At 39.9% G+C, this 144,179-nt stretch overlaps 1 protein-coding gene and 1 long non-coding RNA gene across 3 annotated transcripts; one reads left to right on the forward strand and one right to left on the reverse strand.

Annotated features, from left to right (window-relative positions):
* Window positions 1-8,016: 8,016 nt before the first annotated feature.
* LOC140126874 (uncharacterized) lies at window positions 8,017-60,672 on the reverse strand. Its single transcript, XR_011854916.1, has 3 exons — window positions 60,570-60,672; window positions 40,038-40,119; window positions 8,017-8,310 (listed from the first exon to the last, which is right to left on the reverse strand). It is a non-coding gene; the product is annotated as an uncharacterized lncRNA (long non-coding RNA).
* Window positions 40,472-103,720, forward strand: SLC38A4 (solute carrier family 38 member 4). Of its 2 annotated transcripts, none has more exons than XM_072146837.1 (16): window positions 40,472-40,529; window positions 71,666-71,893; window positions 74,289-74,379; window positions 74,748-74,863; window positions 78,309-78,382; window positions 80,065-80,157; window positions 83,709-83,790; window positions 83,880-83,962; window positions 84,125-84,183; window positions 84,699-84,962; window positions 86,836-86,915; window positions 89,538-89,638; window positions 91,650-91,774; window positions 96,013-96,157; window positions 98,654-98,751; window positions 100,601-103,720. In XM_072146837.1, exons 2-16 carry the CDS (start codon window positions 71,775-71,777, stop codon window positions 100,700-100,702), a joined length of 1,632 nt encoding a protein of 543 aa, XP_072002938.1. In that variant the 5' UTR covers window positions 40,472-40,529; window positions 71,666-71,774; the 3' UTR covers window positions 100,703-103,720. The 2 variants fall into 2 exon arrangements, with proteins under 2 accessions (XP_072002938.1, XP_072002937.1); XM_072146836.1 differs by lacking the exon at window positions 40,472-40,529 and adding an exon at window positions 70,140-70,398.
* Window positions 103,721-144,179: the final 40,459 nt, after the last annotated feature.

Raw genomic sequence — 144,179 nt, forward strand, 5'->3', positions numbered from 1 at the left:
CACCTTTGCCTACCCATAGCGCCGGCCCTGACCCTAACCCCTCTGTGATCTGGCTGTTACACTGTCCCACCTTTCCCCTGCTTCAAACTTTAACATCCAGCTCACAGAGGGTGATGATTATCCTCACCTGGTGCAGAGGAAAAGCCTGAGGCTACTACAGGCTGCTACAGCAACTTCAAATGGAAAGAGGATCCGGCACTCATAATTTAGGTGAAGAAATCCTTTTCTTTATTGGTTAAAATCTGACATAGCGATCAAAAGTACAGGTACATCGTAATATTAGCGATCAATGCTTTTCGGCGTATGGCCTTAGTCATGATCCTCAACACTTGTGCAGTGAGCCCTTCCTCATAGCTGAAGAAGCAAGGAAGAGGGGGAGAGAGTGTAACAGCCCACAATAGTATCACTGAAAAATGCATCTCATCCCGCAAATAACAAGCTCTCGAATGGCAACATTAATGGGAAAACAAACATTTTATAGCTCAAAAAAGTGCACCATGAAACAACTAAAAACCACTAAATTCTATAAGGCAAAACTTCCCTTCAAAAACTGGCCCTTCTTCCCTTCAGTGCCTCGCTGTATGCCCCTACAACAAGTAGGGTGTCTCTGTACTTGGGAGAATTTGCACAACAAATTTTAAGATGGGTTTTCTCTTTTAATCTTTTGTGAATGAGTAAATTTTAGGGCTAAATGAACATATTTTTCCATACTGGAAAAATCAGAACATTCTAAATTTCCCCTCCATTTTGATTTAATTACTTTGAAGATCTGAAGGGATTAACAATCTTCCTAAAAGCTGTTTCTGATAGCTTGAGAGGTGCAGACTTGAAAATGGGTCGTTAAAATCGCTTTGATAAGGTAAAGTGTTCAAAAGTTATAAACATACAAAGTGACGCATGTCGGAATACAAAAAATAGGGCTGAGCTTTAAACTACAAACTGGCTATGTCCTGAAGGGGTTAATTCAGCGTTTCTGATGATCCAGCCAATGCATACTGCCTCAAACACAGCTAATACAGATATTGCTATATGAATCTCTTTATTTCATAGTGAAGTGTTTAGAATGCTTGTCTTCCTCATTTTGTAGGGCTACAATGCCCTCCAGTGGTAAGCAGTATATTATACAATGTATGTGAAGCAATAATCCTTTATACATAGTACATGTATTGTAGATGCAGGTTTCATCTACACCTTTATTAAAATGGTGTTCTTTTTTATGTACAGTAGATAATGTCTACAGTAAAAGAAATATATACAAATATACACTTTTCTTATTGTTTCCTGCAGCTGTTTGTGGCACTTTATAATGGAGAATCACTTAATGAATAAATTCAAGGTGTGCAGAGGTAAGTATTTGTGTCAAATAAAGGGTAAAACATTGTTTATAAATAAGAGTTATTTCCATGTAATCTGCAGGACACTGTATTTATAATTAGACAGATTAATCTCTGTATAACACAATCCTTAAATATGAGGAATAGCTTTTCTCGGGCTGCATGCAACGGCTGTGTGTATGAACTCCGATGGAAATTAATTTCAAACTGTTATGAAATGAAGCAGTTGAGGGGACCATCCTAATCTTTTGAGTAATAATATGAGTTATTAATTGATTATACATACTAAGAAGGTATAAAGTCAGCTCACCTGAAGATCATGCAGCAGCTTCTGGTAAGTCAAATGGCGAGAGCCTCTCACCACCTCTTCATGGACTGGAAATAAAAGATATCCCCGACTCCTTGCATCGCCAATCGTCCTCCTTCAGTGGGTTGAAACACAATCCTCGTCTCGTTACAGTGTCCGCGGTGTGTTCCCAATCCTACATCAGGATAGTGCAGATTGCCAGGTTCAAAAGGGAAATAGTATTTATTGTATATACTCACACATTCCAATTTAAATGCGCGCGTATAGTAAAAGCCTAAAACACCTCGCCTCTCCATCTGGCCCCACCACAGTTTCTTCCAACCTGTTCTGGTATAGGACTCGCCTCCATCTCAGAAGCACTGTCTACACCCGGCCTATCAACCCAGCTTGAGTCTGTCATCTCATCATCCTCCGATCCCTCAGTCTGCTCACCCCTCGGACTTCCTGCCCTGACAACAACTTCACCATTGTCTGACAACCGTGTCTCCTCATCGTCCGACACCTCTTTACACACTTCTTCCACTACGTCAACAATGTCATCATCACCCAAAGACTGCGACTGTTGGAAAACCTGGGCATCGGGAAAGAGCTCAGCAGCAACCGGACAAGTGGTTTGTGACTGTGGGAAGGGTCCAGAAAACAGTTACTCAGAGTATGCCAGATCAAATTCCAAATTTTCCTGGGAGGGGGCAGACTGGGGGAAAGGAGGTTGAGGTGGAGGAGCTGGAGGAGTGCTCACTTGGGTAACATGGGTGGACTGCGTGGAAGACTGACTGGTGGCCAATGACTTGAAGCATTGTCCGCAATCCACGACATCTCCTGTTTGCACTGTTGTGGCCTCAACAGTGCTCTACCACGAGTCCCAGTAACTTGAGACATGATATATGTAAAAAACGCTCCGGTATTTTTAAACAGAGTGTGGACACTGGTCTAGTCAACCGAGCCTCTCACGCTTGGAGTAGATACACGCTCATAGGAAAAGACACTTAGACCTTATATAGTGGAAAATAACTCTTTAGTTTAAATGTAGACATAAGGCATAGGTACATCACCATTATTCGGCTAGCATGCCGCAGTCCATTGTAGCAAGTCCACGCTCCAACTTTAGCTGACTGGCTTTTACTGACGGACCGAACGACTGGACTGAGTCTCGTGTGACGTTTTGGAGGAAAACCTCCTTCTTCTGACAAGAAGGTTATTTTCCACTATATAAGGTCTAAGTGTCTTTTCCTATGAACTTGAGACATGAAGCTAGGGAGTGTAGCTCTGTGGCATTCCCCTGCTCCCTTATCAGCAGGTAGTGTCTCACCCTGCCCTGGACCACGGCCTCTGACAACTGCAGTAATTGGATGCCCACGCTCACGCCCTCGTCCTCTACCCTTAGCCCTCGGGTTCAACATTTTCCAAATAAAAGTCTATTTTATAGACAAAAGAGAAAAATAACTCTAAATTTTTTTTGGTAATTTTTTTTTTTTATGTTTGTTTTTTTTGGGATTTATAGAAGAACAAAACGTGTAGAAGAAATCAGACAGAAACCTCAGAAGATGATTACTATGGCAAGTTTCTAACCAACACAGACATTTTTTTTAAATGTCCCGGTATTGATGTGAACAAAAGACCGTATTTGATTACGCCACATGTGACGTACAGTACGCTTCACCGGCAGAGAGAATGTGGATTGGGATTTCTGGAGACAAGCTTGCTAAATAGTAGCAGGCACAACCGTTCAACTACAGTAGACAAAATTTGATTGCTATAACGGAGATTTCCCACCCCAGAAAAAAATTAAAAGAGAAAATTTTTTTGTTGTTGTTTTTTTGTTTTTATAACTTTTTTTACATTTTTATATACTTTTATATTATTAACATGAACAGTAGTATTGATTGTGGAACTAGACTACCTAGTAATGGGGATAAGAGGTAAGGGCCCAAGGAAGGCCTGAATGGACGGACTTATGGGTTATATCGTATGGGGTGGAGAAAATTGGAGAGGCTGATCTCGCCTTCAATGGGGAGGAGAGGGGGGGGTATGGGGTGGAGTGGGTGGTTGGGGGAGAGGTAGGACTCCCTCAGAGATTCTTTTCTGGTTGTTTTACCTTATTACAGGGGGGCATACCGATGAGAAAGGTAAGATATTAAATGTGCTTAAGGAGCAGGGGAGTTCAAAGGGTCATTTCCTTCCTCCTCTTGTAAGAGTGTTTTGCATAGACTAGTTTCGAAGAAAGAGAACCAGGGATCCCAGAGTGTCTTTACTGTTTACTGAGTTTTATCGTAAGCAATAGATTCTTCTAATCTAGCAAGCTAAGCAATTTTGTTAATCCATTATTTCATGGATGGGGGTCTAGATTGTTTCCAAAGAAGCAGAATAAGAGAAAAGGAAGCAATAAAGTTGATATTCAGGAAAAGAAGTTTGGGAGTGATGTATGGGGCTTTTGGACCAGAATGGACCAGAATGGTTTTATTTTAACGCAATCCCACCAAATAGGCGTGTAGGAGGCAATATCGGAGTCGCATCTCCAGCAAGTGTCTGGGATGTCATTATTAAATTTGTGTAGGGAGCAAGGTGTTTTGTACCATCTCGACGTGAGTTTCAAGTTTGTCTCTAGCATGGTGATGCACTATGAGGGGCCACAACTAGTCTTCAGGACATGTTTGATTTCCTCAGGTTGAAGTTGTATTTGTAATTCCTTTTCCCATGCTGCTATGTACTGAGGGGTAGAGGTACTTTCCACATCTAATAGTTTTTTTGTATATGGTGGATGTGAGTTTGGGTATTTCTGAGATTGTTTTCAGAAGTTCTTTAAGCCATATTAATTTTCTCTCAAAGGGCCCTAATTTCAGCAATTTTGTAAAGTTAGCTTTGAGTTGGGAATACCAGATAAAGTTAGATCTGGAGAATTGTTGTTGGAAATCATTAAAGGGAGGGAAGGATCCTCCCATTAAAATGTCACACACTGTTTTATCACCAAATATTGAGATTGGGGGCCCTGTGTGGGGAGAGCGTCTTCCAAGCCTAGAAGATTTCCAATTTTTTTTTGTGGGGGATGGTGTTTTTTCTATTTCAGGGAATTTTGAGGATGTCATCCAGGTGAAGATCAATGCTTGTGTGAGGGGGTTTTTGTAAGTTAACAGGTGGTCTCTACGGATTAGAGTTTGAGTCAGGGATCTGTCTAGAATTTCCTCTTCTATATGTACATAAGTTTTGGAGATATAATGTTTATGCCAGTCCTTGAGCCTTATTAGTTGGACAGCTCTGTAGAATTGTTTAAGATCAGTAGGGCCAAGTCCTCCTTTTGGCGTGGGCGTGTCATGTTTGAGGAGGCCATTCTGTGCCCTTTTTTGTCCCATATACATGAGAGGGCATCTTTTCTCAGTGAGTCGAAGAAGTGGTTGGGTATCCTGATGGAAGAACCTGCGGGGGTAAGTTATTTTGGGAACCAACATCATCTTGTAGAGATTTACTCTGCCCATCCATGAGATGAAGGGGATATTCCAATTTTTGAGGGTGTTGAGAATGGTTTTTAGAAGGGGTTTATAGTTAAGGGTAAATCCCTCACATCCATGAATATGTGAAAAAATTGACATATAGGTCCCAAATTGACATAAATATGGCAAAATGGCAATTTTTTTTGTACAAGAGATTACAATGTTTTAAAATCTACTCAAACCTAATAAAACCTATATAAATTTGTTATCATTGTGATCATATCGACCCAAAGAATTAAGAGGAGGTGTCATTTGAAGTGCAGAATGAAAGGCTTAAAACAGAGTCTACAAACGCTGCAAATGAGTTTATTTGTTGATTTCACCATAATTATCCCAGCTTTCCAGATTATTGCATGGAATATTAAATGGTGCCACTAAAAAGTGCAATTTGTCCCGCAATTTAGTAAATGTACAAATAAAAAAGCACTTCTGGAATGAGAGTAAAAAACCAGAAACATATAAATGAAAAAGGCTGAGTCCTATAAGTGTTAATAAGTGTATTTAGGAACGTGTGGGGTGAAAATTTCAGCTCAAAACCTAGTCTATGACGTTCCCTGAGTTACAGGGAGCAGCTGTGCAAAATTTGGTGATGCGGCGGTCAGATTCCTTTAGCAGACACACACGTACACTCAGCTTTATATATTAGATATAGAGAGATAAAGCTTATATAAGTGCTTCCTTAAAATAACTGCAAAGTCTTAAATGTTTATGACTGCATATTGACATCTTTTTAAAGAATTCAGGCACATCTTCTGTAACAGCAGCCGTCTCCTTTTATGTTGAAAACTTCCCTCATTTTCCCACAGTGCATTTTGTTTGTAAAGCCACAGGTTCTGTTATAACATTTTGGAACATTCCAAATGTACCACAGTTACAAATGAGAAAAACAAAGGACATCATGGAACATATCCAAAAAGAATTATGTCACAAACACTGGAGCGATCACAAAACAAAAAATACTGAATCAGGTTAAAGCAAAATGAGCCTCTTTACACAGGTGTCACTAGAGCAAATACTTATCCTGCACTTCATCCATATTCACATCTATCAGGCTTTACCCACATCCGTGTCAGCTGCTGCATTTGGAGCTTCTATTACAGATTACACAACTTTGAATAGGAACAATAGCAATGTATTGTTTTTCATGAAAATGCAATAGACACTGCAGTAAAGTCTTGTGTGAATATTAGTATTCCCTACGAGGCTAATCTCCATGTTTTGGAAACATATTAATCCCCCCCCTTCCTTCCTGAATTTATATATTAATATCAGAGGAATTTGGTTTATGGAGCATCTATCTGCCTCCTACAATGGTAAACCTCTGGTGCATTCTGTTTGCTCTACATTAGTTCTTTACTAATATTTATTACTGTGGTAACATGACACATATTGTATCCTGTATTTGTCCACTTTTCATTCTACATTGCCCTTTTAGGCCATCTGTGGCCCCAATGCAGGGCCAGATTTTAGGGGGGGGGGGCATAGGATGCGAGCCCCGGGTAATGCAACCGCCTGAATCGCCAACAGTGTATTTGGCGACGGGCTCCCCGGCCTGAATCGCGGCAATGTTCCGCCCATCAATCTATGGCAGAGCGAGTGAACAATAAGCTGCTCTGCCATAGACGATCAGATGTAAATAAAGATGGCGGCACCCAGGGCGGTGCCATCTTTATTTACATCTGATGTCCACCCTGACACCACAAGGGAAGCTAAGGACGGCGTGCTCCGGGGGAATGATGGAAGGTGAGTACAATTTAAGTATTATACCTATGACTGTATATAGTTGTTATGGGGAACGTATATAGTTGTTATAGAGGGTATATAGTTATTATAGGGGAACTGTATATAGTTAAAGGGGGTGTTTACAGTTATTATAGGGGGTTATATAGTTATTATAGAGGGACTGTATATAGGTATAGTTGTTATAGGGGGCTGTATATAGCTATTATAGAGGTCTGTATATAGTTAATGCTGTGGGGCTATACATAGTGATTACTGGGGGCTGTATGTAGTGATTACTGGGGAGCTGTATATAGTGATTACTGGAGGGCTGTATATGGTGATTACTGAGGGAATGTATATAGTGATTGCTGGGGAGCTGTATATAGTGATTACAGTGGGAGCTATATATAGTGATTGTTGGGGGAGCTGTATACAGTGATTACTAGGGGCCATATATAGTGATTGCTAGGGGAGCTGTATAGAGTAATTGCTGTGGGAGCTGGATATAGTGGTTGCAGGGGGGAGCTGTATACAGTGATTTCTGGGGGAGCTGTATGTAGCGGTTGCTGGGGGAGCTGTATATAGTGATGTCTGGGGGCTGTATATAGTGATTTCTGGGGACGCTGTATATAGTCATTGCTGGGATGCAGTATATAGCAATTGCTGTTCCCTGTCTGGACTACATTCAATGGGGGCCCCTACCATATTTTTCACCAAGGGTCCCCCACCAACCTTAATCTGGCCCTACCCCAATGTGCATGCATTATTGCTTTGTTATATTTTTCACTTCTGTACAAAGTTGGAAGAAAAAAAGAAATACAGTACATAAATGGTTATTACAAATAATAGGTTTATTAATTCAACAACTACTTATTATCAGTACAACAGTAACTTTACTATGTAGTGCTGCTGACTAACCTAATTAAAACATACTAATACTATTTCACTAAAATAATGCAAGAATACATTTTTTCTGAGATTTTTTTTTCTGTTGATGCTGTCACTATGTACAGAATAGATCCAAGCAAAGAAATGTTTCATTAGTGCGATGTTAATCCCCATCAATCATTTAGTTCACTTCAATTAGACACCAATTACATTTTACTTTTGTAGAAATTGGTAATAATTATATTTTATTTACTATTTAAATTACAATGTTTTCACTACAATACAAATATAAAGTACAGACTGCACCTAATATGGATATCAGTTTCAAATATACAGCTTTGAATTCAAATTTCTCAGATTTAAAACTTTACTGTGACTAGTCAGTTACATGTTCATCAAAGTTATATGTGTCTCGTAATCTGCAAATAATGGCAAATAACTGGTCACAAAACCCTGGTCATGCCACACACATGTAGTTTTCACCTGCCATGGTCCAATTATTTTTTCCAAACTGACAGAACACATTTTCAGCCAACAGAAGTTTGCAGGTGGTAATGCTCATGGCTGATTATTCCTGTAAAACATTTTCAACACTATTATTCTATATTCTACGGCACATTAACAGCAACAACCTATCAATCTAGGTGTATAGAAAATAATGAAGTAAAGTCAGAGTCAGCACAATCTTATAGACTCCTAATAAGGAGGGGTGCAGTGCCCCCAAAGGTTCCGGCTTGATCCTCTTGTAGATAAATAAAGTAAAAAGCGGGCAGCACTCTGTGGTTCCGATTTAAAAATAAAAGGTGAACTTTATTGAAAAAGTGGCGATGTTTCGGTCTATAACAACTTCATCAGGTTTGATGAGGGTGTTATACACCGAAAAGTCGCCACTTGTACAATAAAGTTCACCTTTTATTTTGAAATTGGAACCACGGAGTGCTGCCCGCTTTTTACTTTATTTGTATAGATAAAGAAGAATGCACATAATAGAAGAAATGAGATACCAAAAGCTGAGCACTGACATCTACTAAAATTTGAAAAATGTACACTTTATTGGAACAAACACATGGGGGGTCATTTACTAAGGGCCCGATTCGCGTTTTCCCGACATGTTACCCGAATATTTCCGATTTGTGCCGATTTCCCCTGAATTGCCCCGGGATTTTGGCGCACGCGATCGGATTGTGGCGCATCAGCGCTGGCATGCTGGCGACGGAAATTGGGGGGAGGGGCCGAACGAAAACCCGACGGATTCGGAAAAACCACCGAATTTAAAACAACAAATGTATCGCGGAGCTTGCACTTACCTTCACTCAGCCCGGCTCGGTGAACTCCAGCACGTTCCGATGCTTTTCAGCGCAGCAGCACCACCTGGTGGACGGCGGAGGAACTACCTTAATAAATCCCGGCCGGACCCGAATCCAGCGCAGAGAGCGCGCCGCTGGATCACGAATGGACCAGGTAAGTAAATCTGCCCCATTGGAACAAAATATAGCATATTTGTGAAACATAGCGCTCTAACATTGCAACTTTGTTAATGTGGGTTTGTTCCAATAAAGTTAACATTTTTCAAATTTTAGTAGTCGTCAGTTCTCAGATTTTTGTATCACAGTCTAGAAATGTTTCTGTCCAAATGGGTAAGCAGAAAAATGGTCATAATCCATATAATGACATGACACATTGACATACAATTTCATTATGCTTTAACTTAGACATAGCCACAAATTTTAGACAGCATGAATGATCTTTAATCCTTTATGTGGTATGTCTTTTGTAACTGGAAATAGCACAGCGTCCATCACCCTCTCAATAGATTCTGTGACCCAAAACTCCAGTTCAGTAATCTTTGTTAGCTGTCAGCAGGAGAGAATTCTAGAGTAATTTGTGCCAAAAACATGGCTTGTCTCACATTTATCAGATGTTTTAGACAATTTTATGACTTTTATGATAGGAAATTCAATGTTATAGTAGGTAGTGTAATAATGTAACATATCTATTGTATAAATATTTTATGAAAAATTGTAGAAGCTCTGGGATGTGGCAAAGAAATTACAAACAACAAGTTATGGTTTCATAATAAATAATTTACATGAAAGTAATTCTTTTGCACAGTACAAGTAAAGCAGATCCCCTTATTGGTTGCAATTACAACATCCCAAAAGATAAAAGTTCATAGAATTAACTAATAACAACATGCAATATTCTATGTATTTACAGCCTTTGACTCTGGTGCTCTTGGAAATGTGAAAATATTTGTTCTACCTTGTAAAGCAGTTGGGTTTCAGCAGATGGGAATCTGTTCCTAATGGATTATATATAAATATATACTGGTTTGGTTTATCCAGGGCCGGCTCCAGGTTTTAGTGGGCCCTGGGCGACAGAGCCCTAGTGGGCCCCTTTATGGGCTGCCCTCCAGTAGTCACACTGCCCCCCCATCCCTGTGTACTCATTCTTCCCCTCCCCCTGTATACACACTGCCCCCCTCCTCCTGTATACACACTGCCCCCCCTCCTGTATACACACGGCCCCCTCCTGTATACAAACTGCCCCCTGTATACACACTGCCTCCTGTATACACACTGTCCCCCTCCTCCTGTATATACACTTCCCCCCTCCTCCTGTATACACACAGCCCCCCTCCTGTATACAAACTGCCCCCTGTATACACACTGCCTCCTGTATACACACTGTCCCCCTCCTCCTGTATACACACTGCCCCCCTCCTCCTGTATACACACAGCCCCCCTCCCCTTGTATACACACTGCTCCCCCCTCCTGTATACACACTGCCCACTGTATACACACTGCCTCCTGTATACACACTGCCCCCCTCCCTGGCCCCTGTCATGTCTCCCCCTCACCTGATGCAGCTCTCTCCGTGGGGTCACTGCTTTCCCCGGCAGGTCATGTGATCATGACATCATCAAAGGTCCTTCAGCCTTCAGGGAAAGCAGTGAGTGCAGTGACTCCAGACACAGATCGCAATGAGAGCGGAAAGGAATCTCCCGGGCAGCGGGGTTAGCCGGGTGCTGGCGCCGGGCCTGGGTTTATCCTTCATCATGTCATTAGGCTTTCTGAATAAATCATGCTTAATGATGAGTGTGTTGCCTTACACAAAGGCAAACATTTCCAGATCCCACCCTGGAAAACATATTTATCTATCAACCAGTATCAGAAAATTTAAATAATCTGGAGCATTTTAAATCTAGTCTAATTTGCATTGTCTTTTCTACAGTATTAATAAATCTGCTCCAATTGTATTTCTTTATTTTGATTGTGATAACAAAACAAAACATCAAATCATTAGATATTTTAAAATTTAAAACTATTTGATATAGAATAGTCCCCAGGTGCTAGTGGTGTTAGGCCCAATGGACCACATGTTATAAACTATACTACTATAACCGGTTTGAAGAGAAATAAAATTTAATCTAGAAAGCTGCATAGCTAAAATATATTAAAAAACATTGAGAAATATTAAAATAAGAAAAAAAAGACAAAAATAATAATGATAATAATTAAAAATCCAAGTATTAGAAATCTTGCACTTTCACTCAGTTTACGACTGATTCACAAATAGAATATAAAGTAAATATATGTTTTTAAAGTACAAACTAATGAATATAGAATAGTCCTCAGAACCAATGTTAACTTTAACTTTCTTGCACTGAGCAACCTATATATAATTATATTATGTTAGATTACTGTTATAATTATTATAATTAAAATAAAGTAACTCTTTCATAATTGTATTGGTACAAAACTTAATTTATGAAGGAATATGCTGAATAACTAAACGTTTTCACACTAAACCAGTTCATGTAAACAGCACATGTTGGCTTATGTAATATGTCAGTGTTCTGTGCAGGAGATGTCAGCAGGTGTTTGCAAAGAACAACAGTTTCTTGAAGTTTCTTCCATTATATTCTACAGTCCAGCTGTGCTTAGTAACCTAATGAGTTTCACGTCAGTTCTCAGTAGGTACTGGCAGAGCATTTGTCCATATAACAAATCAACAAGTTTGTATTGTAAATAATAATAATAGTCTCACAAACATTTGCAAGTTGCCCAGAAATTGGGCAGTTTACAACACATGCAATTATGTTAATATTACTGTCTAGGAAATGTATAATTATGTGAATTAGATTTATACCACTGGTCAAAACAGCCTTAACCTCAAGTATGTAAAGCCCTTCTATTTTTTGTAGTGCTATGCCAGCTAATTATATACTATATGTGGCATTTAGTCAGTAGAGGTTCATGTGAAGTATGCAGCAAGAGTATCATATTTGTAGATTGATAGCACTTGTACACTGGTACAGGCGGTCCCCTACTTCAGAACACCCGACTTACAGATGATCCCTAGTTACAAACGGACCTCAGTAAGGCTGCATTCACACTACCGCAAGGGGGACGTATATACGTCCGACGTATATACGGCCGATATACGTCCCCTATAGACGGCAATGGGCGTGCGGCGCCCTACAGGAGCGGTACGGTGCTGCACACGCGCGGCACCGTACTGCTCCGTGTCCCGTGAAAAAATAGGACATGTCCTATTTTTTCAGGGTATACGGCGCCGTGCGCCATATATCCCTATGGAGAGGGGTGGGGGTGAGCAGCGCTCTCCCCCTCCTCCTCTCCCCGCGCGCTGCCGTGTGCCCGCCATGCTACGGTACGGCGGGCACCGGTCGTGTGAATCCAGCTTTAATTGGTAATTTACTGTACTTTAGTCCCGGTCTAAAATAAAAAGCTGTAACAGTTACCAATGGTGTCTGCAATGAAGATTTATTGTTAATCCTGGTTCTTATGACAGCCCAACATTTTTAAAACCCAATTGTCACAGAGACCGAACAAAAATTTGTCTGGGGCTAAAATTATAAAATATACATTTCCGACTTACATACAAATTCAACTAAAGAACAAACCTACAGAACCTATCTTGTACATAACCTGGGGACTGCCTGTACTTATAAAAAAAAATACAAATAGTAAAAGCACTTGTGAAATAGAAATGCCTGTTTGCATGAGCTGTGCTGTCCAATGTACATGTAAAAGAGTAGCAGGAGCTACTCGGGCTTTTGTAACTTGCTCGCACATGAACATGGTCTGCCAATGGAATCGGAACCCATGTATAGGTCACATCCCACAGACCGGACAAGTTGCACAGGTTTAAAGCCCTTGTATCATACAGAAATGTATGTGACATATGTAATACTGGGCTCTGTTGTGGGCCATTATGTATTAATTGTTTGTATTAATTATCATGTTACTTGTTCAGCTAATTTCTCATCATCTATTTAATATATTTAAAAAAATGTTTTAAGAACATTTCATATCATACTATATATTGGAGATCGAGTGGTGGGTGTGGGTTATGTCTGATTGATTTATATCTGTTTCAGCTGGGGATATGTCCTTCTTGAATTGTGTAGTCTTTACATCCTATAATCATCCATGATATTATGCAGATTTTTACATTTTGAATTTGAATTGTGTTCTTTGTAGGTTATAATAATTTGTCATTTGTTCACTTATATTGTTGTTCTTTTTGAGGTTAAAAGCAGGAATCTAGTGAGAAGTTGATGTTATTAGCAGCTAATTAAAAAGTTATTATGGAGTTATTCCTTTATGTACGGTATACGTTACCTGCACATGAACAACTACCAATGGAATCAAACCCATGTGCAGATCTCACGGACCGAACAAGTTGCAGAGGTTGGGAGTCCTTGTATTATATATAATTATCATACAAGGCCTCCCTGCCTGCTATTTGAATTGCAGCACTGGCACAGTTAGAGTTGTCCCTGGGGGACAAGAACTCCTTGTGTCATGTTTCTGTATGAGGACACTCCAATGTGTTGGTTTCCACAGGCCGAACACGTTCATGTGCAGCCGACCATACATTGCATATAAAGACTGATGGCAATAATTGGTAAGACCACCCATGGCTAGATGACTGTGTACATATAGCGCTTAATCACTGATGGAACAAACCTGAATTCATCGTCCTGAATGTAGCTTCATATTAGAAAGTTTCATCTCTTGAGATTATCACAAATTCCATAAATAGTTTCATACCAAATACCAAAGGACAAAAAGAGCTAAGCGACTGCATGCAAATAAGACTTTATGTTACTGAAATGCAATAAACTGTATGTCACTACAATATATCCAATTTACAAAAGTAGGAGTAATCACAAATAACTTAAAGATTTATATTTGAAACAAAATGTAATGCAAAGTCTTTGTTGCTTATAAATAAACATGTATGGAGAAGGCATTGGTTTTTTCCCTACCGTAGACTGTTTATCCTCCAATATTATGACTATTCTCATCAAAAATGTATTGTATGTGCCTGCTTGCCCCCCACTGTTATTTTTGTTTGCTGAAATAAAATCAAAAACAACACTCTGACGCATTAGAACAGATGTGAGGCAGCAAGAAGCTAACAATATGAGGTATAAGATCTGTAGCAAAGTCATTTACTTCCAGCTCCCTACCAGAGTTATTTAACAAACTTTTCTTTTATCCTTATTGTCCAGTTTATTTTCAGACTTTTTCCTACATTATAATTTATGAAGTGTACAGAAATTCTGTGCTTTCCAAAAGTATTAGTTAGATAATTCTTAGTGTTTATATACAGTAGATAATCCTTTCAAACTGTTTGGCTACATAGTCAAAGTTATAAAACTATCGTTCCTTTAGAACCTTTGGGACATTATTGACATGTTAACTAATAGGAATGAGTGGACCTGTTCAGGCCCGGGTCTGCTTAGTTTGGTTCGGTGGCTTTGCCATGATCGTAGATTACCATGTCGTCATCAGGGAGCAACAATCCTAGGGAAAGCTGGAGGGCTTTGTCTGGCAGAATTTTAAAGGGTTAACACCGGCTGAATACTCCCAACCCTAACCCAGATTGTTGTGGGACAGACCGGAACATGCAGTGCAGGTCCACTCATCTCTATTAACTTAGCTTAAAATCTCTGATTTGGTCTTGAGGACCTTATGTACAGAAAACTTTTGGAAAGCTATGGACATTCTAACTGCAATATGTGGTAAGGAAACTTTTCCAAGCAGGGTTAATTTAACCCCTCAGTGACTTAGTGCTCAGGGGCGGATATATCCACCACTGAGCTGTTGCCAGCTCTGCATCGGAGCCGAACCGGCATCGGGAAACACTGGGTGCCGGCTGTAACTAATAGCCGGCACCCCAGTGTAACACCCGCGATTGGAGTGGGCTCCGATCGCGGGTGTGTAACCAGTTAAATGCTGCTGTCAGTGCTATGGAAGTGCTGGGGTCTGATCTGGACTGCAGGCACTGCTAGTAAGATGGCGTCGATGAACAATCAAAGGATTGCTTGTTCATGTCCCATGGTGAAAACAGTGAAAAAGTAAAAAAAAAAAGTTATTCAATAAAAAATAAATAGTAATAAATAATAAAAGTAATAAATCAATAAAAATGCCCATAAGCCCCAAAACATATAAAGAGACATATAACCCCCAAAAAAGTCTAAATCATAACAAAAACCCAACATATATAGTATCACCGCGTCCATAACAACCCGTAGAATAAAAGTAAATCATTATTGAACCCGTACAATAAACGCCGTTAAAAACCCACCATAAAAAGTGATCAAAAATACATATATACTCCAGAATGATACTGGTGCAAAGTACAACAAGCCATCAACCAGCTCCGTAGCCAAAAAAGTAAAAATGTTATGCCACTGGGAAGACGGAAATGCAAAAATGATAGATTTTTCCCCACATTACGGTTTTATTTGACAAATGTAGTGAAATGTGAGAAAATATATTCAAGTCTGGTATCCTCGTAATCATATCGACCCATAGAATAAAGATAACATGATTATTAGGCTAAACGGTGAACACGAAAAAAAAAAGTAAAAAATCCAGTACAGAATTGATGCTTTTCTACTCCTGCCCTCAAAAACGAGTTCCTAAATTTTCAACAATAGGTGATACCAACCCCAAAATGGCAACACTGGAAAAAGCTTCTCATCCCGCAAAAAATGGCATCACATGGCCCCAATAAAGAAAAATCGAAAATTTTATAGCCTACAAAAGGAGGCAATGAGAAAACTAAAATCCTGGCAGCTGCAGGTCCCTCCTTCTCTTCTGCGCCTCGCTGTGCACCCATAAAACAAGTAACGGCCACATGTGGGGTTTCTCTATACTCGGGAAAAAATTATAGAACAAATTGTATGGTGGGTTTTCTATTTTTATCTTTGGAAATGTGTAAATTTTAGGGCTAAACGAATGTATAACGGGCACAATTTGACCACTTTAAATTTTACCTCCATTTTGATTCAATTACTATGAAGATCTCAAGGGGTTAACAATCTTCCTAAAAGCTGTTTCTGATAGTTTGATGGGTGCAGATTTGAAAATGGGTTGGTTATATAGGGGAGTTTTGATGCTAAATACGTAAAATTTCATTCAAAACAGTATTTATCCGCAAAAGAGTAAATTCTGAAAATACGGAAAATCGCTATTGAATTTTTAAGCTGCGTGACATCAAGAAAAATTATGAAAATGTAAAGTAGACTTATAGGAAATGTTATTCAGCAACTTATTTAGGTGGTAAATCTATCTACCTGAAAATTTAATGATTTCGAATTTCAAAAAAGTGGAAAATAAACACAAAACTTATCAGCCAAAAAACAATCTCAGAATCGCTTTGATAAGTAACAGTGTTCAAAAGTTATAACAATATAAAGCGACAGAATCCAAGTCAGAATCCAAAAAATGGGGCTGAGACTTAAGCTGTAAAATGGCTGCGTCCCTAATGGGTTAAAAGTGCCGTGGGCCCTTGGCTGAAAATTGTGAAACATGGATGAGGATGATGTGGCAGTTATATACTGTATACCAAAACTATATACACCATTTCTTTAGAAATGCTCATAGAAATAATTAAACATGAAAAAGGTCTGCAGGAAAGATTGAGTGGTAGAGGATTGTGGTACCATCCAAAGAAATTACTTAGGCCCCTTCCACACTAGCGTTTTTCACGCGCGAGTTCTGCGCGTGCATTTGACGTGCAGAACTTGCATTGCACTCTGTCCCATTGTTTCCAATGGGTCTTACCTCATTTGCGTTGTTTTGCACGCGCGTGCTTGCGTTTGTTTTGACGCGCGTCAAAATCGCAGCATGCTCTACTTTTGCGTTTCACGCGCGTTTTTCCCGCCCCATTCAAGTCTATGGAGATGCATCAAAAATGCATTGCACTCGCAAGCATTGCAAGTGCAATGCGAGTGCAATGCGTTTTAAATGTATGGGTTGCTAGGTGACATGAATAATTCCCCTGCTCGCGATCGCGCATTTAATTTAAAAAACACAGTGAAGAACAGTGAAGAATAGAATAAAAACAGTGAACACAGTGAACACAGTGAACACAGGATCATTTAAGTGAAAAACACAGTAAAGAACACAGTGAAGAATAGATTACAGATGTTCGGCACATCTGCTTACTTGTCGGGAGATACGCGCGGAACGGTGCAAACAAAATAGCATTTGAAGAACAATATATATGTGTGTAAAGAACACATTGCAGATGTTTCCATACATCTGCAATGTCTTCTTCACACGCGAACGGAGCCGGGGCCAGAAGCTTGACGTAATAGTACTGCATTTTACGGGAACGCATCTCCCGCCATGCAGTACTATTACGTCAAATGTCGGGAAGGGGTTAAAGAGGTTGTCCACTTTAAGCACATTCCAGCAAATAATTGATGTTGTTTGTGTAATGAAAAGTTATTAAATTTTCCAATACACTTCTTGTTGTATCAATTCTTTACGATTCTCAGCTTCTTGTCTGCCTGCTGTCGTGCAGTACGAAGCTTTATTGTTTACTTCCTTTAAATAAACACTGGTCCATGGTAATGTGAACTCATGTGGATAATTATAACACCCAGTGTAACTAAAGCTGTGTGATGGTAATAAACCATACACATGTGTGACCTTCATTAAGGTATTGCGCCTGATGTCCACCAGGTGTCGCTCCTGCACAGGAGTCCGCCGGAGTTCACCGTCCTATCTTGGGTGCAGGTAAGCGCCTGTGAAGCGACACATTTTTTTTTTTTAATTCCAAGTTTTTACCGAATCCGTACGGTTTTCCGACGGCCACGTCCCTCCCCCCCCCGATTTCTGTCGTGTGCATACCGGCGCCAATGCACCACAATCTGATCACGTTTGCCAAAAACCCAGGGCAATTCGCTGCAAATGGGTAATTTTCGGGAAACCCGACGAAACATAGCAATTCGGGCCCTTAGTAAATGACTCCCTATGTGTTAGACTGCCAGGTTTCCAGCAGTCGGATTTACAGTCCGGTGTATGTGCAGTGTTAAATGCCTTCTGATGTGACTATTAGCTGTGTGTTTTCTACGCGAAAAGACTGCTCCAGTCGCACGTATGTTTAATTGGAAAATTTAATAACTTTTCATTGCACAAACAATATTAATTATCTGCTGTACTTTGTTCAAAGCGACTAACCCCTTTAAAGGGGTTTCTCCACATAGACAAGATTCTTAAAGGGGTATTCTCATCTGGGCACTTACCGTATTTTCCGGACTATAAGGCGCACTTAAAAGCCTTGGATTTCCTTGGAAATCCAAAGTGCGCCTTATAGTCCGGTGCGCCCTATGTATGGCACAGGGCAGCGGACCATACTTACATAGGTCCCCGCTACCGGAGACAGCAGATCTCCAGCGGGAACTGCAGACCACGCGGCACAAACAACTTCTGCCGCGTGGTCTGCAGTTCCCGCTGGAGATCTGCTGTCTCCGGTAGCGGGGACCTATGTAAGTATGGTCCGCTGCCCTCCTCCACCTCCCCCTCACCTTCCCCACTCACCTTCCCCGCGTCGCCGCGTCTCTTCTCGGCGTCGCGTCCCGTCGGGTCTCCGCTCCGCCCCCGGACCTCCGCCACGCCCCCGACCCTGCGCCTTATAGTCCGATGCGCCTTATATATGGAATTATTACATATATAAGGCGCATAGGACTAATGCGCCTTATATTCCGGTGCGCCTAATGGCCCGGAAAATACGGTACATTCAGTTTCATTAATCTGCCATATATAAACATTTCTTCAATTGGATGTTATTAAAAAAATGTTCCTGTGTGAAGATAATTTCTAATAAATGTAGCCATGTTGTCCCTTAGAAACGAGCTAGCTTCCTCGGATACGGCCACGTCTGATAGATTGAGTGCACAAAGAAACAAAAGGTTATTGTATATAAAATGTCTGGGAGTTACTACATGTCGCACAGCCGTCCTGTGGTAATGAACTCTGAATCCTGGTGGTTTGGCAGGACTCTATAGTGCAAGTCTGGCCACCGCTGCCAAAGTATGACGTGGTCGTATCCGAGGAAAGTATCTCATTTCTAAGGGACAGAATAACTACATTTATGAGAAATTATCTTCACACAGGAACATTTTTTTTAATAACATCCAATTGAAGAAATGTTTACATATGGCAAATGAATTTAATTAAATGTAAATGCCCAGATGGGAATATACTCAAATATTCATATTCTCTAATCTACTGTTATTAACAAAAATACACCATTTCACAGATATAATTCCAACCTGTTTCTATCAGCCCTGGTGTTTACAATTTTGGTTGTCCCTGGATACAATCATAAATCTTCTGACTATAGTTGGACAATTGCCTCTAGTTTATCTTGCATTGCAGTAGAAGGGGGAGAGGAAGGAGGCAAAGAGCACTGCAGACATGGGCACTTCCGGGTTAATCACCTGTGCTTCCAGCAGCGTGGAGAGGTCACAGGAGCAGCAGCTCTACAAACAAGATAAGCTCTGTATCCCAGGGGCGGAGGTGACATAGCAGTGCTGACTCTGTTTTAATAATTAGATGAGATAGCAGAGCTGTCAGTACCTGTCCAGCAACCGCGCAACCACAACCAGACTTGGCGCTAGCTGTCAGACTAGGTAGGTGGCGGCAAACTCACCCTGCGGCGTCCCTGCGGGCTAAGGCCCTGCCTAAAGCAGATAGACCACCCTGGAGAGGGTGAAACTACTATCAGGAACCTAACTGATGGTCCCTGAGTGACCCTACAAAGTGACAGGAAAACTTACTTCGTCTGGCAGCTGGTGGATGGTGGAGTGGACAGGTAACCAGAATACAGATATAGGTCAGTGTTCACACTGGGGCACAGAAACCGACACAAGACTGAGACAGGAAGGTGGGGTCACACTAGGAGATAAACGATACTGAGAGACAAACAACAGATACAGACATACAAGCAGAGTCAAACAAACTGGGTCAAAACCAAGATGGCGCAAAGGTACAGAATCGTATAGCAAATAGAATGGTCGGTAGGCAAAGCAGAAGTCAATACACAGAATAGCAAGAAACGCAAAGGCAAGAGCACTAGATACACAGATTAGACTGCAATAACCAGCACCAGATGAAGGGCTGGGCAGAATTTAAGGCAGAAATGGACACTACCTCCAGCACTGACTGGCTCAGCCGTCCATCACTCAAACCGCAGCTGCAGGCAAAACAATTACAGAGACATACCCAGCTTTCCCAGGATCAGAAAGGGAGCTGTCAATCACAGGCAGCTCTGGGTGTGGTTATCCAGCAAGAAGCCGCCTGAAACCTGATCCCATCAGTACAATTTGCTAACAAGAGCTCAGTGTATTATTGTGTCTTATATCCAACTCATGATTCTGTCTCATCTCTCTTTTTCTATGTGGTAGATACTAGTAGACTGTTCAGAAGCTAAATAAAAGTTTAGATAAGCCCTCAACCCTGTTTATCTAAGCACATTGTCGGCAAACAGAATCTCACAGCACTAGAAGTGTCTGCTTAGAGAGTCCCCGTCCCTGTAACGACTATCACTGAGTTATAGGCGCTAAAACAGCAATAACACTGAGTAAAATTAGAAAGTAAGGGGGTTAAAAATTAAGGGATTACAATGTGAGGACTTTCTTTTATGGGAAAATCCATTTTAAACAAAGATTTAGCATGTAGTAGTAATCAAATGTATAACAAGGGTCGCATAACAATGTTAATAATTACATACTGTATTAGAGGGAAAGTTTTGTACAGAATGTTGAACAGCAGACGATTCTTTTAAAAATCACCTTTGAACTCTTGACACACTGGAATGATAAATATGATGTCGCCCATGATTTAGTGTACTTGTTTTTTTACCTTACATCTCATTTTAACAGATTGATCATTTACAATTGTCGATGAGTTTAAGTAACATTTATATTCTGTATTAGCCCCTTTAATACACTTTAGCCAGTGCCTTTAATAAACATATGCCATATTCATGTCTTGTTTAGTTTTGTTCATGACTGAATATAAACCTCATTATTTTTGTAGTGCTGATATAGATCATACACTTTAATAGGGGATCTCACTGTTTATCACACGTTTATTCAATAAATTGGGATGTCAGAAAGTCTAAATTATTATCCGAAGTCAGTTCAAATAAAAGCTGAATGACAAAAATAGAATATTAGAAATGATTAGGGATGAGAACATCTATTACAAATGAGCAATTCTATTTGTAAATTTGATCTGAATCGTTTGATATAGAAGCTAGCTAATATGGTCATTCATCTCAGAGCTTAGGGAAGGGTGAGAGGCATGGGAAAATTTCTTTAAAAATTGTAAAAAAAAATGTAATAAAAAGTTTTAGAGAACTAGAGAGAGTTGACAAGTGGGGGTGGTTGTATCCAAGGACAACTGACTTGATTCTAAGGGCCAACATGGCTACATTTATGGGAAATTATGTTTACACAGGTACATTTTTTAATATAACATGCAGTTGAAGAAATGTATATAGTATGCAGATGAATTAAATTAAATGTGAATGCCCAGATGACAAAACCCCTTAAAGGCAATTATACAGAAATATCCCCCATCTTGGAGAACATGTGGATATTTAGCTATGTTCTTCCTTTTAGACAAAAAAGGTCACATGTAATTACCTTTTGGAATAACAAATAAACAAGTAGAGAAATGTTGTTATTCAATACATCCAAGCTGAGGTGGTTAGTCCACATTTGTCATGCCTAGTAAGATGTTTAACACATTGCACAATAGTAGGACGGAGAGAGCACCTTTTTCTGGAGCTTTCTACATTATTAATATAAATCTATGTGTACATTTAATGTGGCTTGGCTTAATACTGTGCTCTGTGATCATACTACTGGAGCTTGTGCATAAATTATGGATGTACCTTTATATCAAATGAATGTGGTAACAACTGAAGAGAATACTAGATTCAGAACGTTCTTATACGTGAGACTTGCCAAGTGTACACTTCTTCTACAGTTCTGTATGTAGCCAAATGTTGAAACGGGCACTGTATACATCTAATTATAGCATGTAAATATATTTGTTTCATTTATTTATTGTCACGGATGGTCCCGCGACCCATATTGCGGGTTGTAGGCTCATCCGTGACCCTCTGCCCTCGCCAGCGCGCTGCAAGCGCAACTCAGTGGTCCCGCTAATTGGCACTGGCCATTTTCAGGTAATCTATTTAAGCTGGCCACCAGTGATATTCATGTTTTCCTGTGTGTTGCTGCTCCTGGGTTCCCTTGTTCCTGTCTGTTCCTGCTCCTGTGTTCCCTTGTCCCCGTGTTCCTGCATTCCTGTATGTTCCTGCTCCTGTGTTCCCATCTGCCTGGACCTCGCATTGCTGACCCCGGATTGGACTTGACCTTGCATCTCTGCCACCTACCCTGACCCTGTGCCTGAACCTGACCACGAAACTGTCTCCTGCTAAGGTACCTCGACCTCGGCTGCCACCGCTAGCTAGTCGCAGCCGTGGAACAACCTGGTGGTACCGCGCCACAGCAAGACCATCCCGCTTTGTGGTGGGCTCTGGTGAAAGCTAGATACCACTTAGATTCCAGTCCCGGGTGTCGGCTAGTACCACCTCCCACGGTGGTCCAGAGGATGGACTTATCCTGAATCCTGACATTTTAAAGACTTTATTTTTCAATTTTAAGAATACAAACAGTGTGTAACGGCAAACATCCGCCTTAGGGAAGTAGAAGGTACAGTCATAGCAATTAAGGCTATTAGCGTGTAAATATCAATATGAGACAATTGCATCAGCCAATGAGACAACAGTACAGAGGTAGTTGCCCTACAGGAGGCACCCCATCCCGAAGGTGGAAAACACCCATTCTATATATATGCAATTAAAGACCGATTCACATGTGCAATTAGTGGAGTGTTCTATGTATTGCTATGCACATGTAGACTTTTGTACGTGTGAAAGACCATACAGGAGTTGAGGGCCAGAATTTGTGAACATATTAATAGCATAATAAACTATGAGAAGATGCAAGCTGAGGGATTACGACTAAAAAGCCCTGCACAGCTGAACATTTTAAAAGAATGCACAATTTGAGCTTTAAAGACATTAACGGTTGGGCTATTACACATTTTTAGCTATGGAAGCACAATTATTGGGTATTTTAAGGTGGGATAGGGTCTTTTTTGCCCAGCTTTGGGGTACAAGATATAGGTGTGGCATATAAAAAAAGTGCACCAAATTCAGCAATTTTAGTAAGGGAGTAATTAGCTATTTCAGCATATTCACCGATATCAACATTCAGGTCACTTGATATTAGATACATTTTTCATGAACTGAAATTTTTGTAATATACTATATAATGCAAATGAAGATGTATAGATCCTGGATTTTTGAAGTATTCAACATAAAAACCTTATAATACTGCAGATGTAATGCATGTAATTTAGTTCATACATACTTTATTTTTACCTAATTTTTCAACATTTAATATTAAGCCTGCTATACGGTCCCAGGCCTCTCAGCTAGTCAAAGCCTTTCCCTACACTTCACTGATAAGGAGCAATACCTCCTGGAAACAGCATTGTCTGAAGTGGGGTGTCTTTGCCTTCTAGGCTCCTTCTTTGGTTATTAAGCCATATTGGGCATTGATTTATAGGTAGCTGCATTCTTTGAGGTAGCACTAGAGACACAGGGGCAGATTTACTTACCCGGTCCATTCGCGATCCAGCGACGGGTTCTCCGACGCTGATTCGTGTCTTCCGGTGATTCACTAAGATAGTACCCCCGATGTCCACTAGGTGTCGCTGCTGTGCTGAATTCCATTGGAGTTCACTGAAGTTCACCAAGCCAGGCCGGGTGCAGGTAAGTGCGTGTCAAGAGACACATTTTTATTTTTTAAATACGGCGAATCCGATGGGTTTTCCGACGGCCACGCCCCCCGATTTCCATCGCGTGCATGCCGGCACCGATGCTCCACAATCCGATCGCAATTCAGGGAAAATCGGCGCAAAACGGTAAAATTCGGGTAACCCGACGTAAAAGCGCGATTCGGGCCCTTAGTAAATGATCCCCATAGATTTCCTAGTTTTTTTGTCATGGCAATTTTCAAACTGGCTGTACTCAAATATCTATAAATAGATGTCAGCATTAGAGATGGGCGAATCGATTTTAACGAAGTGGAATTCGTTTGGAATTGCAGGAAAACTTTGGTTCCACACAAATCTAAAGTTTGCGGTGATTCCCCCTCCCCCTTTATTAGCAAAATGGCTGCGAGGACAGCATGTTACATTGGGCAAAGAACTCTGGGAAGAAGAAAGGAACACCTTAGATCACATGTGTAAGCCAATTAGCGACGGGCAGACAGCCATAAAAACAGACAGCCATTTTAATCCAGTCATTTCACACTGCATGTGCTGCCTCTAGCATCTAGCTGCTTGTACTCAGTAGCTGATGGAGTGATTTTTGCTCAAAGTCCAGGGTGTCCGTTTTGGGGATCTTCATACCCCAAATTTCAATTCTTTTATATCAATTTTCGATATCAAGAAATCCGTGTCAAATCCACATAGTTGGTGGAGTGATTTTTGCTCAAAGTCCAGGGTGTCAGTTTTTCGGGTTCTGTATTCCCCAAATTTCAATTCTTTTTTGTTGCTAAAGTAGATATCAAGAAATCTATGTTAAATCAACATAGTTGATTAACCAATATGTCAGACAGAGAGGTGGCAGGTGGAGCAGGCAGAGGTCGCAGCACAGTAAGGGGACATGGCAGCAGGGGTGACTCTGTGAGGCCAGAACCGCTGGTGACATCTAGCAGCAGTGTGTAGATGAACAACCCAAAGGTTCTGGATTAGTTGACTAGGTCATCCTCTTCCTCCCAAATGACATCTGACAACCCCAGCCAAGAGTCTGTGGGTTTGTTAGATGCAACCCTTAGTTGGCATGGCCCAGGAGCAGTCAGCAGCCCTCACTTGTCCTCAACCAGCCTTTGTCCTGTTCATGTCTCTCAGCCAGAAATCTACTAGGTGGTCGGGGCTCAGCGCCACTATACAGCGAGGACAAACTATTTGAGGACAGTCAGCATCTGCTTGGCAGTGAATAGGTGGGGCAGACAGCCGCTGCTTCGTGCAGTAGGCAGGAAAGTAGAGATGTGGAGAGTGGCATGGAAGGTTATGTTGCACTTGCAAGTAGTCAGGCTGTGCATACTGAGACCGTTGAGGAGCAAAGCAGTGACAGGGAAACACAAATCGATAATGTAGCTGATCGCACTTGGGAGCTGGGGGAAGCAAGGGCTTCATCATCATCATCATCGGGATAAGAGGGTGTAAGCTTGCAGGTCGGGCAGCGAAGCAGGCAGCAAGTCGCTACTATGACCGTGAGTCAGAAGGGTGGCAGCAGCACGAGGAAGGGAACCAAATGGCCGCAGGCTACAAACCCTGCTTCGCAGGTCCAAGTAAGCAGTGGCACAGGGGGACAGCAAGCTAGCAGCGTTAGTAGTCACTCAGTGCAGAGTGTTAGCGGTAAAATCACCAACTCGGCAGTGTGGCAATTTTTTGTTAAGACACCAAAGGAACTCATGCTGCAAAATCTGTCTGGTCAGGGCACTGGAGAAGTGGGGACTACATCTCATGGCCACATGAGTCCAGTGGGGGCTGAACTGGAGGAGGAGGACATTGGAGCACAAGCAGAGTCTGGGGAAATTAGTGGTTTTTCTCATCAGGTGACAGGAGAGGAGGAGCAGAGCATCCGGAGGAGGTAGAAGACGAGGCAGATAACCCAGAAGCACCCTGGCAGTATACAGTGGAGATGGATCCCGGCATAGGGATTACTTTTGGCTCTCCACCCTCTTCGACCCTCGCTGCCGTTTCAAAATGGGTGTCTTTTTTCCAGTTGCCGAGAGGGAGGAAAAACTGGCTTACTATAGAGAAATACTGTGCAGACAGTTGGCAGCTACTTTTGTGCGCCATTGTCCATCCTCTGTCTGGTCTGACCAGGGGATTCCTGGCAGTCATCGCTCATGTACTACTGCCACGGCTGCTGTGGGGAGAATGGGGGGGGGGGAGCAGTAGCAGCTCCATCAGCAGCAGCTTAAGTCTTGAGTCCTTAAAGGAAACCTACCACTTGTGGCTCCGATGACCCTGAGCTGGTGCCGGAGCTTATTTTAGTTAGTGTTTTAAACCGCGGTTATAGCCGGCGCAGGCAGGTACGCGCTCGGCGCTTACCGTGCACGCGGCTACATAGGAAGTGAATGAGAGCCGCGTGCACGGTAAGCGCCGAGCGCGTACCTGCCTGCGCCGGCTATAACGTTTAAAAAGTGTTTTAAACCGCGATACCGCGGTTTAAAACACTAACTAAAATAAGCTCCGGCACCAGCTCACCCTGAGCTGGTGCTCGGTATTGCCATCGGAAACCTGCCACTTCAAGTGGTAGGTTTCCTTTAATGAGAAGCTTCCTTCACCTGCCTAGTGAGGAGAATAGCCGCCACCAGCAGAAGCAGCAGAACATGGAGCAGACCCTGCATCAGCAGGTTGTGGTCTACTTGGACAGCACTCTACCACCCCAGGTAGAGGATCCCCTGGACTACTGGGCAGCCAAACTTGATGTGTGGCCGCAACTTGCAGAGTTTGCAGTAGAGAAGCTGTTCTGCCCGGCCAGTAGTGTGGCATCAGAGCCTGTGTTCAATGTGGCAGGGCCCATCGTTACCCCAAGGAGAACTCGCTTGTCCACCCGTAATGTGGAGAGACTGACCTATGTCAAGATGAATCAGGCATGGATTGGCCAGGATTTCAACCCACCAATGCCTTATGCATCAGATTAAATCAGCCATGATACCTCCCCCAAATGTTGAGAAATGAGTGTGGATTCTAACTACCTGCCTCAGCCACTATTCTGATGCTGCCACCCGCTTGATGCTACACATATGCTGCCAGTGGCTCCATCTGCCTGCCACCATCTTTACCAGGGACTGGAATTGTCACCCACCTCACACTGCTGCTGCTGGCACCTCCACACTCTGTCATTGTGCCACACTGTGGCTTACAATGTTGCTGCCACCATCAGAATTTGTCATTGTGCCTCTCTCTGTCCTCATACTGCTGCTACTGCTGCCGTCCACCTCAACACTTTGTCATTCTGCCTCTCAGTGGCCTACGATGTCGCTGCCATCTCCATAATTTGTCATTGTGCCACTCTGCGGTCTACTCATGCTGCTGCCAACTGACCACTGTTTCCCTGGAACACCCTGTGATTTATATATTGCTGTTCTTACCCTCCACCACTCTATGATGTTGCCACTATGTTTGGTTTTCCCCTTCATTTCATCTGTCCGAAGGAATGAAATGGTTCAGAATTGATAGCCAAAAGCAGGTGTGGATGCAGAACACAGAGGACATGCAAATATCCCATTTACTGTTCATCGCTGTTTTGGATCAACTCCTGTTTGTTTTTGGCTTTACCAATACTGATGGATTGTTGACCGATTTAAAGTGGACACTGACAGATGAAAAGAAGGGCAAAATTATTAGTGACGTTGATGCAAAATTACTGCCGACACCCTCTCCACTTTTTGGGGTGTTTCTACATTTATCATTGTTTAAACAGGTTCTGTCCTAATCTAATGTCAGTTAAAAAAAATTGCACTCTTTGATGTTATAGTGTGATCTTGGCCATCAGCTCAGTCCTTTCAAGCTGGCACAGACATTACCTTGTCAGGCTGCATATCCGCTTCACTTATTTGGTCAAGTTGGCCTCTGTAAGTGCCCTTGGAATTGAAAAGTTAAGCGATTCTAAGAGCGGTGGCTGTCATGTGCGTACTAAAATACAGCATTGTTTGAAGATTAAACCATGCTCCCTATGCATATATGAGCATGACACATTCTACAACACCCTACAGGCTCTCTGTAGCCAGGAAATATCTGTTTTTTAATGTGATTCGCCATGATTTGATTTGGGTCAAAACGAATTTTGATGGAAAATTTGGCAAACTCGGCGAATCAAATTTTTTTTAAATTCGCCAATCTCTAGTCAGCATACTTCAGGAAAATGAAGTAGATTGGCACAGCATATGTTTTACTCAACAATATCCATATGCCCACTCAATAAAAACGCACAAGTTGAAAATAGGCCCATGGGAAGCAGAGGTTAAATGAGTTTTATTTTTCAGGTGACAAGATTGGAGTGTCCACTGTAAGGGATTTTTTGTCATGTGAAAATTTGTAACAATAATAACAAAAACAGCAATAACTCATACCTCAACCAAAACAACAGCATCAAGTATGAAGAGTAAAGTACAAAAGTGAAAAACATGTTGTACCGCCAAAAGTATTTTACTCACTCATTAAGAAGCATGCCTCAAGGTGACTTTTCTATATACCTAATACTGTTCTAAAAAGTTGAAAGTTCAACTATTTACAATTTTTTTGTTTTTCTATTCATTGTAGGGGAAATGATATTGGTGGAATACATTTGCTTGCATAAATAAGCATTTGCCTTCACAAACTCCTTTTCTTAATGAACGGTCATGTACAGAAATTTAAAAAAATCTTCTAATTGACATTTGGATATTTATTTATGACTTGCATACAGTTTTCATTTGCTGAGAGAGAAAAGGGAGAGAAATACATGACCACATAGCAGAGTATAATGGAAAGGTGTTACGCTCTGTCTCATGTGTACACTAACTTAATGGAACGTGAGCCTTGTGCCAGAACCAGCAAGTGAAATAGGGGGTGGGGGGTATGGGGAGATCCAATTTTGTGTGTCTGCTGGGATTTTATTCCCAATGCAGTCCAATGAGTACCTCTAGTATTGATTTGGAATTTGTAGAGCTCCTCAGATCCATACAGTAGGTTAACTTTCTTTCTTTCCTTTTTTTGTTTTTGCGTTGTGTCTATATACTGTAAGGTTTATCATAATTATCCAGAATTTGGGCCAAAAAGCCTAGCATGCGGAGCACCACATTTATTATTGGTTTGTGACATTTATAATATTTATTCACCAAGTAGTGTGACATTCTGGGAAAATTGGTGTGGCACTGTGGCACTGTTCATCCTATGTGTTTCTAAACTGTAATTTTTCATTGTGGGTCTAAAGAGTTTTTCTCATTTGGCCATTCACATTTAATTTAATTCAACTTCCATATACATACATTTTTCAATTGGATGGTCTTAAAATATGTAAAATGTTAATATATGTGAATATAAAATGTACATACAGTATGTGAAGATAATTTCCCATAAATGTAGCCATGTTGCCCCTTAGAAATTAGATAGTTGCCTTTAGATATAACCATCTCAGCTGGAGCTATTGTACAAATAATAAAATTGTTTTTGCATATAAAATGTCCTGGAGTTACTGCATGCAATACAGATGTCCAGCGGTGTGTTAATGAACGCTGTATCCAGGTGGTCAGGCAGGAATCAATAGCACCGGCCAGAGTGTGGGGTGGTCACGTCTAAGGACAGCTATCTCATTTCTAAGGGACAATGGCTACATTTTTGGGCAATTATCTTAACACCGCTAAATTATTTTTAATAATATGCATTCAAAGAAAGCCAAACATATATGGCAGATGAATTCAATAAAATGTGAATGCCCAGATGGGATTATCCCTTTAAACCATCTGATGTGTCTCTAAATATAATAACACAGTATTGTGGATGTGTGTCTGCATTGATGTCAGTTGGACCCTTCTCATCTGAGATGCAGAGAATCTATTATTATGACCCCACCCTCCTGGGGGTCATAATAATAAATTCCCACTTTGAGCTCCCCCACCTCGATGACTCTATCTTTAAGGAGAGTATAACAGAAACTAAAAATGGAAAATCAATGGCTTCCATTTACCTTCGGTTTCCCATACTTTATGTGTGTGAAAGCTTACCTTCTCTTATGATTTCTTGTTAAAAGTAGGCAGCTGTGCTATTTTTTATGCTATTCATAACGGAATGTGTTATAGAATTGGCCAATTATGCTTGTAGTAATTACTGTAAAATGGTTCTTAGGCTGTATCAGATTATCACTGTGAATTTCAGGAGACAGTATACTGACTAAGGCTGGATTCACACGACCGGTGCCCGCCGTACCGTAGCACGGTGGGCACACGGCAGCGTGCGGGGAGAGGAGGAGGGGGAGAGCGCTTTAGGGATAAATGGCGCACGGCGCCGTATGCCCTGAAAAAATAGAACATGTCCTATTTTTTCACGGGGCACGGAGCAGTACGGTGCCGCACGTGTGCGGCGCTGTACCGCTCCCGTAGGGCACCGTGCGCCCATTGCCGTCTATGGGGGACGTATATCGGCCATATATACGTCACCCGTATATACGTCCCCCTTGCGGTAGTGTGAATGCAGCCTTAATTGTATATCCTAATGTTTGTATATGGTATTTGAGCTTCTATAGTATATGTAGCAAACACTAGGACCTCAGGGTGAATTAGAATTTCACTGGGAATTTTGAGCAATTATATTTCTATGATTTTTATATGTCATATTTGTTCTATTATACAGCAGTACAAAAAGCAAGTTCATAATGTACAAAGTTGTTGAAGACCTATGAAATGATACCGGTAGTTATAAAAACCAAGAGAAAACTAATTTTGTAGACTGATTGTCTCCTTCCTACATCATTGCTGATCACTCAGATTCATAAACAGAAAACATCATTTGCTTATAATTTAACTCCATGTCTGATAATATGAACTTTGGAGCTTAGGTTAGCACAACTATTTCCTGTGGCCTATACACCGCTGTGATCTCTATGCACAGCTTGTGGTTGTTTATTCAGATGATCACACAGAGATACGACTATGTGAAAAAAACGTATACTATATACACCAAGCCATGGATAAAAGGGAGGACATCTGTGATATCTAAAGGATTTACAAGTGAAAATTAGAAAGTGAAGCTGGAGCAACATGGCCAAAACATGTGTAGCCATTCAGATCATGACCTAATGGTCCAAAACTAAAGCCAAAACATGCAAGGATTCATAGTCAACATATAGTACATACTGTAATTGGGAAAGAAGGCTCTCCTGATGCTAAGAGAAGCATTAGCACTTAGGAGTACACAAAAAGCATTTATAGTAGACTTGTAACAAAGTGTTGTACAACATTTTGAAGATTAAAGGGAATATGAACCTGAATTTTTTCCATTGATCCAATGTTGTCAGTGAACTTAAAAAGGACAGGGTTCAAATTTTTCTTCCAGTCTTTTCAGTGAAAACAAAAAAAGCCCATTGAAAAGAATGGTTCAGTAAGGCATCAGTGAGACCAGAAATATAAAACCAATCTGTATATGTCCATAATTCATAATGTGAAAATAACCGGCAATGTGAATCCACCCTAAATGAATGGCATTTCAAAGTAGACGGAGTTATGTCCAAGATGGCCGCCATAAGATACTACAACTCCCCTGAGCCCTCAGTTCTCATAGCTCTTCCCCCCTCATGCCCCCCTCATCTTCCAATCTCTGATGTGATCATTTTAGACCCCTTTCACACTTGCTTTGAAGAGCTTCATCAGAGTCTGATCAGAGTACGATCAGCGTTTGGCCAGTGAAAAACTGAAAATTTTCATCATAGTTCAATCAGTTTTCAGTCAGAGTTTGCTGAATGTCTTGGTTTTTCATGCACGTTTCAGAATGGTTTTCAGAACAATTTATACTGCATTTTTCACATGCAGACAAAAAGTAGATTGAAATTACTGGTGGCTAAAGCACATGCGATTATGTCATTTATCTCACAGTGCTGAAATCATCACAGGTCCCTCCAGCCTCCTAATATGTTGTCCAAAATAAATTATATCATCCTTGTCCCTTGTATTCCCTTGCACACCCAGTCCTATTCTGCCTCACACTTTTCCCTCCTCTCCTACAAGGAGGGGCTCCTTGTTGTTTGTTTTGCCCCAAAATTGTCATAGGCCAAACCCCCTCCATTACATCAAATTTATTGAGAGTAACCATGCAGGCTATATACTGGGGCTGAATTGCTATATACAGTGGGCAGGGGCTGCTGGCTATATACTGGTTGCAGGGGCTGCAGGTTATTTACTAGTGGCATGGGCTTCTGGCTGTATACTATGGGCCAGGGGCTGTCAGACTAAATACTAGGGGGATAGCTAGGGGTATAGCTGGCTGTCTACTGGGGGCATTGGCTGTCTGTATACTGGGGCAGGGGCTTGCTGACTATATACTAGGGACAGTAGTTGCTGCTGGCTATATACTGGGGACAGAGCCCTGGCTGGCTATATACTGGCTAGAGGCTGTGACAAATGCATTTCATACCTTAGACTTTTATTCAAGTCAATACTTTTTCCCAGTGTTTTTAGTTAAAATTAGTTACCTTGGCTTATACTCGGGTCGGCTTATACTCGAGTATATACAGTAAATTTAAAATGTTTTTTACTTTTTAGAAAAAAACTGTATTAAGCCAATCCCCTATTTCCCCCATGCCTCCAGCTGAAGCTCGGTTCTCTGCTGCTTCCATTCTTGATAGGCTGGAAGGGTTGATGTTATGTTATGTTTATTTTGCAAGTGATTATTGAGGCCTCTGTGGTCACATGTACTTTGCCCAAAAATGACTTTTGTGGTCAGGAATTGGAAAACATAGTTAAAGAGGACCTATCACCCTGGAAAACCCATCCACCAAATGTGCCCCCGATAATCCTCCCCCCAGCCCCTTTCTCCCTAGCCATTTTTATTTTAAATTTATGTGCAGTAAATTTATCTAAACCGATCCGACCTCTTACTAACTCTTCCCCTACAATGTGACCGCTGGCGGGGGCGTGCTGGGGGTGTGTCGGCATGCCCCCTAATTAATAAGCCCGACTGCCAGCACACCAGATACTCGATCCGACCTCTTATTTAGTAAGAGGTCGGATCGGTTTAAATACATTTATTGCACAAAAATTTAAAATAAAAATGGCTAGCGAGAAAGGGACTGGGGGGAGGATTATGGGGGGCACATTTGGTGGGTGGGTTTTCCAGGGTAACAGATCCTCTTTAAATGTTTTTTTTCTATATCTTAATAAACTCTGTCTCAATCACCTTGTAATTTAAAAAGGAGGAGGAGTCCGAGTTATCTAATGGCCAATGGTTGGTCACACTGAATCAAATCAAATGCTTTCTATTAAAAATGGAATTTGTCAGTTAATAACATTCCTCTTTTATTCCTCATGATACAGCTGCTTGAGTGCTAGGATCCCTGAGGAAGTTGCACCAGCGACGGAAAGTGCGGGTTACCTTTACCCCCACACCTTGACATTTTTCCCTCTGACTACACCCCTTGGTATACATATGAATGGATTTTTTTAAACCTTAGTTAATGCATTGCCCCAGTATGTGCCATTGGTTCTCCTTGAAGCTATCATTAGATCCTTTTTGGGATGTGTTACTCTCACACCAAGTGAGGACAATAGAATCAGGCTGCATCCTTGGTCTAATTGTTTGAACCTGTTTTGAGAGGGACTGTCATTTTCACATATTGGATTGTTGTGAGGAATTTGGTGTACAGACTTATCATGGTCTTATACACAGGTCTTTTTATGTACTTTTTAAATGTTTTAAGTGACTTTTATGTGTGGTAAATGGATTTTGTAAATTAAATAAAGTGTTTTTGTATTGGTTGACTATACACGCTCTCTTTGTCTTTGTCATGTTTTGGATTACATTTCTTGTGTGTTGGCTACTATATTTAACATTTTTATTGTTTTTGTTACCTGGTTGTGCAGATCTAATTGTTTTAGAATATTTGTTGGCAGGAATAATGTGCCATAGGTGTGTAGTGAAAATCGAAATGATAGATTAACATTTTTGGGATGTTTATGATTTTACTTGTTTATTTTTTATGTGTGTTCTAGGGAAAGTGATTAGACTTTTTTATATTTTAATAATATTTTAAAATTCCTTAATGATTTGGCCTTTTTTTGTGTTTATGTCTATTTTGCCCCCCACCTTCAAAAATCTATAACTTTTCCATTTTGCAATATAAAGGGCTTTTTTCTGCATAAAAAATTGTAATTCATGTTTTATATTCCACGCCATGCACTGGAAAGTGGGAAAGAAATTCCACATGTGGTGTAATTGGTGAAAAAGGATACTTTGCTCCCATTTTGAAACATATATATGTAATAAATAATGATAAAAGATCATACAATTCCCCAAAAGGTCGCAATGAAAATATCAGCTTGTCCTGCAAAAAATTGACACTGGGCACAGCTCCATACACTGAAGTTTGAAGTTTGTAAAAGCAATTAGTGTCAGAAGATGGCAAAACAAATACATTTTTTTTCATACAGAAGGTTTTCATTTTTTTTTAAATATATAAAAAAACATAATGAAACCTATATAAATTTGGTATCCCCACAATCATACCAACCCAAAGAATAAAGTAGACATGTAATTTAGAGCAAATAGTAAAAGTTGTAAAAAGCTCACCAGAAAATGGTGAAAATGTGTTTTTCAGATATTTGGGTGCTATTTTCAGTTGCAGGGTTCAATGTCGGGAATAACCAGTATAATATTTTGATACCTTACATGTTTAGGATTTTATTTGTTTATTTATTTTTATATTAGTTCTAGGGCAGGGGTCGGGAACCTATGGCTCGCGAGCCAGATATGGCTCTTTTGATGGCCGCATCTGGCTCGCAGCCGGGGCTCCTATCCAGGGGCTTAACTACAGCCGCAGCAACTGCTAATATGCCTGCCAAGACCAGGCTGTTGTGCCCCCGGCTGTAGTTATGCCCCTGGATGTAATGGGCAGAGCAGTGCAGGGTCCGCGGGGTTAATTCAGGGGCGGCGCCTCCCTCTCCTTCCCTGCAGCAGTCTCCTCGTGTGTGAAAGGGAGGGGAGGAGACTGTCTGCCTGCAGCCAATCCCGGGGCTGGATGTAGCAGTGCGGGAGATTCAGACAGGGGAGACCAGAGAGCTGCATACTCCGGAGACATGCAGCACCTGAGGAGAAGGAGTCAGCAGCCGGGGATCAGCCACAGATAAGTGCTCCCTCCCCCCAGTGTCTCCTCACACTCTGCCTTAACCGCTTAGTGTCCTGTGTGCAGGAGCAGCTAAGAAGCTCCTGAGTGTCCCTTACAGACCCATCTGCATCATCCCCTCATATCTTCCCCCACCACTGCATTTCTACATTATTGTGAGGTTATGCAGCAGCTTAGACACGTTGGCTCGTGTATGGGGATGTTCTGCAGCGGTTGGCTCGTGTATGGGGATGTTCTGCATTGGTTGGCGTCTGTATAGAGAAGTTCTGCAGCGGTTGGCGTCTGTATAGGGAAGCTCTGCAGCGGTTGGCGTCTGTATGGGGATGTTCTGCATTGGTTGGCATCTGTATAGGGATGTTTTGCATTGGTTGGCGTCTGTATAGGGATGTTCTGCATTGGTTGGCCTCTGTATAGGGATGTTCTGCATTGGTTGGCGTCTATATAGGGATGTTTTGCATTGGTTGGCGTCTGTATAGGGATGTTCTGCATTGGTTGGCGTCTGTATAGGGATGTTCTGCATTGGTTGGCGTCTGTATAGGGATGTTCTGCATTGGTTGGCGTCTGTATAGGGATGTTCTGCAGTGGTTGGCGTCTGTATGGGGATGTACTGCAGCGGCTGTCGTCTGTATAGGGATGTTCTGCATTGGTTGGCGTCTGTATAGGGATGTTCTGCTGCGGTTGGCTCGTGTATAGGGAAGTTCTGCTGCGGTTGGTGTCTGTATGGGGATGTTCTGCAGCGGTTGGCGTCTGTATGGGGATGTTCTGCAGCGGTTGGCGTCTGTATTCGGATGTTCTGCAGCGGTTGGCGTCTGTATAGGGATGTTCTGCAGCGGTTGGCGTCTGTATAGTGATGTTCTGCAGCGGTTGGCGTCTGTATAGGAATGTTCTGCAGAGGTTGGCTCATGTATAGGGATGTTCTGCAGCGGTTGGCATCTGTATAGGGATGTTCTGCATTGGTTGGCGTCTGTATAGGGATGTTCTGCATTGGTTGGTGTCTGTATAGGGATGTTCTGCATTGGTTGGCGTCTGTATAGGGATGTTCTGCATTGGTTGGCGTCTGTATAGGGATGTTCTGCATTGGTTGGCGTCTGTATAGGGATGTTCTGCATTGGTTGGCGTCTGTATAGGGATGTTCTGCATTGGTTGGCGTCTGTATAGGGATGTTCTGCAGTGGTTGGCGTCTGTATGGGGATGTACTGCAGCGGCTGTCGTCTGTATAGGGATGTTCTGCATTGGTTGGCGTCTGTATAGGGATGTTCTGCTGCGGTTGGCTCGTGTATAGGGAAGTTCTGCTGCGGTTGGTGTCTGTATGGGGATGTTCTGCAGCGGTTGGCGTCTGTATGGGGATGTTCTGCAGCGGTTGGCGTCTGTATGGGGATGTTCTGCAGCGGTTGGCATCTGTATGGGGATGTTCTGCAGGGGTTGGCGTCTGTATGCGGATGTTCTGCAGCGGTTGGCGTCTGTATAGGGATGTTCTGCAGCGGTTGGCGTCTGTATAGTGATGTTCTGCAGCGGTTGGCGTCTGTATAGGAATGTTCTGCAGAGGTTGGCTCATGTATAGGGATGTTCTGCAGCGGTTGGCATCTGTATGGGGATGTTCTGCAGTGGTTGGCGTCTGTATAGGGATGTTCTGCAGCGGTTGGCGTCTGTATAGGGATGTTCTGCAGCGGTTGGCGTCTGTATAGGAATGTTCTGCAGAGGTTGGCTCATGTATAGGGATGTTCTGCAGCGGTTGGCATCTGTATAGGGATGTTCTGCAGCGGTTGGCATCTGTATAGGGATGTTCTGCAGCGGTTGGCGTCTGTATAGGGAAGTTCTGCAGCGGTTGGCTCATGTATAGGGATGTTCTGCAGAGTTTGGCTCATGTATAGGGATGTTCTGCAGAGTTTGGCTCATGTATAGGGATGTTCTGCAGCGGTTGGCTCATGTATGGGGATGTTCTGCATTGGTTGGCGTCTGTATAGGGATGTTCTGCATTGGTTGGCGTCTGTATAGGGATGTTCTGCATTGGTTGGCGTCTGTATAGGGATGTTTTGCAGCGGTTGGCGTCTGTATGGGGATGTTCTGCAGCGGTTGGCGTCTGTATAGGGATGTTCTGCAGCGGTTGGCGTCTGTATAGGGATGTTCTGCAGCGGTTGGCGTCTGTATAGGAATGTTCTGCAGCGGCTGTCGTCTGTATAGGGATGTTCTGCATTGGTTGGCGTCTGTATAGGGATGTTCTGCTGCGGTTGGCTCGTGTATAGAGAAGTTCTGCTGCGGTTGGTGTCTGTATGGGGATGTTCTGCAGCGGTTGGCGTCTGTATGGGGATGTTCTGCAGCGGTTGGCGTCTGTATGGGGATGTTCTGCAGCGGTTGGCGTCTGTATGGGGATGTTCTGCAGCGGTTGGCGTCTGTACGGGGATGTTCTGCAGCGGTTGGCGTCTGTATAGGGATGTTCTGCAGCGGTTGCCGTCTGTATAGGGATGTTCTGCAGCGGTTGGCGTCTGTATAGGAATGTTCTGCAGAGGTTGGCTCATGTATAGGGATGTTCTGCAGCGGTTGGCATCTGTATGGGGATGTTCTGCAGCGGTTGGCGTCTGTATAGGGATGTTCTGCAGCGGTTGGCGTCTGTATAGGAATGTTCTGCAGAGGTTGGCTCATGTATAGGGATGTTCTGCAGCGGTTGGCATCTGTATAGGGATGTTCTGCAGCGGTTGGCATCTGTATAGGGATGTTCTGCAGCGGTTGGCATCTGTATAGGGAAGTTCTGCAGCGGTTGGCTCATGTATAGGGATGTTCTGCAGAGTTTGGCTCATGTATAGGGATGTTCTGCAGAGTTTGGCTCATGTATAGGGATGTTCTGCAGCGGTTGGCTCATGTATGGGGATGTTCTGCAGCGGTTGGCTCATGTATGGGGATGTTCTGCAGCGGTTGGCTCATGTATGGGGATGTTCTGCTGCGGTTGGCTCATGTATAGGGACAAGCTCGAATGTAAATTATCTATTTTTTATTTTACAGGGAATTACCATTGTTTTGGTCCAGTGGAAGCTTAGTATGGGGGGGGGGGGGGAACACTCCTTGCTGTACTAATGACTGCTGGAGCCATTGTCCCTTTAAGCATATTGTACGGCTCTCGCAAAATTATATTTTAAAATATGTGGCGCTTATGGCTCTCTCAGCCAAAAAGGTTCCTGACCCCTGTTCTAGGGGGTGGGGGCTGTACTTTGAACTTTTAGTTTTATTTTTTAATTTTACATTTTTTTGTACTTTAAAACAAGGGGGTCTTATCACTCATACAATATACAGGCGGTCCCCTACTTAAGAACACCCGACTTACTCACTTTAGCCTTAGGCTACAATAATCAACTATAACAGTTATCACAGGTGTCTGTAATTAAGCTTTATTGTTAATCCTGGTTCTTATGACAACCCAACATTTTTTAAATTCAATTGTCACATAGGCCAAAAAATTTTTGGCAGCGGTTACAATTATAAAATATACAGTTCTGACTTACATACAAATTCAGCTTAAAGGGGTTTTCCGGGAATATGAACGTTTGACACAAAAACCCATGATGATATAACTAAATGAATACAACAATCCTCAATGTCATTAGTCACAAAACGGAGCTTAAATAATTAGATTTTATGATTTACAAAGTTTATGGCCTCTCTAAAGTAGGTGGAGTTATCACTAAGATGGCCGCCACTGGAAACTACAAGTTCCAGATCCTTTAGTTCTCAGTAACTCCTCCTCCCTCTTATGCTCTGCTCCCAGTGATGATATAACAGACTTTCATTACCATAGTAATGATGTGTAACTGCCATCACCACAACACTGGCCATACTGGATGCACTGCAACCAACCGACAACAGCCAAGCATCGTGGTGATCACATGATGTGCCCAGGCAGGTGTAGGACATGTGATGTGGACATGTGACCAGCGGCCATCTTCTGTCTTGCAGCGGACCGCGCGGAGGAAATTAACGGACTGATTAAAGGGCCAGTAGCATTTTAATTCTTCATTATAGTGTATGTCAACAGCATTTTCTGCAAAGGGGAGCAAAATTTTAAATAACAACTAATTACACATTAGCTTATATTTTGAGTACCCATTTGAATATGAATTATGCTGATTCCTGGAATACCCCTTTAAGGACAAACCTACAGAACCTATCTTGTACGTAACCCTCGGACTGCCTGTACTGCAGTGCACTGTAATATTGAGTGCCTACTAACAGCTATGGGAGCCTTTAGCAGACCCACAGTTGTCATGGGAACAAATATGCTATCTCTGATAATGTCACAACCGACACAGATCGGGAATCCTAGATGGCGGCATCCATGTGATTTACTGTTAAGGGAAAGCACCGACCATGGCAGTTAACGGCAGGTTCAGCTGTATAATACGTAGCTGAAGTTCACCACGTATGGAGAAGGCTCAGCCAGTGAGCCCTGTGCATACAGCCCTTACTGCCGTATGACTATTATTACTATAGTAATATGGCAGTAATAAACTGGTTAGGAGTTGTCCATGATATTATATCATTAGCCAATTCTCAAGATAAGTCATCATTAACAGATCACTGCACAGCTGACATCCAGCTTCTGCACTGACCAGCTGTTGTGACCCAACTAGACATGGATGGCTGTATATAGTGGCAGTAAGCTGAAACAGCAGGCACATTAAAGTTGAGTGGGAAGCAAGTTCAAACCACAGCCATTAACATTAAATGATGGATGGACTTTTCACTTCCGTGAGGTTGAATTGATAGTTTTTGTCTGGAATTTAAATGCTGACAATCATATTCTTTCAGAAATACTCTCCAGGTATATTGCAAAGTATACAGTTTTTTTTAACACAGGCTTTAAAACACAAGCTTTAATCTGTATCATGTGCCACATTGTACACAACTTGTTTGTTGTTCTTCTACAGTATGAAACTGTTCTGCAAAATTCACAAAGCTGCACAAAGCTTCGGCAGGTTTTTATTTTTTGTTAAGACCCTACTCACCAGTAGTGGCCAATAGCCATATGATTTTAAATGGAAAATCTTCTGAGATGAGCTGGATTTCAGTTCATAATGGAAGAACAGCCTAAGGTATAGAACAAGAAAATATTAAAAGATAAACAGACAAATAATATATGTAAAGCCAAGACAAATATACTGTGTATATGTCTGGATACTAAGTGTGAACATTTTCATTTCATTATTGTTGCTCAATCTGGATTCTGGCTGTTTCACTCTGCTTCTAACAGTTTACAATAATTGCCTGTGAATAAATCAATGTCAATAATATTTGAAGGGCATCCACATTCAAAACATTATACTCAGTTTCTTACACACAAGTGTCTAAGATTACAGGAAGGTTCCTTTAAAAGTAGGTTCTGCCTACTGTGAAATGTGATGCGAGGAGGCAGATCCTCCTCTCATGAGTAAATGTAAATTCACTCTGCAGAGCGGGGCTGCACATTGCTGTGTCTTATCTGGACTTTACTGAACTAGGTGGGTGATCTCTATTTTTCCAGTGCAGACTATGTTCATAATTTCTGATCAGTAATAGAAGATATTTACCATAATTTTTTAAAGGGAAACTTAATTTTAAATATATTTTATGCACTTAATGTCATCAAAAAAATTACGCTTTTATTGTGTGGCTATTCAAGAATGACTATATTTTCTTTATGGTTGAATGGGGAATTGCAATACTTTTTAGCTTTTTTAATAGTGAACTCTGGTCCTGCATGTACAACTTGGTAACATGAACATCTTTACTTTTTTAATTTGGATTAGTGCTTCATACTTCTGATTTTCAGGTCTTCTTATGTCCACTGTATTGCACTTGTTGAACCTTGACATGCATGCACTGGAATAACATCAGGGATTACTGGGATAACAACATGAGCAGGAGGTTTTGGCACTACAGTTACACAACTAGTAATAACTCATCTGCCACTCGCACTTTATGGTCAGTCATCTGTAATATTATAGAAGTGACCCAGATTGTATGTCCTGGATGTACCTCTCTTCAGAAGACAATTCTGGCACAGAGTAATACAGTATGCCCTGCTCTTCCTGCTGATACTTTGCCCTAGTTGATGGCAACATCCTGGTGTCAGCACTTTAAAATTATTACCAGGGATACATCTAAGTACTTCACATGGGGAATCATCAGCACAAATATGGTCCATACTATCCACTGAGTGTGCTTTCATTTTTAATAATTTCATTTCTTTCACATATTCTGCATATATGCTTTATGAGCTCTGCAGATCATAATATATAGACTAAAAAGTAGAAGTGCTGTCATTGATGGTGCAACATGATAATAAAGTAGATATATCTGTACCTGAATGTGTATCACTTTATATGATTATTAATGTAATGTTACATTAAGTAACATGTTCTTCTATCCCAAACAGTAAACTCTTTTCTAATGTTGCAAAAAAGAAAAGACTAAGACATGCATTTAAGGACATAAATAGTACTTTTTATGTTTTGTCTTAGAAAATTGTATTTTTGTGTCTGTTCTTATACAAATGGACCATTGAGAACTTTGCATCTACTGAAATTCTTATTTTTTAGATTATTCCAGAATATGCAGTGCCATGTTGGGGAGATGCTATTATGATGATACTTTTTAGAGGGGGTGTAGATGTGTGCATTGTTAACTGAGCTCATATTTGTCTAAAGAGTCTCCTTTCTCATTAAAGCAATTAAACACGTTATTGCACATTGATAGCAGAAAACTTGAAGGGCTGTAATTCAAAATACCCCCACTAGGTGGCTGCCCTTCGACACATATGGGATATTACCTTATTATACAACCTTGCAAAACAATATTGTCTAGAAAAACAATATTGTCTAACTATCTTGTGATCCCACTTGTAAGTGTGTACATATTGGGGCAGATTTTCTTACCCAGTCCAGTCGCGATCCAGCGGCGCTTTCTCCAACGCTGATTCGGGTTCTGCCACGATTCACCAAGGTCGTGCGCTCGATGTCCTCCAGGTGTCGCTTCTGTCCTGAAGTCCGCCGGAGTTCACCTGCTTCGTTCCGGTGTATGTGAGTGATATTCTTGCAACACAATTTTTTTTTTAAATTCTGTGGTTTTTTCGAATCCGTCGGGTTTTCCGACGGCCACGCCCCCTGTTTTCTGTCGCGTAAAAGCTAGCGCCGATGCACAATCCAATCGCGTGCGCCAAAACCCTGGGGCAATTTGGCGCAAATCGGAAAAATTTTGGAAACCCAGTGGAAAAACGCGATTCGGACCCTTAGTAAATGTGCCCCACACATTTTTTTTTGAGACAAAATTTTCACCCTGCACTTTCCAAAATAGACTTCTGTGGCAGTTAGAAGCTGAGCTGTGATTGGCTGCTATTCTGCCAGAGGTCATTTATATGAGCTCTGAGCTTTGATTTGTTACCATAGGAAATGAGTATAAGATGCTTATGTGGGAGGTAAGATGAATAGGGATATAGAGATATCGGGAGATTTATCCGAAATGTCTGATGTAAAACTGTTCCAGTTGCCTATGGAAGCCAATCATAGATCAGCTGTAATTTTATAAACAGCTGAGCGAAAATGAAACTTGAGCTCTGATTGGTTGCCATGGGCAACTAAAGCAGTTCTGCTCTCAGACACTTCTGATAAATCTCCCCAGACAAAGTGACAGTCAGAAGTAGCTGCATAGGGTTCATAGACGGTTCTAAGCCGGTACTAAGTCATGACCCTTCTGGCTGGATTTTTTTCACTTTCACTTGATATACTGTAATGCAACTAAAAGGTTAAAACAGCAATGCTGAGTTTATCTTTCATCATTCATCATAATCTCATCTTGATTATTGACTACATTTAAACTCTTAGTTTTCTATTGGCAAAATGAGTAAGTTCTCACAGTAGTTCTCCAACAATCATTATTCTTTTACATTTTAGAAATGCCTAGTATATGTGCTGGTCTATTTCTGGTAGTCCATTTATATAGGTGAAGAATGCTTGTGCATGCATAGTAAATTCACATGTAAAACCACACATCTGAGCATAACTGTAAAGCTATAGCGGTGTTACCAAATTATTGTATATGATTCCCCTTTGAAAACAAACAGAAGGTGAAGTGGGAGGAGACTAATGTCTATCTGTCTTTGCCCTCAAGCGGAGGCCAGTTAGTGTGCCCACAGATCCCATGATGGCTTGCGTTCACTCTCAAAGTAATTTAGCATTAAATCCATATAGTTTCCCACAAGTAAATCAGCTGAACACTGCACAGGATGTATAAGGTGACTAGCCTGGCAGCTTCCATCACATGGTGGAGCAGGGAACATGTAATAAGTGGTAAAAATCATTAGTACATGCAGTCTATGCCTGTGCTGTGTGAGCACTAAGGGTTAATAGCTTATCTTTACAGAGCTGGTTCTGCTGATGACAAGGTGGGGGAAGGGAGCAGCATAAGGTGCAGAGAGAGACAGAGAAAGTTCTGTAGAATCACAGACTGGGATTGAGGGACTGATGCTGTCACATGACCTCCTTCCCTGTGAGCAGATAGCGTAAACAAAGTATGGACTCATAGGGCTTATCAGCACATGGAGATGAAGAAGCTACTGCAGCTCTGAGGTAATCTGAGGGGGATAGTAAGGAAACTACTGAATATAGGTAACAAAGATAAGAGGCAAAGTTGTTTTACATCTCAAGATCTATTGATTTGTGGAAAAAAAACCTTTACAGTTACTCTTAATAATCTGTACACAAGTCCATATGTTTATTCTACACATTACATCTGAGCCTAGAAAATAAGGACCGGAAAAAGATACAATTTAGGTATTCATAGTCCCATTTATTCATGTGCAGTTATTGTCACAGTTATGGATATACCAAAAAGGAACAACTTTTTAATGTTTGATAAAGTAAGCAGCTATCTGACATGGTATACTATTACAATAAACCACTTGTAACTTGAAATACAGATACATTACAGTTTTATCTGATATCATTCAGTATGTATTCCATAGTTTATAGGCATAGTTTAAGGTATGCATTCTTAAGCAGTTCAGCTACTCACCTTCAGGTTGCACAGGACTGCTGACACAGCACCTTGTCTTATATCAATCATAGCTGTCCTTTTGACTACTTACTACTGTATTAACACACCCAATAGGCTTCTCTTAAAAGCCAGACATGTAATCTGCTTCTACCCCTGTAATAGGATGTTCACTATTTTGGAAAATATATTATACTGCACACAGATCGTGTAGCATGACAGACAATACCATATGAGTCTTTGTCAATGTTATATTATACACAGTTCCGTCATTGTGATTACTGCTTTCATCTAAAGGGAAGGGTTATTCTTCACAGTGGGAATACTTCACCTTATTCATACCCTAGAGCTATGGAGCTCAGAAGGGTTTGGAATGTTCTTTAAAACACACAAGAAGGGAGGTGGCTCCGGATACAACCCAAAATTTCTTGCTAAAAATAAAGTTTGACCAAATGCAAAGCAAACATGAATAGGTTTATCTTCCTAGTGGATAGTAAATGTATAAAAAAAACTACTTATTATTTTATGCAGAGGTGAACTTTTTCATTGGGTATCAAAAATTATCATCAAATTTCTGAACATTAAATAGATCCATAATATAAAATTATTAAAGCAGCCCTCTCATCACCTCCAACTCTATTTCATCTTTTAAAACTTACCACTGCACTGATTCTAGACTTAAGGGAAATTTTCTGTCTAGCCTATCTTGTCCCAATACCTGTTTGTGATACCTGTGGCAGGAGCAGAGTATGTGGGTAAAGGTTCTTGTAAGTCATGGCTAGAACAAATTCTTTTCCTAGTGGTGATTTTCTTCTGCCTACTTACTATAAATAGACTGATTTATACCTGCTGAGCAGAGTACATGTACATTCTGCAATCTAGGGAGTGGACTTGAATTGAAGTGTGCTAAGTGGCTGAGAAGGAAAGCCCACCATTGTTGTGTGAATTGCACAGTATAGTGTGGCCATGTCAAAACAATAGAAAAATGTTTGTACTAATTATCACCATAGCTCAAGGATGAAATCCAACACACATATCACAAGGATAGGGCCAGTAGCACTACTAGATTGGCGGCTTTATGAATGCTCACATGATATTTGTGTTGGTTTGAGGACTCATTTTGTCACATTATTAACTGGTTACTGACGTATGATGTAGTAGTATGTCACACGTAGTATGTCACTCCATAGCCGGTGAGTGTTTGCTGCATATTGCAGCAAACACCACTGGTAACACTCGTCGATTTGCCCGCAACATTAAAAAGCCGGAGGCGCGTGGGCATCGCCATGTTGACTGAGATCATTGCTCCATGTGACATCATCGGAGAGCGGCAACCCATTGCTATGGTAGCCTTGTGTCTCTTTTGACACAATGGGGCACATTTACTAAGAATGTAGAAAACTGCATTCAAAGTGCTCTGCTGGTATATAATGCTTGGTGCGTCAGATTTATTAAGAACGTGCACCAGAAATCATGAATCTGTCGCTTCCCTGTACAGGCCCGACAGAGTTCACCAACTATTTTGTGGTGCATCTTTTAAGATAGGGCATGCAACAGACTTTGCATGTTAAATCTGACGCACAGTCCGTCTGAGCAACGGAACACCCCTAATTTGTATTGCATGGTATCTGGTGCCACAAAACTGCCGTGTGGGACACATTTCTAAAACACCTGTGCAAGCAGTTTACACTAGAAAGAATGTGCAAAGTCCAACAGAAAACTGTTGCAAAGCCCTGAGTAAATGTGCCCCAATTAGAGATGGGCGAATTTGTTAAAATTTGTTTCGTCCCGATTCGCCGAATTTTTCGAAAAATTTGATTCGACCCAAATCGAATCAAAATGAATCACATTAAAAAACAGGCATTTTCTGGCTGCAGAGAGCCTGTAGGGTGTTGTAGAATGTTGTGCCATGCTTAAATATGCATAGGGAGCATATTGTTGTGTTTTAGTATGACACGCACATGACAGCCGCGGCTCTTAGAATCGCTTCACTCTTCACTTCCCCAAATAAGCAAAGCGGGAACGCAGCCTGACAAGGTATCATCTGTGCCAGCTTGAGGGCCAAGGACTGAGCTGAGGGCCAAGATCCCACTATAACATCAAAGAGTGCACTCTTTTTACACTGAGTGGCACAATGATATAGTGTGAAGGTGGCATAAGAAGCAGCAAGAGCGGCAGAGTGGCACAATGATATAGTGTGTTGGTGGCATCAAAAGCAGCAGCAGCAGGAGCCTGCAGAGTGGCACAATGATATAGTGCGTTGGTGGCATCAGTAGCAGCAGCAGGGGCCCGTGGAGTGGCACAATGATATAGTGTGAAGGTGGCATCAGAAGCAGCAAGAGCCTGCAGAGTGGCACAATGATATAGTGTGAAGGTGGCATCAGAAGCAGCAAGAGCGGCAGAGTGGCACAATGATATAGTGTGTTGGTGGCATCAAAAGCAGCAGCAGCAGGAGCCCGCAGAGTGGCACAATGATATAGTGTGAAGGTGGCATCAGTAGCAGCAGCAGCAGAAGGAGCCCACAGAGTGGCACAATGATATAGTGTGAAGGTGGCATCAGAAGCAGCAGGAGCCTGCAGAGTGGCACAATGATATAGTGTGTTAGTGGCATCAAAAGCAGCAGCAGGAGCCCGAAGAGTGGCAGAATGATATAGTGTGAAGTTGGCATCAGTAGCAGCAGCAGCAGGAGGAGCCCACAGAGTGGCACAATGATATAGTGTGTTGGTGGCATCAGAAGCAGCAGCAGCAGGAGCCCGAAGAGTGGTACAATGATATAGTGTGAAGGTGGCATCAGAAGCAGCAAGAGCGGCAGAGTTGCACAATGATATAGTGTGTTGGTGGCATCAAAAGCAGCAGCAGCAGGAGCCCGCAGAGTGGCACAATGATATAGTGTGAAGGTGGCATCAGTAGCAGCAGGAGCCCGCAGAGTGGCACAATGATATAGTGTGAAGGTGGCATCAGTAGCAGCAGGATCCCGCAGAGTGGCACCATGATATAGTGTGAAGGTGGCATCAGTAGCAGCAGGATCCTGCAGAGTGGCACAATGATATAGTGTGAAGGCGGCATCAGAAGCAGCAGCAGGAGCCCCCAGAGTGGCACAATGATATAGTGTGAAGGTGGAATCAGTAGAAGCAGCAGAAGGAGGAGCCCACAGAGTGGCACAATGATATAGTGTGTTGGTGGCATCAGAAGCAGCAGCAGCAGGATCCTGCAGATTGGCACAATGGTATAGTGTGAAGGTGGCATCAGAAGCAGCAAGAGCGGCAGAGTGGCACAATGATATAGTGTGTTGGTGGCATCAAAAGCAGCAGCAGCAGGAGCCCGCAGAGTGGCGAAATGATATAGTGTGAAGTTGGCAGCAGTAGCGGCAGGATCCCGCAGAGTGGCACAATGATATAGTGTGAAGGTGGCATCAGTAGCAGCAGGATCCCGCAGAGTGGCACAATGATATAGTGTGAAGGCAGCATCAGAAGCAGCAGCATCAGGTGCCGGCAGAGTGGCACAATGATATATTGTGAAGGTGGCATCAAAAGCAGCAGCAGCAGGAGCCCGCAAACTGGCACAATGATATAGTGCGAAGTTGGCATCAGTAGCAGCAGGAGCCCGCAGAGTGGCACAATGATATAGTGTTAAGGCGGCATCAGAAGCAGCAGCAGCAGGAGCCCGCAGAGTGGCACAATGATATGGTGTGAAGGTGGCATCAGTAGCAGCAGGAGCCCGCAGTGTGGCACAATGATATAGTGTGAAGGCGGCATCAGAAGCATTAGGAGCCCGCAAACTGGCACAATGATATAGTGTGAATGTGGAATCAGTAGCAGCAGGAGCCCGCAGAGTGGCACAATTATATAGTGTGAAGGTAGCATCAGAAGCAGCAGCAGCAGGGGCCCGCAGAGTGGCACAATGATATAGTGTGAAGGCGGCATCAGAAGCAGCAGCAGGAGCCCACAGAGTGGCACAATGATATAGTGTGAAGGTGTCATCAGAAGCAGCAAGAGCGGCAGCGTGGCACAATGATATAGTGTGTTGGTGGCATTGAAAGCAGCAGCAGGAGCTCGCAAACTGGCACAATGATATAGTGTGAAGGTGGCATCAGTAGCAGCAGGAGCCCGCAGAGTGGCACAATGATATAGTGTGAAGGTGGCATCAGAAGCAGCAGGTGCCTGCAGAGTGGCACCATGATATAGTGTGGAGGTGGCGGACAATTCCAGTCCCTGGTAAAGATGGTAGGAGGCAGATGGTGCGACTAGAAGCAGATTTGTGGCATCAGGTGGGTGGCAGCATCAGAATAGTAGCTGAGGCAGGTAGTTAGAACCCGACTCATTTCTCAATGTTTGGAGGAGGCGTCATGGCTGATCTAATCTGATGCATTGGTGAGTTGAAATCCTGTCCGATCCAAGCCTGATTCATCTTGACAAAGTTCAGTCTCTCCACATTACGGGTGGACAAGCGGGTTCTCCTGGGGGTAACGATGGCCCCCGCCGCACTGAACACCCGCTCTGATGCCACACTACTGGCCGGGCAGGACAGCTTCTCTACTGCAAACTCTGCAAGTTGCGGCCACGCATCAAGTTTGGCTGCCCAGTAGTCCATGGGATCCTCTAGCTCAGGTGGTAAAGTGCTGTCCAAGTAGGCCACCACCTGCTGGTGCAGGGTCTGCTTCATGTCCTGGTGCTGCTGCTGAAGAATTTTTTATTAAAGGAAGTTTTAATTTTTGTTTATGTATGAAAACATTAAAAAACCTGTGTCATTTTTGGCACAGTGAAAGCGTAAAATCCAAGCCCACGAGAAAACGGTGGAAATGCATTTTTTAACCAATTTCACTACATTTGGAATTTTTTTCCTGCTTCCTAGTACAGGCGGTCCCTTACTTAAAGACACCCGATTTACAGACAACCCCTAGTTACAGACAGATCTCTCTGCCCACTGTGACCTTTGGTGAAGCTCTCTGAATGCTTACTGTTGACTGCCATGATCAGCTGTGTGGTGTTTGTTATGAAGCTTCATTGATAATCCTTTGTCCCATTACAACAAAACAATTTTGAAACTGGGGCAAACAAAAATTAAAATTAAATTTTTGTAGTTTAAACTTACATACAAATTCAACTTAAGAACAAACCTATGGAACCTATCTTGTATGTAACCTGGGGACTGCCTGTACATGGCATGGAATGTTGAAAACCATCAATTTGTGCTATTTGTTATACAGAAAACATGCCCTCACACATGTCCTTACATGAAAAATTAAAAAAGTTGGATTTTTGAAGGATGTTGAGTGAAAAATGTAAATGCAAAATCAAAAAGGACCTGGTCATTAAGGGGCTAACAATGTTGGAGTATGGAAAAAAGTTCTTTAATTTTAATCTCCTAGTGATGTTTACATGATAAAGATCATTTATCGCACCCAGCTTCCATGGAGAGGGCTCAGCCCGTGAGGCCTCTCCATACACCCGCAGCTGACGTGTGATGTACAGATATGTCATACGTCGGTAAGGGGTTAAGATTGCATAATGTTTTGAAGCTTCATCATAAACTCAGCCGCTACCAATCAATGGTATAACTAGAGAGGTAGTGCAAGGGGTTACGGTATTTCAGCCTTAAAGGGAACCTGTCAGGTTAAACCTGCAGTCTTATCTGCAGGCAACGTGTTAAAGAGCAAGAGGAGCTGAGCAGACTGAGCCAGTATATCTTGTAATGCATTTAAAATCCTAATTGCTCTTGGATTAGGAGTCTAGTGGGGCCCTCTAATCATTGATTGACAGGCTTCCCCGTATAAGCATGAATAAGTTTACTGTGCTTTACTGTGTAGGGCTTTCTGCTGGGCTACTATAACAAGAATGAGTAGATATTAACACCTTAATCACGCACACTAGACTATTACTAAAGCCCGTTCTACACTTGCGAGTGTAATGGACCTTGCCTCAAGATGATACACTCAACTGCCAATATACTGCAATACTGCCCTGTAGTTTCTGTCTGTTATTGATTTCTACAGTTTAGCTGGTTTTTCGTTCTCTTGTTCTGCCAGAGGCCATTAGTAGATTGTGAGAGTTGAAATGACACTAAAAATGTGCACTAATTGTCACTGTCGCTAAACTGTGTGCAATGACAAGCAGCAGAACTACTGCACTTTCTATCATTTTAAGTCAATTTACACAGGGGAAATTCTGCACTTGGATTTATATAGTTAAAGAAAAATAGATTGTGCAGATGATGCACCAACTCTTTTTATACCCAAAGCAAACAAATAATGTTGTGCAAATTCAGACATAATTTATGTAGAAATTTCCAAATCATAATGAACAATGATTCTTGACTGAGATTTATGTATTCTTCAGTTACGATAATTTTCAGTTGATGGGTCAGTGCAATTGAGTATGGAAAGTTGTTTTTCATCACTTAAAAGCAGGATATTCAATAGGATTTCCACCAAGAAACTTAGGCACGCTATAGTAATGGTTTTACACCGAAACAGCAAAGCTGTGAACATCCCCTTTGACTTATTTAGTCTTGTATTTAGAAAACAAGCTAGATCCCCTGAGCTAGCTTTATTCATAAGGGGGCCGGCCGACAGTCCCCCACCATGATGCGGCCACGACAGTGGCTGCAGCCACGGACTTGCTTATTCACATTGCCGACCGCGCCGCACTGACAGTGGCTGCACCCGTACTGTGCTTATTCACAGCGCAATTTGAATAAGCAAGTCCGCAGCCGCAGCTCCTGTTAAGCAATATATGCAATGCTGCCGACTACTCTTACAGGTCCCCGCTGACAGGGACGTGGTGGGAAAGTGTCGGCCGGCCCCCTTATGAATAAAGCTGACTTCTACCTCCTGTTAAAAAAACTTTCCCAGCATAAATTTAAAAAAAACTGGCGGATATAGGAAGGGGCTGGGGAGAGGATTCAGGGGGGCACATTTCTTGGGGGTCTTTTTCGGGGTGACAGGTCCTCTTTAAAATTTAGTGTTTTGGGAAATAAAACATCCATATTTCCATCGACTATCTGCAAGGGAGAATGGGTACAGTAAGACATATAGTATTTATATTATCTAGCTAGGTTCTTAGAAATTGATCCCATCCTTTACCCATGTCTGCAGTCCTTGGATGAAAAGCTACTTTTGCAGGGCTCAACATATTTTAAATGGACCTTTTTGGACCATGTTTTTCTTGATCATAGTATAAGAGGTTTTGTATTTATTTTTGGCCAGTATAGACAACATGGCCAGTAAACTAATGTCTTATTTGCACAGTTGCCTCAAATTTCCATGGTGTACCTTTATTGGAATTAACAATAACCCAGAGTGAAGAAACATTCAATTATTATAATCAATTTATATAAATGTGGAATATTTATCCCACCTTTTGTAAATGGTATATTCCTAATTAAAAAAAACACATAGGCCCACATTTATCAAAACTAGTGCCGTCTGTACTATGTGCAGTTTTCGGGTTGTGAGATTTATCGAAACTGGCGCACAGTCTTCATTAATCTGGCACCCCCTGCACTGGTCGGGAAGTGTGCACCAATTTTATTTGGTGCACTTTGTTCATGCTCCAGAATTGTTGCGTGGACAGAATTGTGGCACACGTCAGTAATAAATGTGGCGCAAACTCTGACTAAGCACCAACAGAACCCTTTAGGTGCAGATTTTTTCTGTCTTGTTGGACTCAGTGCAGACATTTTATAAATGTATGTTCAAGCAGTTTGCACGTTCTTTTCAGTACAAAGTCAGACAGAAAAAGCTTTAATACATGTGGGCCATAATGTGAATCCTAATTTCATTATTGTCAAGTAAAGTTGAAATTTACAGTCATATGATTTTATGCCTTATCAGTTATGTTGGAATTTTACATAAACAGAACTGAGCTAACTTGTTTTTGTAACTTTGCTAAATGAAGCTATGTAAACTGAATAAAAAGTGAGATATGCTGCTTCCATAACTCCAATTTACCTCTTAGGGAGTTATGAAAACAGCATAGCTTAGTTCTGTACTTTTTGCATAAAGTCGCAATCACTACTGACTTTCTTCACTCAACTGTCACAGGAGCTTGCTTTTTTATAAAGTGGCTTCAATTTAGTGATAGATGTGGGTCCCAGAAGTGTGACCCATATCTATGAAATCTTATAAAGTGCATACACAATGCATCTTAACTTGTATGGTGGATTAGGGCACTCCTTTAAAGGGAATTCTCTGAAGAGCATCTTTCTGGACCTTAGGAGAGATGTAGCTAAAGGAAGATGGATGGAGAAGCCGCTTGGAGGAATGGAATTGTAGGGGGCATTGTTAATACTTGCACATAGAAGAAATGATTAGTAGCACTCACTATCAGTAGTCCATTCTTTATTTAACACATAGGTGCAAAGAGGTAAAATCGAGCACACCCATGTTCAGCAACAAGCTGTGAGGAGCGCAAAACAGTCTTACATGAACTGGCCTGACAAGAAATCAGAATAATCCTTTTCTGCTGTAGTCAATTAGGATAACCAAAATAGATTTTATTTGCCAAATGCCAGAATATAGAGAGAAAAAGAATTTTTAAGGCTTTTTATTGCTTTCTGCAAAGTTAAAAGTTCTGATTTATCTTATTTTTATCTGATTTTTCTGTAAAATCATATTAAATCTAAAGAAATCAGCCAAGAATTCAGAAAAAGAATTGTGAACTTGCACATGTCTAGTTTGGCCATGGGTGCAATTTGGGAATGCTCAGCAATTATACCTCTTAGGAAGTAGATGGGTTCTGTGTCCCAGAGATTAACGTACTTTGGTCTAAAATGTATATATCAACCAAAGAACAAAAGCACAGTGAAGCAAATACTGTATCGATATCAGCTGAAGAAACACTCTGCCAAGAAGAAGCCATAACTCCAAACAAAACATAAAAATTCCAGATTAATGTCTGCAAATGCACACGGAAACAAAAACCTTAACCACTTAACGACTTGGCTCTTTTTCGTTTTTGTGTTTCCGCTTTTTGCTCCCTAATCTAATTGCCAACCAATAGATTCTTTATTTTTCCACGTAAAGAGCTGTATGAAGGCTTGTTTTCTGCGTAACAAATTGCTCTTCATAGTGACGGTATTTAATATTCCATGTTGTGTACGGGGAAGCAGGAAAAAAATTCCAAATGCACTGAAATTGGTGAAAAAATACATTTGCGCTTTTTTCTTGTGGGCTTGGTTTTTATAACTTTCATTGTAAGCCCCAAATGACATGTCTCCTAAATTCTTTGGGTCGGTACCCAAATCACAGGGATACCAAATTAATATAGGTTTTATAATGTTTTCATTCATTTATAAATATAAAAACCTGTACAAAAAAAATTCTTCATTTAGCCATTTTCTGGCACTAATAACTTTTTCATACTTTGGTGTACAGAGCTGTGGGTGGTGTCATTTTTTGCAACTTTTGATGACGTTTTCAATGCTACCATTTTGAGTACTATACAGCCTTTTGATCACTTTCTATATAATTTTTTATATTTTGCAAAATATAAATTTTCAAAATTTTCGACTTTGGGTGCTATTTTCTGTTACAGGGTTAAATGCCGGGAATATCTTTTATTATGTTTTTATAGATTGAACATTTTGGGATGCGGTGAAACCTAAAATGTTTATGATTTTTACAGTTTATTTGTATTTACCGTATATAATGTGCTGAAAATCCTCAACTCGGCTTATACACAAGTCAATAGGCAGCCCAGCACTTTAAAAAAATAAACTTATATACTCACCCTCCGGTGGCCCCGATACACAGCGCTGCTCCCCCGATGTCCGCTCTGCTCCCCCAATGTCCACGCGGGTCCACTTCTGTCTTCTATCTTCCTCTGTCTTCTGTCTTCAGCAGGGCGCCGCCATGTTCTTCTCCGGCAGTCGCATAGTATGATGTCAGCAGCGGCCGCGTCATACCATGCACCTGCCGGGCGGGAAGAACATGGCGGCACCCTGCGGAAGACAGAAGACAGAGGAAGATAGAAGACAGAAGAGAGCAGCGCGGACATCAGGGGAGCAGCGCTGTGTATCAGGGCCACCGGAGGGTGAGTATATAAGTTTATTTTTTTTTGTTAGTGCTGGGCAGGCTGTATACTTAAGGGGGCAGGCTGGGCAGGCTGTATACTTAATGGGGCAGGCTGTATACTTGAGGGGGCAAGCTGGGCAGGCTGTATACTACTGGGGGCAGGCTGTATACTTAAGGGGGCAGAGTGGGCTGGCTGTATACTTAAGGGGGCAGGCTGGGCTGGCTGTATACTTAAGGGGGCAGGCTGGGCAGGCTGTATACTACAGGGGGCAGGCTGGGCTGGCTGTATACTACAGGGGGCAGGCTGGGCTAGCTGTATACTTAAGGGGGCAGGCTGGGCTGGCTGTATACTACAGGGGGCAGGCTGGGCTGGCTGTATACTTAAGGGGGCAGGCTGGCTGTATACTACAGGGGGCAGGCTGGGCTGGCTGTATACTTAAGGGGGCAGACTGGGCAGGCTGTATACTACTGGGGGCAGGCTGGGCAGGCTGTATACTTAAGGGGGCAGGCTGGCTATATACTGGGAGGCTGTGACCAATGCATTTCCCACCCTCGGCTTATACTCGAGTCAATAGGTTTTCCAGTTTTGGTGGCAAAATTAGGGGTCTCGGCTTACACTCGGTCGGCTTTTACTCGAGTATATACGGTATATCAGTTCTAGGGAAAGGAGGAATGATTTGAATTTTTATGCTTTTTTTAAATTTATTTTACTTTATTTTATTTATTTTTTTACAATTTACTTTAACCCTAGGTTGTCTGACTGGTCCTACCATATACTTCCATACTACAGTATGGCAGTATTTGGGTGTGCAACACCCCTGTCAATACATAGGCAAGCTGGTAGTTGCGAAGAACGCCCTCTCCAGGTCAGGAGCTGTTAGGGGGAGTCACGGACCCTCTATGAAGGTTCTTGAACCTGCTCATTATGTAATAGAAGCTGTAGATACTGCCTGAACAGATGATAGTTAAATGGGTGTAAGTTATTGACCAATTAGTTGGCTGTATTTTAAACTGGAGTGCGATTGGAGAGGTGCTACCACCTGACCAGGAGAATAAAACCCCTGAGCAGGGAGGAGTACGTGGTCTGATTCTAGTCCTAGCTGGTTTTAGCACATGGACTGAGTTAAGAGAGAGACAGTGTTCAGTACACCTTCAGTACTGACACTTAACCTAATCCCAGGAACAGAGTCAGGAGACTCAAACCCAGAGCTGCAGCTTTCACAGCTTGGACACAGCTGCATGCCAGCCTGTATCTTCTATCATGCTGGTACACTATTCCTGAGGACCCTCTCCACGACCAATCCAGTGCCAAAATCTGTTGTTAACCATTTAGGCCCGTTGCCTGCTACCTGTTCAATAAAGAACTGTGAGTTCCCTGATCCCTGGATACGGCTGTCTACCACCACGGGCTTCCCTATACATTACCCAGGGACCTATCTTACAGACACCCAGGGGTTGCCCCAGGGAGAACCAGTACATCAGCCCAGTACCCCAGTATCAGTACCTCTACCTCCATATTTCTTGCACACACCACCTGCATTAGGACAGCCCTCTGGTCCCCATACCAAACACCGTGACATCAGCGCGCCCTAGGCTGCAACCCCCAGCCACTTTGGTATGCCTCCAAGCCCCAAGAAAAGGCTAGGGCCTGGCTAGGCCTGGCCATACTATTACGGTGCATCAGGAAGGGGTTAATTTTTCCTGTGATCTGTCAAGACTTAAAATAGATTGTTTGGTCATAATGACCATCGTTATATTTGATTGAAAAAGGAAAAGTTTGCAAGTCTGACAACACTATCCCAACCTCGGAACATGGGGGTGACAGCATCATGTTGAGGAGGCATTGGTGCACTTCACAAAATAGATGGCATCATGAGGAAAGAACATTATGTGGCAATGACACAACATCTGAAGCTTGAGTCCCAAAGGATAATGAACAGAAGTCATCACAAAGCCCTTATTTTAATCATATTGAAAATTATGGACAAAACTGAAAAGGTAAATGTGAGCAAGGTACCTATAGACGTGTCTCTGTTACACCAGTTCTGTCAAGAGGAATGCACTCAGGGATAGAGCCAGTGTGCCACTGTCACTGGCGCACATGTGGGTTGGTGGCACCACCACTGCGCATTGCTCCATGAGACAGAGCTGTGAGCTTATAAATAAAGTGTCCCTATTTACATGCAAAATAAAAGAGCAAAGCAATTTCATTCAGATTGGCCCTACTTCAGCACAACACATTGCTAAGCTTCGAGGGCATCACCCACTTTACCGGTGATGTGTTATTTTAAATAAGGGTTTAAAACACAGGTAATGAGTGTTCATTTACTCTTCATTGGTCACACTGTGCAAACCACTGACCAACAGTAAAAGTAACATGGTGTCAAATAGTAAGAAATATGATTCTCCTGGTTCAGTTGAATTTGGAAACTTTGCGGGACACCAAGGAATATGTCATTCAGACTCATCCAAATGAAGTGTAAGAGACATATGACAGAACATTTCTGGAACTTTACAATACATTTTGTTTCAACTCCTCACCGTTTGCAATATATGTAACAGTAAATGAGAGCACTCAAAAGCATCAAGTGTATGTAAGTGGTTATTGTTATTTTCAATATCGTGGATCAAAAACATACACTATATTAGGTGTAGAATATTTTTGATAATGCATTATATGTCATGTCCTATAAAGGAGATGCATAAACCTCACTTACAAAATATGTAAATTGTGTTTTGTGTAATAGCCTTATCAGCTAAAGTCATTTTCTGGTCTGTGCACTGCTAACCTACTTATGCTTGTGTTGCAAAAACCCTTGGATGAAAACACCATATGTCTAGCTGTGCTAGGATGTCTGAAATAAGCAGTTACCGTTACTTGCAATTTTAATTAAACATACTGAATTTTTAATAAGCCTGTATCAGAAAAAATACATCTTACTAGGAATATTCCTGATACTTGTTATTTCCTCTAAAATTTGTATATTTGTTCTATTGAGTTATTGTACTTTTTCAAATAACTATTCATATATCTGCCGCTGAGCGCAGTGACTTAGCGCTCAGCGGCAGATATATCCGCCTCGGTGCTGATGTCGGCTCAGCTCTGGATCAGAGCTGAATGGCCATCAGGATACACAGGGTGCCGGCTGTAGCTAACAGTGGGCTCCAATCGCGGGTGTTTAACATGCCTTCCGGGGATCTTTCTCCCACGATCGACCCCCTTCCCGCTGTCTTCGGGGGTGCTGATCATTGCTATGGCAGCCCTGGGGTCCAATTAGGCACTGTCTGAAAGATGGCGTCTCTGACGTCATCTTAAAGGCACAGTGTCAGCCTATGCATGTGCCTGTACATTAGTATTGCAGAGTATTAGCATGAACAAGCAATCAGATTATTGCTTCTTCATGTTCCATGGTGGAAATAGTAAAAAAGTTTAAAAAAAATGTTTTTCAATAAAAAATAAAGCAATAAATCAGTAAAAATGCCCATAATCTCCATAACGCAAGAGACATATAACGCAAAAAAATGTCAAAATCATAACACAAACCCCCACATATATATTATCACAGCGTCCGTAACAATCCGTAGAATAAAAGTTAATAATTATTGAACCTGCACGGTGAATACCTGAACACCGCTAAAAAAAACTTTTAAAAACCCGCCAAAAATTATGATTTTTACTTATTGAATCCCACAAAAAAATGCAATAAAATGTGAACAAAAAAACATATGTACTCCAGAATAATACTGTTGCAAAGCACAACATGTCCAGCAAAAAATAAGCCATCAACCAGCTCCATAGCCAAAAAAGTAAAAATAATGTTATGCTACTATGCACAAATGATATATTTTTCCCCACATTAGCGTTTTATTTGGTAAATTTAGTAAAATGTAAGAAAAAATATTCAAGTATGGTATCCCCATGATCATATCGACCCATAGAATAAAGATAACATGATTATTAGGTTATACTATGAACACCAAATAAAAAAAGGAAAAAATCCAGTACAGAGTTGATGCTTTTCTACTCCTGCCCTCAAAAAAAGATCCTAAATTTTCAACAATAGGGGATACCAACCCCAAAATGATAACACTGGAAAATGCATCTCATCCCGCAAAAAAATGCCATCACATGGCTCCAATAACGAAAAAAGCTAAATGAGAAAACTAAAATCCTAGTAGCTGCAGGTCCCTCCTTATCTTCTGTGCCTCGCTGTGCACCCATAAACAAGCAATGGCCACATGTGGGGTTGTAAGATGGGTTATCTCTTTTTATCTTTTGGAAATGTGTAATTTTTTGGGCTAAATGAACGTATAACTGACAAAATGTGACCATTCTACATTTCAGCTCCATTTTGATTACTATGCAGATCTCAAGGGGTTAAGAATCTTCCTAAAAGATGTTTCTGATAGGTTGATGGATGCAGATTTGAAAATGGGTTGATTATGTAGGGGGGTTTTGATGTTAATGTAAAATTTCATTCAAAACGGTATTTATCCCCAAAATAGTCAATTCTGAAAATACAGAAAACCGATATTCGATTTGTAAGCCACGTGACATCAAAATAAATTAGACAAATCAGATAAATGGTGAGAAAATGGTGATTCAGACATTTGGCCACTATTTTATATGTTTAAGATTTTATTTGTTTATTATTTTATATACATTCTAGGCAAATTTTTACTTTTTTTATCTACTATTTTTTAGCCACCCTTGGGTATTTGAATGCTTATGCAATATACAGTATTTCAATACAAACATATTGCAATATAATGCAAATATACAGACCTTTTATTACAGCCTGCCTCCAGCAGGCTGTGATAGTGAGCATTAGTTGGCAGCCATAGGAGACTCCCAGAGTCTCCCAGCTATCATGGCAACCAATCATCAACCTCTGATCTGCCTATTGGCAGTAATATGACTGCACCCACGTGTGGCTGCTGTTTATGTGAAATGATTGGCTTTGACCACAGCAACTAACAGGTTAACTATCAAGACTGTTGCCAGCACTAACTGAAACAGTTAGCTGCAGGTGTCTGCTGTTTAATACAGCAGATACCTGGCCTGTATGCAGAGGCAACAGCCTATGAGTGTTCTCTATATAGCCCTTAACGCTTTAAGACGTATAATTACAATGGGCAGTCCTTCTGTGGTTAAAATCTACAGCATCTTATTTCTGCATCTATTCCTCTATAAAAATGGAAGAATATTTCATTTTAACAACAAAATTCGTGCTGAAAAACCCTAACTTGGTTTATACTAGAGTCTATAAAAAAATTAACATTGTACTCACCTTGGGCATGCTATATACTACAGGGGCTGTCAGGATATATACTAGAGGGGCTGGCAGGCTATATATTACAGGGGCTGGCAGGCTATATACTACAGGGGCTGGCAGGCTACATACTACAGAGGCTGGCAGGCTATATACTTCAGGGGCTGGCAGACTATATACTGGGAGGTCAGACAGGCTATATACTACAGGGGCTGTTAGCCTATATACTAAAGGGGCAGGCAGGCTATATACTACAGAAACTGGCAGGCTATATACTGGGGGGACAGGCAGGCTATATACTACCAGGGCTGGCAGGCTATATACTACAGGGGAAGGCAGGCTATATACTACAGGGGCAGGAAGGCTATATACTACAGGGGCTGGCAGGCTATATACTGGGGGCAGGCAGGCTATATACTACAGGGGCTGGCAGGCTATATACTACAGGGGCAGGCAGGCTATATACTGGGGGGACAGGCATGCTATATACTACAGGGAACCAGAAGGTCAAAAGAGAGTTTTCTATCTATGAACTCCCATTCATTTATATTGAAGCCCAAAAATAGCCAGGGTTAAATGCTTGATTTTTTGCTCCATCCAACAGATTTGAATGGAAAGTGGACCTCCACTACCTTACCAATATATTTATGACATGTGGATATGTGATAAATACCAGTCTTAGGAACACCTCTTTAAATGCCACACAAAACCACAGTGCATGAGAATAAACTATAGATCAAAATAACCCACATGTAATATACTGTAATATAGCCAAGAAACCACAACACAAACCATCAAAAATTGGAAGGGTAATGATTGTTTCATGCAAGTCAGTCAGAAGCTGCTTTATCTCACATTAATTGGACACTTTGTTTGAGATTTAAAAGACCACAAGGGGGCACTAAATCAAGTTTATTACAGTCAGTTATAACTGGGCAGAAACATTGTAAGACTATATAAATGCATATATATATATATATATATATATATATATATATATATATATATAAGCACACAGATGGGATAACACTATATGCTATACATCAACCTTGTACATAACATGTTATAAATCAGAAAAAAGTCTCTTTTTTTGCCAGAGCTGAAAATTGTAGATACCACCATATAGAGATATCTGTGAACGGAGTGTTAATGTCGCACATAATCCTGTGGATAAAAGCTAAACTTAGAAGAACTGTGATAAATATGAAAGCAGGATGGTTTCCTACCAGATTCTAATGGCTATTTTCCATCATTCCGTTATTTTGTCTTTTGAAAAAGAAATGCAAAACAGGCAGCAATGCATCAACATGTTTGATCAACAGACTGGAAGAGGCGATTTCAAACAAATATGTACTATGGCACAGAGGTGTTACACACCTTCATAAGTCAAACATCAAAGTTCAGGAAAGAAATGAGCACATACGTTGCGTACAAATTTTCAATTAGAAAATGTTTTCTTACAATGGTTTATGGGGTCACGGACAGACCTTGAAAGGCTGCAGTATTTTCCTGTTTTTATATAAGGGGTACATTTTGTTTAAAACATTTACAATAGTGAGGTAAAAATGCTATTTTTCTTTTCCTGTTTTCTATTGTTTATATGTAATATCTCAATCATGATGATTCTACATTAAATGTTTGCAGTGCTACAAATGCTTTCAGGTCTAAAAGGAACATTAGGCTCATACCTACAACTGACCCTATGGGGATCAATTAAGTTCAGACACGGGTCCCAGTTCATGCACAGCTACTTAGTATATAAGAAATTATTTCCTACCAGTAGTCTAAAGTTAGATGTTACTTTGTTATTTCTGATAATTCTCAAGTTTTCAGAAGATGAAAAGAAAGTTAAATTAAAAAAGTGTTTGATTTGACCCAAGACAGAAAAAAAAACAGGACTAAAATAAAATATTAAAATAATAAATACTGTTCTTTCCCCTTTGGGAGTAACCCTGGCATGGCCTGGAGCCAGATGGAACTAACAGGGGAGAGGTACGGTTTCTGAGTCGGAAGATCTGGCACTCACACCAAAACCAGCCGCGATCCCAACAAGACGAAGCTACTGTTTCTCTTATCTTGTCGACTATGGAAAATTGAAGGACATGGAGGCGGAGAAAGTATTTACTTATTGTTTGGACTTTGTGGCATTTTTGGACTTTTTCTCTTGCACCGTCCTTTGTTTGTGCCGAGGCATTTGCAGGCATTTGGCAAAAAAATATATTTTGTCCTTTAAAAATATTAAAAGGCCTTTGATGGTGAAATGCCCTCATCCCATATTCATAGAAGTGTCTGATTGTCTGGGAATCTAACTGCTCAGAACTCAGTTATCACAACAATAGAAGTGTGTAAGTGCTCCAGAGTTCTCTGTAGAAATGAGGCACAACTGGCAATTCTGTAGGACTTGTGGGATAGCTATCTTCTGCAGCCCTTTATATAGAGAATGGGCCATGGTCAAGCATGCACACTGGTTTTAGAATGTGAAAATTGCAAATTTTATATCTGATACCGATGAAAGGTAATTACATTGCCCCTAACAACATGGGTAGCCAGATAGATCTCAGAAGAATGCTATTTATCTTTAGGAATCATCCAAGGCTCTCACAGGATGATAGAGATTACTTGTATGGGTGACTCACCTGAATATACACTTTACATATATTTCTAGGTTTGGACACAGATTTGTTGTACATTATCATCCATAATCAACAAGACAAACATTCAAGATGTAAAATTATACACCAGCAAACCAACACTTACAGCTATTTACACCAGGATAAGTTTTTCATTATTAGAGTCCTTTTGTTTTGGGGGAAAAATGGCTAGAAGGTTGGAGGAGTGTTTAAACTAGAGACCTGGGGGAGGGCAAGTACACTTGTGCAGGGCAAATAGACAGTGTAGATAGAGAGCTGGGAAGAGTCATAGTCCATGGGGGAGGAAGGGGAGCTGGAATAAGATTGGGGAATAAGAACAAAAGGAATACGGACAGGGAAAACCATATAAAGTGTATGGACACAAATGCCAGAAGCCTCACAAACAAAATGGAGGAACTGGAACTCTTGATGTTGGAGCGGAAATATGATATAGTGGCTATAAGCGCGACATGGCTGGACAGTAGCTATGACTGGGCTGTTACTATAGATGGTTATAGTCTTTTTAGAAAGGATTGTATAAATAAAAAAGTGGGAGGGGTTTGTTTATATGTGAATTCTTGCCTCAAGCCTGTCTTGCGAGATGACATCAGTAACGCAAATGCAAATGTGGAGTCCCTATGGGTGGAGATAAGGGGAGGGAAAAAGAATAATAAAATATTACTAGGGGTTTGTTATAAGGCTCCAAATATAATGGAGGCAGCAGAGGAAATGCTGACAAGTGAAATGGATGCAGCTTCAAAGCATGGTGAAGTACTTATCATGGGGGACTTCATTTATCCGGATATTGACTGGGGGGCAGAAACCTGCAGGTCCTTTAAAGGTAGCAGGTTCTTGTCAACAACAAAAGACAATTACCTGTCGCAGCTAGTCCTGGAGCCAACAAGAGGGGGGGCACTGCTGGACCTTATCCTAACCAACAGACCTGATAGGGTATCAAAACTACAGGTTGGGGGGAACCAGGGTAAAAGTGATCATAATACCATTGATTTTGTATTACGCTTTACTAAGAACGTTAGGGAAGGGGCAACCAACACTCTAAACTTCAGGAGGGCAAACTTTCAGCAACTAAGGGAAGACCTTAAAGGCATAGACTGGGATAATGTTCTCAAAGACAACAGCCACCCCCAAAAATGGGACTTTTTCTCATATATTCTGAAAAAGTCATGTGAGAAACACATACCTTATGGGAAAAAGCATAAGAGGAACAAGAAACAGCCAATGTGGCTAACTAGTCCTGTAAGGAAAGCAATAAGCGAGAAAGATAAGGCGTTTAAGGTGCTAAAACATGAAGGTAGCGGTGAGGCATTACAGGATTATAGAGAGAAAAATAAATCCTGTAAAAAGCAGATAAAGGAAAAAAAAAAAAGAGACTGAGAGAAATATTGCCAGGGAGAGCAAAAATAATCCCAAATTATTTTTCAAGTATATAAATGAGTGTGGGTCCCCTTAGAAATAACATGGGGGTCATGGTGGAAGGAGATGAGGAAAGGGACAATCTACTGAATGTTGCCTTCTCAACTGTCTTTACCCAGGAAAATCCCCTGGTGGAAGACACAATGAGGAATAATGTAAATTATTTTTGGAATGTCAACAGTTTAACCCAGGAAGAGGTACGGCGCAGCCTCGCAACCACTAAGATAGATAAATAACCGGGGCCAGATGGCATACACCCCCGGGTTCTGCATGAACTATGTACGGTGATAGACAGACCGTTATTTTTAATATTTGAAGATTCACTGAGGACTGGTTATGTTCCACAGGACTGGCGCATAGCAAATGTGGTACCAATATACAAAAAAGGATCAAATAGCGATCCTGGAAACTACAGACCTGTGAGTCTAACTGCTGTGGTGGGGAAAATATTTGAGGGGTTTGTTAGAGATGCTATCCTGGAGTATCTCACTGTGCACAACCTTATAACCCAGCGTCAGCATGGGTTTATGAGAGATCGGTCCTGTCAGACTAATCTGATTGGTTTCTATGAGGAGGTAAATTCAATACTGGATCTGGGGGATGCTGTGGATTTTGTATATCTGGACTTTTCAAAGGCATTTGACACCGTGCCACATAAAAGGTTGGTATATAAAATGAGACTGCTGGGAATCTGTGCAATTGGGTAAGTAATTGGCTTAGTGATAGAAAACAGAGGGTGGTCATTAATGGCACATTCTCAGATTGGGTTGACGTTGCCAGTGGAGTGCCACAGGGGTCAGTATTGGGGCCACTTCTTTTTAATATTTTTATTAATGACCTTGTAGTGGGTTTACACAGTCAAGTTTCAATATTTGCAGATGATACTAAGCTGTGTAAAGTAATAAATACTGAGGTCGATAGTTTAGCATTACAGAGGGATTTGTGGAAGCTTGAGGAGTGGGCAGAAAATTGGTTGATGAGGTTTAATGTAGATAAATGTAAAGTTATGCACTTGGGCCATGGAAACACAAAGTATAATTATGTTCTAAACGGTCAATTACTTAGTAAAACTGGAGCTGAAAAGGACTTGGGGGTATTGGTGGATGGTAAACTTAATTTTAGTGACCAGAGCCAGGCGGCTGCTGCTAAAGCAAATAAAATTATGGGATGTATCAAGAGAGGAATAGATTCTCATGATAAAGACATAGTTTTGCCCTTATACAAATCCCTGGTCAGACCACACATGGAATATTGTGTACAGTTTTGGGCACCAGTGTATAAAAAGGATATAGTAGAGCTGGAACGGGTGCAGAGGAGAGCAACCAGGATTATTAGGGGAATGGGGGGACTAGAATACACTGACAAAATTTGGGATTATTCAGTTTAGAAAAAAGACGACTGAGGGGAGACCTCATTACAATGTACAAATACCTGAACGGACAGTACAAGGATCTATCCAAAGACAAAGGTTCCTTACTGTAAGAGCAGTGAGACTATGGAACTCTCTGCCGCAGGAGGTTGTTATGGCGGACTCTATGTACATGTTCAAGAGAGGCCTGGATGCCTTTCTGGAGGGGAAAAATATCACGGGTTATGGGGATAAAGCATTTATTTAATTCTTAAAGGTTGGACTTGATGGACTTGCGTCTTTTTCCAGCCTTATATACTATGATACTATGATACTATGATAAGCCTAAACATGATATTCCAAACAACTTCATGTGACAGGAACAATTGCATACCTAATCTGCTCTGCATCAGCCTGTGTAACTGGCAAACAATGAACAATGTTTTATATTTTCATTCAGCATATCCCATCCCAATTGTCAGTAGTGTGAATGAGCCATAACTTTTCAAATATAATGGGGCTCATTTACTAAGGGTCCGCGGACCACACTTCCGATTTGCGCCGCATTAAGCAAGGGATTTTGGTGCATTGGCGCCGGCTTTCATGCGACACAAATTGGGGGAGGGGGCGTCAGACAATCCGACTGATTCGGACTAAGCTGGGGAATTAACATTTAAAGGGAACCTGTCACCCATTTTTAGCACTCCGCCAGTCCCCACAGAGTATAGTACATACATACATAGTACATACACTGCCTATTTTTTAAAATAAAAAATAGGTTTTACAGAAAAAAAGATGTTATATTGTACCTTTCATTAGCATCTGCTGTGTGACTAGGCACCTGTCCCCTGGGAGTGGCTGGAAAGGAGCAGTTTCCAGCCCACCCTTGGGATACAGCTCCTCCATGTGTCCTTTTCAAATATATGAAAACACCCATCACTTGGCTTAGCGCCGCCCCCTGTTCCTCTACAGCCAACCCCGAGTGAGGGGAGTTATTCATATATTTGAAAAGGACACATGGAGGAGCAGTTTCCCAAGGGTGGGGGAAACTGCTCCTTTCCAGCCACTCCCAGGCTGCCTAGTCACACAGCAGATGCTCATGAAAGGTACAATATAACATATTTTTTTTCTGTAAAACCTATTTTTTATACAAAAACACTTTGGGAGTGTATGTACTATGCTCTGTGGGGACTGGGGGAGTGCTAAAAATGGGTCTCCTGGTGACAGGTTCCCTTTAAATTGTGTCGCAAGACATGCACTTACATACACCAGGAAGAAGATGGTGAACTCCGGCGGACCTGAGCGGAGAGGGACATATGCAGGATATTTGGAGCACAATGTAAGTGAATTGCGGCAGTTGTGCATTCTCGTCAGACAACACACCTCAGGGAACGCACAGGGACGGGTAAGTAAATCTGCCCCATTGTGTAACTTAGATTTCCCAAGACAACAGCAAATTAATCTTCCGAAATCTTTCTGTTAACTTTTAACAACAGTCTACATAGTAATGACTATTAGTTTTAGTTTTCCATTACTAATATGCTAGTTAAATATAGGCGCCAAGATTTAGGTCACCAACACCCTACAGAATTTTTATTTTTACTGTTTACATACTCTTAGGGATAAATGTGAATCATCATAGGTCATGGTCAAACAATGTGATTTCTAGGAGGTTACAATTTAATGTTACTAAATTTATTGAACCTTCTGGACATATGCCTTAGGTTTCCCTTTAATAGATATTCATAATAAACTTAGCTCAAACTTTTAATCTTAAACATCTTAAAATTAATATTATATAATCTATGTTAAATCTATAAGCTGCATTTTTCATACTTTCAATGATGAAGCTCTAAATGTTTTACTCAAAAGTAATTTGTGATACACCTATTTTTAATAATCACGTCACAGTTTATTAATTTACACATTATATATATATATTGTATACACATTGTATACATACATTATATATATATATATATATATATATATATATATATATATATACATATAAATATTCAATGTTGAATAATTTAATACTTTTTAGGATATTTTTTATATTTATGCTAAGTAAGGCTACATTTACATTTCCTATTTTGGACAAGTCCAAGATAAAATGGAAGCCACCCGTCGATTTATATACACTGTATCCAGCAGTAAGCATGAGATGAAAAAGGGTAACAGACTACGCCATTTCATCCTGCTGTGAGCTGTAAACAAAAGTAACATATTTGTTAGCAAAGGCCTTGATAGCCTACAGGAGATGAATTCCACTCTCTGGCATCCATGCCCACCCTCCTATGCTTATACTTTGGGTGGTTGCTCAGTCATATAACTGTCCATATTTGGCCCTTGAAAGTTGGAAGCAGCAAATTGCTGTCTGCTCCTGATGTTGACACCTTCTCATGAGACCAACAGAATATGCTTTCATTGTGAAAACTTTTGGGGAATCCTGATGACTTATCATTACAACATGTTACATATTTATTGTAGGGAAAAACCCTTTAATATGAAAATCTCTTTTTAGGAGGTGAATTTCAACAATGACATTGGCTCTAAATGCTTTATTCTTTGGAAATGTCTTCATAGAAATACAAACTTGCATAGTAAAGGGAACATAGTGGTTTATTTATTGCTGACTAATTTCAAAGTCTGCCAACAGTATTGACTGGACAAAACAATGAACTTACAAGTCCCAGTGCTGGCATTAATGTACCAGAACAACAAATATTGTTCTGTCATTTGGTATGCGAAAAAATAAAAAGGCATGTCTCTAAATAATATTTTCAGCCCACAGCCAAAAAGTGTAGGAACGGAAAACTGTTGCGATGTGTATAGAAATAAGGGAAATGGAAACATATTCTGTGCTGTTCTGTCTTTTTATTTCAATAACTTATTGCATTCCTCGTAAAGGGAACTGAAGGATTTAAGTTTAACATCTGTGCTGTTTATTGTAGCCTGGGACTAAAGTACAATAAATTACCAATATCCAGAAGTCCGTTTGTAACTAGGGGTCGTATGTAAGTCGAGTGTTCTTAAGTAAGGGACCGCCTGTGCTTTTCTCGGTGATTCAACATTATGCAGAAATACATATATTAAGCTTAATGCCAATGATGTGTAAATAGTTAGGCAAGAGTCTAAACTGGGAAAGGACACCCCATTGTGCTCTTTCCTACCCTATGACTCCCTACAGGTCATTTGCACTTCTAAATGCTGAGTCTTCCAACGACAGCAAAGCTTGTTCCTATGCAGTCTGACACTGTCCAATTATTACTGTTTGGGTCCCTGACCATTGTCTGAATGGTAACACCCACTTGTCAATGTACACATGCATTTCCAGGTCATGGAACAGAGAAAGGGCAGAGATAGAGCTGAGATGTAAAAAAAAATTCTCTGAATTGTTTATCATGAGGTAGACAAATATTTACTTACAAAGTCATGTCAGGGGACCTGAGAGGTTTCTATGAAATTTAAGCCCTAAGAGTCATTTTGCCATGAATGGAGATTCATGAAATCAGAACTTTAATGAGAGCATGCAATAAATCGCTTTTGATATTTTTAGATCTTTTTGTTTGTTACATGCAAACAAATGTGAAGAAATCAAAGGGAATTATGTCATAGACCCTTGCATGACACATTACCTGTGGTGAACTTAATATGGAAATTGATCAACTTGTTTCTAGTATTCAGGAGTGTTTATATTTTTCATTTCTTTACTTCAGTACATTTTTTGCATATTTCTCTGGTGGAACGCTAAACAGATACTGAACTAAAAAATATATATAGCACTTTTGTACTGGGGTCCATCTCCTTCAGACTCCTACCTACAGTATGTAAGTTCCTTCTAGAGACCTACTAAAAATTTAGCTTACAACAATACTAACAACTTTGATCTTGAAAAGAAACCTACACAAGTGGAAAAAAGGGAATGCACATTTACCTCAATATCAAACGTGTTCACATAGTCTGTCATGGGCTGCTCAAAATATCCAACTGATAACCATATAGACAACATAAGAAAAATTAGGGAATTTCATTTTGTCCTTATAAGATATATATTACATAGCTTTAGTTTTACCATCCATTTAATCAATTTTGTTTGTGAAGTTGGTTGAAAAGTAATTGACCATTTAAAGTATGTAACCATATTTCAGCAATGATTCCATTTATATTTTTGAGTAGTTTAGTTAGATTTGTTTAACCTTTGAAGTCATTTTCCGTATGCAGAACGCACAACAAATACATATAAAAAGCAGAGTTTTTAAAATTGGGGAGCACTTGGCATATACAAACCAGACCCCTGTGTCTGAGTCTTCAAAAAAAAACAGATACATTTTTTCCACAGCTCTAACCCTTTCCACAGCTCCACAGGTCTCTTAAAGAAAAGATAAATGTTCCCTACAGAAGAACTCACAAAGATAGACCTGCACAATGCAGACCGGATGGCAGCTTTAGTTTTTCCTTTTACTTACCACACCTCAAACCAGCTTCATTCTGTGATCCACCCAAAATGGCTGTTCTACGTGAGATAGTATGGAACATAAAGAAGTCTCTTTTTCTTAAAATGCTATGTTTATTTATTTCTTTTACTTACAAGGTATCAAAACTTCTCACAAAATCCAAAACATGCCAAAATACATCTTTGCCTAGACAAAGATATTTTGGATAGAGACATGTTTTTGGGATTAATGAGATTACTATCTTTGATACCAAATTTGATACCAAAACCATAGTTCTAGGTGTTACAGAACCAAAAATAGGGGCTTCTGAAGTGAAGCTCTCCCCACAGCTTCTAAACTTGACTCTTCACAAACAAGTATCTCTGTTTATTTTCACATGACTTTGGAGGAGATTTTCTTTAGGTAAGTAGATGAGATTTCACATAAAAGGGGGAGCTCTAAAGGTGACTTTTTATACCCTTTCTTAGGGGGCTAGACATTTAATTAAGTAAATTCTGGTGACAGGTTTCCTTTAAATACATAACAGAGTTCATAGCAAATTAGAATGGCTACACCACCAATGTAGCCAATGTAGCCAATGTTAGCCAATTAAAGGTAAAAGCAACTGAGGACTCTCAACTTTTATCTACATTTCCATTGTGGCTGATTGATGAAGCCCAACTGATTAGAAGTTTCAGAAAAGGGTATTTAAATTTGAATAATACTTTAAAAGTTATGTTGCATGCAAAGAAAAACACAATTGTACTGTTAAGCTATTCATAATAAAACCTTTAATTATTTGCTTCCAGTGCCATGGTAGCTATACTTTATGTGTGTTTTTAGTGCTATGAAACCGCTGTAATTCATAATGTCAGGAGATGATCAGGTTAGCAGGTGCACAATGATGCAGACTAGCAAACTAGTGGTTATCTGTCTTTGCTTCAGGACACAGATCCAGTTTTTTTAAGAAGATGTACACAGCCAAATTCGTTGAGTACACAGTGACTGGCGTAATCAGGTTTTATCTACAGAATCTGACGCAACTTGGATAGGTTTGGTCCTTTCTGCCAGTTTTGATTGGATTAGAAGTTACACTCCCTCTTGTCTTTAAATATTACACTGATATATGACACAGGAAAAGGCTTCACAACTGTAAATCCCATCAAAAAAGATTTTCAAATAAGTCTGCAGGCTGGACTCTAAGGTATAATTTTTCTTTTATTATTTATTGTTTTCATTGAATTTATTTATGTCCATTATAATTTTAGATATCTGTAATGAAAACACTAAGATTGATTTTATATTATATATTTTAATGAAATCTGAACTGAGAGTATTTTAATTTAAGTTAGTTCTAGATTATATTCAATTAACAATTCAATTTCTTGTTTCACATTCAATTGCTATTCACAATAAATTACATTTCGGGCTATTATTACTTTGGTTATTATAACTTCTTTGCTGCTATAAATATATGTAAATATCTGGATATATGATTTTCTTGCAGCAAAGTAGTACCATAAAAATGTTTGAAGGAAAATAATAATGGTATATGTAATGGTAAAATTGGTAAATGTAAATTCTGTTCACACAATAACTGGTGATATTGATATATAGATAACATAAGATAAATATGTATAAATATATAAAATAAAAACATACACATTAACTACAGTAACTGCAGAAATGTCACTCTTTGTATGAAAGTTGTAGCAATGCTACAACTGATATACAATACAACTAAAGATCCAGCTCACATAGAATTATATGATATACACATTATCTAGTACAGGCAGACCTAGGGCTATGCACAAGATATGGTCTTTGGTTTTGTTCTTTGTATGTAATTTTTATGTAAGTTGGAATAAGTATATATTGCAAGTGCAACTCCAAACAAAATTTATATTTGTCCCTTGGACATTATATTTTCAATAATGTAGGTTGTCATTGGAAGAATTTCCAATTTCATTGCAGACACCTTTTGTAACTCTTAAAGTTGATTATTGCAGCCTGGGGGTAAAGTTTAGTAAGTTACCAGCATTCAGAGGTCCGTCTGTAACTAGGAGTCATCTGGATGTCAGATGAGTAGGGTGTCCTTAAGTCAGGAGCTACCTGTATAAGTTTACATCACCTCTGTACCAAACATACTAAAAGTGATGAATGAATTTATCTGTTCTATATGTATACTTATTATGAACGATAGACATGTTATGACCCTAAACTTAATGGCTATATAGACAACATAAGGTCATCACTATAGGCATTTTCTCTCTACTCACTCATTGTATAGTCCTTCCTTTATGTGTCTTAAGCAATTGAATAGTAATTAAGAGCAATGAGAGTCCTATATATAGTGATAGACAGATAGATCAAAGATGAACTGGAAAAGCTCTCAGGTTTGAGAGGGGTTTGATCAGTTATCATGGCTTATTGGAGGGGTTTATAATAATTTCTTTATGTTTTGTTTGCAGTACAAAGTGTTCTGAAAACTGACACATTGTGAGAGAACCCTTACTAAGAACCAGAGTGTTTACACTGAAGAAAGGAGTGCGTCAATTCATTAACTGCTGACTGCTGAAGATGGATCGCTTGGAACTGCAAAGAGTCAACACAGATCCTGATGATGACAGCAACAGCGGAGAGAGCACTGAAGATGGATATTGCAAAGATATGGATGCTGAAAAAGTTACTATAAGCAGGTCAGTCCATAGAAGGCTCTTCCATTCACTAAATAAACAACAGATGTAAGGCCTATATACATACAGTAGAATGGTCAAGTGAGAACAGCACTAAGTCTAATTCTTATATAGAAACCAAAGTGTAACACCTCATAAAATCCTAAAATACCCGGATAAAACTTGTGAACTGTGAACTGACACCCAAAAGGGAATAAATACAGAGTTTCTCTGAAAATAAGCCGTACCCCAAAAATAAACCTTAGCAAGATTATTTTCCGCTTTTTCAGACAAGATTTCAAAAATAACCCCTACTCTGAAAATAACCCTAGTTACAAATGTCTATATCTTCTGAACTGTGGCACCTAGAAACACAGTTATGGTATCATTGTAAAGAAGAACATTTCCACATAATGATTGTGTTTCTTGGTGCCACAGATTAAGAGGTATCCACTGTTTAAGTTACCATTGGGAACGTGATTTTCATGTCCAGCTTCCACTCCTAAATAAAAAGTTTTACTCAGGACATCTCTGTTGGCTAGGCACCTTGCTACACAATCCTTATCTGATATTAAATTAGAGATTCTCCTCTTTAAAATAACACCAGAACTGTGTTTTAGAAGTTATAGCCATTTGAAATATGCCTCACTGCAGCCTGTCAGCTGAAGGCAGCATGGAGAAAGAGGAGGGAGCTGATGAAAAGTGCCATTGCTAAACATGGCACAATGGGGCCAATGATTCTTAATGTAAAAGAGTCACAAGAAATTGGAATTCAAAGTTTCAAAAGTTCTAATGATGTTCGAGAAGATGTGAAGTGTTGATTTTTTATTCAAGAATTATTATGGAATTATATTAATAGAAAAAATAAGACATTCCCTAAAAATAAGCCCTGACCCATTTTCCAGGGAAAAATAATATAAGATCCGGTCTTATTTTCAAGAGACAGGGTACTTCATAACAGACTATTGAGACTTATATAAGACTTCTACATAAGGGTATCTCCACTGATTCTAAAAGAAGGTTAAAGTGATAGTGGAAAATTTAACAGGTACATCTTATTCCTTTTTCGTACCCCCCACTTTTCCAACACCGTCCACTTTTGCCACATTAAACTTCCTGTGGGAAATTTAGGCAATTTCATCAATGCACCAATGCCTTTAACCACTGAATCCTTAGTATAATTTACTTATTGTACTTGAGACTGTAGTCTTGACACCAGGTTTTACCCTACTAAACTACTAGTCCAATGAGGTAGAGTATGAAATGTTATTTCTGTATTCTCTCTTTTATGTGAAATCTAAACCGATTACCTATTAAAATATCTCCTCCAAAGTCAGGCAAATATGACTCTTCTCAATTCATTTTCACATGAGTCTAGTTTTGTGGTTGCAAGGGTAGTGTCACTTCAGGATCCCCTATCTTTGTTCTATAGTATCAAGAAACATGCCTTTTGTGTCTATGTTCTATAGAACCAAAGATACAAGCTGCTATAATGAAACTCCCCCTGCAACCACTATACTTGAATAAACTAGAAAATGAGGTGAGAAGTCACATTTGCCTGTCTATGGGGAGCTTTTATGCAGATAAATGTGTGAGATTTCACATAACATTTAGAAAGGATATATTTCATGCTCCACCTGGGGGGCTAGTAGTTTAGTGAGGTAAAACCTGGTGACAGGTTCCCTTTAAAGCTACAGACTTGTATTTAAATTAAATGTTTTTTGTATTATACAATACCCTGACTAAAGATATGGATATTCTTAGACATTAGTGTTTTTTCTTTCAACGTTTGGTGTCAAATTATATAATATATATATATATGAAATAGAGGCTTGATGTGGTAGTACTATTATCTAAAACATTTAAATGTGCTTCAACATGTTCTCAGTAACAAGATATAACAAGCAGTATAGGACTACTGGATAGGACAGGTCTTGGACAACAAATGGTGTCTGCCTTTAAGCAACGGCAAGTTCCAGAAGGATAGCAGTTTTTCTAATATACGTTAAGAAGTTACTTAACCCCTGCAAACTACATCAAGTTACTATGTAAAAATAAAACTGAAGATGATTTAACTTAGGCTTCAGCGGGTATCTGGCATGAACATAGTATCCTCTTCCTACCATAAAAGAGGCAGAGAAATACTTTGCGTATAATATATAAGTTATACCCACAAATCTATATATAATCTGCACATCTGCTACTGCCCTATCATATCTTACCTGCAGCATACACTGCATTTTCGTGGTGTAAAGTAGTCTCTTGGTCCATGTTTTAGCTGAATCTTTGAGCTATTCCACTGATTATCATATAAATGATTATTAATTTTATTATCATGCATTAAGTTTTATTTATTGATCTGTATATTATGTTAAGTGTTCAGTATGTGACATTAACATGGTTACATATCACCACACAGTCAATATGTCGAAGAAGATGCGGAAAGTCAAAGGTTTCTAACTAATGGAATGGTTGGAAAGAAGAAATTAGACGACTACACAGAAGAGCATGTAAGTATTATTAAAGGAAAATAAATCTATATTTTATATTTCTGCATTTTTACTCATATGGTTTCATACTATCCTTTGCCATATATCACTGAACCAACACAAATGTAAACTGGCTGACTCATATTTCCCTTGTGAAACAGCGTCCTTAACCCCTTGACCTTATCATCTATGTTGCTTTGACATAGCAAGTCTCGGCAAATGAAGAGCCATGTCAATAAGTTAGAATTCTTATAATAATTAACTCATACCTGTACTAGGGTTTTGCACACTTCGAGAAGATTGAGAAATTTGTTTCCTCTTGGCAGAAATTAAATGAACAACATGTAAATTCCAGCCACTAATATAATACTTTTTACTTTTATCAAAAGCATCCTGGCACCACTTCATTTGGAATGTCAGTGTTCAACCTAGGGAATGCCATCATGGGCAGCGGAATTCTTGGACTATCCTATGCCATGGCTAATACAGGCATTGTATTGTTTGTGTAAGTACTGATCATTATGTGTTATGAAACTGGCAGATCAGAAGATTTTACATGAACAATGTAACTGTTCCCACAAATGACCCCTGATTCTCTTCACTAACCCTATGCTTACTTTCCCCATGGGCATACACATAGGGCTGTCCCCATACCACCCCAGGCTATTGGAAGCCTTCAATAATATTCTCCTCTATGGAACAACACCCTTATATACTTGGGCCTTCTGTCTAAGCTAGGACTATCCTTACCCACTGCACAGCATCTCAGGTATCCTGTAGCCAAGCTAAGACATTACTATACACACAGTAAAGTACAAAACTAAATATAATGAGGTTCCCTCGACAGGACAACACAGCAGCAATCAAACAAAACTGTGTAATATAACAAGACAACTGAATATAGTTACAGTTGCAAAAAAGGACAATACAAGGAAGGTGAAAAAAATAAGGTTACACAAACAAACTCACATTGTTACAAGATTACTACAAGATTGTAAGTATTTCCTTTTCCAGTGGAAATATGGTACCCAATTCTTGATGTAATCCAGTCCCTTCAAATTCCATTGTTGCCTGCATCTCCCTCTAACATCAGGTGGGTTTTTTCCTACTTTTTTCTGGACAAGCCCTCCTGTAACACCTTTTGACCAACCCATTTTAAGACAAAAACATATGGAGACTGCTAGCTTGATCCAAGCCATGCTGCAGGATGTGAACGTACCAGGGGGTACTAGCAAGGTACTACAGTTAAAGGGGTTGTTCACTTTCGTTGCAAATATTTGATATGAAAAGTTATACAAGTTTCCAATATACTTTCTGTATCAATTCCTTACAGTTTTCTAGATCTCTGCTTGCTGCCCTGCTAAAGAAAGCTTCTTTGTTTACTTCCAGTAGATAAAAATCTGTCAATGTGATGTGATGGACATGCAGGTGCACGAGCCGTAATTATCACAAAGAGTAATAGGAGTTGTATGATAATAACGGCTCGTGCATCCATCCAATCACATCACATGGACAGATTTCTATCAACTGGTAGTAGAAATAGAAGCTTTTATAGCAGGACAGCAAGCAGAGATCTAGAAAACCGTGAGGAATTGATACAGGAAGTATATTGGAAAATTGTATAACTTTTCTTAACACAAATCATATCAAATATTTGCTGAAAGTGGACAACCCAATTTAACTCTTTAGAGGCATGTATGTGTATACAGTATAGACCTTAGTGACAACAACAATGGCTTTCAAACTTTTATGCTATACCGAACCACAGTCCAAACTGGCACTTCTGTGTAACTATGCATTGGTACTAATCCAGCCAAGTTGGTCCACAGAATTGTGAATGAACCACAGTCCATACACCTACTGTATACCACTGGCTTGGTTGACCCTACACCTGGAAATTACACATAAACATTTTCAAATCCATTTTTAAGCACAAACGTGAATGATAGAAATATCATAGTGGAAAGTATTAGAACAGTCAGCTTTGACTTGGTTAGCCCTTTATCCCTCCCTTCTGTCCACAGACAGAAAAACTTACATCATTCTTTATCTATATGCTTGTTTCAAACTCAGTGAACTCAGCAGTTATGTAACCTGGCAGCCCATACATTTACAAGATGTATTGTAGTATGGCAACATGTTCTACAGAAATTGCACACCGCTGATCTCTCAAGTTGTTTTGTTACCTTTAGATGTTTCTCTAACCACAGTCTTGTTTAAACAAAGACAAAATATAATTCATATCTCTAAAGTACACATACTGCTTGTGATGCGTGTACATAAATAAAAGCTGTGCCTACAGTAGCTTAGACTTCTAAGGTGAATATCTGTGGTAGTGGCAAAAAGCCTTGATAACGTTATTTATAATAATTGAATTCTGGTTAATGCTTTGTACAAAATACCTGCTCTTGAGAATGGAATCCAACTTAATGTTGCCACCTTTTCTCCATTTAAAGGGGATGGCCCGTGGTATAGGTCAGTGGTGGCAAACCTATGGCACTGGTGCCAGAGATGGCACTCAGAGCCATTTCTGTGGGCACTCAGACCATTGCTCCAGGTCAGAGTTCACCAAATAGGACCAAATCCACCTTCAGCCCCAGGCAATTTAACAGATGCTGCTCTCAGTGCTGTTTTAGAGCAACATTTCATTGGCTGTTTGGAACTGCAGGAAAAGCGAGAAGGTGTTGACAGAACTGCAATGTCTTTGGAGGTCATCCTGCTGGACCCATCATTCTTTTCCTACAGAGAGACCCTGAAGAGAAGCCATAAATCTTAATTTGCCTTCCTTTTTTCAACTGTATTGGTGGGCTCAGGGGGTTGATATGATTGAAAGATGTGGAAGAATAGGTAGCAAACATTTACTGCTTAAAATGGCATGTTGGCACTTCACGGTAAATAAGTGGATTTTGGTTGTAGTTTGGGCACTCGGTCTCTAGAAAGTTTGCCCTCACTGGTATAGGTGATGTATGATCACAGTGGTACCCTGCAACAAGAGAACAAGGGTTCCCAAGTCTCCCATCAGAATGAGAATGTAGTGTCCATAGATAATATATGTGGGTCAACCCTTTTGAAGTGGATCCTTTAAGTCTGCGATACTTTTAAAAAGTCAGCATATACTAGAAAAGAGATACTGAGCTTAAGGATAAAGATAAAGGGATATAAATATAATTTATTTTATCACAAGTAAAAAAAAACCCTTTACTGAATAAAGTCATTTAAAACTGCATATTAAACCTATATGGACCCCCCTTTTTTCTCTCATTTTGGGAAAAGTCCAAAAATCAACACCAGATATGTAGTTCTTTACATTTATAGACCATTTATTTCATCATTAGTTGGCAATTAGAACAATTTAAAACTGTATATGCAGATTTATTTCTGCAGTGTAAGTATTGGTTTCTTTAAAATACAGTTCAGCTAAATAGGGCAAATCTGCTGTAGTGAACACAGAATAGTCTGGATAGCTATTTATTTTTGTATAGTTTGTAATAATGCTAAAAAAGACCATGGCAGCAAAAACTAGCCTAATAGAACAAGACAAATGCTATCAGTTATTTAACACCTTTTAGACCATGTTTAGCTCATGGCTCAGTGTGGTGGCATCATACAGAAAATCAACTTTGAAGTGACATGTAAAAAGTCATGGAGGCGGAGAGCTCCACAATGAAGTCAAGCCCTCCCCACCTAAGAATGCCCATTTTCCTGTAATGTATACACCTGTATCCAGGGACATTATAACTGGCTCTCAATAATTCTAATACATGGTTCACAGTAGAGGGACATTTTATGGCAGGGACAGTCTTGTCTTCAGTACAAATCTCTCTACTACTTCAGCATTATACAACCAATTTACATCTCACTTCAAAGATGATTTCAGGACACTGGAGCCATACATACATAAAGCCATACATAAATCATGACAAACAATATTTGTTTTCTGTGACTTTTAGGGTTCTTCTGCTTGCAGTTGCCATTTTATCGCTGTATTCTGTACATCTTTTATTAAAGACAGCCAAGGAAGGAGGTAAGAACCTTACATTGGTCCTTATTTCTGCTGAAATGATCAAATTGCATTGTAATTGAATGTATGCTTGTTGGGCTTTTTGCCAAATAAAAACCTTTCAGATACTATGCCATTCATAATTCCTTGCATTATGTGTTTTATATAAAATGTTAACTGAAGTATATTATAAATTTTTCCTGAAATATCTCAGTAGCGTGGGAGAGAGCATGTGAGAGTGCTGGGAATCTCCTAACACAGAAGGGAACATTTCATCCTGTGTCAGATAGAATCTTCCTGTCAAAAAACCTTATATATATATATATATATATATATATATATATATACACTCACCGGCCACTTTATTAGGTACACCATGCTAGTAACGGGTTGGACCCCCTTTTGCCTTCAGAACTGCCTCAATTCTTCGTGGCATAGATTCAACAAGGTGCTGGAAGCATTCCTCAGAGATTTTGGTCCATATTGACATAATGGCATCACACAGTTGCCGCAGATTTGTCGGCTGCACATCCATGATGAGAATCTCCCGTTCCACCACATCCCAAAGATGCTCTATTGGATTGAGATCTGGTCACTGTGGAGGCCATTTGAGTTCAGTGAACTCATTGTCATGTTCAAGAAACCAGTCTGAGATGATTCCAGCTTTATGACATGGCGCATTATCCTGCTGAAATTAGCCATCAGATGTTGGGTACATTGTGGTCATAAAGGGATGGACATGGTCAGCAACAATACTCAGGTAGGCTGTGGCGTTGCAACGATGCTCAATTGGTACTAAGGGGCCCAAAGAGTGCCAAGACAATATTCCCCACACCATGACACCACCACCAGCCTGAACCGTTGATACAAGGCAGGATGGATCCATGCTTTCATGTTGTTGACGCCAAATTCTGACCCTACCATCCGAATGTTGCAGCAGAAATCGAGACTCATCAGACCAGGCAACGTTTTTCCAATCTTCTACTGTACAATTTCGATGAGCTCGTGCAAATTGTAGCCTCAGTTTCCTGTTCTTAGCTCAAAGGTGTGGCACCCGGTGTGGTCTTCTGCTGCTGTAGCCCATCTGCCTCAAAGTTCAACGAACTGTGCGTTCAGAGATGCTCTTCTGTCTACCTTGGTTATAATGGGTGGTGATTTGAGTCACTGTTGCCTTTCTATCAGCTCGAACCAGTCTGCCTATTCTCAACTGACCTCTGGCATCAACAAGGCATTTCCGCCCACAGAACTGCCGCTCACTGGATGTTTTTTCTTTTTCGGACCATTCTCTGTAAACCCTAGAGATGGTTGTGCATGAAAATCCCAGTAGATCAGCAGTTTCTGAAATACTCAGACCAGCCCTTCTGGCACCAACAACCATGCCACATTCAAAGGCACTCAAATCACCTTTCTTCCCCATACTGATGCTCGGTTTGAACTGCAGGAGATTGTCTTGACCATGCCTACATGCCTAAATGCACTGAGTTGCCGCCATGTGATTGGCTGATTAGAAATTAAGTGTTAACGAGCAGTTGGACAGGTGTACCTAATAAAGTGGCCGGTGAGTGTATATATATATATATATATATATATATATATATATATATATATATATATATATATGTATATATCTGTGTGTGTGTGTATTTATTTGACAGAGGGCTGTAACTTACAATTATTTTGGCTAAAAAAATATATTTCTTTAATAGGTTCATTAATTTATGAAAAATTGGGTGAAAAAGCCTTTGGATGGCCTGGGAAAATTGCTGCTTTTGTATCCATCACAATGCAGAACATTGGAGGTGAGTTCTTAAACACATTGCTCCACATTTATTAAAGCATTTGTGCCAGTTTTCTGTTTGACTTTGCACTGAAAAGAACATGCAAACTGCTTGCACATGTATTAATAAAGTGTCTGCACCAGTTTTGTGTTGTGGCTGGACAGAAAAAATAGCACCTAAAGAGGCATGTTAGTGCTTAGTTGGAGTTGTGCCACATTTATGACTGACGAGCACCACAATTCTGCCTGCGCACAAAGCATGAACAAAGTGCATTGGAAATAGATGGTGCACACTTCCAGAGTAGAGCAGGGAGCACCAAATTAATGAAGATCATGCACCTGTTTTGATGAATCTGGCTCACACTGCACACTCCACAGGAAAATTGCACACAGTACAGGCTGCACTTGTTTGGATAAACATGGGCCATTATTCCATAGAATGTTTTGCACATTTTCTGGAGGGCAGAATCTTTCTGAGGATGAACTGATTGATGTAATTGTGGATTAAAGGGAACCTGTCAACAGGGACCTAATTTTCACTAAAGACAGGTTGCAGAAGCCCATTACACCTGCAGTGCAAATATGCTTCTCTGCTTTCTCTAAGCATTTGCATTATAATATAATTGCGTGTTATACCCTGACACAATCTCCCACTGATGTCAGCTCACCAGGCTGTGACCTCTGCACAAGTGAGCTGTACAGGTGCACAAAGGTGGGGGTTAAGATCTGAGGAGTTAGTATCACAGACAAGTCACATGTTGTTTGTTGAAATGCATCCAAACCAAAGCCCAACCCCTGGGACTACACAGAGGATTCTGTCAGGGTGCAAGGTAAGTTATAACACACAATTATATTGTAATGCTTAGAGAAAGCAGAGAGGCAGATTTTCACTGCAGGTGTAATGGGCTTCTGCAACCTGTCTTTAGTGAAAATGAGGTCCCTGGTGACAGCTTCCCTTTAATAATAGATGAACTTCTGCTGATCAGACATCCTCCTTTAATCATTCAGCCTAAGCACCAAAGATAAGACCCTGACAAACTTGGTGAGGAGTGCAGTTTCTAGCTATTAGAGGTTTATAAGCAGCCTGATATTACAAGAGGACATTACAAGTATGTGCTGCTTTTCGGCAGCTTTATATTATTCAAATCCTTTATTGTGAATTAGCGCTTGCCTTGTTGTCTATCACTAAGAATAGTCAATTTCATTGTCAGTATACTGACTATATAAGTCGTCTCTACAATGAGGTTTTACCACTTTGATTCAACCACTTACTCTTGCAGCACACAGAGGCCTTTCTCATTTTTTCACTCCTTGAGTGGTTCTTATTTTTAGAATCTTGGCATAATTTACTGTCTTTTGTAATATAACATGTTGGAAACTTCAATAATCTCTTCTTTTGCTTCTCCTCTATAGCTTTTGCTCAAAACTAAACATAGCTTACAACTCCTTATGTGGTAAATGTTCAGCTTATAGAAACATGACCGCATGGGAAGTGTATGCTACCATCACAATAAAGAAAGCATAACTTGAGTCACATCCACTACAATTCTGCTCCAGAAATGTCCCATAGTCAATACCATTTCTTTGTGACTTAAGGCCCAGACAGTTATAGGCAATGTGGTTTAGCTGTTATCTTTAAAGTTTTAACCAAGGGCAAACTTCTTTGGTTTACTGTTGGTGTTAATGCTACCCACCCCCCCTACCTACACTCTCAGTCTCTGTCATTTTAATATACTCAGTGTGTGGCTGTCATCACATTTTTCATTTTTCAGTGAATGAAAAGTAAGTTGTTACAGCCTGGCATCAATATCAGTGAGCGTTAGCACTAGCCAAGGTCATGGGCAACAACTGTTCACTCACAGGGAAGTAAACAATCGGGTGTATTGTCTTCCAGGAAAGGAAGGGAGGGTTTCAAGTTGTCTATTTTGTACTTTACTTTGAACATTTGTGATGGTTGCCTTGGTGGAGTATTTGTTGACAATACAAATGGGCTACAGCAATTTTCCCATCATCCTGTTCTTCTAATACCACTGTCTTGAGTTTGAACAATGGTCCTAGCAAAAAGATGCTATCAGGACTAGAATGGTAAAGTTATATTTTTCATCAACAAGTATCCTACATGGATGGCAATAGATGGGAAGTCCACAGTGTAGTGTTTTACTGAATATCTTTTCAATATTTTATACATTATTTATGAAGAATTTACATGATTATGGTTATAATATACAGTGCCTTGCGAAATTATTCAGCCCCCTTGAACTTTTCTACCTTTTTCCACATTTCAGGCTTCAAACATAAAGATATAGGGGGATATTTATCAGGCCCTGAAATAATCACAAATGCTAGCTTATTGCTAGCTTTTGCGATTATTTGCCCCGATCTGCCACCTTCATGCCTTCTGCTTTGTTAGATAAAACCAGAATCAAACTTTTTGGCCACAGCTCATCACCCTGAACACATCATCCCCACTGTCACACATGGTGATGGCAGCAACATAGTTTGGGCCTGCTTTTCTTCAGCAGACAGGGAAGATGTTTAAAATTGATGGGAAGTTGGATGGAGCCAAATACACGACCATTCTGGAAGACTGGGACAAAGATTTATCTTCCAACACGAAGATAGTCCCAAACATAAAGCAAAATATACAATAGAATGGTTCACATATAAACCTATATCGGTGTTAGAATAGCCAAGTCAAAGTCCAGACCTGAATCCAATTGAGAATCTGTGGAAAGAGTTGAAAACTGCTGTTCACAAACCCTCTTCATCCAACCTCACTGTGCTTGAGCTGTTTTCCTCGGAAGAATAGGCAAACATTTCAGTTTCTTGATGTGCAAAACTGATAGCGACATTCTCCAAGCGACTTTCAGCTGTTATCCAAGCAAAAGGTGTCAAAAGTTATATTATCTTAAGGGGGCCGAATACTTTTGCACACCCCACCTTTCAGTTTACTATTTTTTACAAAAATTTGAAATATCCAATAAATTTTATTCCACTTGACAGTTGTGTCCCACAAGTTGTTGATTCTTCACCAAAAATTACAATTTTATATCTTCCGAAACTTAGAGCTACATAGAGCTACTTAGTACTTACAGTACCCCCTAAAATGAATGTTGAAATTCCATAGTGCCTCTAAAATTCTAACTTACACACAAAGTACCTGAAAATAGTCAAACATACTCTATTTACAGCATATTATTTACACACAGTATAATGCAATAGATAAACATATTGTATAAATATATTTTGATATAACTCAGTAAAATTTGTCAGTCAACCCATTTAATAAGTGAAGTCCTATAATCTTCACAGCCATTCAGTTATGCATGAGGGGTTCAGAAGTTAAATAGTAAGACTCTGGAACCTTTTGCTTCAGGAGTGTTCTGTATTGAGGTGTAGTCATGTTAGTCATGTACAACATTAACAACTTCCACTTTAAGGATTTATTAGATTTGATGTCTTAATAAGAAAATCCTGACTTCATGCATCATCACCCTTAATATATTCAGTATTACCTATGCAATAATTATTAAATATACAGTTTGTGCATTTAATCTAATTTTCCCTTTTCAGCAATGTCAAGTTATTTGTTTATTGTCAAATATGAGCTTCCAGAAGTTATAAGAACTTTCTTACAATTGGAAGAGAATTCTGGGTATGTGCCTAATGGTTATTGTAGTTTATTAAGCCAAATTTTGGGAATTTCTTTTTTTTTAAATTGTAAACCATGTTTTATCTGTACAGGGAATGGTACCTGAATGGAAACTATCTGGTAATATTTGTGTCTATCGGAGTTATTCTTCCATTGTCCCTTCTGAAGAATTTAGGTAAACTTGAACATTTTCCCTTATATTATGTAGACTGGTTAATGTAATATACAGACTAAACAGATGTCTTAGAACTGTTGCGAATGATTTGTGTTTCAAGCTTTATCCAATGTTACTTTGATCCTGTCTAAGTCTTTTCACTCTTATGTTATTATTGAACAGGTTACCTTGGGTACACAAGCGGATTTTCTCTGTCTTGTATGGTCTTTTTCGTCAGTGTGGTAAGAGTTATTATCTACTTTTGTACAGATTACTGACTTACTAATATGATGAACATATTGGGAGACATTTATTGTAGGCTTTTCTTGACTTTTTGTGTCGAAAGGGGGCATAAAAATAGCAATGGGATTTTACTGCTTTTTACTACTAAAAAAACTACACTAGCCTTTTTATGCAACTGACAAATAGTGGATTAAACATAGAACCACTGCTAGTGTCACGCCGTCTAAACCAAGATTAAAACAATTTTTTTTAAAAAATAGAATTGCTGAGTTGCTTCCCTCCTGGCATATGTGTTGCAATTTTTTTTAAGTCCTAGATACTGCTGGCAGATTATTAAAGGGCCAAAGCCACCTTAGTAAAATCTGACGGGTAGTATATTTAATATACTAATATATTTAGGTATATTTTATTCCTTGCTGTTGTAGTTCCTTGAAATGTATAAAATGTATAAAAAATAGAAGAAACCTAAATTTGAGTATAAAATTATTAATATCTGTTTAATTGATTGTTATAGGTCATCTATAAAAAGACTCAGATACCCTGTCCATTGCCTATGCTGGATCAACATTTTGGAAATTTAACAAACAGCACTTACCACCTACCCCCTGTTATGATGCAGAACTATACCCTTAATTCTGGTGTGAATTTTATGATGGATTATACTCAGGAAGGGACAGACCTGAATGAACACAAGGATAATACCCATGCAAGTGGTGTGGAGTTTGAATCCCGTAATGATGATAAATGCCAGCCCAAATATTTTGTGTTCAATTCACAGGTAGGTTCATGGTATATACATCAAAGAAACAACCATGCTAGGTATTTGTATAGTTCATATGCTCTTCATCCTCTTTTACTATTACTGCTCAAAAAAGTTAAAGGGAACCTACCACCACGAATCTACCTATAAAGGTAGATCGGGTGGTAGGTGGATGTAAGGGACGTGAGGAGAGCTCTTTTTAGAGCTAATCCTCACGTCCCCGCTAACTTTTGGGAAACTTTATTGACCGAATATGTAAATTTAGTTATGTGGCTACTGGGGCGTGGAGTAGCCGGCACGAGGCTACACAGCGCGGCTACTCCACGCCCCGGTAGCCACATTACTCCTCCTACCCTGTTGTGTGCGGCGCGCAGCTCCTCGTAGCTGCGCGCCCTCGTCTGACAAGCCAGCTACGGCCTCGGAGCTGGGACTGCTCAGCCGGCGTTCTGCTCATGCGCAGAACGCCATCATATCGGACGAGGGCGCGCAGCTACGAGGAGCTGCGCACCGCACACAACAGGGTAGGAGGAGTAATGTGGCTACTGGGGCGTGGAGTAGCCGCGCTGTGTAGCCTCGTGACGGCTACTCCACGCCCCAGTAGCCGCATAACTAAATTTACATATTCGGTCAATAAAGTTTCCCAAAAGTTAGTGGGGACGTGAGGATTAGCTCTAAAAAGAGCTCTCCTCACGTCCCTTACATCCACCTACCACCCGATCTACCTTTATAGGTAGATTCGTGGTGGTAGGTTCTCTTTAAGGGAACATACAAATGACATATCCTCGATCTGGATGAATGTATGACCTCCCTACTATGCCTCGGCATACTCCTGTTAAGGTTGCAGATCGTCTCCTGAGGGATCTCCTCCCAGACCTGGACTAAAACATCTGCCAACTCCTGGACAGTTTTTAGTGCAACATTACATTGGTGATCGAGACATGATGTGCCAGATGTGCTCAATCAGATGTGATATTTGAGTGTATCCTTTATTATTTTGAGCAATGTGAATGTATAATATATATATATATATAAGACGCCTTAGTAGGTGTCTTAGAAATGAGGCTTTGAATCAATGATAGCACCACCTCGCAGCAAAGAGCACAGATATACAGGCAGTCCCCGGTTTACATACAAGATAGGGTCTATAGGTTTGTTCTTAAGTTGAATTTGTATGTAAGTCAGAACTGTATATTTTATCATTGTAATCCCAGACAGAACCTTTTTGGTCTCTGTGACAATTGGATTTTAAAAATGTTGGGTTGTCATAAGAATCAATATTAACACTAAAGCTTCATTACAGACACCTGTGATAACTGTTACAGCTGTTTATTGTAGCCTAGGACTAAAGTACAATAAATTACCAATATCCAGAGGTCCGTTTGTATCTAGGGGTCGTATGTAAGTCGAGTGTTCTTAAGTAGGGGACCGCCTGTAAATGTTTAAAATACACAAAACTATATATTGTCTAATCAAATCCTGCTCTGTAACACACTACCTGTGGATTACAAAGCTTCAATGTTTTCTAGGCTTGTGATATGACCTCATAACATGTTATCAGGCCTGATACAATCTATGCAATCCATGCTGTCTCTCCAGCATGCTGTGCAAATGTTGTGAACAAACACATGTAACTTGCTGCCATGGTCCCTGAGATCAGTGCCATAGTTGTCATAGATATTACAGACACAGAGCACATGTAGTTCTCAATATAATAAGAAATATACATCAAAAGAAAATCCTGCTCAAATTTTCTCTATTAACCATGACATCATTTTTCTATCATTACAGTAAATACATCACATTTACATTACAAAGTATGATAACTGTAGAAACTTATAAAGTATTGCAACTTTGCTTCAGGATAGTAACTGGCCGTCTTTATATCTTACAGACAGCTTATGCTATTCCTATACTAGCCTTTGCTTTTGTGTGCCATCCAGAGGTCTTACCAATTTACAGTGAGCTGAAAAGGTATGAATTTAAATATTAAAAATTATATGTAACATATGTGAATGGGATAGGAGAACGTCCAGAAGAACTAAAAATAGATCCTTTAAAGAAAACCTGTCAGGTCGATTTGGGACACTAAACCAACTACAGGAATTTATGGACCAGTAGTTTATTGTCCAAAATCAGCCTGTCTGTAGGTGCAATAAGAAAAAACAAACATTTATACTAACCTTGTGTGAGTCCAATGCGGCTCATTGGAGTCACATCTAGAGTTCTTGGCGCCAGTGCCTTCTATACCAACTCTTCAATGAAGCCGTCATAGCACCCCAGCTTCATTGTGTTTGTGCCATACTTACATCACCTGTGATGTAAAGCCAGTATGGACTATGCTAGCACTGTTAAAGCAAATTTACCATCAGGATGAAGGATTGTAAACCAAGCACACTGACATACTGGTGTGTACCCCCTTTGTCAGGTTCTTCTCTTCTTGTAGCATATTGTGCTCTTCTTTTTAAGAAATAAAGGCTTTAATATTTATGTAAATGAACCTGATTGAATCCAGGCTCCATTGACATCAATGGAGCCCGGAACCCCTCTGGTTCACTTGCATAATTGTTTAAACCTTCTCCTGTAAAAATTAGATCCTAAAATGCTAAAAGAGGGGGCACACACCAGTATGTCAGTATGCTTGGTTTACAATTTTGTTTATCCTGGTGGTAGATGTCCTTTAACCCCTTCACACTCTGCAACGGATATATCCGCCAAAGAGCTATGAAGGGTGTATGAAGAGGGCTCATGGGCATATTACTTTATTGAGATCACTGCTCCCTTGAATGTCAACCTGATCGGTTGCCATGACAGCCTCGGGTCTTCGTCAGACCCGAGGCTGCATGGTTTCTGAAGATTCATTACAATGAGCCACTATGCAATCCTATGCAAAATCCTATGCAATCCTATGCAAAAACGCTATATACTGCAATACAGTACTATTGCAGTATATGGTAGGACTGATCAGACCATCTAGGGTTAAAGTTCCATAGAGGGTCTAAGAAGTAGTGAAAAAATTTTTTTTTAAGTTAAAAAAATTTATAAAATATTAAAAATTCAAATCCTATCTCTAAAACTGATATAAAACTAAGTAAACTGTAAAAATCAAAAACACAACAGGTATCGCTGCATCCCAAAATTCCTGATCTATCAAAATATAAAAACGGTTATGGCTGGTGGTGAACCACATATTGGAAGATAGCGCCCAAATGTCCAAAATGCGACTTTTACACCATTTTACAACACATAAAAAATTTAATTAAAAAGTGATCAAAGTGTTGAACAGGCCTCAAAATGGTAGCAATGAAAATGTCGGCTCATTTTGCAAAATATGACACCTAACACAGCTGTGTAATCACCAGTATGAAAAAGTTATTAGCGCCAGATTTTTGACAATGTATTAAAACGCAATAAAACCTGTAAAGTGACCCCAGCAGCTTCCCAGTACACTGCTTGGAATAATAAATAACATCACCGAGAAGTTCAATTTGTTAAGCACAAAATAAGCCCTCACACAGCTCTGTACATGGAAAATGAAAAAGTTATGGATTTTTGAAGGTGTAGAGCGAGAAATGAGCGTAAAAACCCTGCGTTCTTAAGGGGTTAAAGCATCATGTAGGCCTTGAGAGCTCTGGACCATGTTGAGTATTAAAGTTTGTAATGGACAAGTGGTCATAGACAGAGCTCATATAAGGACCTGTGGATCGTTTAGTGTTCCAAATGGACCTGACAGGTTCCCATAAAAGTTGGAGAGTTCTTTGTTAGCAGTTTTGGGGGTTGCATCAGCTTCACTTCAGAGAGAGAGAGAGACATGTCAATTTAGCAAAATTGTGTATGATTTAGCATGTTGGCTGCATGACTAAATGAAGCTGCTTCTCACATATAACTAGTTAAGAGAAATGTGCTTATGAGTAAGATAAAAGTACCATATATACTCGAGTATAAGCTGACCCGAGTATAAGCCAAGACCCCTAATTTTACCACCAAAAACTGGGAAAACCTATTAACTTGAGTATAAGCCGAGGGTGTAGGATACAGCCAACCCCCATGTAGTATACAGCCAGCCCCCATATAGTATACAGCCATTCCCTGCCAAAAAATATAAAAAACTTAATACTCACCCTTCGGTGTCCGGATTGTTGGCGCGGGTCCCAATCTTCAGCAAAAGGCTCCCGATCTTTGGCGTGGGTCCCGACGGGTCCTCTCCTTTCTTCTCTCGCCGGCAGAGTCGCATCCATGCGACCTGCCGGGGGGCGCACAATATGTTGTGGCAGTGTCGCCGCTGATGACGTCATCAGCGGTGACACCACGGCAGCATAGTGTGGACGCGACTCTGCTGGTGAGAGAAGAGAGTAGAGAGAAGAGGAGCCACCAGGACCCGTGCCGAAGATCGGGAGACTCACGCTGAAGATCGGGACCCGTCCCAGTGATCCGGACACTGGAGGGTGAGTATTATACACGAGTATATACGGTAAATGGTGTACAAAGAAGGATAAGGAGCAGCAATAGTCTAGTGTCTAAGCAGTTATTAATTTCCTTATTACCGCAAGTGAGTCTCATGATATTCTGACATGCAATTTAATTACCTCCTTCTAGCCGTTCCCGGAGGAAAATGCAGAATGTGTCTAATGTGTCAATAGCTGCAATGTTGGCCATGTATCTCTTGGCTGCACTGTTTGGTTACCTTACATTTTATGGTAAGTCAAAAAACGATTATCTAATATAATATGGCTTTATAGTGGATAATATTAATGGTGGGAAAAGGTATTATCTTTTATATAGACATTAGGCCAGAGGAGCTACAATAATAATATCTTGTTTTTTTTTCTAATACTGATGCAAGAACTTACTGTATCCCATTCCTACTCTATTATTTTAAAGGGGGTTTCTATGGTTAGCAGGTCCCTCACTTGTAAAATTATAACAAGCATTGTGACCTAAATCGGGTGCTCTATACCAGCAGCACATCCTGCAATGACATCACTGCTGATGTCCTTTCATTACACTTTGGGCTTTATGGGAAACAACAGAAAATATGTTTACTTATCAAAGAACAAAGTATAGGAAAAAATCCTTGAATGACCCTAATTTAATGCACACTATATAATGTTAATTATGTTAATCCATACATATAAATTATATATTTGAGCTTGTTTCATGATTTTCCGAGTTTTGTCCAGATCACATTTATTTTACCCAAGCTCTTTGCTGGGATTGACCTTATGCCAAGGTTCAATCTCTGTGTGGGTTAAAGAACTTATATTATTATAGTAGCCAAATGCTAATGTTGACAGTTCTCCCAATTTCTCATAACTACACCAAACAACATCAGGGATCATTATGACCTCAGAACCATGATGCGCCAGAGTTCATCCAAAGATACATCACACCCTTTTAGACTATCTATAACATTTGCAGCTATGCACTTTGGAACCACTTGGGTGCGCCACATGAATGAAAAGAGGTTATGCTTATTACATTAAGAAATAATGTTTATGCTGCCCATTGCAGTTGATTTAGTTAGGCAATATATTCCATAAATAACTTTGGACACAGCTATAATAATGGATATTTAGAAAACAAACATATGTTGGAAATTTACTTTCTTCAATCCATACTTCAAAAACTGTTTTAATAAAGTATCTTTATATATATAGCACTTATTATACATCTCATAGGTGGCTTTAAACTATTGGTAATAGATGTTTCAAATTCGTATGTTAAGAGACAGGAAGTATAGTCATTTACACAACATAGAAATACAATTCTGGGAATAAACAATTATGGATAAATGACACATTAATGTCCTCTAACTCATTGGCAGTGTTCTGGCAAATGATATGTAATGTAAATCAGTTCAGAGCAGCTGGCCATTTGGTGCCATAGAAATCTCAACATGTAATTGCTCAATGTAACATCATCTCCAGTTCTTCAACTTTCTTCAGCTATGTCCTTCATTCGGCATCTTTTTGATGGGAACTCATGAACTTAGAACACCTTTGTACTTCACTATGCTCGACAGCATGAAGTTTGATGCCCAAAATCTTAAGATGGAATGGGCCCCGTCGCTGTAATTAAAAAGTGATTTATTGCAATTGTACTACAGAGGGATGTTTTACCTGGCGAGATGCACCCAAAGATATCACAACAGATATCATAAATAGTGGCATTGGCAAAGTTTTAAAATGTTCTCGTCCACAGTCTCACACAAATACCTTTTTAAGTTTTCTAAATATGAAAGTACACAGTATAAATAGAAATAAAACCAAATGAAGATGTAGTGATAATTGGGAGATCATTAAAGACATGTCTTTATATGTTTTATCTTGACCTCTGCTCCTGCGTACAACTCTTAAGATATATAGATCCTTAAAAGGGGTCTTCACACTAATCCATAAGGCCTAACATGCTGATCGGTGGGGGTCTAAGTGATGAGACTTCCACAAATCACAAAAATGGGGGGTCCGACAGGGTCCCAGGTATCCCCCGAAGAATCCTCGTCGCTCCTGGAGATGAATGGAGCAGATGGCCACAAATGTCCGTTCTGCTCCATTCATCTCTATAGAACTTTACAAATCTCTACAGAGATTTTTGAGTGCAGCAACTTGATTTGTAGGAAAACCCTCTTAACAAATTACTTCCTAGGTAATAAAAACAGTAAAGTGATTATTTGTTAACCACATTGTATTGTTTAATTTAATCCTGCAGGAGAAGTTCAAGATGAATTGCTTCATACTTACACAAAAGTGTATAAGTTTGACACCTTACTTCTATGTGTGCGTCTGGCTGTACTGGTGGCTGTGACCTTGACAGTACCAATTGTGTTATTTCCTGTAAGTATTTTTATACATTTAACTTAAGTAAAATATAGTGGATAAACTTATGGACAATAACGGAGGACTTTTGAAAGTATCCTTTAATAACTGTTTTTTAAAATTCACTACTGATCAGAAGTTATATGATGGGAATCTATATACTTTGAAGCAGTACTATATAATATAGCAGATACTTTAAGGTATTTACATTGAAAAAGGTTTAAATGGCATGAAATTAGTTTGTAGAACAAAAGACAAAAGGTTAAATGTGATTCATCGTTATTAATATTACTTGTTTTAATTGATATATCATGCTATATGCTAAAATAAGGGAACTGTTATATACAGTTGGTACGGGAAGCATCCAGACCCCTTTACATTTTTCACTCTTTGTTTCATTGCAGCCAATTGGTAAGATCAAAAAAAAAATTCTCATTAATGTACACTTTGCGGCTCGCCTCAAACAGAAATGATCATGGGATTTAGACCACTTTTTCTTACACATATTTAACTCACATTTGCTTCTGATCCTCCTTGAGATAGTTCTACTCCTTCTTTGGAGTCCAGCTTTGTTTAATTTAATTAAACTGATTGAACTTGAAAAGGAAAGGCAGTCACCTGTCTATTCACAGTGCATGCCAGAGCATATGAGAATCATGAGTTCTAAGGAACTTCCCAAGGAGCAGAGATACAGAATTGTGGGCAAGGTTACAAAAATAAATTTGCAGCACTCAAGGTTTCTAAGAGCACAGTGGCCTCCATAATCCTTAAATGGAAAAAGTTTGGGATGGGCACAACTCTTCTTTGACCTGGCCATCCTGACAAACTCAGCAATTGAGCGAGAAGAGCCTTGAAAAGAAGAAACCCAGGATCATTGTGCCTGAGCTCCAGAGATGCATTAGGAAGATGGCAGAAAGTTCCATAAAGCCAACTATCACTGCAGCCTTCCACCAGTCAGGGCTTTTTGGCAGAGTGTGCCAACAGAAGCCTCTCCTCAGTTCAAGACATATAAAAGCCCACATATAGTTTGCAGAGAAACACAAGACCTCCCAGACTATGAGAAATAAGATTCGCTGGTCTGATGAGATGAAGATTGGACTATTTGGTGTTAATTCTAAGCGTTATGTGTGGAGAAAACCAGGTACTACTCATCACCTGTCAAATACAATCCCAACAGTGAAACATGGTGGTGGAAGCATCATGCTATTGGAGTGTTTTTTCAGCTGCAGGGACAGGACAACTGGTTAAAACCAAGTACAGAAATATCCTGGTTGAAAGCCTCTTCCATAGCGTTATGGACCACAGACTGGGCCGAAGGTTCAGCTTCCAACAAGACATTGACCCTAAGCACACAGCTAAAATAACAAAGAGGTGGCTTACAAACAACTCTGTGGCCGTTCGTGACTGGCCCAGCCACAGCACTGACATAAACCCAAGTGAAGATCTCTGGAGAGACTTGAAAATGGATGTCTGCCAATGTTCACCATTCAACCTGAGGGAACTGGAGGGAATCCCCAAATCCAGGTGTGAATCATTCCCAAGTAGACTCATGGCTGTCCTAGCTCAAAAGATGCTTCTACTCAATGCTGAGCAAAGGGTCTGAATACATATGTGATGTTTCAGTTTTTGTTGTTTAACAATTTAGCAAAAATATATACTTTTCTTTATTTAAAGATGGGGGGGCAGAGTGTACATTTGTGAGAAAAATTTTTTTTTTATGTAAATGAGATGGTTATTTTTGGCTATTTGTTAAAACATCCTAAAAACTAACAAAATCTATTTAAACAATAAAACTTTTTTTATTTTAATAATTGGATGCAATGAAAAAAAAAGTTACAAATTTTAAGTAAACTTTGAAGTGAAAAGTTTGTACTTCCCATACCCACTTTAGGTGTGCAGTTCAACAGAAATGAGTTGGAATAATCATTCTTATCTATAGTGCCCTCTGCTGTCGTGTTAGTAGATCATTTTCAATGCAATAAAACCTCTTGAAGTAGGGTGAACATTTTTAGCAATGGCTTTCAGAGGAGCATTAGCTTTGAAGATTTAAGGCAGCTGTTGGCTTGTTATGGCAGTATTGCCTTTCATGTGTTCTAAATATAATCTTGTCACAAAAGTTAAACATGTTTGCTCAGACACTGGTGCAATGTCTCATAGAGGTATACTGGAAATGTATCTAACATACAAATGTTAAAATAGTAAGTATTCCACGTTAATGTTGTAAAATATTGCATAGTACCCATTGTCAGCCCTTCAGTAAAGGCAAAAGAACATGTTTTACCTGTCACTCTGGATAAATGTTGTCAGCAGGTAGTAAAAGCTGATGTTGAAGAATGTGAAATAGCTTACAGGCTGACACAAAATATCAGTAGGCACATTCCAAGGTGATGGGATGGTGTTTGTAAATATAAAATCTTGTACTCCTTGTTCAATTTAATTTGGATGGACTGTTTACTCCCTAAACCTGTATAATGTTGTCTGAGCAGTGGTGAGGGTCTGGTGCTGCTACCTGATGGGATTCTCTTTTCTTCTCTTAGTTCTGAAAACACGCGCTCAGGATAAAAGAAGCAATACATTGGGGGGGGGGGGGGCACAGTAGGTTACTATGAGCCTCATGACTGACCACCCCTGCAGCATTATAGATTATCTCATAGAGAGAATCCTCTCCTGTTACATTTATACATGTTTAATTACATGTGTTTGAACATGGGAATATCATGTATGCATTTATATTTATATAGTATACAGTTAACAGGGGTGGCAACTTCATGTTTTTTGTAATGTGTGTGTATATGCGGGGCCGTTTAAGTATCCTAAGAACAGAATAAAAAATGAATGTCTAGCCATGCTGAAATCAGTGGGCTTAGCCGATATTATTTTTGTGTGACCTACTCCAGACCATACATATTGGTGAACCCCTATTATCAGGATTGCTTTGCTTAGCAAATCCGAGAGGTGGTCAATCTCACTAGGCTCATGAACTGGGATGTTCATCCCTGTGTGCCAAGTTCCCAGCAAACGGCCAGGTACTGCTCCAATTGCTCCCCCTAAACCGCCTCCACGCCAAGTGGGCGTAGAGGTGTGTGAATGGGGCGTGGCCAGCAGCTCAGTGTGTCGCCACATGGTAAAAAGCCTTGCTAGGGTGGACTTTGCATGCAAATGCCATTGGCGCAACCCCATACAGATTTACCAGAAGGGAGGGACTATCCGCGTCATACGCCACTATATGATAAAGCCTTCCCTTAAAGTTTATTAGAAGGATTTCAACAAACATCTTCTCATAAAAGTTTCACTTGTATAGCACATTATGTAAACATTATTGACACAGTGTATCGCTCATAGAAATATTTGGCATGTGCCCTTATAATTTCAAGACTAAACAAGTTTCTTCATTTCCACGAAGTGAGCGCATTCAGCAATGTCTTACAATTATCTGGTGGAAATGAATCTGAGTTTCCAGGTACAAGCGTCTTCCTCTCCACACCCATACCATGTGGTGCATAGTAATTGAATCCTTTAAATGCTTTTAGTGAACTTTCACCTACTTCTCTCTTCAGTTACACTGTGCTCTACACTATTTTGTACGTCCTGCTTAGGTCACTGAGTCCATCAGTTGTGTAAATGCAGAAAAGAATGTGACGTGTGCCAGGGAAATATTTTGGAGCCTATGTGTATAATAGACTACATATAAAGTATCTTTAATCATTGACTTAGATCAGTATGTAGTCAAGTAACAAAAGCTATAGAGACAAGTGGCAAGGATTATAGTATTTTTCTTTTGCTCTATTCATACCACATTCAGAAACGGCAATAAAGTTTTTTTCCCAGCGTCTAATCACTATTATAGAGGTGTCTACTGTACTATACAAGGATGCTAGTGCTGTGTCATGCACCTGCTAAAAGGTGCTGATTGGCCTGAGGAAAGGTTCTGTAAACTTTTGCCCGGGGGCTCATAAGTTTTTATTATGTCCCTGGACAGGTCATGATATTATTATATTGTTATTTTATCTATATGTGTGTTGTGCTGAGATACTTTTCAAACATCTGATTGCTGGGGGTCCAACTGCTGGCACCTCCAGCAATGGCAAGAACGGAAGCACTACATTAACTTAGAGACTACAGGAGAGAACTGTCCAGGGAATATTGTGGGTGCCATAAATGGGACAATGATAAACTCTCCCCACCTGATTTCTTGAACTTCATTAATGTTTCATACGTGAGATCTTCATATAATAATTTCCTTATTTGTTTTCCAGATCCGTACATCAATCACTGCACTTTTATTTCCTGGAAGACCATTCTCTTTACTACGTCATTTCCTGATAGCACTTGTTCTCCTGGCCTTTAACAACACTCTAGTTATATTTGTGCCTACTATCAAGGATATCTTTGGGTTCATAGGTTGGTTATCATCTTTTTTATATAGTGATTTTTTTTCTATATATAGGCCATATATTTGGGTAGGTAGACTGTGTTTCCATTACATGAAGATACTACTAGGCCCAACATTTTATATACAATAACAAAACCACAACAAAGGGACACTACAAAACCGTCAACATATGTACAATGAACTGTTTTGTTGTCCTGTGGTCCAGATGCTCTAAGCTATATGCTTGCTTTGGCAAGTTTAACGCTGGTTTTATGCATTATGTAATACTTTGCATATACAATTACATAAGGAGGATACAACTTTTTATGGATATAGTTGTACTAAAACAAATTAAAACTAAAGTAATTGTAGACCAAATGTCAAAAGATACTCTTGTAGGCAACATTCTGTGTATGATAGCTTATGAGGAGCGCAAGATGAGAGATTAACAGAGCACCATTTACCTACAGAGCCTGTGTGTAGTTTCTAAATGCATACCCAGTATCTGTACCTGAACAAATTGTACCCTGCTACTTCCCACGTAACATCCTGAATTTAAATAATAGCCATATCTAGAAAATTTTTGCATCAGTTTAACCATATTAGGCTTGCATTTTAAGGAACGTTTTTCTTATAAATGGTACCAATGCCTTTGTGCAGTTTGTCTCACTAATGTGCACTTGGTGCCAGATAATCCAATAATGCACACTCAGTAAATCTGGTCAGTTTTCTGGGTGTGCACACAGTTGTACCCTGTTTTTTTTGTGCACTTTGCTTCATGCTGTTGGGACAGAATTGTGTCGCAGCTCAGTAATAAATGTATTGTAACTTCAGAATAAGCACAACCATGCACTTTTAGGTGCACAGTTTTCTAAAGTATTGGACAATAAGCAACCGCGACACAAAAGTGTCCGAAACACTTCATAAATACACGTGCAAGCTCTAAAGACCTTCTTTTTAGAAGGTAGACAAAAAACTGGCACAGACACAATGGCCCGTATATATGTTAACTGCCATAGTGCAGTTTGTCTCACTAATGTCACAGATTTGTTTTGCCAAACAAGCTGGTGAGCAGGTTATCTTTTTTCTGCAAGCACAAAAGACCCTTTTATAAAGAGCACCTTTCACCACGTCACTTATATGGAGATTAGCATATATTATGTTTACAAAAATGCAATGTTACAACACAACGTGATGCAAGTGCAATATAAACACGATCTAAACGCCATATAAATGCAAACACCACGCAGATATAAACACAAATGCAATGCAAGCTCCGTAAATGCGAATGAAAAGCAAACGGGTAAATGGGACATTAATGTAAATGCCATGTAAGCGTAAACACAATGCAACGCAGCATAAATGCAAATGTTGCTGAAGCATAAACGTGAGACAAACACCATGTAATTGTAATTGCAACACAAACGCCACTTAAGGGTAAGCGTAATTGAGACTTAAATGCAATGAAAAGGAAGCAAATGCGACACAAACGCAACATAAACATATGCGTCAACACAGCACAAATGCCATGTAAGTGTAAATGCAAACTCCATGTAATTGTAAGTGTAAACACAACGCAAATGCCATGTTATAGTAAATGTGACGCAAATGCCACATAAGCCTAAGCGTAAATGCGGCGCAAACATCACGTAAACGTAAGTGAGATGCATATGCTGTTTAAGTTCGACCCACACACCACATGAATGAGAAGCAAATGCTGTGTAAGCGTAAATGCAATGCAAACATGACATAAACACTAGAAAGAAAATTCAAAGTGCCACTGGATCTGTGTAATAGCCCCTACAGTATTATATGCTAATCTACATACAAATGAGGTGGTGAAAGGTCCTCTTTAAGTGAAAACTTAGACAAAAACAGGTGCAGACACAATAATACATCTGGGTCAATGATATATCTGGGCTAGTGGGGCATATATGACAGCCCCACCACTGCATATTCGCAGCGGGATACATCAAGAGGCTTCCGCCTTTTGTTGTATTGGGGCGGGAGGCTGCGAAGCGTTTATCCTACGCAATGGCATATGAAAAGTCGCTCCCCCCCCCCCTTCACGCCCCACTGGCATGGATTGGGGCAAAAAATCGTAAGTGCTAGCAATAAGCTAGCATTTGCAACTATTTCAGGGCCTCTGCGCCACTGACGTGGTGCAGAGGTCCTGATAAATATGCCCCAACAATATGTTTAGAAACTGTCAGAAAACTATTTGTGGTAGGAATGAAGACTAAAGCAATTCTGCCATTGTTTTTAGCTGCTCATTTTTAAGGCATTTCCTGTGTGTTCTAGAGTTATATAACTTTATTCTTCAGTAGAGCGGTAGCAATACCTAATTTTCGTAGATACCAGTGAGTGTCAGCTGCACCATGAGGACCTTGAAGAATATGATCAAACCCAGAGTATTCTATATTCATTTATATTTATCATTAAAGTCACCCGTGTTTATTAATAAATAGTATAAAAAAAAAAAACACCTCCATATTAAATGTGAATCATGCTTTTCTTGTTAATAGGCGCATCAGCAGCTACTATGTTGATCTTCATTCTTCCGGCAGCGTTTTATTTACGAATAGTGAAAAAAGAGCCTTTTCGATCACCACAAAAAATTGGGGTAAGACTTATTAATTGACCATTCCTTTATACTTCCAATATCGTCAGTTCTATGTGTATATACCATAGGCTGTAACACAACCTTAAATCCAGCAGAGGGCGGACAAAGCATAATGTAAATTGCTTTTGCTGTATGTGAAAGCGTTAATAAGAATCAGGTTTTGGGATTTTTGAGAATAGTACTGAGAATTGTGCCCACCAGCAGTTGAGTTGCATCTTTCTTTCACAAAGGGGCCATAACCTCCATCTAAATATATATAATATATAAAGAGGTTTGATAGGACCCCTACTGACATCCAGCACCAGGAACACATGCTTTGTTGGCCGCCTAGCTGTGCCTCTGCATAGAGCCTCATGTAAGGCTACTGTACAAACTACTTTCTTAACATTTATTATTATTTATGAAAAAAATATAAATCTTTACAAGTCCACACAAAATAAGGTACTTCTGCATTTAATAGACTGTACTATATCTCTCAATGGTGTTTCCACATTATGCTGTATTACCAAAGATTTCCGGCACATTTAAATGGAAAAATACAAACACTTAGTAATAAGCGCATGTTCTATGGAGTGATGCAGCTTCCTATTACACAACATCTGCACAAATGTACAGGCTCTTATCATTCTTTCTACAAGCCAGTTAACAGTGTTCAGACTTGTTAAATATTGTGCTACACACCCAAAGAATGTACAGACATCCTTTCAGGGATTAGTCATAACTCCAGGAACAATGGAAAAGATGGATTGTCTCCATATAAATGTACAAGTGACTTCACAACAATAGAGGGCGCTGTATTTCAATAATAAATCCTTTTTTAACTCAAGTCAAAACATAATGGTAAAACGGTTACGAAGTTATTTGTCTTATGTAGTTCTGTATACGTAGGGCCACATTTATCACTTTTGTGCGCCTAAGTGTAGTAGTTGCGCCTAAATTCTGGCACACTGTTTTGCCAGAATTATCACAAGCTCCAACCATCTGTGATAAGTTAATTTCCTGCCTCTTATTAATCACTTTACTTTAACACAGTTTAGGCGCAATTTTGGTGCAATTTAGGAGTAATGTTAAATTCAGGCACTTACATGTGATCCTCCTACAAGCTCCTCTCTGCTTCTCCCACAGCCCAGAATGAAGACAACACTCACAGCAGCACCCAGGTGTGTGACACCCTGCACCCAGTGACCTCCTCAGCAGTGACTTCTCCTGGAGGGGATCCCCCAGTGCTGGTCTCCTGCTGCACCCCTGTAATTCTGCACAGTATCCCCCTCGGACACACTGGTGATACTGTGCAGAATTACATGGGGGACACTTGTCTGTACTATCTGCAACATTCTGCAAAGTTTTCAGCTCTTGCATTGAGCTCAGGATTTTGCAGAATGTTTTGTAAATAGAAGGTGATGAACTGTAAATAGAGTCAGCAGCTCCTGTCTGCAGTGTATCTAATATCTGTATTATCTGTTCTAGTGTCTGGCTGAGCTTTGCTGCTAGAAATGAGCTGTTCTGCAAAGGGGCTCAGTGTCACTTCTCAGTTTACGCCACCTTCGGGCTGGAGTATTTTTGCGCCTGTTTTTGCGCCTAAATGAAACGTTGCAAGTGATGAATATCATTAGGCGCAGCAAAACATCTGGATTGCTAGGATAAATGAGGGAAAGCTGGTTAGTTTTGCTGCGCGGCTAGTTTGGTGTTAAGTCGCAAAAATGGCGCAAAAACGGTGCGCCTGATTAAAAAACGAGTGATACATGTGGCCCATTGTTGTATGTTATGAGTATGGTGCAAGCATTATATACCAGGAGAAAATGATGAAAATGATCTATTAAGAGTAACACTCATGTGTTTGATCCTACAGGCCTTTATTTTCCTCGTGGTTGGTTTCATATTTATGATTGGCAGCATGTCACTTATTATATTCGACTGGATCCACAACCCATCTTCCTCCAAACACCATTAACCCTTATGAACGCTCTACCTTTTTCTTTATCTGGAAGCCAGTGTGGATGACTAGAGGGCAAAGTGCTTGATCAATCCAAAGACTGTTGCTGGTAGAAATCTGTGGAATAGAAAACTCTTTTTATACTAGGGTTTATTATTTATGCATTAATATATGTAAGTGTTTGTATTATTAGAAGTCTTATAATCGAGTAGTTGTTTTTCGCAAATCAAAGGGAAAATACTGCTAAATTATAGATGTTGTTATTTCTGGAGGACACTGGTAAACCTACTGTGCCATGGCTGAAATGGGGAGTTATCAGTTATCTTTATACTACTTCGTGGACTTCAACAAACTGGACATTTTGGTATATGCCAAATTTATCACTTTTTTCTTTCTTGGTCCCCTTTAAAGATGGCAAGCAAAACAAAAAGAGGGCTTGACCAGAAATGTCTGACATGTCTATCAAGTAGAAAGACAGAAAGTTGTACACATTTTCAGTTTAGAAATACAGGCAGTCCCCGGGTTACATACACTATAGGGTCTGTAGGGTTGTTCTTAAGTTGAATTTGTATGTAAGTCGGAACCGTATATTTTATCATTGTAATCCCAGCCAGAACTTTTTTGGTCTCTTTGACAATTGTATTTTAAAAATGTTGGGTTGTCATAAGAACCAGGATTAACACTAAAGTTTCATTACAGACACCTCTGATAACTGTTACAGCTGTTTATTGTGGCCTAGGACTAAAGTACAATAAATTACCAATATCCAGTCGAGCGTTCTTAAGTAGGGGACCGCCTGTATAAGAAAATTTCTTAACATAGACAATTCTTAATGAATTCATGACAATTTACTCCGGTCAGAGAACGGTTGTGTGTATAGATGTAATGCTATGATCGCCCATAGTGTGGGAATTGCAGAGGGAGAGCCGGTGACATCACCAGTTCTCTGATCGCTGTGTAGGCCGAGCCGGCCTAGCCGAGAGTCATGAATAATTACTAATATAAGGAACTAATAGGCACTCTGAAGATCCGTATGGGATAGGGAGGTATGTATAAGATCTACCATCAGGTATTGTGATGGTAGATGTCCTTTAAATTTTAGATAAAAAGAAGATAATCTTGTTTAGGTAATAGATATCGTCAAAAAATGATTTGTATACTATAACTTTCAATACAGGAGAAGAATCAAGTCATGACAGGCCTCCATCCCTCTAGGGGTACTTCCTTCCTCTATGTTTTCAGAACCATCATCATAAAATGTTATGCCATATTTTGACACTTTATGGCTTGCATTACTACATTTTCTATATTTCATCAGACATACATAGCACTAAATACTTAATAGGGTTCTTATAGCTTCAATTTCAACTAAACTTTCAACAAACTTTGCAGAAATCAATAGTCCAGTATGAAAGCATGAGGAACAATACAGGACACTACTTTAGGTAGTCTTCATTTGTGGAAGGTGGAGATACAGTAGGGGAGGTGAATCTATCTGTCTGCACAAGAATACTGGAGTAATTTGCATCTAAAATGCTGTGTGCCACATTTATTGAGGGTTTTAGACAATTTTTAGGCAGTTTTCTGACTTGTCCATAGAAGGTGCATTACCACAGTAAAAGGGGACATGGCCTCATCAGAAAACAGAAAATTCAAAATTGTAGCGCAACAAACTTAACCAATACCAACACTTTGCACTTAATAGGAGGTGCAAAGTATGATTCGCCAGTCTTATACTGCACCAGATTAATCATCCAGCAACAAACCGAGGGATTATTCTGGTGCAGTAGAGAACTGTCTAGTTCTACTCTACAGGTTTAAAAACCGACACATTAATACAGTACATCTCCCCAAATGTTCCTATTCAGCTCCTATTTACTCTTACAGTTTTCTATAATCAGATACCATTATGATCTTCTGTCTGTCCAGCTTGCAAGAGTACAAATTCAGATGAGATTTAAGAGAGAAAATCAAATAAGGGTTGAGAGCCAGATAAGTGGAAAATGAAACCATTTGCTATTATAAAATAGGTTACACTGGCCGACATTTACAAAGGTCCTTGCGCCAGTTTTCTGGTGGACTTTTCATGTTCTTTTCAGTGCAAACTGCTTGTAGAAGTATTTAACAAGTGTCTGAGACACATTTCCTGCACATGCGCCACTAATCTTCATGCAACACAAATTAGGGGGCATTCCAGTGCTCAGTCGGACCATGCGGCACATTTAACATGCAAAGTTTGACAGAATTGTGTTGTAAGCGCTATGGTAAGGATGAACCATAAAAAAGTGGTGGACTCTGTCAGGGCATTGTAGGGAGCGCCAGATTCATGAAGAACGTGCACCAGAAATCCTGAATCTGGCGCCCTCTACACACTACACGGGGGTAACTGCACATAGTGCACACTGCACTGTCCTTAGTAAATGGGCCCAAATTTTTCTTTTATTTGGTCACACTATTGATTTATGCAAGGTATGTAAAAGTCACTGCATATTTACACAGTTTATAGCACAGGCTATAGTACAATCAGTTATGCAACAGTTATATACCAAAAATAATCTCATGAGCATGAAATCCTTATAACAAATGTTCGCCTTTTATCACTATTATTTTCAGGCTGATTATAAGCTGATTATATTGATTGATATTGTTACAGCAGTCAGACATATGTTTATTGTAGCACAGGACTCTAACATAATGTCTAACATAATAGGCTTAGTTCCCATCTGCATTAGTTTATCTATTCATCTGTCCCTCCATATCAACAGAATAAACTGTAAAGACGAATCTGTCTACTGATGTATGACAGCTGATCCTATGGGACCCTTATTATCTTTAATGGGGTGTGTCTGGTATATTAATTATGGTGAACCCATTTTTATGAGCTAAGTTGTCCAGTGTGCATAACTTTTTTGTTTGCCTCCCCTACTGGTGATTGTACGTACACATATTTATTTCACAATGCACCTATGAAAGTAATTCCCTCCATTGTGAATTACATTTTCAGAAAAAAATAAAGCAAAATGTTTTAATCAGAAAGGTCTGCTTAATGGTTTAAAGTCTTATAAAGAATGCTCAATAATTTTAGAGGAGTATACCCCAGTGAGAGCTTCATTTAACAAATACCAAACTTTTCAAAACCTACAAAGTATACAAAAAGTCCAATAAATCATATTAACTAATATGTATAATGTTTTTGATAAAGCATTCGACACTTTAGACAATGCTACATGAAGCTACATTATGTAAGGTAGATAAAATAGATTGAGTTAAAGCATACAAAAGTCAATTTAATTAATATAAATATACACTGTATGAATTACGTACCTTTAATAAGTGGTGCTGGGCGTTTAGTAGATATTTACTCTGAACAATGTCCATTCACAATATGACCGTGTCTTCCAGAATGACTGAATGAGGAGTATGGAGAGCACTTGGAATATGTTAACTAGGAGATGATATATACTTACCAAAAAATGTGTTTATTTATGCTCCGTTTTAGAATTATATACAAGAATTGTAGTCTTTTAATTAATGGACGCTGTTTGCACAACATAGCAAGTACAAGGATTTTACAATCAGCCTAAAGTAGTTTTGTAGGTTTAATATTGATTCTAATATAGCAAGATAGTACAATATTTGGTAAAGAGGAAACAATTGAGGATATGTCAGATGGCACTGATGGATATATATGTATATATTTATATACTCTTTTGTTCTAGTTAGTATTCTCATATCTTGAAAAATAAACATTTTAGCAAGTTTCCTTGTGCTTTATGACAGTCCAGGAAACTTCCATGAAAAAAATTTGGCCAAGAAACAACCAATCCATTGCTTTTCATGTGAATTTATTTTCTACATACTAGTAACTATAGTATTTTACCATGGTAGTATGTAGGTTTAAAGTGATCCCATAGCAATATATAATAAACCATTTATGTATGAATACTCCATTCTTACCTTTTATATACATATTTTAAATTATTGTGGATCACTTTAAACAAGGTATAAAAATAGCTTGTCTTTACTTTGAAAATACACAGGTCTCTCTTTAAGATGTATACACAAAGTAGAAATTGTTTTTATTTGGTTTATTTTACAAAACTTACCCTTTTTACATGCATTGGTTTAGTAGGAAATGTTTGTATATAGCCTTTAGGAATGCCTGGTAAATAATCAACAATGACTTCTCTCATTGGTGTTCGTGCTATGGTTTGTTTTGCATGTAAATTAAATCTGACACCAGGCTCAGTACTTCCCACTTATAGAAGCAGCAGTAAGAGGGGGCACTTTCTTCTCAAAGCCCAGTTAACTGCAGACTACAGAAAGAGGTACTTCCCATTGCTCCAAAAATGTATCTTGGGATAGCATAACACGTATGATCTTTTTTTAACACACTCATATAACTAATGTTATCCCGATCATCTCTAAGATTGATCATCTTATACACTACATGTTATCAGAAAATACCTCATATAATGATTTTAAAGCATATTCTCATATATAATGTAAAGCCAATTTTTATGTACTGTAATATCCCTAAAAAAAGTTTTAGAAATGTCTGTGATTATACTTCTATATATGTTTTCTTTGTATATATTCCTTTACTCTGGCAACATTGTCAAATCTGTGTTTCACTTTGCCTCTTCTATTAGGTAAAACTAACTTTACCATTAGGTATATATCTTCTAACAACTGGGGACATTATTTTACCTTTTACCTTTTTTATCTTAAAAAAAAACTTCAGGGATTCTGCTCTAGGTTGATTTGAATGAGTTTTTTCAAATTGGAATTGTTATGTTTTGCTATATTAGTTTATATGATACTATAGTTTGACATTGGATTTTTATAGCATTAAAACATGTACAGAATAAAAAAAATTTTGAAAAACAAAATGTGTGTTTTAATATTTATCATCTCAAAATTACATAAGTGCTTTCAAGAATGTGTATTTCAGGAAACAACAGCAACTGTGTTGCAAAAGAGAGAATGTAAAATAGATTCCTTTTATTTTCCACCAGTTCATAAATCATTTTTCATCTATTATATCTTGTTGGTTGAAGGAAATCTACCACCTGGATCAATGATTGTAAACCAAGCTTCTTATGCCCTTGTGTTTACTAAAAGCGAGGCTTTTAAAATTATGCAAATGGACCTTAGGGCTCTCAGGGCTTCATAGACGTTAATTGAGCCTTGTGTCCCTTTGGCTTATTTGCATAATTTCTTTAAGCCTGTTAAAAAAATAATACAAGGACATATAAAGCTTAAAGAAGAGTGGATCTTGCCAAAAGGGACACACAGCAGGATGTAAGTGTCCTTGGTTTCCAATCCTTCATCCTGGTGGTAGATTTCCTTTAGCTACCAAATTACCAAATTACAACTCTCAATGCTGTGCATTTTAGTTCATAAAAAGATGGGAAACTCAATGTCCCAAAAATATAATAGGGGTTATTATCATTCTTATGGTGAAAAAACTTTTTTGTAGAAGTTCCTTCGCAGCTTAGCCATTTGTCTTATACAGCTGAATCCCATCGAGTCAATCAAGTCTCAAGACTGGACTGCCTTGATCGTGGAAAAAACTAGTAGATGGCTTAAAAAGATTTTGGGTCTCAGTTCTTTAAAAAAAAATTGTTTACACATATTAAAATGTAGCGACATCGCTACTAAACAGCTAATGCATTAAGTGCAAAAGAAAAATCAAATGCCCTTATTCATAGCTAGTCTGTTAATGCTACCCTTCTGTGTATATATACAAACAATAATGACCAGAAAGCATCGGGTCTGGGCGTTCCTCCAAACCAAAGGAGGAGCATATGTTGAAGGTTCCGGTCAATATAAACAAATATTCATTACAAGCAAATGTTGATAAAAATATACAAAAAGGCAAGAATAAATACAATAATATAATGACATGATGACATCTAATACTGTATTGAGAATATATATTTTAGATATCATCATATCATTATATCCTTTATTCAATTTCAATCTTGATATAGAAGTGCAACAAAAACTAAGTCAGATAACATCACATGCTAATAAGAATGATGACCCTGCTTTCAAGGAATAACAATCCATGAAGAAGAAAGAGTGACACAGTAAATGTGCTTGTGTAATGGACCAGCCATTCTCTATAAGGTATCCAAATAAATAAATAACTCTATATGAGCTGTCTATATGTATAGAATTTAGGGAAAGAGTAAACAGTGGGTGTTAGATTAAATCATGCACACACCACAACAGTTTACTACATTGTGGTAAGGTAGCAGGTATATGGAGAGACCTCAAAGGCTGAGCTCTCTCCATACATGTTGGGCATCGGCTGTACTAAACAGTTGATACCTTCTTTTAAAGGGCACCTACCACCACAAATCTACCTATAAAGGTAGATCGGGTGGTAGGTGGATCAATAGGACGTGAGTTTAGCCCTTTTAAGGGCTAATCCTCACGTTCACACACAGTTTTGATAACTTTTATTATCTTTATATTCAAATTTCCTTATGCGGCTACTGGGGCGTGGAGTAGCCGCATCTGAGGTTACACAGGGCGCCTACTCCACGCCCCGGTAGCCTCTTTTCTCCTCCTACCAAAAATCTTCGGTGCGCAGCTACGAGGAGCTGCGCGCCCCCGTCCAACGAATCTGCTGTCTGCACATGCGCAGAACAGCAGACCCGCGCCTGCGCGGTCACTGCTCCGAAGCCGGAGCTGCACAGGCACACGGGCGCAGACAGCAGATTAATCGGATGAGGGCGCGCAGCTCCTCGTAGCTGCGTGCCGAAGATTTTCGGTAGGAGGAGAAAAGAGGCTACCGGGGCGTGGAGTAGCCGCCCGGTGTAGCCTCAGAAGCACCTACTCCACACCCCAGTAGCCGCATAAGGAAATTTGGATATAAAGATAATAAAAGTTATTGAAACCGTGTGTGGATGTGAGGATTAGCCCTTGAAAGTTGTGACAAAGGAAATTATATATTTTTTAAATAATTTGGACATAACTTATCGTTGTTAGCCCCCACTAACAGGATAGGGTCAAGAAGAATTATTCCACATGTCTCTCAAACCTCAAGGCTAAAACTCATCTTGGTCAGATCACAAACCCACCTCCTGATTTTAAGCATAGTACTCCCAAATTTAGTATGGGGTGATAATGGAGTACCATATGATTGAAGATAGTTGCATCATTGTAACCATTTTCTGTGCAGAGTTATTATAACAATTCACTTACAAAATGGACCTCACTTAGGGGCGGTACAGTGCACATTAGCGTATGAACATCTCTCTCTCAGTGATGTCACGAGCTGGGGGTGAGAGGAAAATTATTTATTGGGTTATGCAAATGCTTTAAGATTTTTAAGATTTTTAAGATTTTTACATTAAGAAAGTAGAATCAGAAATATTTTACTGCACCATATAAAAGGAATAAATGTTGAGCACCTTGTAAAAAAGGTTAAAATGACCCGTCATTGTAAAGAAAATATTGTCGCTGAAATGAACCAGGGCTAAGCCCTTGCAGAAGATGCTGAATTCTCTCTTATAAAATTCTGTAAACATAATAGGAAGTATGATAATAATAAAAGTATGTTTTAGAAGAATAAAACATATCTAAGCTTAATTAAATGAGAATAAGGTTCAGTCTAAGTTAAAAATCATTGTTCTTTTCATTTCTGTTGGGAAAATGTTTTTTACACTGACCTTGAATGAAATCCAAACAGATTTGTTATGTAATTTGTCAAATAAAACTTGTCATTTTCACACAGTGTTTGGCCAACTTGGGTATGTCATATACTTGCAAATGAAATATAAAATATCAGGTGGATGTTTATCAATTAGTATGTTTCAAAAAAGTTGTGAGTTTTTTTGCAGACTATTTTCGCCACTTCACTATTCAGAACCACTGCGAATGCAATGCTGTGCAAAGCCTGATTCATAACTTTTGGCAAAAAAATCCCAGACAGCAAGTAGAGCATAAGAACATTTATTAAAGGGCCATAGTCACTTTATTGAATCTGATGGGCAGTGGAGCTCTTAAAATAAACATAGAACTGCCCCAAGAAGCTGCCTAATGATAAATAACAGCCCATGAGTGTATGTCTATTGCTTTATCTAAAGGTAAGACCATACAATGGAAGCTAAATGGAAGCAAATGGTTCAATTAATTCATTAGTCCCTTTGTCTAAGTAAATGATGTACTTGAACCACACAGGTGACAATTCTGTCATGTTTCTGGGAGAAATAAAAACTAAGTTTTGCTATTCAACAGCCATACTTGCACATGAAGTTTTATGTTGCTGAAAAGTCAGGTTTTAAGCAATTGAATCTTAGATCCGGATTTACAAATTTAAAAGTAAACATCAGGGGGTCATTTAACTGGTTCACGACCGCCCGCCGTGTATTCACGGCGGCGGTCAGGTCCCGCTGCATGGCACAGGGCTCGCGGGCTAAGCCCTCTCCATAGCCGTTAAGTCTTTGCTGCATACTGCAGCAAAGACTTACCGGTAACACCTGCGATCGGTGCTGGCAGCCTCAAAAACATGGCGGCGCATGGGCGCCACCATCTTGCCTAGGATCGTCGCTTCCTGTGATGTCATCAGGGAGCAGCGATCCGTCTCCATGTGCTGATAGCACATTGTAATGAATGAGGAGGAAAATCCCCATATACTGCCATACTGTAGTATGGCAGTATATGATAGGATCGATCAGACAACCTAGGGCAGTGGTGGCAAACCTATGGCACGGGTGCCCGAGGTGGCACTCAGAGCCATTTTTGTGGGAACTCAGACCATCGCCCCAGGACATAGTTCACCATTTTCTTTGAAGCTCATCCTGCTGGACCCATCATTCTTTCTCTACAGAGAGACCCTGGAGAGATGCTACAACGAGAGTCTTATTTGCCCTCCTTCTTTCACCTGAATTGGTGGCTTCAGGTGGCCAATACGATTAAAAAATGTGGAAGAACAGGTAGCAATATGTCACTGTTTAAAATGCAATGTTGGCCCTTCACAGTAAATAAGTGGATATTGGTTGTAGTTTGGGCACTCTGTCTCCAAAAGGTTCGCCATCACTGACTTAGGGTTAAAGTACCATACGGAGTCTGAAAAATAGTGAAAAAAGAAAAATAAAGTAATATAAAGTTAAAAAAAAAAATTATAATAAAAAAACCTAAACATTCAATTCACCCCCCTTTCCCTAGAACTGACATAAATATAAATAACCAGGAAAAATCATAAACACATTGGGGCAGATTTACTTACCCGGCCCATTCGCGTTCCAGCGGCGCGTTCTGTGCGGTGGATTCGAGTCTTCCGGCGATTCACTAAGGCAGTTCCTCCGACGTCCACCAGACGTCGCTGCTGCGCTGAAGTTACCCGAGGTCCGCCGGAATGCACCATCCTATACCTGGTGAAGGTAAGCACTTTTTTTTTTTAATGCAGCAGTTTTTCCGAATCCGCCGATGCACCACAATCCGATTGCGTGCACCAAAAACGCGGGGGGAAATCGACGCGATCGGAAATATTCGGGTAACATGTCGGGAAAACGCGAATCGGGCCCTCAGTAAATTACACGCATTAGGTATCAACGCGTCCGAAAATGCCTGATCTATCAAAATATATTAACTGTTATTAAATGTGTTTAACCCCGTAATGGAAAAGAGCGAAAATGGCGCTTTTTTCCGATTTTCAAAAATATTTAAAAAACCTATAAATAGTGATCAAAAGGTCGTACAGTCCTAAAAATGATATCATTGGAAATATTATCAAATGTAGCAAAAAATTACACCACCCACAGCTCTGGACAACAAAGTATAAAAAAGTTATTAGCGCCAGAAGATGGCAAATTAAAAAAAAAATTTGTACAGGAGGTTTTCATTTTTGTAAATGTATGAAAACCTTATAAAACCTATACAAATTTGGTATCCCCGTAATCGTACTAATGCAAAGAATAAAGTAGAAATGTCATTTGGGGCGCTCAGTGAAAGCCGTAATATTCAAGCCCACAAGAAAATGGCGCAAATGCGTTTTTTCACCATTTTTGGAATTTTTTTTTCCCGCTTCCCAGTACATGGCATGGAATATTCAATACCATCACTATGAAGTGCAATTTGTTACACAGAAAACAAGCCATCACACAGCTCTTTATGTGTAAAAATAAAAAAAGTTATAGATTTTTTAAGGTGGGGAGTGAAAAATGGAAATGAAAAAACAGGAAAAGGCCCGGTCCTTAACCGGTTAATATGGCATTTGATATTTTTTTCCTTCTGCAGCACTTGTGCCTTAATTTATGAAGTGTCAGCACCACAATAATGGTGTTTTCCAACACTTGTTCTATATTTGGGTGCAAAATTTTGGCAACACTTGTGAATCCAACGGTTTTCTGGTGCTTCTACTTTTCCAACTTGTTTTTTGGCACAATTTGTGGCGCAAAAAGAGATCAGCTAAAAGCAGTTCTAAACCTTTTAGTCCTTGCGCCAATTCATTAATCCCTTGCACCACAAACTTACATCCCACTGAAAAATATAGCATGGTTCCAGGGGGTCCCTGCCAAAAGTTTTCTACATGGCCCAATGAATTCTAGTTGCCATTCTAATAGCCATACTTGCTTAAAGGAAACCTACCAGTTAGAATGGCAGGGGTAAGCAATAAGTACCGAGCAACAGCTCAGGGTGGGCTGGTGCCGGTAATTACTTTCGTTAGTGTTATTAACCGCTGTATCACGGTTTTAACACTTTTTAAACTTTAGAGCAGAAGAGGCTTCGGCGCTCATGCGCACGCAGCGCCGAAGCTTCTTCTGCTCTAAAGTTTAAAAAGTGTTAAAACCGCAATACAGCGGTTAATAACACTAACGAAAGTAAGCACCGGCACCAGCTCACCCTGAGCTGGTGCTCGGTACTTACAGCTTACACCAATCATATGAACTGGTAGGTTTCCTTTAAAGGAGTTTTACATATAGAATCACCAGGGGGTCCGACCCTACTAGACTTCTAAAATACGGAAATCCTGACAGCCTGGTGCAGGTTGCAGCCCCCATTGTTGCAGGGGGAGTTCTTACCAGTTGGTTAGGGCATAAAAGTAAAATTTGATACATCTATATTTCATTGGGACCAGCCAACCATCTTCTGTGGTTATTTCCTGATAAGGATAAACACCATAATAAGGGGCAAGGAGTGAAGGTAATGCTGGACTTTAATATGTCCTATTCTACTGTTGCTTGGTTGCTAACAGGAGTGTCTAGAAAGATAAAGAAAGATTTATTACTTTCTTACTATTTATCAGTAGAACATGTGTTGAAAAAAGGGGCACTGTCCAAACTCCTTAGTAATGCAAATACAAGTATATATGTCCAGAGATGGCATACAAGTAATGTGCAAAAACATCCAGGTGGTACACAGCGTTCATAGAAAGAGTACAATCGACAAAAGCAGAAATTTCCGCAATCCTCCTTTTTTCTGCTTTTTTCTTACTGTCTATGTTCAAGGGGAACTCTTTTCAATGGAGGGAGGAGGGTTGATATAAACCAATGAGTGAGGCCCAGCATATCTGTATAGGATTATTCTTATACAGTGGCCAAAGACAGTCTGCATTCACCCTTCCTATAAGATCAGGTACTTTACAACAATGTTGCAAACGGGGCTGCTGCTGTTGCTGGAAGCTTTGGATGGTTATCTCCTTATCTACTGTGTGGGATGATTTGCAAACATTTCTGGACATGAAAACTAGTGCAGCATACGAGATCTGCAGACGCAAGCTTCTCTTCTACACATGAAGCAATAGCATCAACTAATGTAACAAAATCAAACTAGTTGTTACTGTTATCAAGGTCTTTTCCTCCTCTGCTTGGCACAGCAAGTTGATGATGCTGATACTCAGTTTTGTGTCTGAAACATTATGAACCTGCTGTAAAAATCTATAAGAACTTAAAGGGGTTGTCCTGAACCGCATTCTTTTATAAAGGGCTTTGGAGCTTTAAAAATAATAAAGACTTACCTCTCTCTGCCCTCCTGTTCAGCCGCAGCACCGACCATCACTGCCATTTTAATGTTTGTATACAGAGGTCGGCAGTGACATTGTGATCACAGATGCACACCTGCTACTTCCTGAAACTCGAGTTGTGGCAGGTGCCTGACTGTAGACGTCGCATCACTGCCGGCCTCTGTATACAAACACAGGGCAGCAATGAAGGCGTTGCCATATCTTAACAGGAGTGGGGTGAGTATAATATTATATAGCTTGTATAATATATTATTTTTAAAGCCCCTCCAACTGTTTATAGAGAAACTGTTTTTTATATACCCTGCTTCTAAGACCACTTTTATTATTCATATATAAATGTTTATATCACCTTACAGAACCACTGTCATTGTATATTGCATTTTTCTATAGTTTTTCATTATGTAAGACATGTTTGAACACACAATTACACTACAATTTTATACAGAAAAAACTCAGCTGCTACGGTCACTTTTTAACAAGGTCCTACAATAGTATTCTTCAGTCATTATGCCAACTGTGTCAGAGCTATCAGTTCCATTGCAAGTTTCTCTTTCCATAAAGGGCATCCTGCCTATCCAAGTACAGTCTGTTTGTAAATAGTCTGTACATGTTACTAGACCAGCCACCGTCACCAGTGTAATGTAATCTATTGCTTGGGTTAAGTATCTATGTACTGTTAAAAGAAAGGAAGGCAACCCTCTTCTATTTTAATCCATTAGAAGCAATCCACCATAAGTTGATCAGGGAAATCCTTCTACTCAACAACAGAATGAAATCTAAGCTGTAACTACTGTAAGTCACTGGTGCTGATTGTTGGTATGGCACTATCATGGTCCTGTTCCAAGTTTTGTTATGCACATTCTGCAGCTTCTTTACTAGAACACGATTCATGTATTTGTTGTGGAATAAAAAGTGATGATTTTTTAAATTCTGTTTGGTGATACCCAGAGCAATTTCCTTGTCACTATCTACCACATATCTAGTATGCAGATGAGCTTGCCTGAGACCTTTTGCGCAGAAATCTTTTGGTTCTGCAAACCAGTTGTTGCAACAAATGTTTGGGTGGCTGGTCTCAGATGATCTTGGACGTCAAGATGTGATAGAGAAATGAGCGTTCGATTCTCAGGCAACAGCTCTGGTAGGCAGTCCTGCAGTTAGCATGACCATTGAGCGTTCCCTCAAAACTTGACTAATCAGCACCTTTATACGCCACATCTGTGGGGTGGATGGAATATTTTACTAACACAGATTAGGACAAATTTGTTAACCTTATGTAACATTGTGCCGGCATCATCCTCTGTCATCCTCTGATGACATGCTCTGAATGTAGCTAAGGATGCATTTCCCTGTATGGTTTACTCTGACTTTCTGAGTGGTTTATGTTTGGTGGCTGTGGTAACGATTAATCTGTTACAGTTAGAGCTGTGATGGACAGAGTCCTTATCCTATTAGCAGTGTATCAGGACCCTGACATCTGATATCTCCTGATCCTTTATGGCTTGTCTCCTGGTTTCTCTTTGTCTGTCGAATTGGTACTTTGTTTGCACTCTCTGTTATGACCTGGCTCTCATGACCAGTCTTTTCTGTGTGTGGGTATTGTTTTGTCTATGTGTCCATGTTTGCACTTTGTCTCAGGAAGGGAATGACACCTAGTTACTAGCCACCATTTATGATAGTTTCAAGTAAGAAGTTTGGGCTAGTCAGAGGGGTACAGATTTAGGGCTCACTGTCCGAGTCTTTGTCTGTTCCTAGACTCTGCATTACACAGTATTTGGCCTCTTGTGTATATAAAAGTCTTAGATCTTGGAATTCAGCTCATGAAAAATGGGGGCAAAATCAAAAGTGTTGTGCTATATAATCTAAAAAGAATTCAGCTAGGTATTTTACCCATGCATTGTTATGCTGGAGATTAATTATTATTATTAATAGGAAGACCAATGGAACAGTTTCACAAATATCTGCAACAATTTAACCCTGTAAGAATAAACCCTGGATATTTGTGTGAGCCTTTCTTGATATGTTGACTTACACTTCTATTCACCTATATAGAAGAACATAATTGAAGCCTGGTGTGAACTATGCCTTTCCTTTAAAATATTTTTCTGAGTGAAAACAACTTGTGATATATACTGTAAACTAAACAGTCATTTTTGAAGAGAACCTGCCATTTTAATTAACCCACACAACAAATTATGGTGAAAAAACATTGCCCTTCTCCCTAAACACTTCCTGTCCATTGCTGCAATGTTAAAAAAATCAGTATATAAACTTATATGCAACTCACTTGATGTGAGTCCAATGACACTGAGTCCTGCATAGTACATTGTATTGCCCTGCCTCCTTGTTCCTGATTGACAGCTCTCACTTGTTAGGACATGCTGCCATGTGGAACATTCCGAGAGAGCTCATTGGGCACTTCATGTCATGTGGCCAGGGTGATGTCATCTAAGGTCCTGTTACATTTGTAATGTCTACCCCATGTATGTATCTGATCATAAGAAATTACAGAATGCCTCCATGGACTTCTACTCCTCCCTATCCTCCAGGCTGTGATTTCACATGAATGATCAGATACATACATGGGGTAGACGTTGGAAATGTTACTGGGTAAAGGACCTTATGTGACATTATTCTGGTCTCCTGATATGCTGCGTAGAGGCATGGGACATGGGGAGGAGTAGATGGAGTCAGCCAAGAAGGACACGGTGCCTCTGATGCCAGGTAATATAAGATAAAGTTGATTTATAGGGATGTAAGGGAAACAATTTTAGCTAAAAGAAGGGTGTCAGTTAGTCAGTAGGGCTCAATGGGAACCTGTCACAAGCAGTGTTTGTAAAAATGTGGTGACAGATTACCTTTCAGTGCAATTTACTTTATGGTAAAATTACAATCACATATAAGTGAACCATTCAAGATTTGATTCATAGCAAATTTGTCAAATTTTTCAAAAGATTCTGATGAGTCCAAATCTATTTCGTCAGAACAGATGTTGTTCTTATTCTCCTGGACATTGGTATTGATCCCCCTCTATTTCTCTAAAACCCAGATTTTACATGTTAGGTTCCTACCTTGTTACATTATTTGTTACACATTTATTTTTTGTCCATTACCTTTCCAAAACTGTGAGATTACTGACAGCAGTAGCTATCCACCTTTTAAAAGATTCCTCTGAGGTGAATCAAAAAAGATTTGGATTTGATTTGGTGCCTGAATATGCCAGATGAAAGAGGCATTATTGACAAAGTTGGCAATAATATCAATGTGGTTAAAACTGGCTTCTAAAACAAAAAAAATAAGTGGCGGTATAAATTAATTTTAATTTTAAAGGGCCATACTTGTCCAAATCCTGCTATAGTGTCATATACTGCCCATGTATGAAGCCAAACGTCTGAAAATGGGCCATGTCTCTGTTGGGCTACTGAAACAAGGGGATTTGTAGTAAAATATTTGATCCTTAGTGTGCAATTTATATCTTAAATTATTTCCAGAATATGTTTTTCCATATAGACATTGTAAAATATGTGAAATACAGTAGCCTTCTTTATATCAGTCCTTTATGGTCTAACACCAAATTTTATCACACAACTGTGTGCATCTTCAGAGTGAGTTCTGATTTTACTGTTATCAGTGTGAGAAAGAGAGACCTCAACGTCACTCATTTCCAGTTCCCACAACAGTGCTAGAGTTATTAACATAAATACAAATTGTAACTCTGCCAAGGTGCAGATGGAATAAAACAGATCTTAGTCAATTGCTACAATGTGATAGATGAGGCCATCTATACAACAGCTAAAGCCTTTTTTACCTCATTTTTACCTCACATGCACATAAAAGTTGGCAGCCAACATAGGGTAACATTTCTTAAAGCTTCAGCCAAACTGGGTCATGCAACAGGATCAAGATTTCAAGTACACCACAGCATAGTTACAACTATAAAGATAGAATGGTAGGAATTTGTAGATGAAAACCTATTTCAAATTCTATAAGACAAAAATATATGCAAATTCTATATAATGCATTCATTTCAAACTCCTAAGTTCAAAATATTTTCAGCTCTAATTAATTCCATGTGTCAAGTGAAGTTTAAAGGGGTATTCCCATTTCAACAAGTAATCGCTGTTGTTATAATAATGAAAAGTTATATATATTTCCAATATACTTTGTGTTTCAATTCCTCACACTTTTCTAGATCTCTGCTTGCTGTCCTTCTATAGAAAGCTTCAATGTTTACTTCTAGTGGACAGAAATCTGACCATGTTCACACAGGTGTGTGGCACACATAGCACACAGCTCTGATTACTTTCTGTGATACTAACAAGCCGTGCACCTGAGTGACATCACATGACCATGGACAGAAAAAAAACATGGAAGCTTCCTAGAGAATCACAGCAAGCAGAGCTCTAAAATATTTTTGATACATTTTCATTATACAAACAACATTAATTTGCCGAAGTGGGAATACCCCATTTAGTAAGATAGGGCCCAAAACCCAAAGCTCATTAGACTATGGCCCAAATGTTTTTTTATCAGTTTGTCAGACCTTAGGATGTACAACTTTTCCCACAGAAAACAAGCCCTCATTTGTCTCTGTAAACTGAAAAAACTGCCATTTAGAAGGTGGGGAGTAATAGACATTATAGCAGGGCAGCGTTCAAAAGATTCAATGCCGAAAAAATAAAATTCAATAGCAAAAAATTTTAAATACATAAAAATGAAATGTACGGAATGTACATGTCTATTAACAGTATTAACATTTTATAGAACAGCTTTCCTCAAACATACCATTACTAGAATATAAAGCCTTCAAAGGTAATGGACAAATTAAACCTGCTTCCCTTAAAGGGGTATTCCCAAAAGACGTATTCCCATTCAGGATAAGAAAGTAACACATTCTCTAATTCAATGGTATTAACAAAAATACAGCATTTCACAGATATTAATTTGGACCTGTCTCTTTCAGTTCTGGTGCAATACAATATCAGTGGCCCCGGGATCCCAATGCAAATCTTCTGATTTTTATGGTTAGGCATGGCAGATTCTTCTCATGAATAGCTTTTCCTCTCTGCTCACTGAAGTGTGATCTCTGTCCTTCCCCCCTCCATTAGAATATGAGCTCACACACAGACACTTCCTGACGACAGGCAACAGCGTGCACAGACTTACTCTACAAGCTACACAAAAGATAAGGTCTTTATCCAGGGGGGGAGCAGTCTATGTGTGTCATTGTTCGTTATGTGCATCTCATGGATCTCATCATCTCTTATCTCTAATCTGACTCATCTCTCTATTTCTATGTGTCCAATACCAGTAGAATGTTCAGAAGCTAAATAAAAGTGTACAGAAATCAGGGGGGCTTGGCTTTCGGAAAATGCGACAGATTCGGAAAAAACGCAGAATTTAAAAAACAAAATGTGTCGCAAGATCAAGCACTTTCATGCACTGGGACGAAGAAGGTGAACTCCGGCGGACCTCGGCGCAGCAGCGACACCTGGTGGATATCGGGCGCACGGACCTTAGTGAATCCCGGCAGAACCCCAATCCTTGCAAGACAGGATCGCGACAGGACCGGGTAAGTAAATGAGCCCCATGGTCTGCACACAGCATCTCATAGCACAGAGTATTTGTCTGCTTAGAGAGTCCCATTGACCATCACTGAGTTATAGAAGATAAAACAGCAATAAAACTGAGTAAAATTGTAAATTAAGGGGTTAAAAATTATCTTTATTGTGTAAACATCACTAGGGTATTCAGATTTGATGGACAAACCTCTTAAAGAATCTAGATGTTCTAGTTTGCAAACAGATCTTACAAGGCCATTGAAGCACACTGATCTGAACAGTATCCAAATTTTCCATTAAACCTAATCATGCAGTACCTTCCTTGGCAAAGTCACATTCTGGTAGATAAAGGAATTCAAGATAAAGAAATTCAGATGCGTGTGTTTGCTCAGCTGGCATGAAGTATCTGAAAAATCTGTCTGACCATGTCTTTAAAATCATTTGGCATGGATGAAGCCAAAAAGACACAGACTGAATCAATGAATGGACATGCTTGAATTCTTTCCACATATTGTAGAATGTAATAAAATTTGTCTTTTTGTTTCTGTGGAATCTTACATTCATTTTAGTAATATTGGTATAACTTATGTAATTTTATATTTTACATTTGATTTTTTTCTACTTCAGTAGAGAAATTTGCAAAAATAATTATTACATATGCAGGTTTAACATATTTCTTACTTATTTTATTGAGGCCATGTATCAGACATTACAACATGATGTATTAAACAATTAAAAATAATAGGAGTAGACTACTTATTACCAGAGCTTACAATCAGTAATTCCCTACCTAAAAATAAACAAATACTATGTATTAAATAACTGAAACAGATGGTGTTATACATTCTGCTATATTTCAGATGAAGATGAAGGAAAATGAAAAAAATAAGTAATATAATAAGTTAACCACAGAAAAGCAGAATGCATCATTAATTTAGTACAAACTTAACAGCAAAAGTTTATCTAAACAGCTTTTTTTGTCATAAAGAGAAAATCAGTAGACACTTGTATACGGACCTACTTAAAATTTTTGTGTACAGACTTTACACCAGAAAATATCCCTTTTTTTGCATCTTTACATCAATTATATGTCTGAGAACTGTTACAATAATAATTGTTAAATTGTGCTTTCCACAAGACAGCATTACATCTGGACTTATGGCCAGGCTGCAGAAAGCTGTTTATATCTTACATTAGAGTTATGGACTGCTCTTTTTAAACTTTTTTAACTGTAGAACTAAAGAAAAAAACTATGGTGGAGAGTTGGCAAGTTCCTTGTATTTGCTATTCCCCCCGTACTTGGCTGTGCTGGATAAATCAAGAGGCTATGGGCAGACAATTTACACCACAGAGACTTGTGTTAGATTCGTTACCTGGAACAGGAACAAGCTCAGGCTATAGTTGGTGCACCAGCACTGGACAGGAACATCGCCCACCCACCCCCGCTGACCAACTCTGCAGTCTTGCATGGTCCACTCAACACCCTTTCACAACCGCTTAGTATGGAAAAGTCATAAAGGGGGAAAAAGGTGCCATTCCTGGTGAATATTATGCAATGGAGAAAATTATTTAAAACTCAAAAATGTGATATAATAAGTGAGACAAAAGGTTTACAGTAGAGATGTGGTGCAAGCCTAAAACTTATCCACAACCCCTGTCACCTACCTTCCGACCTCACAAACCCTAGTGGTTAGCGACTTCTGGTCGATGTTCCCTGCACTAACTGGGTGCACAGGTAAGATAACAAACACAGAGGGACAAAACAACATAAAAGACAGAAGAAGCAATGTCAGGCAAAACTAGCTCAAAACCAAGAGGGCGGCGCAGCACAGAAACAAGTGATTTAGAATAGATGAGGGATTTATTAGAGGTCAGATACACAGAAAAGCAAAGCAAGTAACGGTGACAGTAGTTATTAGTTATAACAAAGACACAAGTGACAGAAAACTGAAAATTAACCAGTATACTCTGATGGAACTGGGCAGAAAATAAAGGAAGTAATGGACCCCACCCCCATGAGCTGTCTAGTTCAGCCGTTAATAGATTTTTAATATTTTTAATAAACCCTAATGTTAGTAACAAAAACAATCACATCCACAAATACGACAGCCCATGTAAGATGATTCAGTTATTCCCCTGTGTGATGCCTTCTTATCTACATTGTTTAATCAGATGACTTCACTTCCCTCTCACTGACCACATTTCCAAGTCTTTTAACAGATCTATCTGTTATGGTATAAACAGTAATTGATATAGAATCCTATAAAGAATAGGGAATGGAGTCTACAACTATGAACCTAGAAACAATTCTAGGTTTTGTTATTGAGATGTGTACTATAAGGTTGTTAGTTCCAGGATATGTTATATAAATCAAGTAACTTATACAAATAAGTCAAGAACTGTCATTCGTGGAGTAAGATGACCCATCTGACTTCTGTTTCTGCAAGAAACAAAGATTTAACAAAGATTAAAATATATAAATGACATATACAAAATTTTGTAATTAAAAAAACTATACATTTGTTAATAGAGGGAAGAAGTGTGAGCCTTACGCTTCCCACAACCTCAACCACACAGTACAGATAGAAAGACGAACACAAGATAGACATGCAAATTGTACCCAACCATGTTCAAACCAAGATGGAGGTGAGGTACAAATTTGTGAAGCAGAAGAATAGTCAACATTCGGTCAAAGGTTTATAATCACAGAAAATCACAGTAGAGTATCAAGAGAATCACAAAGGAGTCAGGAAGACAAAGTCAATAACTGGCACATATAATATGAATCAGCAGGTATTAATAGATTGACAGGAACTACCGCAGAAGCTGACGGGACCTTTTCTCAAGTATTCCCATAGAATTGCATAAACACACATTCCCGGCTCAGAGAAGCTGCTCAGTTGTCAATGAATGAGCCTTTCGCAGAAGATCATACCCAAGTTTGGTGCTCAACCAGAAGAACTAGACTCCAAAGCTAGCAGTTGCAGATGTTTTGACAACATCATTCTGTATTTTAAGTATAATATGTTGTCTTCTATAGTTCATAGTATTTGACAGGTGTATAGCAGCCTTCAAGTTCTGCATCATTTTAACCTCTTAACATTAGAAAAAAATAAGTTCAATGTAAAAATGTACATTAATTTATTTAACCAGTGAGCTAAAACTTTTCTTTTTTTTTTTAATTTTTATTTGCACATGCTATAAGCAACACAGAACTGTGATGAGACAAAAGTAAGGTCTGTTTAAATGTCATCTCATATGATGTTTCCTTTTCTTTATGTTACAATTAATTCTTACTTAATTTTACCTTATACAAACTGAAGGTTGATATCATTAAGATGTTTTTAAAATATTACATTATGCAGAATATCTTGTAAACTACATTTTCCAAGCAAGCAACTGAGAGGAATCTGATAAAAATCTTATTCTCATTGACCTTGAAGTATTCAAGGTCAATGAGAAAAAGATTTTTATCAGATTCAACAAGTTCCGATTAAAAGAAAATGCAAAGAAACTAGGACTCTTATCACAAAAATGTAGGTGAAAGGCAATGAGAGAAGGAGTTTATGAGAATTATTTACTATACTTCTTATAGTTATATGCTATGGAAATAATCTTCCAAAACATTAGCAGCATTTTTATTTACAAAATCAGAGCATTTAAAGATTGTCTATTTACTACATATCCACAGAATTGGAAGCTATCTTCCGGAAATCTACCATCAAAATAAAGCATGATAAACCAGCGAGTAGATCCAAACACCATGACTGAAGTATTCTTCTTCTTCTAATTGTTATCTATGACCTCCTTCCTTCTTAAATCAACCTTTCAGACTATGCTAATGAGTCTGAGGGGCTACCCTAGACCGTTTGTGATCTGGTCACAGTCACAGTGCCTGGATCTATTAGTAAGTGTCATTGGTTTATCATGATTTTGATGGTAGATTTCCTTTAAGAATGCTGGTCTGCTAATGTCTTCCCACATGCAATGAAACTCTCCATGTGGCAAGTGGACGGGTTGCAGGAAGGCTGTGGGTTCCTTGACCAAAAACTGCACACTGAGGGCATAGGGTGACACCTAGTGATTTAAGTTCCCAGGTGACTTTACTCAAACAACTTTCTTAACTTCTTGAAGATCTGTTTAACCTTTGCCTCTTACTTTGACTAGTGACTCTAGCGTGTGACATTAACCATTTTGTCCATTATAGGCACATATTATTATTATAGCATTAATGGGTGACATTTTAAAAAGAACCTTAAGATAGACTTTACCACTTGTTTACTTGATCCTAGGCATATGGTCATCTTACTAATCAATTATGGGCTACTTATATCTACATGTACAAAGGTTTGCAGCCCTGTTTATAAGTTACATTAGGCTTTGTTAATAGTTTTTATTTATGAGTACTTCTTATGTGGTTTTTAATAGACCAAAGAAATGTTGTGTAGATGAGATGTAGTTTAAGTTGCAACGAGTTACTGAAATAAATAATACTGAATCAGCAAGGAATTAATTCTTTGCTGCATTCAAAGGGGCACATTTATCATACACTGGCACTGCTGGCATTGGCTGGATCAGGTGGTTCCAGATGGTGCCTGGGTACTCTTACACCAAGTCTGACCTAGCCTGCACCTGAACAGGCCAAACAGTTGTAGAGGGCGCAGAAGTCTAAATACTAAATCATGGCTAAATCATAAATTCTTTATATCATATTATACCTGTGTTAACTATAACATATTTTTGTTATGGACTTACTAAAAGAGCATTAGAGTTTTATGTGTGTTGAAGATGTTAAATTAAATATATTTTGGATATAGTCAATTAATTGGAGTTTACTAAAGTATAATTGGTACTAAGTGACTTTTTCAATCTGTTCCAGGAAAAGTTACTGTGTATTCAACTTACAAAATAACAGCCTTTTGACCCCTGACTAATTTAAAGTCACCAACATGTAAAAAGGAGTGATCTTTTTCCTCCAATGCCAGTAATCCTTACTTTTTCACTAGAATTGCAAATACTGTGACTGTAGACGCACAACTTGTGTAAACATGATTCTTATCTGTGACAATCAGTTTATCCATGTAACAAGTATTGACAACATGTTTGTGTTGTGTTGTGCTATTCTAGACAATCCAAAAACAATTTCTGGAACTGCTTCATTTTCATGACATTGTCATTACAGGTCTGGCTAATTTAATAAGTTAATTATAAACAGATGTTTATTGAGAATGTATTGTACCAGTGCAAATTGCTATTAAATTGAGATCAGCATAGCCTGTCTCCAGTGACAGGACCAGCAAAGAATCTAATGAATAAGAGGGGTGTTCTTATTGTCTCATTCCACAGCCCAGGAAAGTGCATACAAGAGGTCATGGGGAATTGCTGTCAACTGAAGGCTTATTTTGGTGCCAGCTAGTATAGTCACCATAAGTTTCATGATAAATGAATCCAAACCATCAGGCCACGTAAACACATTTTAACATTATATAAATCTTCTAATCAGTCTTCAAATTGCACATCTAGGGGGAATCTATTCAATTCTTCAGGAATGTATGATGGGATTTTCAAGCTGTTACAGGTTCATTTTAATTTTTTTATTTACATTATTTATTAATGTATAAAAGTACAAATCATGTCTTCATAAAATGATGATTAATTTCCTATTAGCCTATTGGGAAACTTCTGCTAATGGACATCTTATGATGACTAAACCTGAATATTAAAATTTACAGACCTATTATGAAGAAAATATTGCTGCATGTTCCTGCACTGTAGAGCAGTTGCATCCACATCGGAAAAAGATCACATTTTCACATTGTCTTGGCATACGTATTATGGCATATCATCTGTCAATAACTCTAAACAAACAGTTACAAGAAAAAGAAAAATTTTCCTACCTCACTTTCCCTCAGCCTCAGCTTAAACCCCCTATCACCGACACTAGTTTTCAGCTCAAAGACCAGACTCGATTTTTCAAATCTGCCCTGTCTCACGATAATTGGTTATAACTTCAGAATGCTTTAACATATCCAGATGATTTTTTTTTATATAATTGTATTTTTATTAAAAGTTTAACACACAATGTGATGACACATGTCAGCATATAAACAGGCAGTAAAATTTTTCCAATTTAAACATATAAAAAACAGGACTTATCGGATCTAGGAGCAGGAATTTACATCAATCTGTTACTTTGGCTAAGAGTTATTCATTTATCAAACATAATGGGGCAGATTTATCAAGCTGTCTGAAAGTCAGAATATTTCTAGTTGCCCATGGCAACCAATCACAGCTCTCCTTTGAAATATTCATGAGCACTGGTAAAATGAAAGCTGAGCTGCAATTGGTTGCCATGGGCGACTAGAAATATTCTGACTTTCAGACACTTGATAAATCTGCCCCAATAACTAAACAGCGGTTTCAGGTGTGTTACCATGTTACACAGAATCCTATCAGTACAGAGGCCTATAAATGGGCAGTCAGGAACTGCATTAAGCTTATGAAGTATTTGGCCTCACTACTAGAGATTGCAATCAAACATATTCGCCTAAGTATTAACACCTTTCTAGCGATGATCCTAAGAATCCATAACGAAAAAACCAACCAATAATAGAGACACAAGGGTACCATTCATACTCACAATAACGACAAACAACATATAAACAAAGAGAAAAGATTCTTCCCAGCCAGTTGGGTAACCACTTCACCCTTCCTCACGCCCCAACTCCTCTGCCCAGAAGCAGTCTCACTGGTCCTAAAATATCCAGATGATTTTGAGACTGTTTTCTTGTGACACATTGTACTTCATGTTAGTTGTAAAAGTGATAAGTTTTGCGTTTCGTTCTGAAAAAAAGTGAAAAAGTTTGTAAAAATTCTTCATTTTCCAAGTTTGAATTGTTCTTCTTTAACCCCTTCGTGTCTATGCCATTTTAGACCTTTAGGACCAGGCCTGATTTTTAAAATTTGCCCTGTGTCATTATACGAGGTTATAACTTTTTGACACTTTAACATATCCAGGGGATTTTGAGATTGTTTTACCGTCACACATTGTACTTCAAAGTAATATTCAAATTTTGATGATATCTTTTGTGTTAAGTTATGAAAAAAACTTAAATTTGGCAAAAATTTCTAAAAATTCTTCATTTTCATAGTTCAAAATGTTCTGCTTTTCAGGCAGATAGTCATAGCACCCAAGTAACTTTTTAACTAACATTTCCCGAATGTCTGCTTTATATCGGCATAGGGTTTTATGCATCTTCTCTCTTTTCTAGGTTGTTAGGAGGTTCAGAATTTTGGGAGCAATTTTTCTCACTTTTATGAAAAACGCCAAAACCCTTATTTAGAGCCACCTGCTCAGCTTTAACTGACTTTGAGAGGCCTAAACAGCAGTAAACCCCCATAAATTATGCCATTTTAGAAACTACACCCCTCAATGTGTAAAAAATCAACTTTAAGAAGTATGTTAACCCTTTAGATGCTTCACAGTGGTTAAAACAAAATGGAGGTCTAATTTACAAGCGGTCATTTTTTTTAGACAATATATTAATTTTGGCCAAAAATTAAACCGTCACAAAGTATTAAATGACAAAAAACTCCACAAAGTTTGATACCCAATGTCTCCCGAGTATGAGGATGCCCCATATGTGGTGGTGACTGCTGTACGGGCGCACGGCCGGGCATAGAATGGAAGGAGGCGCCATTCAGAGCAGATCTGCAATGTCACATTTTACAGGCTATAAAATGTTTATTTTTTTTGTAATTTGGACATATGGGGGATTATTTTTTTGTGGATGAGATCCACTTTTCAGGTACATCATTTACGGGGGGGCTCAATAGCCAATAATCAGATTTTATTAACTCTTTCTTGGTGATGGTTAAAAAAAATCATTAATTCTTGTTTATGGTTTTTAGCATTTTTTTCCTCGGACGTTCACCTTACCATAAAAATAATGTGCCCTGCACGGAGGGTGCCGATCGTCGCGCCAATACACCATAGACGCCGCGGTCACTATGACCGCGGCGTCTATAGGGTTAAACAGTCGGGATCGCGATAGTCGCGATCCCGGCTGGTACTGCGGGATCCCAGCTACCGCGTACCGCTGGGATCCCGCGGCGATCGCAAGGGCTCAGCTTCTGAGCTCGGGCGATCGCCATGACGTGATTCTACGTCAAGGTGCGGGAACTACCCGCATCCTATGACGTAGAATCACGTCAGGGTGCAGGAAGGGGTTAAAGACAGAAAGTAAAACTACCCAAAAAGCTTGATAATTAACATTTACAAAATGTCTGCTTTATGTTGAGATGATATTTTATGCAACCTCTCATTTTTCTAGGATGTTATGAGGCGCTGAACTTTAGGTACAATTTTTCTCATTTTCATGGAAATTGCCAAAACTCACATTTTGAGAGACAACTCAGCTTTGAAGTGACTTTGAAAGACCTAAATAATAGTAAAACCACATAAATTATAATTATAAAAAGTTCACCCCTCAATGTATGTAAAACAACTTCTATTAAGTCTATTAAGCCTTAAAGGAAACCTACCACTTGAAGTGCCAGGTTTCAGATGGAAATACCGAGCACCAGCTCAGGGTGAGCTGGTGCCGGAGCTTATTTTTGTTAGTGTTTTAAACCGCTGTATTGCGGTTTGAAACACTTTTTAAACTTTATAGCCGGCGCAGGGAGGTACGCGCTCGGCGCTTACCATGCGCGCGACCGTGCGCGCGGGTACATAGGAAATGAAGGAGAGCTGCGCACATGGTAAGCGCCGAGCGCGTACCTCCCTGCGCCGGCTATAAAGTTTAAAAAGTGTTTTAAACCGCTATACAGCGTTTTAAAACACTAACAAAAATAAGCTCCGGCACCAGCTCACCCTGAGCTGGTGCTCGGTATTTCCATCTGAAACCTGCCACTTCAAGTGGTAGGTTTCCTTTAAAGTGTTTCACATGGGTTAAAACTATATTGACCTGCGATTTAGAAACACTTGATTTTTTGGGGAAAATACATTAATTTAGGCCAAAACTGACAGTTTCATAATAAATGAACCCCTTATCACCGACACTAGTTTTCAGCTCAAAGAATAGACTCGATTTTTCAAATCTGACATGTCTCATGATAATTGGTTATAACTTCGGAACGCTTTAATATATCCAGGTGATTTTGAGAATGTTTTCTCGTGATGCATTGTACTTCATGTTAGTTGTAAAATTTAAGTGATAAGTTTTGCATTTCATTCTGAAAAAAGGTGAAATTTTGGCAAAAGTTTGTAAAAATTCTTCATTTTCCAAGTTTGAAATGTTCTGCTTTCCAGATAGGAAGTAAAACTACCCAAAAAGCTTGATAATTAACATTTATGGAATATCTGCTTTATGTCGGGATGATATTTTATGCGTTCTGTCATTTTTCTAGGATGTTATGAGGTGCAGAACTTTAGGTGCGATTTTTCTCATTTTCATGAAAATTGCCAAAACTCACATTTTGAGGGACAACTCAGCTTTCAAGTGACTTTGAAAGGCCTAAATAATAGTAAAACCCCATAAATTACCCCACTTTAAAAAGTTCACCCCTCAACGTATGTAAAACAACTTCTATTGAGTCTATTAACCCTTTAGGTGTTTCACATGGGTTAAAACAATATGGAAGTGCGATTTAGAAACTTTTGAATTCTTTTGGAAAATACATTAATTTAGGCCAAAACTGATAGTTTCATAATAAATTAAATGATGAAACGCTCTGCAATGTTTGATGCCCAATTTCTCCCGAGTGTACTGATACCCCATACTTGGTGGTAAACTGCTGTATGGGCGCACGGCCGGGCATAGGATCAAAGCAGTGCTATTCACAGCAGATTTGTATTGTCACATTGTACAAGCTATAAATTTTAATTTTTTTATTGTTAATGTAAACATATGAGGGCTTATTATGTACGGGATGAGATACAATGTATAGATAATTCATTTTGGAAGTCTAAAGCTTATTCATGAGAATTTATTAACTATTTCAAAGGGGACACAGACAAAATCACCAATTTTTATTTTGGATTTTTAGCACTTTTTTTCCCCCCGCTCACCATAACGTAAAAATAATATTTTATCTTTAGTCTCTGGTTCACTACGATTGCGGTGATACCTCATTTATATAGTTTTTCTTATCTTTGCTTAATTTTACTGAGCAAAACCAATATTGGAGAAAATCACATTGTTTTTACTATTGACAACTTTTCAGGGCCATAACTTCTGTATTTTTCTGTTGTCAAATCTGGTTGAGGGCTTATTTTTTGTGAAAGGAGTTGTTCTTTTCAGTCTTATTATATTAGGGAATGTAACTTTTTTTGATCACTTTTTAGAACATTTTTTGTGATGGTGTTTGATGAAAACTTGTATATTACAGGAAGTTTTTCGTGTTTTTTTTTATGTCGTTCACCGAGTGGGTTCAATATTGATTTAGATTTATTGTACAGATTAATACGGATGCGGTGATTACAGATATGTATGGTTTTTTTTGTGTTTTATATACTTTATTTGCATTTTATGTGTAACTGGGGAGATTATGGGACTTTTATTTTATTTATTTATTTAATCATATTATAAAATGACTTAATCTTTTTTTTCTTCACTTTTTTACATTTTCTACTTCTTGGCTTCTTGGACGAATGCTTGTTCAAGCCTTTACACTCCAATACACATGTATTACAGTGTACAGTCTAAGTAAGCATGCTCAGTAACATACAGTCGGGTCCTGCCAGGAGGCGGAACCCGCCGGGGAGAGAAGCCATCGGCCTCGGTCATGCTTGACACCGGCACTATACTGACCCAATGTCCCGAAATCTTCTTCTGACGTGCCACCGTAGAAAGGCGGCGCATCAGAAGAAGTACCCTTAATGACTGCCGTAATAAGCTGATAAAGCAGTCAAAAGGGGTTAATCGGCCTAATTGATCTAGGTTGTTTATGAGCACAGCATGTGACCGCGCTTCAAAAGTCCTCTCCAGCCAAGTCGTCTACATGCATCTCCCTCCTCCCCCCAAGTCTCAAACAAAGAGCCATAAAAACTCTTAAAGTGTAACCGTCATTTCAAAAAACTTTTGATATGTTGTAGGGCAGGTAATTTTAAGGACTTTTGCAATTGGATTAGTTACCCGAATCTTGCTCCTTTCTCTTGTATTCTGCAGACTTCCCCTAGATGTCAGCAATTTCACATATGTATGTTGCTAAGCTCTTCCCGTCTTCAGAAAGAAGCTGAGACTATGGAGGGAGAGACACGCACCCATCCTCTCCCTCTAATCAGTTGATTACCTCATGTCTCACTGCCCCAGCACTCAGCCATGTGCAGGGAGAAGCCCTCAGTAATGTAGTGACCAAACACCTACACTTATCTCTCCTCAGCTTTCCCTACACTTGTGTATAAACACATAATGCACACTGACAGAAACTGCAGCCCCCCCATCACCTCACACAAGGAAGTGGCAGTCTCCAAGTCTTCAAGCTGTGCCCTCATGTGCTGTGCCCTCTTGTGCTGTCCTCTCATGTGCTGTGCCCTCATGTGCTGTGCTCTCATGTGCTGTGCCCTCATGTGCTGTGCTGGAGTTTTACTTAGATAGATAGATAGATAGATAGATAGATAGATAGATAGATAGATAGATATGGGCTAAGAAGATAGATATGAGATGGATGGATACGGTGTCATTGGTCAGCAGCAAGTGCTTGTGATGAGGTGACAGGAGGAAGTCCCGCCCCTCCATCTTGATGATTGTAGTTTTTTTGAGAGCTGGAAACCATGGTTGCTATGGGCCAAAAGTGGTACTAAATGAGGAAAGAGAGGCAAAATACTTTTAGGAATAATTTCCAGGGATACCTGGAGCAGAATTATGTATTTTAGTTTTTTTGCTCAGAATAACGGTTACACTTTAAACTAATAGGTTTAACTAACTAAATCACTGTAATATTGCTATATACTGCAATACAGTAGTATTGCAATATATAGTATTAGCAATCGGACCTTGTAGGGTTAAATTACCTTGGAGGGTTTGAAATAATGGTAAAACATTTTTTTTTAAATATGAAAAAATAGTATAAAAAGAAATAGTTTAAATCACCTCCCTTTCCCTAGATCACATATAAAAGGAAATAAACATTAAAAATTATAAACATGTTTGGTATCATCACGTCCCAAAAGGCCCGCTCTATCAAAATATAATAACAATTTTTCCCAGCGTTAAAACCCAGTAACGGAAAATAGCACCCAAAGTCAAAAGTGCAACTTTTTTGCCATTTTTAAAAATATAAAAAAATCCTATAAAAAGTGATCAAAAGGTCGTAAAGTCCTTAAAAATGTCATCAAAAGTCACAAAAAATGACACCAGCCACAGCTGGTACCTTGTACGGAAGGTTTTAATTTTTGTAAATGTATGAAAACATTATAAAACCTATACAAATTTGGTATCCCAGTGATTGTACCAACGCAAAGAATAAAGTAGACATGTCATTTGCGGCGCACAGGGAAATCTGTAAAATGCAAGCCCACAAGAATATGGCGAAAATGCGTTTTTCATCATTTTCACTGCATTCAGAATTTTTTTAGCAAGAGGGAATAATTTTATTATAAAAAAAGTATAAACTGTACTTTTATAATCTTCATCTAGATGCAAATCTTAAAGGCACTAGGTCCCTGACATATTGTCTAGATTCAAATGTGTTGGATAGAAATGACGTATACAATAGTATATCTTTTGAAAATAATTTGAATGAGCTGGTATAGAGACTAACATTATCACTGAAATGCCTCGGGAGTTAGCAGAAAGCGCACACTGTGACAAATCACAAAAGTACATATAATGTGTCTAGAGCAACAAGACAATGACCAAGGGGACTAGAGCACAATGACCTTTTATTAGAAGGGAAGAAACAATTGCTTGCTGTCAGCTGAAAAAGAAACAAAAGACACACATTTTATTAATAAATAGTTTACATAGATTTTTCTTTTTAGAAATATGTTTATCAAGGTCAGTAATTGCAATGCCCAAATTTAGCAGGACATATAAATGGTATAAAATGATTCAAAAAAAGATTAATACAATTCAATAATGCTCTGAAATGTATTTACATACTTTGTGCAATAGGTAATGATTATTTATTCATTTTTCATTAATTTACAATGTTATACTTTTGAATCTTTCAGGTCAAATTAGCTACTAATTATTATTATCAATTATTAACCCATGCTCTTTCAGAGTATATTATTTATTCCAAATGCTAATAGCTGATTGGACAAAATTATTACTCTGTGTGTAATATTGTGTGAATAACAGTGAACATAATTGGTCAAAACCCTTATAGAATATGGCCACAAACTCCAGCTTACACACTCACTAAGAGAGAGGCTCTAGAATAGCCAAATACTCCAAAATTATTGTAATCCTGTTCCAAGGAGCCACCTTGGCACCATACCCCACAGGGATTCCTCCTGGCCAGCGGGACACATCGCTTCACTGATTGTCCGATACGCTGAAGCTGGTCAAATTATAATAATACAAAAACAGACTATATATATATACATGTCTCAGGCCCGCTTTGGTGCTCACCTTGTCGGGTTCTAGCAGTGTCTCCCGGGGGTTGGCCTTATGAGTCCCCCACCCACTATGGCGCATGTGCGCCAGCTCTGTAAAATTTAAAGGGCCAGCATGCCAATCCCTAAATTTGCTCCTGTGCTGCCCGTTGTACCTGCAGACAAAGTCGCGCCTGTGGAACGACCTGATGGTACCACTCCGCAACAAGTCCAACCTGCTTAGCGACGGGCTCTGGTGAAGACCAGGTACCACTTAGATTCCGGTCCCCGGTCACGTGACCGCCAGGTCGAAAGGGTTAATCAGAGCTGCTGGGTCAAATTAGACCAGTACAGCTCTGATCAGAAAAGTCAAAATGTCCCACAGGGGTCTTTTATGACCTCATGGGGACATATAAAGTAAAAACACAAACACAAAAAAATATTAATAAATATTAATAAAAATACAGTAACATTTCCCTAAATAATAATTAAAAAATACCCCCTTACACTACAAAACGCATTGCTATAGTTGCCCCGTTTGCTCGAGATTATTCATATTATATATCAAAACTATCGAAAAACAAAAAGGGGAATTTTTTAAATATGTTCATTTTGAATTAATTTGATTTTTTTTTCCACCTTTTAACCCAAAATAAAAATAAAAATGAAAAAAAAAATTCTAACTTTTATTACCTTTTTAACTAAGCTTTTTAACTAAGCTCTATGTGTCCCGAAAAAAAACACTGGAAAGAAATTTAAGGAAGCATGCAAAAATAAAAGGTTATGGCCCTTAAACCGGCGCAAACGGAATTTAGCTAAAAAATGCCCGGTCACTAGAGCCTTTCCAGGCCACGTCACTAAGGAGTTAAAAATATACATGTTTGTACACACACATGTGAGTTACAGTAACACACATGTATACACTCATAGATGCACACACATTTATATACTAAGAAGGTATGGAGTCAGCTCACCTGAAGATCTGGTAAGGTTGGAGCACGGACAACTCTTGTTCCCAGTCCAGCACAAGCGTTCCCAATCCAGCACAAAAACATGTAGCGGATCCAGCTTCACACAACCATCCAGGGTCAGTAAAAACATAGCAATTTATTTCATATTCTCTAAAAATTCACAGAGGAAGATGAGAACACAGACATACAGGCATAAATTCCTACACGTTTTGGAAAAAATCCTTCATTATGGCATATCATATGTGTTCTCCTATATGTTCATCTGCCACTGTGAATTTTTAGAGAATATGAAACGATAGTTTCATATAAGTTAGTTAGTAATTACAGTTATCAGACTCAAAAGTGGGATTCAGTACCTCAAGACGCAAGATGACTTTATACCTTTTTTCCTTATAACTGGAGAATTTTCCACCAGATATCTTCATCTCTCTGTGGCACATCTCCACAGTGTGCAACTAAAAATATCACTGTCACTACAGCATAACGTCACCTGGATCACAATGTCCCACTCACAACTGACCTCACTGTGCCCCCCACAAATATCAAATATACCCCCATAACAAAAATCATACTGTGCCCTCTCCATAAATGAAATATTACATTAAGCTCCTCAGTATATTACATGCACACCCCGAGTAAAAAATATGATACACCTAATAAATTAAATTGGACATCATGCCCTTTAATTATATAATATATCATTTCCAATGCTCTCCTTATTCTTTTTATATTTACTGCTCAGCTTATTTTATACAAAAGTCCTAATAAATTCTCATATTCAGGTATTTATTGGCTCAGCACAGTACTACTACTCCTATCCTGTATATATGGGCACAGCACAGTACTACTGCTCCTATCCTGTATATATGGGCATAGCACAGTACTACTTCTCCTATCCTGGATATATGGGCACAGCACAGTACTACTACTTCTATCCTGTATACACGAGCACAGCACAGTACTACTACTCCTATCCTGTATATATGGGCACATCACAGTACTACTACTCCTATCCTGTATATATTAGCACAGTACTAGTACTCCTATCCGGTATAAATGGACACAGCACAGTACTACTACTCCTATCCTGTATAAATGGACACAGCACAGTACTACTACTCCTATCCTGTATATATTAGCACAGTACTACTACTCCTATCCTGTATATATGGACACAGCTCAGTACTACTACTCCTATCCTGTATATATGGACACAGCACAGTACTATTACTCCTATCCTGTATATATTTGCACAGTACTACTTCTCTTATCCTGTATATATGTGCAATGCCCCCCCACTCTTGTTACATATAGTGCTCCCTTATTATACTGTATATAACTTCTAGTTGCCATTAATTATATTTAATCCTGCAATGGGGTCCCTTACATGTATCCCCTTACTACTGTGCCCCTTTATAATATATATAGTCTGCCAGTTAAAAATAATAAATTTCACTCACCTTTAGCAGCGCTCCTGCATCCTCCACTTCTCTTCTCCCGGTGACAGTGGAGCTGACAAGAAGACGCGCGGCAGCGTGAGTGGCGTGAGTGCATCATCATGCTGCCGCACATCAGGGGACACAGTGCGACACTTATCAATGGCAGTGCAATTATTCGCGACAGTACTCGATGTGGCCACTTACGCCCGCATCGAGTACCTGTGCTGTCACTCACTGTCAGGGGCCTCAGATCGGGATGGAGGGCCCTGCGGAGATACCGGGGGCCTACTCTGGGCCAGTTCCACCCCGCTGGCAGGGCCCTCAGATGGGGATGGAGGCCCCTGCCGTAGCGAAGGTGTCGAGGGCCCACCGGAGGATTCACCGGTCCTCCGGTGGGCCAGTCCGACCCTGGCTCTGATACATACCATTCCTGGTATGTAATTGGATGACCTGAAGCATGTGATAGGTTACATGCTTATGACACTGGAGGTCCTAGAGCTTTTTCACATGCTGCCGGGACTGATATTATCCTGCTACTGATCATGATAGTGCATGTGCTAGTAACCCTTCCCAACAACAAACACCCTCCCTCCTTTCCTCTCTTCCATCTGGCTACGGATTCCCAAGGCAACCAACCAAACTAAGACAGTCAGAGACACAAGGTAACTACTAAATTCTAGCCTACTAGCTGACAAAGGGCTGCAGATAGCTAATGAGTGTAAATTCGAAAAATGCTTATATTGGTTTAGTGCAGAGCTAGGCAAAAGTTTTTTTTACAGTTGTACTTTAAGGAATTAAATGGTGAAGAAGAAAAAATACACACTATAATTTATGTGTTGTTTATATGAGGTTGTACTTCCTCATTTTAAGATCTTCTAAAATCTGTACTATTATGTAAAACCATAGGACACAAACAACTTTCTTATCTGTCCACGGTACCCCTCGGCTTATGCTTGAGTATATAAAAATAATAAATGTATATACTTACTCTCCAGTGCTCATGTCTCTTCTCGCTGAATCTCCTCTTCTGCTCTTCAGGTTCCTGGCCATGCAGGCGGAGGTACATCTATGCGCTCTGTCTGCGCATACACAATGAGGTAGCAGTGTCACCGCCTGTTGATTTCCTAGTGTATGTGCGGGCAAAACGCAAAGACGTGCCTCTGCCTGCACTGCCAGGAATCCGCAGAGCAGATCCAGGGAGAAGAGGGGGTGAGCACCTGTGGGTAAGCATATAAGTTATTTTTTTGAGGGGGCTGGACATTTAATAAGTGAGGGGACATGGCTGGGCAATTCATTAGTGAGGGGGCATGGCTAGGGCCATATTTATGCTTAGTCACCTGGGACACGGTGGCTAGGGTGGCCGGGCTGGGGAGGGGGAAGATAGTTGGTTATAGAAGATTGGCACTGGTGGAGCAGAACTAACTGTATTATCTGCAGTAGATATGGTCTGAAGGACCTAAGATGAGGTCATGATCATGTGACTTTTGTGTGGAAGGAGCAGCACAGGAAGGTTCCCGGGTATAGTCTGATGCATGTGATACTACAACTAGGTATGGGAAGTAATGCAAAAACAGCCTGAGGAAGGGGGCGATGTGGGGTTTAGTTTGGCATGAATGTAATGTGGGGGTGCAGAGGGGAGAATATGGGGTGCAGTCTGACATAGATATAATGTGGGGTACAGCATGACATGGATCTAATGTAGGGTGCAGAATGACTTGGATGTAATGGGGTGCATGGTGACATGGATTTAAAGTGGTGTGCAGGTGAAATGGATGTAATGTGTGGGTGCAGGGTGACATGGATGTAATGTGGGGGTGCAGTATGACATGGATGTTATTTAGGGGTGAAGCATGACATGGATGTAATGTGGCATGGCTGCAGGGTGACCTGGATTTAGAGTGGGTTGCAGCATGAAATGGATGTTATGTAGGGTTGCAGCGTGTCATGGATGTTATGTGTGGTTGGAGCATGATATGGATTTTATGTGGGGCACAGCATGACATGAATGTTATGTGGGAGTGCAGGGTGACATGGATGTTATTTGAGGGTGCAGGTTGTAATGTGGGGTGCATGGTGTGTGTCTAAACCTTAAGAGCCGAGTTCTTATCTGATAGAAGAGGAAAGAGAAATCCTCCAACCAAAGACGCCATGTGTGAGCTGTTGAAGTTACAGTAAGTACTTCTATTATACATTATTTTACAAATATCCACTCAATAAACAACACTGAGCCTGATTTTGGTTCTGTTTTTATGTATTTATACAAGTCTGTGTGTGTATATACATATCTATATATAATATAAAAAAAGAATATATATATATATATATACAGTATATATATATGTATATATATGGCCTTCATGATTAAAGTGATTGTCCAGGTCCGTATTATTTTTTACTAGTGGAGTGGGGGGAGGCTGCTGCTGGAGATTTCATTAGTGAGGGGAGGCTACTGCTGAAGATTTTAATTTCAATTTTATTAAAGAGTAGCGGCTGCATTTCCCACACAAGGGTTATACTTGAGTCAATAAGTTTTCCCATTTTTTTGTGGTAAAATTAGCTGCCTTGGCTTCTTCTTGGATCGGCTTATACTCAAGTATATACGGTAGAATAAAGAGGTTCACAGAAGTTAATTGTATGATATTTTATATTGCAACAGTAGTTCAATAAATAAAAAAGAACTTACTCATAACAATTAATCATCAGTCACGTATAAAGTGATGTCATCAAAACTTGAAATTATTTCTCCACCTAATGTTTTCAGAAAAGGGTCAAATTGTACAACATGTTATAACTTATATAGTTTGAAGAACCTTTTTTCCCTCAAGTTTAAGAATTGACTGCTACAGACATCAGAAAATGTGTACGGAACTGTATAAGATGTCATTTTGTGGGGTTTGAGATGACATTTTCATTGCTACCATTGTGGGGTCTGTACAACCTTTTAATCACTTTTTATAAAGTTTTAGGTGTTGAAAAATGGCAAAAATGTTGTGAAGCAGCAATACCTAACACATTTCATTTAATTATTTTATATCAGTTCTATGATTTTAGGTTTTTATCTTTTTTACATTTTACTACTGTATTTTTAGACCCCTTAGGGTCTTTGAATCCTGGGTGATCTAATGATCCTAACATATTCTAAAATACTTTTGTATTCAACTGTATGGGGATTTTCTCAATGATCTATATCAGTGTGCCAACAGCCCATTATCCGACCCAAGATGGCGACACGAACGCCCCATGTGTTTCTGCATAATGGGCTGAGCCCTCTTCATACACTTGCTGCCGCACCAAGACGTTGGGGAACGTCATGGTGCTGCAAAGTGTAAAAAAGTAATTGGAAAAATTACTAAAAGGAGAAGCAAATACAGTAATTATATTACAGCATGCCAAGAAATCATCATTGTCAGTAGCACTTCTCTCAAAATAAACTTCCAAACAACAAACTGTATTTTAACAAGAGTTCAAATAAATTCTTCATCCTAACAATAAGAATAATAAAAATAATGCAGAATAAGATGAGAGGTTTGTATAAAGCTTTAAAGATGGACATACACACTTTCTATGTGTGTGTACAGCTCTGTAATATTTGAAATTCTATTCTATTGTGTTTATATCAAGCAGCTAATTCTCCTTGTATATAGGGAAATATTACATTAACATTTGTTTGTGGGAACTGTAAAATATATTTAATATTTTATTTCCAGACCCATATTGTGGTCTAAGCACAAAAGGAAAATTGCAACTTTGTACGAAATGTGCCTTTGTAAGCTCCCGTGATTAGTGCCAGCACCGATTGCAGGTAGTAACCATATAAGTTCCTTGGTTTAACCACAGCATGACCATTTAAATGGGAGTGATGCATGTGTGCCGTCAAGAGTTTATGATTTCTGACACTTTGCCCCTGTAATGTCATCAGGGAACGCAGTTAGTGGTTACTATGACAGCTGGAAACCTCTGAGAGGGTATATTGTTCCAAATTTGACTAATATCATTCAGTTCCATCAGTCAAAATGTTAGAATGGCACCTTAAACAGCTACTTGCACTTAGATTTGATTGAGTACCTCCAACCCAAGGAATAAAGGGGAGGCATTATTTGGACTGCAGGTTGAAAGCTGTAAGAACCATGGTGGTAAGAAAATGGCACAACTGCATTTTTTTTTACTATTTCACCACATTTTGAAATTATTTCTAGCATCAGTCCAAAGTACTGAACATGAAATGATGCCACTAGATAGAGCAATTTGTTTTACAGAAAACAAAACCTCTAATGTGTCTGTAAATGGAAAAATAACAAGTTATAGCTTTTGGAAGGTGTGAAGTGAAAAAGAGATACAATGAATAAATAGATGCAGTGTTAAAAGGTTAAATCCCTGCATCCACTGCCCACAACCCATAAAATCAACTTGAAAACCTCAGAAATAATTATAGCCCAATTCCAAACCTGCTAAATTATAGAGATGGCAGTACCACATAATACATCCAAACATTTCTACAGATTTCTAAATACATACTGATCCACTGAAGCAAAACAGGACAAACCCGAAGCCTCTAAATGAATATTGACCCCATAAACTCTAAATAAGTCCCAGTATGGCAGCTGATGAATTTGGCGACAACGAAGCAATAGGTCAAGGCAGGCAGCGGAGGAGCCTAGTCAGGAACAAAACTGAGGTCACAACGGGAAATCACAATAACAGCGCAGAGCATGGAACACAGCTCTCTCTAGGGCACAAGGCACGAAGATCCGGCAGGGTGTGCAGGGAGAGGCAGGTTTATATAGAATTATGGGAAATGGCCAGCACCAATTAACAGTGTGTTGGCCCTTTACATTGTTTTAAGCCAGCGGGCGCGCCCTAGGAGGCGGTGACCAGCATGGGCGGAGGGTCGGTATCAGGAGTAGGGAGAGGTAAGCAGCACGAGTGTTTCGCTGGGGTATACAGAGGGGCACGGGTGAGCCCACAACCCGAGATATGGGTCATGAGAGCACCCTTGACAGTACTCCCCCCTCTGGCCTCCCCCTCTTCTTAGGCTGGAGAAATCTCTGCAGGAGATCCTGGTGCAGGATATTGTCCTCAGGCTCCCAGGTCCTCTCCTCCGAACTGAACCCCTTCCAGTCAATGAGAAAGAACCGATTTCCTCTGACCAACTTCATATCCAGGACCTCCTTTACCACATAGACATCAGTTGCATCAGCCTCAGGAGGAGGTACCTGTTGGGAGAAGTGGTTCAAGATGACTGGCTTCAGAAGGGAGACATGGAAGGAGTTCGGGATGCGCATGGTGGGAGGAAGGCAAAGCTTATACGCCACAGGATTGATGCGCTTTAGTACTTCAAATGGACCCAGGAATCGAGGAGCAAGCTTATAGCTAGGAATCTTCAAGCGGACGTACCTTGAAGACAGCCTTACTTTGTCACCTGGGGAGAAGACTGGATAAGTCCTGTGCTTCTTGTCTGCCTGGATTTTGGTGTGGATGCCCGGAGTAAAGACTGAAGTGTTTTCTCCCAGATGGATCTGAGAACTCAGACCAAGTCCTCCACGGCAGGAACATCAGAGCTCTCAGCAAGAGGGAGAGGTGGATAAGGATGTTGTCCATATACAATAAAAATGGAGCAGAGCTGGCAGATTCAGAGTCCAGAGAGTGGTAGCAGAATTCTGCCCCATGGTAGCAGGATAGACCAGTTATCCTGTCGGGTGAAGACAAAATAGCAGCCTCTCAACCCTCTCAACTTGTCCATTGGACTGAGGATGGTATGCAGATGGGAAGTACAGTTTTACTTGTAGTTGACCACACAGGGATCACCATAAACAGGAAACAAACTGGATCCCACGCTGTGCAAGGGAAGTCCATAAAGCCGGAAGATGTGCAGGAAGGCTGCCAAGTCGTAGAGCCGATGGTAGACCTGGCAGAGGAACAAAGTCGGATATCTTGGAGAACCGGTCTGTTACCACCCACATGACGGTATTACCCAAGGAAGATGGAAGATTGGTGATAAAGTTCATTGGCACGGGCAGCTGGGTATCGGTAAACGGAAGAAGAAGACCAGCAGGTTTAAGACGAGATGACTTGAAGTGCAGGAGCCCACAAAACCCCGGGGTGCCCAGCCACATGAGAGCAATGTCACCAAGTCAGTATCCTTTTACGAAGGGCAGTTCGACATACATCTTGCCTGGAGGAAATTGCCAAAAGTCCACTGGAAGAGCAAGAACCATCCATTCCGCAGGAATGATATGCCTGGGAGCAGGATCTGGCTAACAACATCCGAGGCATGAGAGAGAGCATCAGCCTTAACATTCTTCTCTGCAGGCAGAAATGTATCAGAAAGTTGAAACGGGAGAGGAAGAGAGACCAACGAGCCTGTCTTGGATAGAAACGTTGGGCAGTCTAAAGGTACAGGAGGATTTTTTGATCAGTATAGATAGTGACTGGATGACAAGCACCCGCTAAGAGATAACACCATTCTTTCAAAGCAAGTTTAATAGCCAGAAGCTCCTGATCACACAGGTGAGAGTTCTGGGTGAGAATGGGCGAGTTCTGGGTGGGCCCCTTCTGGGTGAGAACGGCTCTAGCACCAACGAATGAGGCGTCAACCTCTAGCAAGAATGGTTTCTCAGTATCAGGCCCGGTGAGAAAGGGAGCTGATCAAAAGGCAGACTTTAGCTTAGTGAAAGCTTCTTCAGCCACCGGAGCCCAGAGCTTAGGGCTAGCTTTCTTCTTGGTCAGCGCCACAATGGGAGATACCAGGAAGGAGAAATGTGGAATAAACTGCCAGCAGTAATTGGCAAAGCCCAGAAATTCTGGATAGCTCAAAGTTCCATTGGAGGCGGCCATTGAAGTACTGCAGACAACTTTGCAGGATCCATCTGTAGTCCCTTGTGTGAGATAATTTATCCAAGGAATGGGAGACTCTTCTGATGGAATTGGCACTTCTCGAACTTGGCATATAGGCGATTGGCCCTTAGGCGCCTGAGAACTTGTAACATGGGCCCAATGGGACTCAATGTCCGCAGAGAACACCAGGATATCGTCTAGGTAGACCACGACGGGAATAAAGTAAGTCTTAGAATATGTTGTTGACAAAGTCCTGGAACACTGCCGGTGCGTCCAAAGGTCATAACAAAGTATTCGAAGTGCCCATCTTGAGTATTGAAGGCGGTTTTCTATTCATCACCTTCACGTATGTGGATGAGGTTATATGCCTCCCGCAGGTCCAACTTGGTGAAAACCTTGGCACCACGTAGACAATCAAACAGTACCGTGATCAAGGGTAGTGGGTAGTGGTTTTTCACCGTAACCTTATTGAGACTGCAGTAATCGATGCACGGATGGAGAGAACCATCCTTCTTGGCACAAAGAAGGATCCCACACTGGCAGGGAACAAAGACTTGCGTATAAAGCTGCTATATAGGCTGACATGTCCTTGTCCTGAAAGTCCCTTTTTTAAAGGTCGCAGTCAGGGCTGCATTGCTCCTGGATAGCTCAGAGGCCAAACTACAGAACCAGTTGGCATAGTCACCAACAGATGAGTCTCCTTGATGCAGGTTCAGCAGTGCAGTCTCAGCTGAAGACCCTTGTGCAAGTTCCTCAAAAATAGACCGGAAATCAGCGAAGAAGGAGGTGATGTCAGCTGTAACCAGGTCTTTTCGGGCCCAGAGGGGCAAAGCCCATGCCAGGGCTTTCCTGGAGAGAAGGCTGTTGATGAACTGTTCAGACTGTTCCGTGATGAACTGTGTCGTCATGAGCTCAATATGCATGAGCACTGGGTGATGAAGCCCCTGCACAACTTGGGGTCCCCATCATATTTAGACAACATGGATAATCTCAGCCTAGGTTCAGCGGTTGGTAGGCTAACTGGAGTAACGGAAGGAGCCACAGGAGCTTGACGCTGTTGCTGAGTTGCTATCAGTTGCTGCAACATGGGGGTGACTTGACTAATCTTTTCACCGTGCATACCAATCTGCCGGGATTGCTGGACCACGAGGGTGGTAAGATCAGCCAGAACAGGTAGCTGAACCACGGCTGGATCTTACTGTCAGGTTTCTGGGGTAGTGGACCCATCGGGCCACTGCGGACAATGACCTAAGCCAACACCTGGCACCCGGTTTTCACTAGAGCCCGCCACAAAGTGGATTGGACTTGCTGTGGCGTGGTACCACCAGGTTGTTCAACAGGTGCGTCTTTATCCAAAGACGCACAAAGACGTTATTTATACAAAGACGTTAAGCAGAATTGTAGTCAGGAACAGGCAGGAGGTCAGGACGGGCAGCATGGGATCAGAGTCAGGGAAGTAGCAATAGGTCAGAGCAGGCAGCGGAGGTGCATAGTCAGGAAAGGAACCAGGTTCACAACAGGAAATCACAATAACAGCACAGAGTATGGAACACCGCTTTCTCTAGCGCACAAGGCACTAAGATCCAGCAGGGTGTGCAGGGTGAGGCAGGTTTATATAGAATTCTGGGAAATGGCCAGCGCTGGCCCTTTAAATTTTCTGAAGCAGGAAACGGGGTAAAAGAGACACCATGGATGGTTGACTGTAATGGCACTAGCTGGATCGTTTTAATTGAGGAAAGGTTCCCATACTTCATAAGTATTGGTTTAAATGTTGCTTTATTGATGATGCGTTTCGGTGATGCATGTAGCAAGTGATGCTGAGAGGTGGACTAGAATATAACTCCTATAATCCTCCACCTATGTACAAGAATATAACTACTATAACACTGCCCTCTATGTCCAAGAATAGAACTACTATAATACTGCCCCCTATATACAAGAATATAACTAATATTTCCCCCTATGTACAGGAAAATAACTACTATTACTACTATGCCTAATAACACTGCCAGTGGGTCCACTGTACATAGCAAGTCAGTCCGCAGTATTTAGCCAGCCCCCAGTATACAGCTTGCCCACCCACAGTATATAGCCAACAGCCCCCAATATATAGACAGCCAGTCCCCTCTATATAGCCAGCCAGCTAACAGTATACAGCCAGCCAGACTCCATATATAGCCAGCCAGCCCCAGTATATAGCCAGCCCCCTGTTTATAGGGAGCCAACCCTCAGTATACAGCCTCCCAGGCCCAATATATAGCCAGCTAGCCCCCAATATACAGCCTGCCTACCCACAGTATATAGCCAGCCCCAATATATAGCCAGCCAGACCCCTCTATATAGCCAGTCAGTCCCCTCTATGTAGCCATCCAGTCCCCAGTATACATCCAGCAATCCCCCAGTATACAGCCTGCCAGCCCCCAGTATAAAGCCAGCCATCCCCCAGTATACAGCATGCCCACCCACAGTATATAGCCAGCCAGCTCCTAATATATAGCCAGCCAGTCTCCAGTATATAGACATCCTGCCCCCAGCATACAGCCAGCAAGCCTCCAGTACACAGTCAGCCTTCAGTATACAGCCTGCCAGCCCCCAGTATACAGCCAGCCAGCCCTCAGTATAAAGCCAGCCTTCCCCCAGTATAGAGCATGCCAGCCCCAGTATATAGCCAGCCCCCAGTATACAGCCTGCTCACCCACAGTATATAGCCAGCCAGCCAGTCTCCAGTATATAGACATCCAGCCCCAAGCATACAGCCAGCAAGCCCCCAGTACACAGCCAGCCTTCAGTATACAGCTTGCCAGCCCCCAGTATACAGCCAGCCAGCCCCTCCCCCATTATATAGCCAGTATATTGCTAAGTACAAAAAAAACAAAAGGTGCCATGCATGTCAGCGATAGAGCGATAGAGCACACAAATTAACTTGTAACTGTGTAACATATGCTGGGTTTATATGCTGTACAGTTATGCAACAAGGCAATATAATGCTTTTTTGGGTATGGGTTATACAAAAGGGGATAGAGAAAAACAGCTCACAATTAAGCTCATAAGCTGTGTGATTAAGTAAGTGACCCTAAGGTTCATAAGTGGCAGTGACATATACTTCAACAGGTATGTGCTATTTTATGGAAAACTTTAACAATTATTTTGGGATTACACATTGCTAAATGTAT

The sequence above is a fragment of the Engystomops pustulosus genome, chromosome 4, assembly GCF_040894005.1.
Source record: "Engystomops pustulosus chromosome 4, aEngPut4.maternal, whole genome shotgun sequence".
NCBI classification, from domain to species: domain Eukaryota; kingdom Metazoa; phylum Chordata; class Amphibia; order Anura; family Leptodactylidae; genus Engystomops; species Engystomops pustulosus.

Excerpts from the sequence above, each read along its gene's own strand:
- SLC38A4 (XM_072146837.1), top strand. The coding sequence starts at position 71,775 with ATGGATCGCTTGGAACTGCAAAGAGTCAACACAGATCCTGATGATGAC. Across the intron at positions 83,791-83,879 it reads CAATTGGAAGAGAATTCTGG|GGAATGGTACCTGAATGGAA; the intron begins GTATGTGCCTAA and ends TTATCTGTACAG. Across the intron at positions 96,158-98,653 it reads GGATATCTTTGGGTTCATAG|GCGCATCAGCAGCTACTATG; the intron begins GTTGGTTATCAT and ends TCTTGTTAATAG.